This window comes from Megascapheus bottae, chromosome 7 (assembly GCF_031878675.1).
Source record: "Megascapheus bottae isolate mThoBot1 chromosome 7, mThoBot2.hap1, whole genome shotgun sequence".
Taxonomy (NCBI): domain Eukaryota; kingdom Metazoa; phylum Chordata; class Mammalia; order Rodentia; family Geomyidae; genus Megascapheus; species Megascapheus bottae.
This window is the reverse complement of record NC_143515.1, coordinates 31,285,043-31,429,221: the sequence shown is the minus strand read 5'-3', so window position 1 is coordinate 31,429,221 and position 144,179 is coordinate 31,285,043. Positions and strand designations below refer to the sequence as shown.

At 44.0% G+C, this 144,179-nt stretch overlaps 1 protein-coding gene across 2 annotated transcripts; it reads left to right on the top strand.

The window, feature by feature from the left end:
- Positions 1-81,872: 81,872 nt before the first annotated feature.
- On the top strand, positions 81,873-142,279 carry Hk2 (hexokinase 2). Of its 2 annotated transcripts, XM_090336605.1 has the most exons (18): positions 81,873-82,367; positions 103,924-104,086; positions 119,088-119,236; positions 122,498-122,617; positions 123,185-123,280; positions 124,005-124,104; positions 124,409-124,592; positions 128,833-128,988; positions 130,036-130,269; positions 131,444-131,748; positions 132,796-132,944; positions 133,161-133,280; positions 133,876-133,971; positions 134,387-134,486; positions 134,601-134,784; positions 136,124-136,279; positions 138,070-138,303; positions 139,910-142,279. In XM_090336605.1, exons 1-18 carry the CDS (start codon positions 82,305-82,307, stop codon positions 140,052-140,054), a joined length of 2,754 nt encoding a protein of 917 aa, XP_090192731.1. In that variant the 5' UTR covers positions 81,873-82,304; the 3' UTR covers positions 140,055-142,279. The 2 variants fall into 2 exon arrangements, with proteins under 2 accessions (XP_090192731.1, XP_090192732.1); XM_090336606.1 differs by lacking the exons at positions 81,873-82,367; positions 103,924-104,086; positions 119,088-119,236; ... (1 more) ...; positions 123,185-123,280; positions 124,005-124,104 and adding an exon at positions 124,130-124,336.
- The last annotated feature ends 1,900 nt before the right edge of the window (positions 142,280-144,179 follow it).

Genomic DNA, 144,179 nt, shown 5'->3' with positions numbered 1-144,179 from the left:
GAGTCACCTATTCCTAGCTTCAATCTACTTTTGCTGTGATGTGTTTATTGATCTTATACATGTCCTATTAATAGAGTTATTCAGTATGAAAGCATGTATTATGTATTATTTATGGTGGCACTTGGTTTAAGGTAAGAGCTTCAAGCTTGCTAGGCAGGTATGCTATCATTTGAGTCATACCACCAGCTCAAGTCGTGTATGTGTGTGTGTGTGTGTGTGTGTGTGTGTGTGTGTGTGTGTGTGCTGATCCTGGGGTTTGAATTCAAGGCCTGTCCTTCAGCTTTTTTATTTTATTTTATTTTTTTTTCTCGAGGCTGGTGCTTTAACTATTTGAGCGAAAGTTCCACTTCTGGCTTTTTTCCCCCGTGGAGTAGAGAATTGGAGATAAGAGTCTCATGGACTTTCTTGCTCAGGATGACTTCAAAGTGCAATCCTTAGCTTTCAGTCTCCTGAGTAGCTAGACTTTTAGGAGATGAGCCATGGGCACCCAGCACTCTTTTTCTCCCTTTAAAGAAAGAAAATTGGTAGAACTAGAGAAGACAGGTTGCACACCATCTGGAACTTCAAAGAGCTTGCGTTGTGTCTGGGAAGAAGAGGACAAAAGTCAGTGATTTCACAACAGTGGAGGAGGGTTATGAACAGGGAGGTGGGGTCTGCGAGGTGATGGGGACTGAGGCTCCGTGTACCTGTGGCACTTGAGATGCTGGCCGCTTGGGGAGAAGAGCAGCGTGCACACCCTGGTTTCCTTGCTGATGATATTAGGCAGGTTATTTTTTTTCATATATTTTTATTGCAATTAATAGAAGGGTTACATTATATTCACCAGGTGGTAGGTGCATTACTTCACAAATATTGATACCTTTTCTCATGTCTTGGCCCCCATTTCCCTCCCCCCACTCCCACCCCTCATCTTGTTTTCCCCCCTTTCCTATCCGATTTCAAATAACCAAATAAGCATATATCCAATCATAGTATTTCACTTTTTTATAGGCAGGTTATTAAACCACTCTGAACCTTGTTTTCTTCACCTATGAATTGAGAATGAGGATACCCACTTCCCGCGGTCATGGCAGGATCACTAGATTGTACTAGAGATAGGTGTTAAACAAACCAATGAAAAAGTAAATTATCCACAAGTCTGAAAATCAGAATATTCTACAAAATAAGATGCTAAAAATAGAAAGGACTAGTTAAAGTTTAAAAGATCGTGTCTAAAGGTGTGTGTGTGTGTGTGTGTGTGTGTGTGTGTGTCCTTCATTTTCAGTGGTACTGAAGTTTGAACTCAGGGCCTCACCTTTGCTGGGAACATTTATCACTAGAAGCATTTCCAAGCCCAAGAAAAGCTCTAGTTTTTCTTCCCCGCCCTCTCTCTCTCTCTCTCTCTCTCTCTCTCTCTCTCTCTCTCTCTCTCTCTCTCTCTCTCTCTCTCTCTCTCTCTCTCTCTTTCTTTTTTCTTTGCCTCACATTATTACCTGGACCAACATGGACCTCAGTCTTCTTATTTGTGCCTTGTGTATGACTGGGATGACAGGTGCAAGTATACCACCACACCCAGCTATTGGTGGAGTTGGGGTTTCATTCACTTTTAGCCTAGGCCAGTCTTACACAAAAAGCCTCCTGTTCTTCATCTCAGAATAGTTCGGATTGTGGTATAACCCACTGTGCTCATCCAAGAGAGAGATTATAAATGAGAAACATTAGGCGCTGGGAACCAACTCATCCTGAACCTCCAAACCACTAGGACAAAAGCCTGAGCACACACCCAGATCTCTTGAGTTTAGAGGAAATAGGTACTGCAAGTGCTCAGCTATACTAGCTCATTTAAAATCACAAAACTTCCACCTGGACGATCATTCTGTATATCATCATCATCATCATCATCATCATCATCATCATCATGCAGCAGAAGAGGAAACTGAGGCAGAGAGGAAATAGAGGGAATGAATAGTCTGACTACATGGTAATAGCTTGGAGTCAAGAATTTAACTCAGGGTCCTCTTTTAACCATTATACTAGTGGAATTCTTCTAAAAGATTCATTCATTTTCAAAATCATGGTATTGGCCAAAGCTATGGACATGGTAATGGAAATATAAGCATAACTATAACTATATAGACATCAAAACCTATGACTCTAGAGACATAATGTTTTATTTCATAAATTAATATGTTTCTATGACATACAATCCCTTAGCCTAGTTTTGATTAAGTTCTAAATACTAAGTCCCAGTGATTGTAAATAGAGATTCCCTCCTTGAACACTTGTTTGTTAAACTTGTCATTTAAAATATGATGTAAAAAATCAATGTTAATAAATTCTTTAAAAAATGAAAAAAAATCATGGTATTGGAATGTCCAAAGAGATCTGCCTTGATGCACAGGAAGGGTGGTGGGAATGACCCATGACCCAGACAGGTAATGACCCCTGGTGCTGTCTCAAGGTTCACTGAGCAACGCAGGCAGGGCAGAGTGATGGAAATCACAGTGATTTCATGGTGATGCCACTGGCACAAGTCATCCTGACTTATTGATTACATGCTTTTCCTGTGAACATATGCTTTACAACATTGGGTTGCAATTTGTGCGAATACTTATCCTCCGTAATGAAAGAGGACATCCAAGGAACTCAGCAGAAGCTAGATCAAGTCTTTTGTCAATGGTGGTGCCTTTGAAATTAATATAGCTAACCATCAGTAATCCCACTAGTTCTAGTAATCTGGAATATTTGCTACACTGTTCCTGAAATCCTCCTTTAGTCATGGAGCAGACAAGTTCAGGTTTCAGGTTTTCCTCTCACCTGCAGGTGGCAAAGCCAATGCCCAAGGATGCGGCTTGAAGGTGCTCAGGGATGTGAGAGAATGGGAGGAACTTAGGTGTTGAGGAGGAAGACTTGATTAGATACTAGAAATAGGATCAGGCGACCTTCTACTTTGTATAGAATATGTCATTCGTTTAACCCCCTCCAGTATAGCACAGTTGAAAATTTCCAGAGCAGGTCTCATGGGTATAGGGCACTTGCAGCACAGGGCAAAAACCCTAGGGCAGGGCTAGCATAGCATCCCTCACCCAGTCTGTGCCAAGCTATGCCATGGCCCTTATGAGCATGGTCTTAGCAATATCCCACATGGCTACGAGTCCCTTCACAGCTCCAGGGCCCATCCAGCCTGTTTTGTAAGAGCTTACATAACTGCATCCGCTGCCACCGAGATCTGGGCAGTCAGCTGCCTGCGCATGTGCCATCCCTCCAGGGGATGGTCGGGCCTGCTGCTCTGCACGTCCCAGGTGGGCTGCCTGCTGGCTCCCCAGGCTGACTTGCCACAGACTGCAGACCCCTGTGAGGAGCAGAGGAATCTGTGTTGGGTATGCAAGCTTGAGACAAGAGGATTTCTCTTTAGACCAGGCAGGGTGTTGAATATTTTTGTTCTCCTCCTTGCCTGTGCCAGGATCTGTCCTCCACTTAAAAGCAGGCAAATCACAGTCAACCCCAAAGACTCCAGATTTTCATACCTTTAGCAGAAAAGTGACATTTCTAAACAGGGAACGGGTACAGCTGTAGGATATATAATGACGTAATTTCAGAGCATGGACAGGTTCTTGGGGGAGGTCTTTTTGTAGAGGTTTCTTTCAAAGATTCCTTAAATTGCTGGGCGCTGGTGGCTCACATGTGTAATCCTAGCTACTTGGGAGGCTGAGATCTGATGATCCTGGTTTGAAGCCAGCTCTGGGCATATATAACCTAGGGACTTTTATCTCCAATTAGCCAGTAAAAAGCTGGGAGTGGAGGTGTGGCTCAAGTGGCAGCTTTGAGAGAAAAAATTACAAAGCCAATCAAGAGCATGAATCCCTGAGTTCAGCTCACCAGTACTGACACACGCACAAAAAGGATTCCCTAAACTGCATTTCATAACTCACAATCTTCCTCTTTATTGAAGATCATTGTGGCTAAGAGGAAAATTGGATTCCTAGATGAATCTTTTCTCTGAACCACAACTTGGAGATTTGAAGTAAATAATAAAACTCGTAAGTTTGAGTAATCAAAGATGATTCTTCAGGAATTGCAGTTGTTTTTATTCAGTTACAGGTTTAGGAGACACCCATTACTCATTCAGTTGTCTGACAGGCAAATATTACTCCCTGGTGTTTATAATTGTGATAATTACCACATTTGAATAGTGTAGCTGGCATGCATTCCCATCTACTGGTACTCAGACACAAAGAATCACTAAGTAGGTAGGTGGCAGACTCCTCTTAGTTTATCCTCTTTCCTCTTCCTGCGCTCCATGAAAGCAGGCATAATTATCCTCTGTGAAATAATCTACCCTCTACTTTCCTTACCTACATTTGACTGTCTTTCATCCAGATGAAATTCATGTGTCACTTTCTACCCTTGTCCCTCTCCACCTCACCTTCCACCTTCTACTGACTCCTCCCCTGCGTGCCCATCCAGGAAACCAGCTAGATTACACGTTATGATTTGATTACAGTTGATTAAATACATTGGTATATATCGTCCCAACTTGTTCTCAGTTTTCTTTCTGAAGGTATAATCTTCTGAACTCAGCTGAAGGCTTTGAGAGGGCCAGGTTCATAGCTACTAGTCCCAGGCTTAATAAGATATATTACTACAAGCTTGAAACTATTTGTTAATAGATGATTATCAAGATGAAACTTTATTGACGAGAGACAGGATGTGATTCTTTCTCTCTCTTTTTTTTCAGAGTAAGCATTTCATGATGGAAAAATTTAAAGCACATATAACATAGAGAAAATAGTTTAATGAACTTGATTCATCCATCACTCATCTTTCCCAATTATTAGCACATAAGCAGTCTGTCTCACCTACATTCACACCTGCTCCTTTGCCTCTGTAAATATGTCCATTGTATCTCCAAAACCAATCTTCTTTGCACAAACATGATACCATATCTCATTGGAAAAATCGACAAGAATTCTTTAGTGTTACTAGATAAAAAATTCTGGTTCACAGATTACAGATTGCCTTAGAGTTTTGTTTTACATTGTACTTAACTTGAAGTTCAAATAAAGTTTATAGATTGTAATTGCTTTACTTTATTTCATGGACAGATTCCTTTAAAAACAGGTTCCCCTCTCATCTCTTTTATTGTTGCTTGGCTTTCTTTCTTTCTTTCTTTCTTTCTTTCTTTCTTTCTTTCTTTCTTTCTTTCTTTTTCTTCCTTTCTCTCTCTTACCTCCCTCCCTCCCTCCCTCCCTCCTTCCCTCCCTCCTTCCTTCCTTCTGTTCTCTTTTTTCTCCCTCCCTTTCTTTTCTTTTTCACTATCCTTCTTTCCTTGCTTCTTTCCCCCTCCGCCTCTCTTTCTTTTCTTTTCCTGAAGAAATCTGGAGTCTGGGGTTTGCTGGCTATATCTCATGATGGTGTTATCTAGCATATTCTTCTGTCTCCTGTACATCCAACAAATTAGTATTGTCTCTGGTTAAATGGTAGGATCAAAAAAATAACCTTCTATACTTTCTAAGTTTTCTACTCATAATTTCTTTGATAATTTTGTATTCAGAAATTCAAAGAGTTTCTAAAACGTTTTTTAAGATTAACTTTAGTAAACATAAATGTAAAATATTGGGTGCTGGTGCTTCATGCCTATAATTTTAGCTACTCAGGAGGCTAAGATCTGAGAATCATAGTTCAAAGCCAGTCAAGCAGGAAGAGTCCCTCTGAGACTATGTATAATTAACCGCTCAAAAACTGGAAGTGGTGCTGTTGCTCAAAGTGATTGTTAGCCTTGACCAAAAGAACTCAGGGACATCTCCCAGGTCCTGAGTTCAATCCCCATGACTGACAAAAAATAAAAATGAAAAAGTAAAATATTAGCTAGGAACCAATGATTCATACCTGTAACACAAACTACTCTGGAAGTCTAAGATCTGAAGACCTCAGTTCAAATCTATCCCAGGCAGGAAAGTCTATAAGGCTCTTACATCAAATTCACCACCCAAAAGCCAAAAGTTGAGCTGTGGCCTTGAAGATAATAATAATAATAATAACAACAATAACAATAATATAGCTCTGGGAAAGCTAAAAGAAGGGGTGGCATCATCCAAAGTGAAAATACTTATATACTTGTTATCTGACTCATGAAAGAGATAGATGATAGCTAGATAGATAAATAGAGAGATATGTTAAAGTTCAGGGATAGCCCAGGCCCTGAGTTCAAGTCCTAAAAGTGGCACACACACACACACACACACACACACACACACACACAAACAGGGTTGTGTCAGAAATTAAAAAATGAAAGGACAATTAATAGAATTCTAATAGAGTCTGAAGTTTAGTGACTATGTTAATGTTAATCTCCTAATTTTGATAAAGGTACTCTGATTACATAAGACATTAACATAGGAGCAAAAGATATCTGGGAATTCTTTTCATCTTTTTTTCAATTTACAAAAAAATCTGATAACAAAGCTAGAAAAATAAAGAATTCCAGTAGAGTGGTAGGAACTTGAAACCTTTATTCTAATTCTAGAACCTTTATTCTAATTCTAGAACCTTTATTCTAATTAAGACACAGAAGAGACAGGGAGGAATGAGTGACAAGTGTTTTTGTGAGCAGGTCTCCTTGTGTGGCACAAGCTGGCCTGACCTTGCTTACCATCCTCTTGCTTTAGCTTCTCCAGTGCTGGCATTGCAATTGTGAATCACCATTCCTACCTAGAAAGTTTTTGCTTTGGACGCTAGGGGAGACCCAAATTTGCATGCACAATGACAGAGAAGTGTGAAGATACATAAAGTACACAGAAGTCGTTTATATATGTTTTAAGTGTTCTATAATACAAGAGTTCACTTGTTTGTTTAAATCACTAACATTGTTGCTGTTGTAATGAGGAATGGGATCCAGGGAAGAGATTGCTTGGACAAGGAAATGAAAATGTCACATCTTCCTCTGAGGTAGAAGGGAGCCAGGAAAGGATTACTGCTGATAGAGGGAAAGTCAACTCTCAGCAAAAAGGCAGCGACATGCCAGGCTGAATGTGAAAGGCAGTGGTGGAAATAGAGCCTTGGGTTCCGGACTGCAGTTGGTGAACAGAAATACCTATAGTAGTATCACTGTGATGATACTTTTTCCCTTCTCCCAACTTCCAGCTCTGAATTCTTCCTTGAGTTTAGTAACCCTGGAATGAGCAGGTTGTGAAGTAAGGGCTGGCCCTAGGGAACACTGGCAGGTGAAAGGGCCAAAGAGGCCAAGGCTGTTCGCAAGGACAGCACTGTGCTCAGCAAGAAACGAGGAAGGTCAAGAATGAACTCTGGGGCAGATGCACTATGTCTGGCCCCAGGAGTTCTTGGAAATTCCTTAGTTGGCCAAGGAGGATAGTTATTTTAGCACAGACCAAGCTATTAAATGAATGATACAGTCACAGTTTACCTTTTTTTTTTTTTTGAGGGTTATTCCCTCTTTTGCAGTCCCACCCTGTCTGGATGAGCCAGTAAGATAGCTCCTAAGTAATGAGTCTTCCTTCTCCTCTGGGGCTTTATTCATAGTCTGAGATTTCTTCAGGTGGGGAGAAGGGGCATTGCTTTTCACACGGAAGTATCTATTCTGTTTAGCAAGTGTCAGTCACTACAGAGTTGGTTCTTTGATTTTGCAGGTGAATTCTGGGAGCAAACTAGCTTATGACGCTATTCTTTATGGGGGAACACATGCCTCACTCTGCAACCAGTGCTCCCAGTCCTCTCGAGGGAGTAACTTGGAGGAATCACTGCTCATGAGGAAGGGAAGAGGTAACTTTATCCAAAGTCGTCCCAGGAAGATGTCTCCAAGAAGACATTCATTTCCTATGGTTGTCATAATTAAATGCCCCAAACTCCCTGACCTCAATGACAGAAATATATTGTCTCACGGTTCTGGAGGTTAGGTGTCAGCTGGTTAGGGATGGTTAGATTAGGGCTGGCTCTTTCTGCTGGCTGGGATGGGAAGTTCTGCTGTAGGCCTTTCTCTTTAGAAAAGCTTATATAGGGCTGAGAATGTGGCCTAGTGGTAGAATGCTTGCCTGTCATGCACAAAGCCCTGGGTTTGATTCCTCTGTACCACATACACAGAAAAAGCTGGACGTGGTGCTGTGGCTCAAGTGGTAGAGCACTAGCCTTGAGAGAAAGCCCAAGGAGAAAGCCTAGGCCCTGAAAGCTTATATATAGCTGGGCACTGGTGATTCACAACTGTAATGCTAGCTACTCAGAAGGCTAAGATCCAAGAATCACAGTTCAAAGCCATATCTGGGCAGGAAAGTCAGGGAGACTCTTATCTTCAATTAGCCACCAAAAAATATTGCAAAATAAAGTTTATTTTAAAAACTATAGCAAACAAAGTTAAAATAGATTATAAGATCTGCCCTTTTTCTTCTCCCAACTTCCAGCTCTGTATTCTTCCTTGAGTTTAAGCAGTTAGTTATTACTTGGTAGGAGGACGTGAGTTATCTGTGCATCTGCGCTTATCCTTAGGCAGGGGTCAGGGTAAGGAGCAGGACAGCAGAAAGGCCCTAAATACATCTTGGAGCATCTAGCTCACAAATTCTCGGTGGATGACAATCAGAAACAAAGAAGCAGAAATCAGGACAGAGGCATTTATGCAGAAAAAACATGAATGTGCAATGCTCTTAAGTTTTCCAAAATGTACAGTACCAAAAATACCCTCACAGGACTTCACCTCTTGCTTAATCTCTGTCTCTAGTGATCTGTAAAGTTAACAGAACAGCTTCAAGATAGAAATAATTCAAGAGCCTTGACTAAGTGGCTTCCTCCCCCACTCCCAGCCCAATCTTTAGAGTTTCCTCAAGACCTTTTGGTAGGGGTTCCTGCTGGGAGGAGTTTCTATTGTTGATGTTAAAATATTTCCTTTTACTAATGCTTTTCACATATACTTTCACAGTCTTTAGCTTATAAATTCTGATAAAGTAGTTTAAAATTTGTTTAATTATTTAGTATATGGCTATCAAAGAAAGAAAAAGAAAAAGAAGAGGTAAGTGGAGAATAGACGAGAGTTGGTTCACTTGCCTAGAACGCACAAGGTCAAGTTTGATCTCTAGCATGAAATAAATGCATAAAAACATAAACATATAAATGAACGGCTTCATTAGTGTCAGTGCATGGAGAATATTGCCATCTATCTCAGTCTTTGGAAGGCATTTTTTAAATTTGAGGAAATGCTTTATTCATTCTCTTCCATACATACATTTACCTCCACTGCCAATTCCTCTGGCCTCTAGTGCACAAGCTCTTAAAAAGAAGAATGAGAGAAGAAAATATTAAGCATTGATCCTTTTATTTTCTATCTTTGCAACATACCTCCTCTGAGAGAAAGCAGTCTCTTCTTTAAGTTTGAGGAGAAAGTAAAGGAAAAGAGATGCTGAGAGAAAAGATTAGACATCTCTGCCTGTTTACCGGGCATATTTTGTATATCCTTTGGGGGTCTGCTTGTCGTTTTCTGGGGTTGTTAGTAATGAAGTACAAATAAACAAGCAAACCTCTGGAGTTTAATTTTACTTTGTTTTCCTCATACCATAAAAAAAAAATACTTAGAACCTGCAATCCTAACTACTCAGGAGGCTAAGATGTGAGGGTAGTGGTTCAAAGTCAGCCCAGGCACTAAAGACCATGAAACTCTTATTTCCAATTACCACCAGAAAATGGGAAGTGGCACTGTGGCTCAAGGGGTAGGATGGTAGCCTTGAGCTGAAGAGCTGAGGGACAATGCCCAGGCCCAGAATTCAAGCCTCCGACTGCAAAAAAAAGAAAAAAGAAAAGAAAAGAAAAGAAAAAACTTTTGTCAAAAAGCTGAAAAAAAGATAAAATACTTTAAAATTTAAAAAAATTACCTGAAACCTTGAACCCTCAGTGCAAGAAACTAACACATGCAGAGAAATAGGAAAATGGGAACTAGCATTTGAGTAGGTAGCTACGTGGCTCCAGAAGTTGCTAAGAACCTTGTTTCCTGATCTTCTTGCTACCTTGTGGTCTCATACTTTGTCTACCATCCTCAGTTTCTGTGTTGGAAAGCCCTGTGATGATTGTAAGGGACAGAAACCTAAGATACATTTGTTTATACAAAAATAGAAACCGGATATTATCTCTTCAGATTGTGTAAGTTTGTGTAGCAGCTCCACTTGAGCTTTGGCATGATACGTTATCTCTGGAAATTTCTATTTTCTTTTCTGGAAAATGGCCCTCATCATCTATGTGGTTGTTATAGGGATTGAAAGAAATTAGGCATATGTCTGCCACGTGGTGGCTATTCTGTAAATAGTGCTTGAATCAGCAGTCATTGAGAGGTAGCAGATCTCCTGAGGAGAGTTGTGTTGTTAGTGGAGGAAGATGGATGGTAGGGAATGGGGGGGTGGTTGAGGTGGGATGTTTCTTCCCCACATCTGCACACTCCCACGGGTCAGGAGTTGTTGTATGAATTGCTGATGGAGAGGCTCTGAACCTCTGACACCACCATGCACCCTTCCATCTAGGGAGCCCCTAGCAAGACAGAATGACTGTTCAACTAATGGAGAGGCCTGCATAGCCAGATTCAGGGCAACTTTATATTAATCAGCAACCAAGAGAGGTTTTTACCACAAATTACTGGGGGAGCTTAGAGCTTTGAAGTTTGGCATGGTGGCTTCAAGCCTGCTGAGACATAGAAAGTCATGGAAGACATCTCTGGGAGTTTATGGTTGTTGGCTCTGCGAAGGATATGCTTGCATAGTGCATCATGTCTTTTGTTCATTTTAAAAAACATCTTGGTCAAGCAAAATTCATTTCATCATCTAGTTAAAATATATAATGAAGAAACCATCCTATGTCAGGTAAGTTCTCATCAGAAATAATGACCTCATTTGCTGCTTAATAGGTCTTTGGCTACATACAAAGTTTCCTGTCTCCTTCCTTTCCTCCCTCTGCCTCCCTTCCTTTTGATCAGAGCTAAGGTATTTATTGGGATAATTCTTGTGACCAGTGCCTGGTTGGGGGAGGATAAGAACTGGACCATGATGTCCTTTCCATCTTCTCATTTGGCCCCCTAGAGAGTAATCAGGCAGGTTTGACTTTCAGAGTTGTCCAGAGTTGGGATCAGACAATATATGAATTAGAATGAGCATTTCTTGTTTTGGTGATTACATACCCGATAGAAGCCATTTAAGGAAGGAAGGATTTATTTTTGGCTCATGGTTTCTGAGTGCAGAGTCCGTGGATGATTGGCCCCATGAACTTAGGCAGAAACTCATGGTGGGAGCCTATGGCAGAGGAGTTCTTCATTGCTGGTAGGAAGGAGATGGGTAGGGTGGGAAAGGAGCCAAGAACAAGATAACCCCTAGGGCACAGCCCCAGTGATCCACCTACTCCAGCCAGCTCTTACCTACCAAAATCCCCAGAACCTCTCAAAATAGGGGACTATGTCCCAACACATAAGCCATTTGGAGAGAAATACCATGTGCAAACTGTATCAGACGGGCAGGCCTGAAATTCCCCTACCTATGTCCCAAAAGCTGGACACTGGTTATGGTTTTCAATGGTTTTTGTTGAAACACATCTGGGCTACAGTATATTTTTGTCTGAAGAGCGAAAGCAAGTCCTGGGCTTTGAACTCAGGGCCTGAGCACTGTCTTTGGGCTTTCTCAGGGCTAGAGCTCTATCACTGGAGCCACAGCACCACTTCTGGCTTTTTTATATGTATATGGTACCAAGGAATCAAACACAGATCTTTGTGCATGCTAGGCAAGCACTCTACCACTAGGCCAAATTCCTGGCCCCCTTAATCAGAATTTTTGATGAACTGACATGCTAACATCATCAGATCTGGCTTGAAATGCTTCAAGTTAAAAATACACATAGGGTTAATAGGAACATGCTGCTCCCCAGCAAGTCCTGGGCACAGGAGATGTCAGTATAAGGCATTTGCTCTTCCTGAGCATCAGGTTTGTAGACCAGGAGAAACAGCCATTGTGTGAATGATGTAAGCAGGGCTCTGGGCTTGTGATCCAGACAGGTTTGCCCCAGTGTGGTTAATGGAATCACGTAGCATATATTCTCACACCTTACATAAACCATGTGTGTTTTTTTCCTACCATAATAAAGCTGTTCATTAGAACTAAATAACAATTAAATAATTCCTAATTTTCCCTATATACAAGGCAGCCTGCAATTTAAAGGAAGAATTAAAGAGATAGACACATCTCTGTCCCCCTTCCCACATCTACCCTCATACCACCCCCCCCCCCCGCCCCCAGCTCTGTTTCAATAGTGGGAACCTTTGTTTAATCTGGCTCCAGGTCTTTTGTGTTGGAGAAAACTACTCTGCCTACCTCTTCTGTGGCTCCTCTGTCCCAGTTGTAACTTCAGGAACTCCGATAAGTGCTATCAAAGTTGTAATTTAAAGCTTTTGGGAGGCCCGAGTCTTCTCAGTGTCCCACAGTAATCAGTCCTCATTATCAAAACCACTCATCCCTTTGTTGCTCTATATAACAGAGAAGGCAGCTTCCTGCACCTGGTGACAAGACGTGGGGTTGATGGGGCGGGAGGGAAGGATAGAAAGAGAGGGACAGAGAAAGCCAGCTGGCGACTCATGCCTATAAATCCTAGCGATTTAGGAGGCTGAGATCTGAGGATTGTGGTTTGAAGCCAGGCTGGGCAGGAAAGTCTGTGAGATTCTTATTTCTAATTAACCACCCAAAAGCAGGAAGTGGGGCTGCGGCTGAAATAATAAAACACTAGAAGATAGCTCAGGGGCAGTGCCCAGATCCTGAGTTTAAAGCCCCATGACCAGGAGAGAGAGAGAGAGAGAGAGAGAGAGAGAGAGGGGGAGAGGGAGAGGGAGAGGGAGAGAGAGAGGGAGAGGGAGAGGGAGAGGGAGAGGGAGAGGGAGAGGGAGAGGGAGAGAGAGAGAGAGAGAGAGAGAGAGAGAGAGAGAGAGAGAGAGAGAGAGAGAGAGAGAGAGAGAGAGAGAGAGAGAGAATAAAGGAGAGGGAAAGGAGAAGAAAAGGATAACGGCCATAGCAGATACACCCAGCTGTCCCCCTCCCCAGCTGGCGTTTCTGTGGTCCTCTTCTAGCAGGAGTCCTTGATTGCTAGTCTATTTTGCTTCATCACTGGGTAGGAAGAAAATATTGAAACCCTCCCAGCAGTGAAAATGGGGTGGGAGGAGAAGAGGAATGGGTATAAAATTGGGAGGAAGGACATGTTTAAAGTATACTGTGTACATGTATGGAACAACCACAGTGAAACACTCTCATAAAGTAGTTTTTAAGAAAATAGTTTAATAATCAAATTCAGTAACAAATACAATAAAAAAAAACCCCATCCTTCTCTCAGAAGATGCCAGGCCACTTGAATCAGAGTCATTAGTTCCTTGAAATTATTTTTTACTTTTAGCCAAGCAGGACACACTTAGCTTTAAAAGTGAATAATAACATAATGCTCATAGGACAATAACCTACTCCTATCTCATCTGTTGTCATTTATCCATTTTAAATAATGTAATATATATGAATCATACACATGCATATATTAATAGTATAAAGAGGCTTCGTTGTAGCATGTCTATACATGCACCTGAGGTGTTTTCGTATATTTACCTCCTCAATTACTGCTTCTTATCCCATTACCTTTTTATTTTTATTTTTTTGCCAGTCCTGGGGCTTGAATTCAGGGCCTGGGCTCTGTTCCTGAGCCTCTTTGTGCTCAAGGCTAGTGCTTTACCACTTGAGCCATAGTGCTACTTCCAACTTTTTCTAGTTAGTGGTACTGAGGAATTGAACCCATAGCTTCATGCATGGTAGGCAAGCACTCTACCACTAAGCCACATTCCTGGTCTCCATTACCATTTTTTAAAACAATTTTAATTGGTTTCATTATTCTAGTTTCATAGATACATATATGCATTTCAATCACATTCATCCTCTATCACCTTGTGCCCTTGCCCTTGCCCTCATCTTCCTAGGGGTCCTCAAAACAGTCCTCTTTTTACACAAATGCAGTAGTGATCATGCTTTACAGACTTGTTTTTAATGTTAGTATTATTTCAGAACCTTTTTTTTTGGGGGGGGTGAGGGGTCATGGGGCTTGAACTTGGCCTGGGCGCTGTCCCTGAGCTCTTCAGCTCAAGGCTACCACCCTACCCTTGAGCCAAGCCCCACTTCCCGTTTTCTAGAGGTTAATTGGAGAAAAAGTCTCAGGTCCTTTTGTGCCTGGGCTGGCTTTGAATCTTGATCCTCAGATCTCAGCCACCCGAGTAGCTAGGATTACAGTCGTGAGCCACTGCACCCAGCTCAGAGCATTTTCTTTTGAGATGAAAATCGTGTAAGAAACATAATATATGCATGTCTGAAATGCCATAGTCAACTCTTTTGGTATAATTCACATACACGTGCATGCACACACACACACACACACACATGCACACACACACACACACACACACACACACACAATGTTCAATGTTAGGAGCTGGGCACAAGTGGCTCATGCCTGTAATCCTAGCTACTCAGGAGGCTGAGATCTGAGGATCAAGATTTGAAGCCAGTCCAGGCAGAAAAGTCCCTGAAAGACTCTTATCTCCAATTAACCACTCAAAAACTAGAAGTGGTTCTGTAGGTCAAGCAGTAGAGTGGTAGACTTGAACAGAAAGGAAGGAAGGAAAGAAAAGAGGGAGGGGGAGAGGGAGGGAGGAAGGAAGGAAGGAGCCGGATGTAGTGGCTCATGCCTGTAATTCTAACTTCTCAGGAGGCTGTGATCTGAGAATCACAGTTCAAAGCCAGCCTGGACACTAAAGACTTCGAGACTCCAATTAACAACTAGAAAATGGGAAGTGGGGCTGTGGCTCAAGGGGTAGGGTAGTAGCCTTGAGCTGAAGAGCTCAGGGACAGTGCCCAGGCCCAGAGTTCAAGTCCCCTGACCCACAAAAATAAAGAAAAAAAAAAGGAAGGAAGGAAGGAGGAAAGAAAGAAAAGAATGGTAGGAGAGTAATACAGGCTCAAAGTAATACAGGAGAAGTGGTTCCCGAGAGATAGGGAAGGACTAACAAGGAGACTGAATGATGGTATGTTTATGAAAATACAATGATGGAACCTGTTGAAATCACTTAGAAGGAGCAGTGGGATGACAGAGAGTGATAGAGGGGATGAGGTTGATCAGAACCCCTTGCATGCATGTGTGGAAATATCTCCTTGCATAACTAATGTATACTAAAAATAATGGCACCAGATAAAACAACAATAATAGAACTTTGCTGTCTTCCGGATTTTTGCTATTATATTTAATTTTAAATTTTTTTTGGTAATGGAGTATGATGGATATCTGTAGGATTTAGTTCAACTAACTGCAGAGCCTGGAAAGGCGATTGTTGCTATTGATGCCTGTATTATAACGCTATTGTAAATTGTGGCAATATGAAATTTCTGGAAACTTATGACTGTGCTATCAAGTTTGGAAAAAACATTTCCCAGTTTGCAGGGTTGTACTGACAGCATACAGAAACTAATAGCTGTCATCATCTAGAAATATTAATCTTAATTTTTTCTTCACATGTATAAGGGTAACACATGCTATTGAATATGTATGTAAGGTTTTACCTAAGTAGGTTTGACTGCTTTAGACAAAAAAAATCCTCCAACAAAACTGTTAGAAAGCTGGGTGCAGTGGCTCACACCTATAATTCTAGCTACTCAGGAGGCTGAGATATGAGGAAGGATCAAGGTTTGAAGCCACCCCAGGCACAAAAGGACCCAAGACCTAAGGACCTAACCTGCAGTTAACCTCTAGAAAACGGAAGTGGGGCTTAGCTCAAGGGTAGGGTAGTAGCCTTGAGCTGAAGAGCTTAAGGACAGAGCCCAGGTCGAGTTCAAGCCCCATGACCCACCGGAAAAAAAAAAAAAAACTGTTAGAAAATAACAGGATGGAGAGGAAGGGGGGCAGAGGGAGGTCTCTGGGCCAAATAGAGATGGGCCCAGCTGTTCTAGGGCAATTGGAAATGATGAGACTTTTGCACAGCGATGCCAAAGGTCAGTATCTGTAGGAACTGTTGATCTGTCTTCTGAAATGATTCAATTCTCCAGACCAAGATCCTTCTTGGGAGTAGGAACCTAGTTTTTAGTATTTTTGAAACTAAGCAGGAAAGGGGGAGGGAGTCTTTGCCCAGTCAGTTTGCAGACTTTATTCAATCCCCTATTTTCAAGCCATCTTCTTATCCCATCTCCTCTTCTGCTTGCTGCCTTCAGTCCAGTGCCTGTCTCACCATCTTTCATATTTTCAGGGCCTGTTCTCCAGGAATGAAGGCTTTAAACACATTCAAATAAGACAACTACACAAATACAAGATTTTTCTTAGAGCCATTTGTTTAAAGTCTTGGATGACATTATCAGTTGGTTATTAAGGATAGGCATTTGGGGCAGAGGCACGGCATTTTAGTCTTTTGTGGAGGATGTCAATAAGAGCCTGACTTCCTCTGGAAGATGTCTAGGGGACAGTCTGAAGGAAGCATTCCCAGGATGTGTTGGTGGACACGTCTTATCCTTTAAGAAGGCAGCAGTACTCTGGTCCTGGAAACAATAACTTCTATTTTCTGAGCATGTACTCTGTGCCAGGTATTGTGTAAAGCACTTTTCATAAATTTTATTAGTTATTCCATAACTATTTTTGGAGATAGTCTTGGTATCCTAAGCTGGCCTTAAACTCATACCCTTCCTACTCTGGCATCTTAAGGGCTGAAATTACAGGTATACACAATCATATTGAATGAAGTATTGTTTTTAGCTCACTTTTACAAATGAGGCAACTGAGACAGATGCTATAAATTAGATCACATGGCCAAAATCACCAAACTAGGATCCATCTGTCTGAAAAAGAACGATCCATGCAAACAGACTCTAGAGATTTTTTTCCCCAGTGTTGGGGCTTGAACTCAGGGCCTGAGCATTGTCCTTGGGCTTTCTCAAGGCTAGAGCTCTACCACTTGAACCACAGTGCCACTTCCAGCTTTTTCTATGTATGTGGTACTAAGGAATTGAACCCTGGTCTTCGTGCATGCTAGGTAAGCACTCTACCACTAGGCCAAACTCCTGGCCCCATCTAGAGATTTTTTTTAATCTAAATCTGAATATGATATGATTCTTTTAAGAACTCCGCCTATGAAAATATTAAATAGGACTTAGGAAAGACAGGTAAAACTCTTTTGGAGTTATTCTTTTTTTTTTTTTGTCAGTCCTGTGTCTTGAACTCAGGGCCTGGGCACTGTCCTTGGGCTTTCTCAAAGTTAGCACTCTACCCCCTGAGCCATAGCACCAGTTCTGTTTTTTTCTGTGTATGTTGTACTAAGGAATGGAACTGGGTTTTTGAGCATGCCAGGCAAGCACTCTACTACTAGGCCATGCTCCCAGCCTCTGGAGTTATTCTTTTTTTTTGCCAGTCCTGGGCTTGAGCTCAGGGCCTGAGCACTGTCCTCAGACTTTCTCAAAGCTAGAGTTCTACCACTTGATCCTCAGCACCACTTCTGGCTTTTTATTTTTGCTATGTATGTGGTGCCAAGGAATACAAACTAGGTCTTCACGCATGCTGCGCAAGCACTCTGCCACTAGGCCATACTCCTGGCCTCTGGAGTTATTCTTGATGGGGCTGTGTGAGGCCACAGTAAAGTAAGGAACTATCTCACTTCTTTCCTGAAATATAGTGGGCAATATTCTTAGTAGATCATTCTCTATTACTTCATGCTTGCTGTTAGGGAACTTAAGTTCGGGTCCCACTCTGCTACTATCTCATTGTGTGATCTTGAGTGGCTCAGTGTGTGATCTTGATGGGCCCTCAGTGTCCCCATCTATTACATAAAATTCAACCTGGTAACTCTATTTGTTGCCAGTGCTGGGGCTTGAACTCTGGGCCAGGGCACTGTCCCTTAGCTTTCTCCTCTCAAGGCTGACACTCTACTGCTTGAGCCACAGCTCCATTTGTGGCTTTTGGGTAGTTAACTAGAAGAGTCTCACGGACTTTCTCGCCTGGGCTAGATTTCAACTGTGACCCTGAGATCTCAGCCCCCAGAGTAGCTAGGATTCCAGACATGAGTCACTGACACCTGGCTCAACCTGCTAATTCATAAGTTCTTCTTGGACTTGAAATGCTGGGATACCTAGTGTCACTACTCTGGGGGAATTTACATCTGTGCAATTAATAAGACCTTCTGCTGTATTCTCAGAGAAGTGTTCTTGTGTGGGGTTCTTCTTCCAATGCCTTGAACTCACTCATCATCTTAAGGTAGGCTCTCTTCTGTGCTAGGCTGTGGCAGCAGAGGGGTTAAACAACATTCCTCGCAGGCTGCTTCCTAGTAGAGAGGTTATATGGGCTGAATCACGTTTCAGCTCTGCTGGCTGCAGTGACTCATTGATGCACTGTGGTTATGTAAGCACGCAGGGACAGGCAACATGACATACGTGCTGGCAACAGTAGGCTTCTCCTATCCCATGCACTTTTTTTTTTTTTTTAAGTACCAAGTCCTTCTTTTAGGTACAAGCTTGTTCGAGTTCATCTTTGGAATGGCAATGGAAGCATTACTGGAGAACAGGAGGAACAGGAATTATTCATCAATTACAAACACCCAGCCCTATAAGAGAAATGAGAATTAGAATGTAGAGCACTGGGCTTGGAGCCTGCATCACCAAGTCCTGGCTTGCCACTGTCCCCACCTGCCTGCCTCCGTTCCCCCCCAATCTGTGTACCCTTCTACCCACTCTCACCGGGAGCCCAGGGCAGGAAAAGTGAGGCCCTGGGGTGGGGCTGTCCCCAAGAACATGCAGGAAGTGTATCTGGGGGGCAGTGAGAAATGGAGGGGCAGCACTCTGAGGCTGGGGGGAGTAACCAGAGTGAGATTTCTGTGGAGGAAAGAAGCCTGTTTCTCAGGTTTTCTGATCAGATTGCATAGTTCTGTCCCTCAGTTTTCATTCCAAGGGACCCCCTGAACTTAGATGTTTAACTTTTTCTCCATCTTCAAGGCTAAAATCCCACTCACCTCCAGGCGTATCGGCTCCTTCATGCATTCTCTGTGGCCCTTTGTCTCCTCCGAAGCTAATCTTCACATCTGTGTTCATGTCCTCTCCCCGGAATCTACAAATCAGGTCTCCTTAAAATCCTCAATGCCAATCTCTTCCCTCAGCAAATGTATGTCGTAGCTCCTGTTCGTCTTCCTTTGCCGTGTGTGTGTGTGTGTGTGACCCATCAGGGCACAGGGTTGTCCTTGTGGTCCCCAGTGACCTTGTCTGCACTCATTACCAGAGGCTTTATTTAGTCCTCATCCAATTTAACCTCTTGACAACATGTGACATGCCAATCAGCTGCTCCGTCTTCTAACTCCTCTTGGCGGCTTTGACCCATCTGTTTACTGTCTACTTCTCTATCTGTCTCTCTCAGTCTCGCCATTTTCCCTCTCCTGCCCTGCATTCCCCTGTATGTATACATATGCCTGTGTGTGGAGGTGGGAAGTCTCTATCTGTTTCTAAGAAGGATTTAAACAGAAATACGCATTCTGTTAGAACAATAAAATAAAAATGTTTAGTGTGTGTGTGTGTGTGTGTGTGTGTGTGTGTGTGTGTGTGGTGAGGCTTGAACTCAGGGGCCTGAGTGTTGTCCCTGAGCTTTTTTTTTTTTTTTTGGTCTGTTGTGGATTTGAACTTTGGGCCTGGGTGTTTTCTTTGAGCTCTTTAGCTCAAGGCTACTGCCTACTGTGGCTTGAGCCACAATGACACTTCCAGTTTTGTGGTGGCTAATTGGAGATGAGAGTCTCACAGACTTGTCGAGGTTTTGAACGGTGATCCTCAGATCTAAGCTTCCTGAGTAGCTAGGACGACAGGTGTGAGCCACCGGCGCCCGGCTACACGTTAATGCACTACCACTTTGAGCTACAGCTTCACTTCTGATTTTCTGGCAGTAAATTGGAGATAAGAGTCAGTCTCAGTGACTTTTCCCTGCTGGGCTGCGTTCAAGCAGCGATCCTCAGATCTTAGCCTCTTAAGTAGCTAGGATTACAGGCCTGAGTGACGAGTGCCTAGTTTTGAAGTGGAAACTGTAGCTATAATATAGGAAGAATGTAAAACACTGCAACATCATCAGTCCACCTACCAAATCCAGTCATGTGACTCCTCTGAAGTCTTTGATGATACATCATTGCCCAACCCCTTGAACTCTCACAATGTAATCCCACCTTAGGTTGCCAGCTCATTTCCTGTTGCTGGGCCTTTGGATAAGCTGGTTTCTCTGCTCACAATCCACTCCTGTCTCCTTTCTATTTCCTTCTGTTGCCCACTTGAGAGCTCTTAATTTAAAAACTTATTTCTAATATTTCTTCTATGAAGCCTACTATCCCAGCTCTTCCTGTATAAACTTACCACTCTTTCTTTGGTGGCATATGATTAAACTTCTATAAGTTACAGTTTTCTGTATGTGGATAATAGTAATGATAATGTGGCATTACAAAGGCTGGAGAGCTGTGTATTGGTGACTTACCCCTATAATCCTAGCTACTGTGGAGGCTGAGATCTGAAGATCATAGTATGAGGCCAACCTGGAATGGAAGTCTTATCTCCAATTAACAAGCAAAAGAGCTGGAAGTGGAAGTGTAGCTCAAGTAGTAGAGTGCCAGCTTTGAGCAAAACAGCTAAGGGATAGCACCTAGCTTTTGAGTTCAAATTCTAGTAGCAGCTTGCACACACAAGCACACGTGTGCAGTCACATCCACACATACATACAAGATTCATATGTAAAGTACTTGACACAGTGCCTGGCAGATTGCAAGCACGTATTTTTTTCTTCATATATTTTTATTGTAATTAAGAGAAGGGTTATATTATATTCACCAGATAGAAGGTGCATTACTTCACAAACATTGATACCCTTTCTCCTGTCTTGGTTCCCATTTCCCTCTCCCCACCCCTGCTGCAAGTACTTATTACACATGGACCATTGTTTCACATTCTTATGATTTCAGAGAATAGAAGACTATATAGATATATACATCCATATATACATGTATATACATCTATCAGTTAGTTAGGATCCCAATGGTGACGTTTAGAATAGCCCCTGAGCCCTCTGACTGAGACCATACACTAGTCTGTGCACATCGTTGTTCTCTATCAGTTTTCTTTCCAGAATGCTGATCTCCTTAATATTGGCAGCCCAGCTTGAGTAACTTTCTCAGTGCTCATGTGAGCACACATGTGAGTTTTGACTATCCTCAGCTCTAATCCTGTTGCCTCAGTCGTGCTGAGGTCATTGTCTCTAAGTTACTGTTATAATATTGTCTGGCCTCAGTCCGCACCACGATTGCCAAATAGATTCAGAAGTCAAAGAAAAGATATCCAATAGTCAGTAACCAGCCAAGTATGGGGGCTAACCAGGCCCAGCCAAGGCACTTGTTGGCCTTTGGTTCCAGAAAAGCATTGGTAACCTGAAGTCTGCTTTGTAGGGGTGATGATCTGTGGCAGCTGTCGAGGGTGGGGTGCCAGGGCCACCTCCTCAGTAGTCTTTTCCTGCCAAGAGCTAGGCAGCGCATGCCCACATCTACCTGTCTATGAGTGTTCTTGGACATGAGTCACTATCCTTTAGGTTTCAAGGGACCTCCTTTAGTATTCAGATGGCAATTGTCAAGTGTCCTTGGACCAGACTCAGCAGCTCAGTACCACAGTCATTCAGCAACATCTCTTTATGGGGACGTGGGAAATAGCATGATAAAATATACTAAGGCACACGTAGTATATTATTTGGAGCAAGAAAGGAGAAGGCTTAAGAATGATGAATATCTCAAGCACAATGCATCATAATACACAAGTGATACTCGTTTAGTGTTTAAAATTATTTTACTTTTTATTATCAAGGCACTGGCAATGTATAGAGGAGTTATAATTACATTTGCCAGATAGTAGGCTACATTGATACCCCTTCTTATGTTTTTGTCCCCATTTCCCTCTCTGCCACCCCCTTTGTTTAGTTTTTAATATTTTTTCAGGCTGGTCTCAGACTCTCCTTCCACCCCCACTCCAGCTTTTTTTTTTTTTTCAGTCCTGGGCCGTGAACTCAGGGCTTGTGCACTGTCCTTGAGCTTTCTCAAGACTAACACTCTACCCTTGAGCCACAGCACCACTTCCAGATTTTTTTGTGTATGTGGGTACCAAGGAATTGAACCCAGGGCTTTGTGAATGCTAGGCAAGTACTGTGCCACTAGGCCACATTCCTGGCTGGTTTCAAATTGTTGATCCTCTTGCCTCAGTCTCCCAAGTGCTCCACTTGCAGGTCGTGCTACCGAGCCCGGTGGGGTGTGATATTGATCCAGTGGTCTAGGTTTTTTTCTTTCATCTTTTAGAAAAGTAAAGAGATACATGATGGTTCTGGGATAACCATATAAGGATCATAAGCTACCAAGGCTTTGGTACAGCCCTTAAGAATAGCCTGAGAGGGCCGGGAATGCTTGCTTAGCATGCATGAAGCCGTGGGTTCGATTCCTCAGTACCACATACACAGAAAAAGTTGGAAGTGGTGCTGTGGCTCTAGTGGTAGAGTGCAAATTTGAGCAAAAGAAGCTCAGGGACAGTGCCCAGGCCTGGAGTCCAAGCCCAGAACTGGCAACAAAAAAAGAAAAAAGCAAGGGGTGGAGGCTCAGGCCTATAATCCTAGCTAGTCAGGAGGCCAAGATCTGAAAATGATGGTTCAAAGCCAGCCTGGGCAAGTGACACTATCATTTTCAATTAAGCACCAGAAAAACCAAGAGTAGAGCTGTGGCTCATGTGGTAGTATGACAAGCCTTGAGAGAAAAAGCTAAGGGACAGCACTTAGGCCCTAAATGCAAGTGCCACACGCGCACATGCGCACGCGCGCGCGCGCACACACACACACACACACACACACACACACACACACACACACACACACACACACACAGATGGGCTGCTTTGGGCCTGGATCAAGGTTGGCCACCTTCTGCCAGCTAATCCTCCATAGGAGGAGGCTCTGAGTGCCCGGTCCAGTTTATAACCACCAGCTTTCTGCACCTCAGTCATCTTCACATTTGGACATCTTCTTTGAATACTCAGCGATTTCCTGTCACATAAGGCTAAGTCACACTCAATAAGGCCATTAGATTACCTAAATGCGATGCTACTGTCTAAGCCTCTGTGTTGCCACAGACACAGTGCCACCGACTGGAGATTTTATAACACATTGATGGCTCTGGTTCAAGATGAGGCTACAGGAACAGATCCAATATGCTGGGTGTTCTTGTCTATGCTGAGCATCTTCCTAAGTATCTAAATGGTCACAGTTAGCTCCTATCTGTAATGGTGGCTGCTCATATCCACATTTCATGCATGGAGACACTGTGACCCAGAAAAGGAAGACAACTTGCTCTGGGACAGAGCATCAGGAAATGGTAGGACTAAGATGAAAATCCTGGAAGTGAGGCCCTCCACTCCCATAACCCTCCTCTACTACCTGTCTGCACAGGACTTCTGGGTAAATGTCTTCTCATTTGTGAGGGTCCTGCCTGAGAGGGCGCCAAAAAGTGTGTGAATGGTGGAGCCATGAAGACTAGATACACACAGAGAGGGGGGCCATATGGGAGGATATGGGTATCATACGACCCTGACAGGGAGCGAGTGAGAGGATACACATCTAAGTACAAGGTAAATTGCAAGGTGTTTCATAAATGCTCATTGTTACTGGTAATTACTATAACCTGCAGGTTGAGAGTCTAGTTGAAGACTGTGGATGAGCTATCCCAGCTTATCAGCCTCTCTCCAGCTATGACTCTGGGGCTGAAAGGAGGGGGTGGGGGTTATTAACACAGATTCTTGAAATTCCATCACAGTGTGAACAAGCTGAGGGTGGCAGCTGAGGAGTTGGGGCTGGTTTTTCACCACACAAATACTAGTTTCTTGCAATACCATTTCCTCTGCAGGCCTTAAACCACCCACATCACTGCTCCTCCCTGGGTGGTCTGGGCTTTCCCACTGCTAGGGAGAACAGGTGGATTCACATACCCGCTTTCTGATTAGTTCCCTGGGCATTCACACACAGGGGTGTCATTTATGGACGGTCCACACATGCTGAGCTAATGCATGCTGAAATCTAGTGCATGTTTTCTTCACAAGTAGTGTGTCATGATATGGGTTGGTTGCAGGAAAAAGTGGGGCTCTTTTTTTTTTTTTTTTAAATCCTACAAAAGTGCCATGTATGTGTTCCTACTACGTATAGTATGCTCTGGTGAGTGGAACACCATTTTTCAGTTCATGTAAAGGCATTAAGTGGCCTAGATGAGGCCCTGCTGTGCATCCTGTTAAGGCCAGTCGCAGACTCCCTGCTGCCCTAAATTAAACTCAACGCCTTTGCCCAGCAACTCATTCTTCTTAGCGAGGCCTGTGGAATCTCTTCCCTTGCAGGCATCCATGACTTTGTACCATCCATTTCTCATCCCCTTAACTCATCTAACAAAGAGAGAAGCCACTGCCTAAAATCCAACCCTAAGCCTCAATTCTGTCCCCTGGGTCTCTGTTCTTGAATTCCTTTACAACAGCTCCTGTCTTTGCCTATGCGTGCCAGTTCTTATCCACAGATTGGAGAATTCTCCTAAATCCTACAACAAAGTGGCAGGTGCTTGCGGTCAGCAATGCACCTGGCCAGATGTCCACTCTGCGGAAGCTACTCTGCTGCCTCTGCTGCACTGTGGACCCGGCCGTGGCTTTGTTCCAACTATTGACTGCCACTAGTCCCCACCATGGACAACCACAGAATGCTGGTGACTGACACCCAGGCCTATTGCCTGGCTGAGTGTCAAGAGGCAGGTTGCGCCAGTGGGTCACTTTCCTTAGTTCCTCTCCCACTCTGAGGGTGAAGCTGAATGGTTTCTGACCCTTCTGTGCTGTGACTGGACTGTCTTATGAGTAAACAATTATCATGCTCAGACAAAGCCAGAGTGAGGAAAGCAATGAAGCGTGCTTTCTGTACATGTGCTGCCGCAGCACAATATACTATGGGACTCCAGGACACAGGAGGTGCTCTAGAGAAATGACTACATGGTTGGGCCATCTGTACTGAGGCCAATTTCAATTTCAATGATGGTTCTGAGTTTCTGCAGAGAGACTGGGATTGGTTGGAAGAAGTTTCAAATGTTTTCCTCCTTCTCCTGAGGCATAGACTCAGAGTCACAGCACAAGGGGGTTTCAATGTTGACTTCAGTTCAGATGTGACACGCGCGAGATGTGAGCAGAAATAGATTTGAATTGTCTGGTTTTCGTGCCATGTCCAGGGCTGTGCCTTTCTTCTGCTCAGCTTGGTTCCTGGTCTTTTCTTGGCAGATTGTTTGGGTGGATGGAAGTGGTTACACCCCAAACTTGTCAACACCTGGCTTGGCTCTCAGGTCCCCATATCAAAACTGAGCTAGGCTGGAGGATCCATAGCCTTCTCCGCTCACATGCAGGCTGGATAGTGACCCCAGTGATATTCCAGAGGGACCCCATTCCTCCTTGATAGAGGCTGAGGATGCTTCCAGGAGATGCACTAGGACCTTTTGAGCCCCAAGGCAGCCAAGGCAGACCAAAATGAGACTAACTCTTCCTGTTCCTGACGCTGCTCCAAAAGGTGACTGTCAACCCAGAGGAGAGCCAGAAGTCCTGCTGACGGGAGCCCCTCCTCTTCAAGACTTTGCAGAAGCCATGCTGGGGTTTCTCAGGCAGCTGTGCTTCCTCTGATGATCTCAGAGGTCCAGGCTTGTGCAAGCCGCCTGGGCTCCCACCCACACCCACGCCCCATCCAGCCCGGTGCAGCCCTGACTCAAGTGCGAGCGATTGGGCAACCAACTTTGGGAGACTGATGTTGGGAAGAGGAGCTGGGAGGTAGGGCTCAAATCTCCCTGGAAACAGCATCCACAGTGCTCATGTTGGCCTCAGACAGGTGGTGCCCGTGTGGGAGAGGAGGCACTTGCATACTTTCCTTCTCCTCTGTCTCGGACTTGACTTTCCCTTCAGAACCCACAGCTCAGATGCTGCTGTCTCCCGTATTCGGATCTACTCTCAGGGGTGAAGCTGGTGTTGAAGAGCATTCCTCCAATTCCCCTCTTCTTAGCTACCTTCAGCACGAGTCCTACTCCTTTACACATCTCCACTCTCACCCAAGGCCGCTTCTCCTGCTCCCACCTTTCTCTAGCAACCTCGACTCTTCTGCAAGCCTCACTTCTCCTGTGCTTCTGCTCTTTGTGCCTCTTTTCCCATCATACCACATACACACACACACACACACACACACACACACACACACACACACACACACACACGCACGCACGCACACACACACTGGTTTTTGGAGTCCTAACAGACTCCTCTCAGGTAGCTGTTGATTGGAAAGGCACTGAGAAACCAGGTCAACTCTTTGTGGAGAACAAAATCGTCTGTTGCTCTCTGTCCCAGTAGCATGTATGTCCCCTGACTGCCCCTCACCCTAGGAAGTGTGATGAGGGTTCACAGTGGTGAGATTCAGATATTAGCTGACTGGGTCAATGGGAAAAATGGGAATCTTCCTAGTCATTAGCAAACCATGCTTTGGGTGGGGGGCAGGGGGGATTACTCAGATGATCTGAGTGCCTGCTTGCTTGGCTCTCATCTCCCCAAATTTCTACAACCTGATTTTTGGCACTGCATGGTTTTAAATGGAGTCCAATGGAAGAACTGGCTAATGTGTTCTGGGTCTGACATTTTCAGTGCTTTTCCTTTTGCCTTTTTCCTCAGATATTCTCCATGGTTTTATAATTGTTTTTGCTTGTGTTTGTGTTGGTAATGGGGCTTGAACTGAGAGCCTCATACTTGGGTCTCATTTGGCTTTGGTGCTTAAGGCTGGTATTCTACCACTTGCACCACACCTTCACTTCTTTTTGGCTACTCGGAGATAAGTTTCTCTCTTACTTTTGTTTTTGGCCAGAATGTGCTTTGAACCTGCATCCGCAGATCTCAGTTCTCCACATGAAATTTAAAACAGATTATAGGTGAGAGACCAGGAGGCAGGTCTAACATAAAGATCATATCATAACTTGAAAGTGAGTAAGGAGAGGCTTGCATGGATATTTTAGGATAAAACATCTGGATAAATCCTTTGTGTGTTTGTGTGCAGCAGACATGTACTACGACTTAATGTCAGGTCCTGGGCTCACTCTCTCTCTCCCCCCACCCCCTCTGCTTAATAATGGCACTATTACTCAAGCCATAGCTCAACTTCTTGTTATTTGGTAATTAATTAGAGATAAGAGTCTCAGGGATTTTCCTTTCTGGCCTCGCTTTGATCTGTAACCCTCAGCTCTTAGCCTTCTGAGTAGCTGGGGTTACAGGTATGAGCACTGGGGCTGGCTAGATAAATTCTTGTAGGTGCATTTGGTTGCTCTGAAATGCTCTGTAAATGTAACATAACTGCAGATTAAAAAAAAAACTGGAATGCTTCTCTCTACTGGTTGAGATACGCTAATGATCCGAATACATGTGCCAACCACATTGCCACAGGAAAGCTAAAAGCTTACAAAATTAGTAATTTTTTTTTACAACTGTTATGCTCCTATGTTGTTGGGCGGGGGACTGAGATTTTGCCAAAGGATGACTTCAACTACAAGATTCCTGAAGGTGCCGTGAATGTAGGACTACAGCTGTGATGCCCGAGGGCGAGATGAGGCCCAGAAGCTGCCTGCAATGGTGCCCTTGAACTCCTGCCAGGATTCATGCCCAGTCTGTGCAGTCGACTGTCAGTCTGGGTTTTTGTCAACATTTGTGATGCGATGCTCAGAAAGTCAAGGAATACCACAAGAGATTAGGGGCAGTTAACACGCTGGCTGCATTTCCTTTTTCCGTGGTATATTCTTAGTACTTGGTTCGTAATAGCAAATGTATATTTTCCCCAAACAACTCAGTTCTCTAACTCTCCTAGGTATTAATGGAATTGACTCAGTTCAGACACGACCTGGAATTAGTGCAGACTCCATAAGTGAAGGGCTCAGTCCTATGAGCATGTCTTCTACTTCAGAATTCCATTCCACAGTGGTTTATCTAGCAGGGTATCGTGATACATGCTTCTAATGCCTGTACTCTGGAGATTCAAGCATTAGGACTGCAAGTTTGAGGCCACCCTGGCCTAGAGAGTAAAACTCCATGCAAAACAAAAGAAACAAAACCAACCAACCACCAGGCACAGTGGCTCACGCCTGTAATCCTAGCTATTCAGGTGGCTGAGATCTGAGGATTGTGGTTCAAAGCCAGCCTGGGCACTAAAGACCGTGCAACTTTTACCTCCAATTAACAACTAGAAAACCGGAAGTGGGGCTGTGGCTTCAGGGATAGGGTAGTAGCCTTGAGCTGAAGAGCTCAGGGACAGCTCCCAGGTCCAGAGTTTAAGCCCCAAACCAACCAACCCACAGAGCCAAAGAAGGACCTAGCACCCAGGACATGGCAAGAGATGTAGACCATTATTTCCATTCAACCTGCACATGGTCTAAGATAGCTGTTGAACATCCAGCTACAACCCTCATCGGTTCTAATTTGTAAACTTTTAAAAACAATGGCTAAGGGGACATATGGCTTTAAATGTATCTGACCAACAGCCTGTAACACAGCATCCTCAACTTTTCCATAGTCTAGGAAGCCATGAAAGGGAGTGGTTGGGGAAGCTCATAACTAACCATCCTGAATACTAAAGTCAATGTAGAGCATAAAGCTAGACTTTCAGAGGCATCTTTAAAAGACCAATGAAGGTTAAGGCAAATCTTAGCCAGGCTCATGCCTTTATCATAGCTACTCAGGAGGCTGAGACCTGGGGATCTTAGTTTGAAGCCAGTCTGGGCAAACAAATCAAGAAACTCTTGTAGCCTTCGAGTCCCAGCACCTTGAGAAAATGATGACAACAACAACAACACCCTGGAAGAGAACAAGGCCCTGAGTTCAAGGCTCAGTTCTAACATCTCCTACCCCCTGACACACATACACAAAAGACAAACTCATTTGTCTCATAAAACAGAACATAGCTGAATCACATAGGAATTTTCAGACCCTCCCATTGTATGCCTTTGATTCAAAAAAAGCCATGGTATCTTGTGAGGTCATGGAGATGGAGTCTCCTCTTCCTTCTTTGTCATCTCTGTGAAGATGGTAGCAATATACCAGAAGTTAACTAGACCAAAATTAGTGGTCTAGTGGTGGTGGTGATGGTGGTGGTAGTGATGGTGGTATGTGTGTGTTTTGATATGCCAGAGTGAGGGACTGGTGTGCTGATATCTAGGGTTATAGGATTCCTACAAGAAAAGAGTGTTGGGGTGGGTACTGCGAGAAAGAGCTCTGTTGGAATCACTCAGTACTATAGTTTTCAAAAATCACACTGGTTCCAAGAGCAGGTGCAAACTTTACCTAGATGGGCACTGGGCAGAAGTTGGTACCGGGCTGAATATTCTATAGTCCAACCTGTTTGTTCTTCAACTGTGGAGCTAGGAATGGAGCTTGACCATGACATAAATGTAAATAGAAGCCAGGTGAAGTTCATGCATGTGATTTGTTGTCAAATTCAGAGTAAGCTAGCATTTGCTCTGGGACATGGACTCAGATACAAGTAAGAGGCACTACATTCTTGGAATTCTGGAGCCAGAATGTTTGTGTTCAAATCCTGACTCCATCACTTATGGCTCTATGATCTTGACATTGTGAATGTCTCAACATTCACACTTGTAAAATGAGGTTAATGATGCTAGTTACAATGTAGAGTTATGAGGATTACCTGAGTCAACACATGAGAGATGCTTGGGACAATACATAGCAAGCACTCAATAAATGTCAGCTATATAACCATAGTGAAGATTACAGTGAAAGAGAAAAGCAGTTTAACAAGGAAACTACAAATAAATTACAGAAACAAGGGAAAGGAAATAGACTATATATATATATATATATATCTCCATATATATGTTTATACATATATATATGTATAAAAGCTGAGATCTGAGGATCACAGTTCAAATCCAGCCTGAGGAAGGAATGTCTCTGAGACTTTTATCTCCAATAAACTACTCAGAAAAATCCAAAAGTAGATCTGTGGCTCAAGTGGTAGAGTGCTAGCTTTGAGCAAAAGAAACTCAGAAACAGTGCCTGGGTCCTGAGTTCAAGCTCCAGGACATACCACACGCACACACACACACGCACACACACACACACATGCGCGCATATTTTCAGTCTATTAGAAAGAGTTCTATATGTTGATTAAAAATGGCTTGCTCCTGAAGTAAAAAATAGACTTCTTTTAATTGCAATTATAGATACCAAACACAGGCACAATGAATTCTGATCCTAGGAAAAACAGTTCCATAATACACTTGGTTATAGGTTAGAGATGACAAGCATATGGCCTACATGTGGCCACCTTTCCAATCCAGTTCAAGAGAGACATTGTTAACCTATCACACCTTGTCCCTGAAGACAGTGGTTAGAGCCTCTTCTATGATTGAATCCATTTGACAACTAGAAAGATAAGATTTTCCATGGAAAGATAGGTTTGAAAGACCTTGTAAATGTGGAACTATGTTGCTTGACAACCAAATTGAGAGTATGGATATAAAAGATGAGGAATGATTGGCATGGTTTAATTTTTTTTCCTTTTCTAAACAAACCAAATGATACTAGTTTAATTACCTAGCTTATACTGATTAAAGAGACCATTGGAAAGATATTAGCATTTAGCAAAGGACAGATACCAAAATCTAGCCTAAAGAACCTTTTTGATGACAACTGAAAGTACAGAACAGAGGTAACTTACTGGAAATGGCTAGAAGCCCAGCCTTCTCCGAGAACTGCTGGTCCACGAGAAGTGTCTTGATAGGACACTGAGAAGGCAAGAGAAGCATAGGTGAGACCAAAACAATGGGAGAGAGCTGAGAAACACCTATTTGGTTCCTGAATGTTTTTATATAGGGCAGGAGGAGAAATGATAGGGAATAGCATTCATTGTTTTTCATTAAAGTGTGGATGAAACCAATATTTGACTTGTAAGTTAGGACTTCCAATAATGCACACAAAATCAACAAGCCAGGAGAGCTAATGAGTATTTACAAAGATTACAAGAACTCACAAGCTCTGGGCTGGGAGCGTAGCTTTGTGGTAGAGTGCTTGCCTAGCATGCATGAAGCCCTGGGTTTGATTCCTTGGTACCACATACTCAGAAAAAGCTTGAAGTGGTGCTATGGCTCAAGGGGCACCAGCCTTGAGTAAAATGTGTCTAAGGACAGTGCTCAGTGCCCTGAGTTCAAGCCCCAGGACTGGCAAAAAAAAAAAAAAAAAGAACTCGGAAGCTCACAGGGGAGAAACTATCATGAAATCCTTCTCGTGGTTCAGTCTCCTTTCTGATCATACAACCAAAACTCAGCTCTATATTGTGCAACTGGCACAAAAAACATTGCTTCTAAGAACTTGAAAGCTCTGCAAATGGCTAACAGAGGGACCTCTGGCCCAGAGAGACTTTAGCCTGACACAAATGACCTGAAGTAACTGCCAAACCCTTGTCAAGATGGCTAACACCATCAGGTACTGAAGCATCATCATGGAGAGTTAATAATACACTCTAGACATGCCCAGACTCCCTATCCTCATCCTTACTCCTGACTTTTAACACAGAGATGGAATTGTGAGATGACCTGACAAGAGAGGCTAGTCTAAGGTTTGCAGTTGTGGTTAGCTCTTGGTTAGTCACTGCCCAGCAGCGAATGAGACAGATCACCAACCAAGATCATAAACCAAGAGAATGCGTTTGTCTCCTCTGAGGCCAGCTCTGGGTTTACAAGGATGGAGAACTTCTGTAGGGTGAAATCCAAGAGGATTTCCGGTGTGATTGCATGCTGGAATCTCTGTAGGCAATGAATCATTTTTCAGATTGAAACACATTAGGAAATATGCTTTATGGGGCTCATCTTAGGTCATTTCCCCCATTTTCTTCAACACCTCCTCACTGTGCCCTTAAGTGTCCTTATTCTTCCAAAAGTTATCCCCCCTCCCTAAATCCCTCTTTACATCAACTTTTTCCATACCCAAATTGCTTGCAGTACATTGTCTATGTTACCATTGCCATCTCTTCTTAACATTCAGATTTCTGGATATCATACATAGCAAGTTTTTTTGTTTGTTTTTAATTGGTGATAGCAGGTTTGAAGGGAGGGAAAAATGGGTGCTGGTACTGGGTGCTTGAAGTTACAGGGCCCTGAGTGCTGTCCCTTAGCTTTTTCACGAAGGATAACACTATCACTTGAGCCACATCTCTACTTTGGGCTTTTGGGACAAAACCGTTTAAAGACATGCCTGCCTATAATTCCTCAAAACAATATAAACAATACCTCAGTGGGCTCTTACTTGCCTCATGATAGGAAACTCAAGATGTTAATTTTCTCAAGGTCAACAACTTTAAGGAATATAGCTGGGCGCTGGTGGCTCACGCTTGTAATCCTAGCTACTTAGGAGGCTGAGATCTGAGGATCGTGGTTCAGCCTGGGCACTGAAGTCTGTGAGACTCTTACCTCCAATTAACCAGCAGAAGACCAGGGAAAAAAGGAACAGAATTGAGATTCAGAATCTCACAGTGTTTGTACTTCTATTCTTTTCTTCTCTTTCTTTTCTTCTTCAAAGTGTACCCCTTAGAAGAATTCCATTGTATTTGTCAGAATGTTTTAAAAATTGAAGACTTCAGAAGAACCACTATGTATTCAGTCTTGTTATGATGACACACCTTGCACTAATCTTTCCCAGTTAGCCTTCTAAAGTCAGCCTGTCCGCTAGGAAATTCAGCATCCCTGGTCTCTTCCAACTGAATGCCAGCTCAGTCCTCATCCCCTGTACAGCTAAGAATGTGTACCATGTGGAAATGTCCCCTGAGAATACGGATGTTATTATTTCCACTTGAAAACAATGAACCTCAGATTATAAGTACCATAAAGTCAGGAGGCATGGATTTCTTCCTCATCGCCGTAGCCCTAGAATCTGGCTCATAGATATCAAGAAGTTCCCTAGCGCGTGTGAGATGGCTGACAGACTGGCGGCATTTCATCAGCAGATGGGATGTTACTTAGTCTGACCTCATTTGCATGATCTCAACATGTTGTGATATTGTTCATTGTATAGCAGATACATGAATCGACGTTTGATTGTTTCTTGTAGCAATTAAGTCAGACTGTTTTCACTCAAGCCTGACGTAGTCTATCTCATGAGCTCCTGTTGCTGGCCCATCTTACATCTTAAATTGTAATAATGCTTTATTTTTAAATGTTTGCATTCCATGATGGGCCAGGGCACCTGCCTCTCAACAGGTACCGATGAACAGAACCCATACTGCTTCTCATTCTATATGCTTTTGTATTTAGCTTTTGTGCTAGGATTTGTACTTATGGACTGTGCACTGATCTTAGATTTTTTCATTCAACCACTTGAGCTACATCCCCAGTTTTGGATTTTTGGTGATTAACTGGAGATAAAAGTCTCACTAACTTTCCTGCCCAGGTTGGCTTTGAACCATGATCCTTAGATCTCAGCCTCCTCAGTATCTAGGATTACAGAAGAGAACCAGGCTCCTGGCTTTATTGCTTCTGATGATCCTTTTCATAATACTCTTGATCCTCTTCATTCTTCTCATTTTTAATGATGGTACCTCCCCTACTTGCTTCCTCAGATGGGGTCCCTAGTTATGCTGGCTTTTTCCTTCAACAGAATGTTTTGTTTTTAAATCTAAAGATACGCTTTGAACAGAAAACATGAGTTTGGATCTCATATGCTCATATGTCTGCAGCAGTTCCTTTGTAGTTCTGAACAATGACTATGTTGGTGTTTAACAACTCTAGCTGGAGTTTGCTGTGACCATTTCTGTGTATCCTCTAAGAACCTGCTCTTCCAATGCTTTATATTTTTTCTCCCTGTTTTCAGTGTCTGATAGACTTGAGAACAGGACATTTATAAGGATGCAGGACTTAGTAACCAGAGGCTCATGCCTGAAATCCTCACTACTCAGGAGGCTGGGAGCTGAGAGTCACACTGGGCAGGAAAGTCTGTGAGACTCCAGTTAACTTCCAAAAAATTCAGAAGTGAAACTGTGAGTGAAATGATAGAATGCTCGCCTCAAAGCTCAGGGATAGAGCCAAGCCCCTGAGTTCAAGCTCCAGATATGGAATGGAGAGGAATAGGTCAGGTCCTAGAGTTACCCAATGAGGAGCTGACTCAGCTAGAGAGGCTGTAGAAGGAAAACTAAGACTTCAGCCATAATACAGCAAAGCCCAGGCAAACTATGGGCCATATGGAAGTCAGATTGAAGATAAAACAGTGAGAAAGGAGCTGGGATGAGGGGCTTGGAAGGCTGGAGCAAAGCCACCCAGAGGCTTCCAGGGTAATAAATGTTGTCTATACAACCAGTGTAGCCCAAGAAGTCTTTCAGAAGAAACTAGGACAGGACTAAGGCTCTGAAGAAAAAGGGTAGGATCTGTAGGGTGAAAGAGGACCATGGCAGGCCACTTCCTGTGAGATGAAATTACACACCACTCAGTGATCCATACCTGAACAAGGCATTTCTGAAGTTACTGTGGATTAACTGGCTCAAGAACAGGACAATAGCCGGGAGTTTGGCCTGGTGGTAGAGTGTTTGCCTGGCATGCATGGAGACCCAGGTTCAATTCCTCAGTACCACATACTTAGAAAAAGCTGGACGTGGTGCTTTGGCTCAAATGGTAGTGCTCTACCCTTGAGAAAGCCCAAGGATAGTTGCCTAGGCCCTGAGTTCAAGCCCCAGGACTAGTTAAAAAAAATAGGCCAATATGCTGGCTCCTAAGAGCAGTTGAAGTTATATCCTGCCCAGAAATCCCTTGGTGCTAAATTTAGATTTTACACGGTACATAATTGTTTCTACTTGTCTTAAAGCAAATTGACCAAATCCAGTTTAGCAAGTGAGATGATCCCAAGCACAAGGTTCTTTTAAAAGGAGTTGGAAACACATAGGCATTTGGTATTTACAAAGTTGAAAAGAGAATATGTGTGTACAAGTAGAATTCTGTGACCAAATGTGTAATGAGCCGGACGCGGTGGCTCATGCCTGTAATCCTAGGGTAGCCTTGAGCTGAAGAGCTCAGGGACAGCACGCAGGCCCAGAGTTCAAGCCCCACAACTGACAAAAAAAAGTGTTAAATGAGAGGAAGATTTAATAGTCTGAGTCCAGCAAAGCTCTTGTCCATGGGAAGCCTTAGATCAAGAGACACAAGCTCAACTGATTAGTAGGAAACCATAATAATGAAACAAGACAATGGTTGCTGATGCCACAGAAAGCCAGGAGACAATGACTAAGGACAACACATGCTCCATTTAAAGAGGGTAGATGCTCTTTCACAGCTTCTTTTGAATTCATGCAAGAATGACAAATGGAGCCAGGCACTGGTGACTCACTTCTATACTCCTAGCTATTCAGAAGGCTGAGATATGAGGATCATGGTTCAAAGCCAACTGGGAAGGCAAGTCATGAGATTTTCTACTAATCAGCAAAAAGCTGGAAGTGGTGCTATGGCTCAACTGACAGAGTTCAGTTTTGAGAGAGAAAAGCTAAAGGACAGTGTTCAGGCCTTTTGCTGCAAAAAATCCAAATGAAGAAACTACTTATTTTAACAAATAGCCTCTCATAATTTTCTTATGAGAGTGCACTGTGATGGATTTTTTAGTTTTTAGGATGTTAAAAGGGAATTTTTTTTTTAAATAAGGAAAATGGGGCCGGGAGTTTGGCCTAGTGGTAGAGTGCTTGCCTAGCATGCACAAAGGGGTTCAATTCCTCGGTACTACATACATAGAAAAAATCCAGAAGTAGTGCTGAGGCTCAAGTGGTAGCGCTCTAACCTTGAGAAAGTCCAAGGACAGTGGTCAGGCCCTGAGCTCAAGCCCAGGACTACCAAAAAAAAAAAAAAAAAAGAGGGAAAATTACTTAGGCCAGTTACATCAAGTAGAATTTGAGCAAAGAGCAAAATCAAAGTAAAGCATCATTTGTAAATTGGATAGAGTCTGAGAAATGCAGCCAACACCATGACCAGGTATTATTCATTGGAAAATGGAGGCAAGAAATGAAAATAATTGACTACAGTCTAGCCAACCAATCACTTGGTTACAGCTTAACTAGTTACTTCGTTGTAGCTTAATTGCTCACAATTTGTTTGCAACCTGCCAAAGCCCAGTTGCTATGTGACTCAACTCTATTGCTTGAAGGTGCTGGCATAGCCTCCTAGAAAATGTTCCGTTCCTCATCGTTGGCCATGTTTTCATTGAGTGAGTTTGAATAAAACCTAGCGTATCAGTGATGTTCTAAGTCACTTTCATCCTGGGTCTCTTGATACTTCACCAACAGGCTACCCAGTTCTCATGAGTGTGCTTTTGAGTTAATGCCAGTTGATCGGAAGAAAGGCTGTTCACAGTTAGCAGATGGTTGCAGGAGACATCTAAGACTTTGCAAGAATGTAGCTCACAGGGTTACTGCCATAATATATAATAGAAAATATCAACTATCAAAACAAAAAAAATTGATTGTTTAATAAACCAAATGAGTTGGGCACCAGTGGCATATGGCTGTAATCCTAACCACTCTGTAAGCTGAGATTCAGGGATCACAGTTCAAAGCTAACTTATTTCCAACTAACCAGCAAAAAAAAATCCACAAGCAAAGCTGTGGCTCAAGGCACTGAGTGCCAGCCTTAAACAAAAAAGCAGAAGAGAGCAATCTGGTGCTAAGTTCACGCTTCAGTATTGTCATTTAAAGAAAAAGGAACATGGGCTGGGAGTATGGCCTAGTGATAGAGTGCCTGCCTAGCATGCACGAAGACCCGGGTTCGATTCCTTAGTACCACATACACAGAAAAAGCCAGAAGTAGTGCTGTGACTCAAGTGGCACGGTGGTAGCCTTGAGCGAAAAGTGTCCAGGGACAGTGCTGAAGCTTCAGCTGATTTCAAGCCCCAGGAGTGGCGAAAAAAGAAAAGAAAAAGAATAAAGAAAGAAAAGAAAAAGGAACCAAGTGATGAAATTATGTATTTTTAGTAAATAGCCTATCATAATTTTCTTTTGAATGACTCACTATAATACTCAATGCATTTACCAACAGGTTAACGAAACACATTAACAACGACAGCAACTCTTCACTATTTAGCTTGTTTTTTTAGCATCCTATAACCAAAATAAATTAAAACAGTGACCACTTTGATGTACTTACTTTCAGAATATAGATATACATAGTATTTGGTAGAATATATAAGAAAGGATGACCTATTAAAAATCTAAAATATACAGTAATCACCTTGGATCATAGATTTAGAATGTCTCAAAATTTGGTGTACTTGCTGGGTGCGGTGGCTCACGCCTGTAATCCTAGCTACTTAGGAGGTTGAGATCTGAGGATCAAGGCTCAAGTCAGCTTGGGTACAGAAGGACCTGAGACTCTTATCTCTAATTAACCTCTAGAAAATGGGAAGTAGGGCTTGGCTCAAGAGTAGGGCAGTAGCCTTGAGCTGAAGAGCTCAGGGACAGCGCTCAGGCCAAGTTCAAGCCCCATGACCCATTAAAAAAAAAAGTCTGTGTACTTTAATCCTTTGCCCACAGTCTATAGTTGGGAGATGATGGACTGCTTAAGAGGCAGGGCCTAGAGGGAGCATGTTTGGTCACTGAGAATGTTCCCTCAAAGTGGATAATGGAGGGGTATCAATATTCAAGAAGTAATGTACTACTAACATACCTCTAACCCCTCTATGTGTTACCCCAAGAATAAAATACAATAATAACAAGGGATAATGGGAGAACTCTGGTACTCCCCTTCCTTATTCTCTCTTCTGCCCTCCCCTACTCTCTGCTTTCCAGTCACCATAGCACAAGTAGCTCCTTATTATGAAGTACTGTTTTGCCACAGGCTCAAAAACAACAAGCAAACCATCTATGGCTAAAACCTCAAAGTACGAGCCAAATAAACCATTCTTATTATTAACTAGATTGTCTCAAGTGTTTGTTAGGTGGTGCAAAGCTGATGACATCCCTTGATAGGAACCAGTGGAAAGAGCCTGTGTTTAGGAACTTGTTTGTGCCTCCCAGAGTGATCATTGTGGTCTACTGTTACGGTGCCTTGACTCTGAAAATGTAGTCTCTGGACCAGCAACTTCATTTGGGAACTTGATAGAAGTTCAGAAGCATTGGCTGCATCCCAGAGCCATGGACTCAGAAAGTCTAGGGAAGAACCCAGCCATCATCTTGCTAGTCAGGCCTCCAGGGGTTTGTAAGATGTTGGGCATCACTGTTAGGGGTCAAAAAAAAAAAAAAAAGATACTGCACCTAGAAAGAGCAAACCCTGGCAAACCTCACTGCACTGGGATGCTACATTAAAGACAAGGTTATTTTAACTGCCTCTGGGCCACTTTTTAGAATGTTGGATTATCTACTTCCCTTTGAAATTCTAAAATGAAAATTTCCCACTCTTGAAACAGTTCCTATGGAACAGAGCTACTCTGCCAAATCACAGAATATGCACTCCTCCGATCGTTGGTTCAAACATTCACCATCCAACGCTCCCAAGTGTTTACTCTCTAGCAGTTCCAACACTTCAAAAAGAGATGGTTTGTTCTTATTTTGTTCTTATTCTTTATTTAGAAAATAAGTGTTTCAGGGGCCGGAAGTTTGGTCTAGTGGTAGAGTGCTTGCCTAGCATGCATGAAGACCCGGGTTCGATTCCTCAGTACCACATACATAGAAAAAAGCCGGAAATGGTGCTGAGGCTCAAGTGATAGAGCTTCTAGCCTTGAGAAAGTCCAAGGATAGTGCTCAGGCCCTGAGCTCAAGCCCAGAACTGGAAAAAAGAAAAGAAAAGAAAAGAAAAGAAAAGTAGTGTTTCAAATGATATTCAAAACTTTATACTTTACAGAATGTTTGAGTGGAGTAGGAAAGAATTTCTCTAGAACTTTCTAAGTGTCTGGTGCCCTTTTGCCCTTCTACATGAATACCAGGATAAGAAAGGAGCCTACAGGATTTGGCTACTCTCACTGAATTCTAGTCTCAGGATGCAAAATGTTTGTAACACAGTTATTGCAATGTTTGAGCTAGAGAAGAATAGCCCATGGTCTTCTTTGGGACATTATAAATCAACATAGAAGTCCTGGAAGAACAGAGGGATACGAAAGTCATCTGGATGCCTGAAGGGAAAGAACACAAGTTGCTAAAAATACTACTTGCAGAGTTTGGCTTCTATCCCGGACCAGATTCTAGTATAGATTATTTTTAAAAATTTCTAAAAATTAGAGAGACTCTCAGAAAGTAGCAATCACTGGCATTCAGCCTGAACATTTAAGAACAAAGTCTATTAGCCTGACATTTTTTTTGTCATTGATACTGTTTCAAAATTCATATGTTGAGGAAAAAAGGCACAGATCTGAAACATGATAGAGTCTCAATAAATAGTTGCTGACTGACAGAATGTGAAACTTTAGACAAGAACTTTCATAACCTGGTTGATAAAGCAATAACTGGGTTAGAAATGCCATTGACACTGATTGGGAGGCAAAATCCCTATGCTGGCCAACCACACCAGCAAGCTTTCCATGACATCTATGCAAGGTGGAGAATGGATTCTTCAAACTGCACAGGAAATGGTGCTGGCAGAAGAGCAGGCCAAGGGATAAAGTCCATATCAATGTGCTCTACTTAGCAATTCTTAAACTTTCTCCTTTCATCCTTATCAGAAGCAATACATACTCATTGTAGCCATTTGATAAATGAAAGAAAGGATTTTTTTTTTGCCAGTCTTAGGGCTTGAACTCAGGGCCTGAGCGCTGTTCTTGTGCTTTCTCAAAGCTAGTGCTCTACTACTTGAGCCACAGTGCCACTTGTGGCTTTTTTTTTTAATGTATGTGGTACCGAATAATCGAACCCTGGTCTTTGTGCATGTTAGGCGAGCACTCTACCACTAGGACAAACTCCTGGCCCTAAGGAAAGATTTTAAAAGAGAAAATCATGGTTTTTTCATCACCTGAATGTCTCTATTGCTAACATTTTAGTATACTCATTTACAGTCTTTGTTTAATGCTCCTATGTTTATCTAGATGAGTTAATTTCACATTCTTTTTCACTTCTTAGATAATTTCTTTTTTTTTTTTTGATCGGTCGTGGGACTTGAACTCTGGGCCTGGGCACTGTCACTGAGCTCTTCTGCTCAAGGCACCCCTGGAGCCACAGCCCCACTTCCAGTTTTCTAGTGGTTAAATGGAGAGAAGAGTCTCCCTGACTTTAGCACCCAGGCTGGCTTTGAACTGAGATCCTCAGCTCTGAGGATCTCCTGAGTAGCTAGGCTTACAGGCATGAGCCATTGCGCCGGGCTCTTAGATAATTGTCCTTCAAAGCATAATTGCTGTTGATTATATAATTGTGTTTCTCCTGGCTTGGGTATGTTCATTTGTAGTGAACGTGCTGCAAATTCTAGCAAATGTTCATAAGAAATTTACTAAGGTCCAGATACTGTTCTAAGTACTTCAAATTTATTAGCTTTCATAATTTTCACAGTAACCCTATGAGGAATTATTATTTCTTCTTATATATTTAGATACTGAATACAGTGTGTATGTAACTTTCCTCAACTCATCCAGAAATGTCTTTTCTGATGTTGTCTTTGCAAGTAAAGATTTCTTATTTTCATGTATTCAGTGCAACTATGATGACTGAAAAGCTGTTTAGAAAATAATGGGGTTCATTTTTATGTCATATTGTATACTATTATAAATACCAAATAAATACTCTACCACTTGAACCACAACTCCAGTTCCAGCTTCTTGCTGGTTAATTGGAACTAAGAGACTCTTAAGCTGGCTTTGAACTGCAGTCCTCACATCTCAGCCTCCTGAGTAGCTAGGATGCCAGGTGTGAGCCACAATGCCTGAAAGACTTGTCAAGCTTTGTAATGTCCATTGTGTGTATCTTTTGGATACTTTTGTTAAAAATAGTAAGCCCTGCCTAGCGTGCACAAAGACCCAGGTTTGATTCCTTGGTACCACATATACAGAAAAAGCTAGAGATGATGTTGTGGCTCAAATGGTAGAGCACTAGCCTTGAGAAAGCCCACAGACAGCGCTCAGGCCCTGAATTCAAGCCCCGGGACTGGCAAAAAATGAATAAATAAATAAATAAAGAAGCCCTATCTATTTCTCTATCTGCTTATATTTTGGCACTATGAGAACGGCAAGTATGAAAGATAAGAAGGGATGCATAGCAGATGCCATTGTATATACGTACGAAAATGATGAGCCAAGTGTTTCACCATCTATAAAGAAGCCTTGGAAGCAAGAAAAATATTTTTTCTGTATTAATTGCCTGTTTTCTTTTTTGCAGCTTTAATTATTATTATAAAGGAGATATTCAGAGGGGTTACAGTTACTTAAGTCATGTAACAAGTACTTTCCTTGCTTTCTCCTAGTTTTTCCCTCCCATCCCCACCTACAAGCTGTATAGTTCATTTTCAACATTATATCTAGGGTACCACTGCTACATTTCTTCACCCTTGGTCCCTCCGTTTCTGTGTCCCCCTTAATCTCCCAAAGGCAGATAAATGAATGAGCAATACACAAAGAAAACAAAACAAAACAGCAACCTAGACTAAAACCTCTTGTTTCCATTCGCTGGAGTTGCTTTTTTGTTTTCTTTTGTGAATATTTAACCTTTCAAGAGAATTCAGTTTTCTTTCATTAAAGGTTCATTAGGAACCAGGCACTGACTGGTGCCTCACACCTTTAATCCTATCGACTCTGGAGGCTGCAATCTGAGTACTACAGTTGAAGCCACTTGGGGCAGGAACGTTGGTGAGGCTGTTGTTTCCAATTAACCACCACAAAGGCCAAAGAAGAGCAAGGGAACGGGTGACCTTTGTTCAAAATGAAGTAAGCTAGTCATATCTCTAACCGTAGCTACTCAGGTGGCTGATTTCTATGGATTCAGTTCCTAGCCAGCCTGAAGAGAAGCTATCTCTAGTTAACTACCAAAAAGCTGGAAGAGGAAGTATAGCTCAAGTGGTAGAGTGACAACCTTGAATGGAAAAGGCTAAAGGAGGGTTCCCTGGCCCTGAATTCAAGCATCCCACTCAAAGTAAGAAAGTAAAAAGCAGCATTGGCCTGCAGCCAGGCCATCAGCCTGGTGGAGTTTTCTCCAGCAGCAAGTTTTCAATAACTGGAACACTGAGCAGAAGAAAGTGACCAGAGGAAAAGACTTGTGTCAGAAGATGGGCAAGGGTCTGGGTAGAGTGCTTGCCTGGCATGCATAAAGCCCTGGGTTCCATTCCCCAATACTACACATAAACAGAAAAAGCTGGAAGTGGTGCTGTGGCTCAAATGGTAGAGTGCTAGCTAGCACTGAGCAAAAGAAACTCAGGGACAGTGCCTACGCCAGAAGTTCAGGCCCCAGGACTAGCAAAAGAAGGAGGAAGAGAAGGAGGAAGAGGAGCAGGAGGAAGAGGAAGAAAAGCAGGAGGAGGAGGAAGAAAGCAGGAGGAAGAGGAAGAGGAGCAAGGAGGAGGAGGAAAAAGAAGAAAAAAGAAGGTAGACAGGAACTCTAGCTATCTGGAGTAGGGTAAGCAATTATATCTGTCTCCCCAGGCAAAAATCCCAGTCTGGGGCCTCCTTCTCAGGATCTCTAGTACCTGGGGTTGTGGTGACAGGTTACTCTAAAAAAAAAAATAGTTTTCAAATGACTCAATATAAAAACAGATGAAAGCCAAAACATACCAGACCCCCTGACTTACCACTTCATTTAGGCTGGCTGTCACCTGTCCCCAAGGCATAATTGGGTTTATTTACCTACTCATTGTCCAGCCTCGCTTGCTATCTAAGGACTGGCCTCTAGGGAAAAGGGTGGAGGATGAATGTTTCTAATCTGCTGCAGGCTAGGGAGGCTAGTAGTCTACTGAATTCCTTTCTAAATCACTTTCATCTGGGCTACTGGAAGTTCCATTCTTAGAGATCTCAGAGAGGGGGTAGGAGGGCGTGTCTGAGGCTTCTAGAGGGAGTGAAGATGAAGGACCTGAGAGAGAACGTTGTAACTGATACCTTAGCTCTTAAGGCTTGCGGCTTAGGGGGTAGTAGGTGTGGGAGGAATGAAGAGGGGGGATTGTCAGAAGCTCTCTAAAGATCAATGCATGCGCTGTAACTAATGTGGGGGATTGCCTTTCCTCCCCTCCTGACCCCACTTTTACTCACATCAGAAGAGCTTACAGGAACCTCATTCATCCAGCCATTTCAGGCAACACAGTATTTCAGCCCTCTCAGTGAGCCACACCTTGCCTGAGGGGAGGAAGGGATGTAGAGACTCCTCCCTTGGGGCCTCCAACCCCCCTCTCCCCCCATTGGTTCAAGATCCCATGACCGCCTTTGCTTATTATTGTTGGAATCCCAGGATTAACTTCTTATTACTGAACCCTAAGCAAGCCAGAGACAGCAGTGCCCTCCAGGGGCCTGGCAGAGCGCACATGTCAGGCAGCACGTAGCTACCAGGGCAGGGATGTAAGTGTTTCCATGGAAACTATCCAGGCAGCTTTGCCACTCACAACCTCTAGGATTCTTTGTGCCATCTACTTCAAGGAGACACATGCATAGCTGTCTCTCCCTTTCTCATTCCTGGAAAGACTGTAGACAAGTTATTTCTACACTTCTGCTTCAGATGGCTCATGTAGGAAGTGACAGAGATAGAATAAAAGAACGATTCCCAAGTGCTACATGAGGATTAAATTACATGACAGAGCAGGGGAATTTCTACTGATTATGTCCCTGAGGCCCAGAGAATCCGTATAAAGTCTGAAGGTAAATTCGTCTCCTTTTGAGAACCTGTTGACATACTTAAGATAATTAGAGATACTTTGAAAGCAATCTTACTAGCATTAGGCTTGGCTGAATTAGGGATAAATGTCAAGAACACACAGATAAACGAACTGAAACTACTAAGATTGTATTATCTGATCACTCTCGGCCTTTCTGGCTGAGTCGCCACTTATCTCATAGGTAGTATCTTTTATCACCAGAAAAAAGACCATCTTTGGTACCTTCCTTAGCAGACATGACCTCAAAGTGTCCTTTAGCACTGTAGATGTGTGGCTATTCCCTCAGCCTCTCCCCAAGACTGTCAACTACCAACTGCCATCCAGTGTTGCAAGAGGCAGGATTAGGAACAGATAGATAATGTTTCCTTGAAACGTTAGTAAATCCATTTGCTCTGGGCTTTTCCTGGCTTTTAGTTTTCCATTGTTCTTTCTAAATGTTGATTCAATGTATAGATGCATATGCACGTGTATGTAGACACATGTACACATACCAAACACATAAATACAAATGTATACATGCACACATACACGTATTTGTGTGTGTGTATCTCCACAATGGGGAACAGGGCCATAGCTATTTATAATATGGTGCCACTAGCTCTATGTAGGTGTATCATGGGAATACTTGCGAAGGAGTCATTGGAGGGATCATTAACTCAGACTGGTCTCAAAAATCTGCTTGCCTTTCTCCTGTTTCTTAGTATGAGTATTCCTCCAAATTCATTTCTGTGTAGGCATAGAATGGCATTTGCTGGTAGCATAATAGAGCAGAACAAATATGGCCAGGATGAACAGCCTGCCTGGCTCGATTAAAAGTGATCCTGGCAGGGAGAATTCCATAGTTGGTGATGAGAGGTTCTGATTGGAGATGAATCAAGCATCCTATGGGGCCTAGTCAGCAGGTGCAAACTAGATAGGTGCATTAGTCGGTTTTATATTGCTGTAAGGAAATATTCAGGGCTGTATAACTATGAGGAGAAGAGGTTCACTTTTAGTTCATAGCTCTGGAGGTCCAAGGCTATCTGTTTTATCCAGTGATGTTCTCATTGGCAGAGTTCTAATGTGCACCAAGTATCGCATGAAGGGGGGAAGTGGAGAGAGAGTCTACATCCTCGGGTCTCTAGTTATCAGTGTTTAATCATGGGAGCATCCCTCCTCCGCCCCGCCCCCCAGCGCTGCCCCAACCCATGGCTTTATCTAATCCTAATCACCCAAATTCTCTTCTTCTAACTACCACCATTGGATTGTTTCTACACTCACGTGCAAGATTAAATGGAAACACATGCCCCTTTGGAGGCTACACCCAAACCATATCTAAACTATGGCAGTAGGTCATGTGGGTTCAGAGGGCCCTGAGTTCAAGCCCTAGGACTGGCAAAAATAAATAAATAAAATAAAATAAAAACCAAAACAAAAAACTAAGCATGATCTCTGGGTATCATATCTCTGGATGCTGTGGGAATGCTCCAGGCCTTCCCTAAGTCCTACTCATAGATGAAGAATTCTGTCTTAAACCAAGCAGGCAGATGGAGAATCACTTGAAGTCAAATTCTGAGAACTGTAAAAGGCCCTAGCAGAGTGGGCATCTGGGGTGAGGGTAGGGTATTCACTTAATCTACAGTATAAATCCAGGCAAATGGCTTGTCTTATTTATTTGGAAACAAGGAATTAGTCATTGTCAAGTTCCTCTTGAGGGGATGAAGTTAGAAGGAATGGAATGCTATAACATAGTCAAAGTTTAGAGCTCCAGAAAATAAAGGTGCCCGTCATTCTTGAGAGCCACGGAAAGAGAATGCCACTTTTTAAACAACTTACTGGGCACTTATAATTGTTTCTCAGTATCCATGGGAAATTGTTCCAGGAATCCTGTGGACCCCCAAATCCACAGATGCCCCAATTCATTATATAAAATGACATAGTACTTGCATATAATCTGTGTATATCCTCCCAAACACTGTCATTCATCTCTAGATTATTTATGATACCTAATATGAAAGAAATGCCATGCAAGTAATTATCATATTATATTATTTAGGAAATCATAACAAAACGAAAGATCTTCATGTGTTCAGGACAGACATGACCACTATGTACCAAAATAGATGTTCTATCGTTAGTTGAATTTGCAGATGTGGGACCTGTGGATACAGAAGGTCAACGGCACAGTATCGAGGCAGGGGTGGGGAAGCCTTTTATTTCCATCACAGTGTTCACATTGTTCTCATTTTCAGATGGTCAGCTGATGGTCTGGGAGGAGGTAATACTTCCAGATTTGGAGAGGAAGGAGTCAGGAGTCACAAGTTGGTTATCTCAGGTATTTATTCTAGTAATGATAAATTGACTGATACAATTGGGTATGTTTCTACAAAGCATTTAAGATGTTCTTTTCCATATATGGCAAAACACGGGTTAAGCTGGGCGCTAATGGCTCATGTGTATAATCCTAGCTACGCAGGAGACTAAGATCTGAGGATCAAGGTTTATAGCCAGTCCAGGCAGGAAGGTCTGAGTGACTGTTACCTCCAATCTGGAAGTGAATATGTGGCTGAAATGATAAAACGGCAGCCTTGAGCAGAAAAGGCCAGGTGAGAGCATGAGGCCCTGAGTTCAAGCAGCAATACTGGAATAAAAAAAAACTAGCAAATATGCAAACAAAGAAATATCCAAACAGAATTGGGAGTGAAATAGTTTCTTAATCCCAAGAGTTTAGTAATTTCTTCTGGTGTCTATATGTCAAGTGGGTGCTGACCTTTCAGTAAGCTCACTAGAAACATCTGGTTCTTGACATGTTTTCAGATAACAGCCTCAAGTTTTTCAGCTAGTTGAAGAACAATGAGAAATTTCTAGCACATAATTTCAGAGAGTTCAGAAAGAAATTTTTTAGGTCTGAAGTCTCTTGTTTAAGACAATGAAAATTCTAAATTGTTATTTGTGGCTGTAAGTTTGTATATGGTAATAACTCCAAATTGTTTCCTAATTTGGGAGAAGTTTGGATTTTATTTTGTTTGAGATAAAATGCTTTAGCTGTCATTTTGTCATATAAACAAATCAATCAACTGAAGTAGCCATCACTTATATTATTCCATTAAAATAAGATGCTCTGATCCAACTTGGCTCTGTTAGAATGTCTGACTTACACAATCCCCTTATCTGCAGGGTCTGGACCATACAGGTGATGTTAAGTGAGGAGTGGAGGCAGACAACAAGCTGTAAAAGGCCTGAGGCAGGTGGGGAGTTTTGCCTAGTGGTAGAGTGCTTGCCTGTCATGCACAAAGACCTGGATTCCATTCCTCAGTACCACATACATAGGAAAAAAAAAAGCCAGAAGTGGTGCTGTGGCTTAAGTTGAAGAGCAGTAGCCTTGAAAAAAAAAAAAGCTCAGGCCCTGAGTTCAAGCCCCTGGACTGAAAAAAAAAAAATCCTCATGCAGTAGAGGAAGAGAGGACACCTGTAGAGATATAGTACAGGCAGTCTCTGTTCTGTGACTAGCCCTCTTCTCACTTCTTTCCCAATTGCCAGCCCTGATGACCCATGGTAACCCCACACTCCACCAGCGACATTTTGCTCCATGTCCTCAGTTCTATAGACTCACTTTGCATTGACTTCTATGCCAGCCCCCTTTGCCAGGTCACTCCAGCTGTGAAATGTGCCTGCCTTTCAGACTTTCCTCATTTGCAGCTCAAGGGCCAGCCAGTGACTCCTCTCTGATCCTTCAGCTTCCCTCTGTGTACTTCCAGGTTCTTCCATCATTGTGTAAGGTCTAATTCCTCTCTAATGAAGCCCTGATGCCACAATCCCCACAGGGCTCTGCTTCACCGACTGAACCTTGGCTGATCTCCATAATGTAACATGTTTTATAGTAAGTGGGGTTCATGGGGAGGAACACTGTGCTATCCTAATACCTGAGGTCTATTATTGGCCATATCTCATTCTCTCACTAAACGAAAATGTCCTTATTTCTAGATTTCGACCTTCAAAGAAGCCCACCTCCCCCCCTCCCTCCTTCCCTTCCATTTTCCCTTCCTTCTCTCTCTCTCTTCCTCCCTCTCTCCCTCTCTCTTTTGTGCTGGTATTAGGGTTTGGACTCAGGGCTTGGGTACTGTCTTTTAGCACTTTTTTTTTTTTTGGTCTGTCATGGGGCTTGAACTCTGGGCCTGGGTGCTGTCCCTGAGCTCTTCAACTCAAGGCTAGTGCTCTACCACTTAAATCAGGAGGCCACTTCCTCTCTTAGCTTTTTCACATTTTCATTCAAAGCTCATACTCTACTACTGACTCACAGCTCCACTTCCAGCTTTTTTGTGCTTAATTGAGGATAAGAGTCTCTAGGACTTGCCGGGAGTGGTGGCTTATACCTGTAATCCTAGCTACTCTGGAGGCTGAGGATCAAGGCTCAAAGCCAGCCCAGGCACAAAAGGACCTGAGGTTCTTAGCTCCAGTTAACCTCTAGCAAACGAGAAGTGGGACTAGGCTCAAGGGTAGGGCGGTAGCCTTGAGATGAAGAGCTCAAGGACCGTGCCCAAATGACCAAAAAAAAAAAAAAGAGTTTCATGGACTTTACTACCCAGGCTATCCTCAGATCCTAACTACGTAGTTAGGTTTACAGGTGTGAGCTACCAGCAGCTGGCAGCATTTCTAATTATGCAAAATTTCAGTGCTGTAAAACATCTCAAGTCTGGGGTCAATGGGAAGATACAGGCTGTGTTAGAGACAGGTAGATGGTGATTACTTTGAACTCTTTCCTCCCCACCGCTGCATAGGATGCTTGGATGATGGTTCTCAGAATCCTCTAAGAAACTGAAGTCAAGAATTTAGACAGCTACTTGTGGTCAAACACCACTTTGCTTATCCGGTTTCTCTAAATCTTTTCTTAGTGAGCTGAGATTTGAGTTGACATTATCTTGTTCTGGAATATTTTGAAAGCTATTAGCATTCAGCTATCAATGATTCATTCTTCCAGCTGAACTTGGTCATCTCATTTAGGTTTTTTTTTAGATGCAAATGAGCCTCAGAGATGATAATCACAGCAAACCACTATATTGACCTAAATATGTTCCAGGGATTGTTCTGCACACATCTCAGATGTTAACTCCTTTTGAAGGAGTTACGTTTTCCATACAATCTTCTCTCTCTTTTCAAGATTGTAGAAACTGAGGGAACAGAGTGGCTAGGTAGCTTCCTGCTGGTCAATCCCAAAGCTACCAACCCAGAAGTCTAGTTTATGTCTTTGATCAAAATGTTACTAAGACAAAAGGATCATTTGGCTCAGTTACAGAACTTCTAGTCCTTGATTGGTTGACCTTGTTGCTATTAGGTCAGCAATGAGGCTGTATATCATAGTGAGAGAGAATGATGGAGTAAAATGGTTTACTTCAAGGCCAGGGAGTAAGACAGAAAAAGGTTCTACAATCCCCTTTTAGGGCATACAGTATCTCCAGACTAAAACTAAACTCCAGACTAAAAATCCCACTAGGGATTTTCTCCCCAAAGTTCCACCCCTGCCCCTCTCTGGGGACAGAGCTTTTAACATATTGGTCTTTGGGGAACATTTAAGATCCAAACTACAGCAGTAATGAGTAGAAATTTTATTTTGTTTTGTTTAAAGTAAGGTATCTTAATAATTCCCAGGCTTATCTTGAACTTGTGGGCTCAAGCAACACCATCACCTCAACTTTCTAAGTATTCCTAAGTACCCCGGATGACAGGCACGTGCTATCATTTTTGGCTCAAGTGGGATTTTAAAAGGAACTAATAAAGGGAAATGCAGTGTATAGGGCAATGAAATAATTCCAAAGGGGAATTTATGTTCAAGAAATCCACTTAAGGGGCCGGGAGTTTGGCCTAGTGGTTAAAAGTGCTTGCCTAGCATGCATGAAGACCCGGGTTCGATTCCTCAGTACCACATACATAGAAAAAAAAGTCAGAAGTGGTGCTGAGGCTCAAGTGGTAGAGCTCTAGCCTTGAGAAAGTCCAAGGACAGTGCTCAGGCCCTGAGCTCAAGCCCAGGACTGGCAAAAAAAAAAAAAAGAAATCCACTTAAGAGCCTGTTCCATTCTCCCGCCATTATGGATTTGACTCAGAGCATCCTCATATCCAAATATTTTATGACAAGAGTTGTCACGAAGAGAGATTTTTCTCTTCTAATCCTAAGAGCTAAGTGAAATACTCTTGGTGGTACTCAAGAACAATCCTTTGATCCTTTGATAAACTATCTGGGAGCCATTCAATGAAACTTGTGCACTGAAGGGTTAAAATAACCACGTGTTCCAGACATTCTTTGCCTGAGGATAAGAGATGATTTCCAAATGTTATCTCTGTAGGAATGGATGACCTGCAGAGCCTTCAAGCTAGGGGTTGACAAAGGTTTCCTTTTAAGGGCAACATACTTCTTTAGTTAGACTTTGTGATTGTTGGGTCTCCGGTACAACTTTTCAACACTATACTATAAAAGCAGTCACTGGGAATCCATAAACCAATGAATATGCCTGGATTACAATAAAACTTTATTAAGGGATGTTAATATTTAAATTTTTCATAACACCCATGTGTTTTTCCCACTTAATGGTATAATAACCATTTTAGTTATGGATAACAGATGTACCAAGAGAACAGGGTGACATTGGTCCATGTGCCATTGTTTTGCTAACCCCTGAGGCAAGCGATCCTGCTTTATAACTAAGCAAGCAAGAGAGGAGTGTGCTTTTTGTCTATTGGGTGACTATAACAAATGCTATAAATTGGCTACCTTATAATAATAGAAACATAGAAACATATTGCTTGTACTTTTGTAGGCTAGACAGTCAAGGCATATTTGCTATCTGGTGAGGCTTGTTCTCTGCTCATACATATTTTTGTCTTGCTACATTCTCATACGGTGAAAGGGGCAAACAAACTCCCTGACGCTCTCCCCCCAACCCCACTAGAGACCTGGTCTTACTCTATAGCCTATGTAGGCCTTGAACTTAATGTAGCAAAGGCTGCCCTTGAACTTGAGACCTTCTTACCTCTGTCCCTTAAGTGCAGAATATACCACCATGCCTCACCCTTGGGTCTCTTTTATAGGGTCACTAAACTCTTTTATGAGGTCAGAATTGGTGAGCCACTTATACAAGGGAGCTTAGCCAGGCCCTGGGCCCTGCGCTTGCCCAGCTTGGGGTGAGCGATGTAAGCGAGTCACTGGAGCTTGAGCGTGGCCTGCTCGGGGAGCTTGCGTTTGTTGCTCACTACTTTGGGCTTCACCAGGGTCTTGACGGCCTTGGCCCTCGCACTCTGGGTCTTGGCGTTGCTGGCCTGCATCTTCTTAAAGCCCTTCTTATTGTGCTTCTTAGCAAAATGCATGTTCCTCAGCAACTTGGGGTCCACCCTTTTCAGAGACTCATATCTTTGTGATCTGGGTTTCTTGATGCCATTTCTGTGCCATTTCCAGGACTGGTTGTGCATAGTGTGGTTCTCGGACTTGGCCATGTCTGAACTGCCAACCCTCAGGAGCCGATGCCTTGTAAAATATTTTTAAAGATAAATTGTGGTGTGGGGGAGATAGTTCTGTAAATTAAGGTCAGCTATTGGAAGGTCTTCCTCTCTGAAAATTGAAACTACTAACTAGGACATACGATATCATTCGTACAAGCTCCAACCGATTAGTGATAAATGCTTCAACATCCTCTCTCTCTCTCTCCCTCCCTCCCCCCCCTCTCTGTCAGTTGTGGGGCTTAACTCTGGGTCTGAAGACTGTCCCTGATCTCTTCAGCTCAAAGTTACTGCCCTACCCCTTGAGTCACAATGCCACTTCCAGTTTTCTGGTGATTAATCGGAGATCAAAGTCTCACTGTCTTTGGTGGTCTTTAGTGCCCAGGCTGGTTTTGAACCACAATTCTCAGATCTCAGCCTCCTGAGTAGCTAAGATTACAGGCGTGAACCACTGCACCCGGCTGCTTTAACATTTTCATTCAAAAGCATGACTGTAGCTTATTTTTGTCTGGAAGAGCTTTCAAGAGTTATGTCCAGTTGCCTAATATTAATATGACTAGTCAATGACAAAGAACTAAAGATCTCATAACACAAAGCATTGACCTCCTGTTGACCCTTCCGAAATACAGTCATCATGAAATATATTTCCAGGCAATTCAGAGATTCTTAGACTTGGCACCACTCACAGTTTAAGCTGGATAATTCCGTATTTTCAGGGGTCTATTTGGTGCCTTTTAGGATGGTAGTTGTCCTTAACCTCAACAAACAGATGCCAGTAGCATCATTTTTTGTGACAATTCAAAAAGAACTCCAAATTTTTCCAAATGCCCTTTGGAGGACAAAATCGCTCCAGGTTGAGAACTAATGAGTAACTGAATGCTAGAAGTTATTGAATAAAATTGTTGAATATGTGCCAACTAAATGTTGCAAGATCAAAGACATAAATGATGATGTTCTAGAGTGGTTTGTGTTGGGCCATCCTTTCTAAGAATTAGAAATTAAGCGAGTCCTTTAAGAACCTCTCCTAGAGAAAAAAAAAAAAGAACACTTACCAAGCTATGTCTGTAGTAATATTCTTTTAAGTTTCAATAGCAAGAAGGCATGCAACTATGTACTTCTGAATGTTTTTTTTCCCCAGTCAGCTTAAAGAAAATAATGGCCAAAATCTACATAATTAAATTGCCTGAAACTATTCTCTGATCTTGTCAGTTGTTCCAACTAACCTTGACCTTGGAGGGAGGTCTGGATTACAGGTTGTGATCACATGAATACCTCTCAGAACCCTTGGCTACTACTTTTCTTTGCCTTCATCCTAAAAGGCCAACATATGATCCTTAAGAGCTGGAGAGCAGATCTACTCCTGAGCACTTGCTCCTCAGTAGGATGCATGTGGCTTTACAGCTGAAACCGAATACGCAATATGTGTTTGTTCATGTGTTAAGGGTCTCCAGTGAGACAGAACAAGTAGGATGGACAGAAGGATTGATAAATGAAAAAGAGTATAAGAGGGCCAGGAGTGTGGCCTAGTGGTGGAGTGCATACAGAAGCCCTAGGTTTGATTCCTTGGTATCGCATACAACAGCCTGAAGTGGTGCTGTGGCTCAAATGGTAAAGTGTTAGCCTTGAGAAACCTCAAGGACAGTGCTCAGGCCCTGGGTTCAAGCCCCAGGACTGGCAAAAAAAAAAAGTACTAAGAGACTTCACTCATGCAGTTATGAAAGTAGAGTTCCCATGATAGATCCTCTGCAAAGTAGAGACTCAGAGAAGCTGGCAACGTGGCTTGGTCCAAATCTAAAGGCTTTATAATTAGAGAGGGTAATACTATAATTCCCTAGTATAATGCTGAAGATCTAAGAATTTGGGAAGGGTGGAGGAGTGGGCATTATTGTTAGAGTCCAAAAGTCAGAGAACTTAGAGTTCTGATGTTCAAAGACAGAAGCTTTAGATATCCCGGCATCAGAAGAACCTGAGCCAACCTTGGGCAAGACTGTATCTTTCTTACTCAGCCCACTGGTTCAAATGCGCGAACATCTGCAAATACTAGAGTACCCCAAGAATGATTTAGTTAGTATTCCTATGTTCAGTTAAGTTGACACAAAAAATAAATGATCACAATTATATTTGCCATTGTCATTCTTCTTCTTTTCCTCCTCCTCCCCCTCCTCCTTCTTCCTTCTCTTCTTCCTCCTCTTCCTCCTCGTCCGCTGCTGCTTCTTCTTCTCCTTTTCCTCTTCCTCCTCTTCCTCCTCCTCCTCCTCCTCCTCCTCCTCCTTCTTTCTTTTTTGCCAGGATTTTGTGCATGCTAGGCAAGCACTCTACCACTAGGCCAAACTCCCAGCAATTGTTATTTTTATAAGTGTTCTTAAATAATAGTCTGCTGGTGTGGTGGCTCATGCCTGTAATCCTAGCTGTAATCCTAGGCTGAAATCTGAGGATGGAGGTTCAAAGCCAGCCCAGGCACTACAAAGCCATGAGACTCTTATCTTCAAGAGATTAATTGGAAGTGAGCCTGTGGCTCAAGGGTAGGGTGGTAGCCTTGAACTGAAGAGCTCAGGGATAGCACCTAGGTTCCAGAGTTCAAGCCCCATGACCCCTCCCCCCCCCAAAATAAAGTGGCTGTCTAAAGTTATGCAAACTGGTAGTGTAGAATATTTCCCTGCCTCTTACTTATTAGAGCGGAAGTTAGAACAAAATATAATATAGGCTGGGAGCATAGTCCAGTGGTAGAGTGCTTGCCTAGCATGCATGAAGCCCTGGGTTCAATTCCTCATTACCACATACAGTCAGAGTGATGTTGTGGCTCAAGTGACAGAGTGCTAGCCTAGAGCAAAGCCCAACAATAATGCCTAGGTCCTGAGTTCAAGCTCTAGGACTGGCAAAAAAAAAAAGTGTAATCTAGGCTCTTTAATATGACCTCGAGTCTCTAGATGATTTAGCTCATGCCTGAAATCATACCTAAATAGAGGCAAGGATCAGCCATGAGCCACCTTTGAATCCAGGTCCCAGCTTCCACAACAGCTCCCTTTGTTAGTCATGCTTCCTTCTAACTTAAGACAACAACAACACAACAAAAATCCTCCACAAACAAACAAAACACATCCATCTAAGACATTTAAGGAAGGGCAGGAGAAATGGATACTGCAGTGAGGTATGAAAAATGATGTGAATAACAGTAGTTTCCACACAGTGGGATTTAAGACCCTGCAGGCTAGATCATCCAGCTTCTGTATCTAGACACTTGCTACTCAACTTGTGGCTTTAGGATTGACACATTCAAAGGCTTCTAGGCCTCAGGTTTCAGAAGCCCTGGGCTTGAGTCTCTATAATTTTCTGCCAGTCTTCACTTCCACTAATCTAACTTGTGAATATTTCTTTTGTGGCCATCTCTCAGAGTGAAGATCAGAATTGCGGTGGGCACAAATAATCAAGAGAATGGCTTTGACGTCAGAAGTTTGAACACCTTGTTTTTGCCTCAGAATATTTGGCAGGAGATAGTGGGAACAGAGCAGAAATAACTATATCTCTACCGGGCAGAGAGTTATTAGAGGTTTAAATAGCAAGAATGCTATTATCAAGAGACCATGTTAGGCGGCCTCATAATGTGGCCACAAGCTGTGAGCCCCTGGTGGGAAATCTTGCCATTTGGGACAAGCCTTGCAGGAAGCAAAAAGTCCTGAGTTTAGTTCTGAATCCAGGTTATTAGAGTTTGAATAAGTCAGAACACTATCTCAGCAAACATTACCCTGGGTAAGACAACATATACAAAATAGTCTTATAAAATGTTACTCGAGGGAGGGGAGGGAAATGGGTACCAAGACATGTGAAAGGGTATCAATGTATGTGAATTAATGCACCTTCTATCTGGCAAATATCATGTAACCCTTTTACTAATTATAATAAAAAATAAAAAATAAAAAAAATGTTACTTGAGTACGAGGTATTATTGTAGGTCTTCATTCGGAGGGCAATTGTGCTAGGAGAGAATGTCTTGTACAACTTTCCCAGGGCATGACTCCTCTTAAGCATTTAAGAAGAAGTATTGAGAGATTTGTTTGTAAGCTCTGCTTCAAAGTGACTTGTTGGCAATTTATCAGGTAACTTCTTTCACCCAGTGGTACATTGCTGGGTAGCAGAATTGAGTCTCGTGTGTGTGTGTGTGTGTGTGTGTGTGTGTGTGTGTGTGTGTGTGCTGGCACTGAGGCTAAACTCTTGCTTAGCTTTTTCACTCAAGACGTTTGCTTTACCATTTGAACTATACTTCCAATTCTGGCTTTTTACTGGCTAATTAGAGTCTTAGATTTTTTTTTACCTGGGCTGGCTTCAAACCACAGTTCTCAGATCTCAGCTTCCCAGGATTACAGGTATGAGCTACCAGTACATGTCTAAGCTGATTCTTATTTTAATTTCACATGATTCTGGGTTTTGTTTATTTATATGTATTACCAACCACAGTCATCACTCATATTAGGCAAGCAACTTAACATAAGGCTACATCCCAAGCCTTGGCTCTCTCTCTTTATATATGAAGCCACAGAAAGGGAACATGTGCCTATAACATGGGATATATGGGGAAGTAGTTACTAAATGGAGCAAGGGCTGGAGGATGATTCTGAAGCAGATAGTGTTTGAGATCGTCTTAGAAAAAGTCCTTAAAGCAGCTCTGCTTTAAGAGCTGATCCATGCCCAAGCCTGGTTTTAAGGCTTGTGAGATCCAGATTAACAGCATTGGTTTGTTTAGGGATTTGTTACAAATGCAAATACTAGGTTCCACCTCAGATATTTTACATCAAAACTCAAGACAGGACCCCGCTCTGTGTTTTATTAGACCCACGGAGTGATTCTGGTGCCTACTGAAGACAGAGTGCCACTAGTTTAAAGTATTCCCCAAGGCTGGGTGTGGTGGTTCTCACCTGCAACCCCAGCTCACCCCTGAGGGAACAATGTCCCCCTTTCTCAGTGAGTTAGCCATCTCAATCATCTTCTAGCCCATCCTCTGGTGTGGCATTCCCCGGGCTGGCTCTTAGAGCCCTAGACAAATACTTTTTCAGCCAAGTAGCAGTCAGGTGAGGACTTGCCTTTGTAAGGTAATTATTTACAGACAAAGACTCTCAGGGAGGGACAGGCTTGACAGCATTTAGCCAGACTCTGTTGCTCCTCTCTTGGGGTTAAAAAGGTCTGGAAATGACTCCAAACATGTGCTGGGAAGGCACCAGTTAGTGTAGAGGTGTTACACTGTGTTCTCTTCTGTTTCTCCAGGCTCTGCTGATCTTTCCTGAGTGTTCCCATTATTCAAGGACAGAGCCTCCCATCACATCTCTCCCACAGAAAGAACAAAGACACCTTGGGTACACTGCATGGTTGTGAACTAGTTAGAACCTGGGTGCCAACCACAGCACCCTCCTCCCTCATCTCTCCCCCCTCCCCCGCCCCCCCCACCCCCGCTCCGTTTGATTTTCAGATCTCTCACTGAGATGCCATCTTTGCTTCACCTAAAGTTTCTCTGCTTCAAAGTCTATCTGGAATTACAACCAGGCTGTACTACTTCTTCTTCCTCCTTTTCTTTTTTTTTTAATTTATTTTTTTTATTGTAATTAGTAAAAGGGTTACATGATATTTGCCAGATAGAAGGTGCATTAATTCACATACATTGATACCCTTTCACATGTCTTGGTACCCATTTCCCTCCCCCCCCTTCTTCCTCCTTTTCTTTTTCTTTTTTTTTTTTTTTTTGCCAGTCCTGGGTTTGAGCTCAGGGCCTGAGCACTGTCCTTGGACTTTCTCAAGGCTAGAGCTCTACCACTTGAGCCTCAGCACCATTTCTGGCTTTTTTTCTATGTATGTGGTACCGAGGAATCGAACCCGGGTCTTCATGCATGCTAGGCAAGCACTTTAACCACTAGGCCAAACTCCCAGCCCCTCTTCCTCCTTTTCTTTCTTTCTTTTTTCTCTTTTTCTTTCAGCCTGGGCCCTGTCCTGAAGCTATTCAGCTCAAGGCTACCTCCACTCTATCCTTGAGCCAAGCCCCAGTCCCCTTTTTTCTGGAGGTTAATTGGAGATAAGAGTCTCAAGTCCTTTTATGCCTGGGCTGTCTTTGAACCTCAGTCCTCAGATCTCAGCCTTGTGAGTAGCTAGAATTATAAGCGTGAGCCACTGCACGCTGGCTCTTCTCTCTTTTTTTTTTTTTTTTTTAAATGTTGGTGCTGGGGTTTGAGCAGCTGGGGCATTGTCCCTTAGCTTTTTTGATCAAAGCTGGTGTTGTACCACTTGGTTGTACCACTTGTGGAGATCAGAGTCCCACAGATTTTTCTACCTGGGGTAGCTTCAAACTGCAAGCCTCAGATGTCAGCTTCCTGAGTAGCTAGGGTTGCAGGCATGAGCCACCTTGTACATCTTTCCTTTCCTTTCCTTTCCTTTCCTTTCCTTTCCTTTCCTTTCCTTTCCTTTCCTTTCCTTTCCTTTCCTCTCCTCTCCTCTCCTCTCCTCTCCTCTCCTCTCCTCTCCTCTCCTCTCCTCTCCTTTCCTTTCCTTTCCTTTCCTTTCCTTTCCTTTCCTTTCCTTTCCTTTCCTTTCCTTTCCTTCTTGTTCTTTCTTTCTTTCTTTCTTTCTTTCTTTCTTTCTTTCTTTCTTTCTTTCTTTCTCTCTCTCTCTCTTTCTTTCTCTCTCTTTCTCTCTCTCTTTCCTTCTCTCTTTCTTCTTTCTTTCTTTTTTGCTTTCTTTCTTTCTTTCCTTCTTTCTTTCTTGTTGTTGTTCATGGGGCTTGAACTCGGCCTGGGCACTGTCCCTGAGCTCTTCAGCTTAAGGCTATTGCCCTACCCCTGGAGCCACAGTGCTACTTCCAGTTTTCTAGTGGTCTATTGGAGATTAGAGTCTCACAAACTTTAGTGCCCAGGTTGGCATTGAGCCGTGATCCTCAGATTTCAGCCTCCTGAGTAACTAGGATTACAGGTGTAAACCACCACGCCCGGCCATCTTTTCTTTCTTATAGCCTGAAATACTCACCATACAGCTACGAGCCCAGTCAATGATAGTCCTGGTAGTTATTGCTGTTGTTTTATATTTTTAAAAAAAGGGCAAAGAGAGAAGAGGTGTCCTAGGGAAACAATATTAGGGATGGATGCCTCTTAGGTCTTAGTGGAGAGTAAAGTGAAATGTGGCCAGAGGTGGGGGATTCTAGGAAATCAATCTTCCCTTTAAACTGGCCCATTTCTCTAAGCTGTATGTGATAGGCAACCTCCAAAGATTTTTCCATGTCTGTGTAGGGCTGTGTTTTGGAATTTGGACTGGTGGAAGGCCTCAGCGGAGTCACATGCCAAACATGCCATCATTGGGACCCTTGTAGCTCTGGGTAGACATGACGGCCACCTTCTCCTGCAGGGCTTATGCCCACCCAGCCTTAGCTAGAGCTGGAGGTCAAGGGCAGAATGACCCTGTTGTCACCTAGGCATCGAGTGGTGGCTGTCATGGGGTGAGAGAGGGGAGTATCCTGGCTCTTGGAGCAGATGATTGATGACACCTGAGGATACTTGATGGGAGAGGTGACCACATAAGCCATCTAACCATATCATCTTGTCTCACCAATGACATTTCTTGTTTTCCAGATAGGGCCAGATTCATGTACAAGTGATCTGGGTAGTCATGCAGAGATATACCCAGAAGAAATTGGTGTTTGAGAGGCCTGTGCCTGACTTAATGTTCTACAACAGTAGATTCTTAGTAATTTTGACTAATAATTTTGACTTTGAACTTGAGGATAGTCTGCAAAGTCCAGTGGGATATTGGAGCATGCACATGAACTGAGGGGAAATGAACAATACACATTTTCACCATCCCTAGCGGCCCATCTCCTGATAGAGTTCACAATGCTCCATGGGTCCAGAACTTGGTGTACTCATGATGTGCAGGAACTGAATGAGTTATAAGCAAGTGCGTTTGAATATAAGATAAGCATGTTTCATGGACAACTGAATAAGTGAGGGCTTTGATAGAAATTTCCTCAAATGTAGAAAGAAGGCATTTTGAGAATCAAGAACAACCAAGAAACATTATTAGATTTTTTTTCTTACTCTACCAGCCAGCTAGCCACTTACATTGAAGAAAATTACATGGAAGGAAATAGACGGCCTGTGCAAGCCATCCTTCCCTTTCCTTTCAGCCTTCCTTTACTCAGCAGTGAGACCAAAGCAGGCAATGTTGGGACAAGGTGCACATATCCAAAAGTAAGAAAGAGATCACTTAAAAGTGTGTGAGAGTGTGTGAGTGTGTGTGTGTGTGTGTGTGTGAGATGTGTGCCTGTACACACCTGTGTGTGCTCACACCAGTGTTAGGGCTTTAACTCAATGCCTGGGTGCTCTCCTTAGTGTTTTCACTCAAGGCTGGTCTTTTACCGCAGAAGCCACACTTCCATTTCCAGCTTTCTGGTGGTTAGTTGGAGAAAAGTCTCAGGGATTTTCCTGCCTTGGCTGGTTTCAAACCACAGTTCTTAGATCTCAGCATCCTAAGTAGCTAAGATTACAAGCATGAGCTACCAGGGCCTGGCTTGAATTGGTTACAAAGCATTTTTACTGTCCTGTATGACAATGGAATAGACAAGCAGGTATGAGCTATGATTTATAAATGGTAACTTTCATAATTTCAAAATTCAGTTAAATGCAGTCCTGGGGCTTGAACTCAGGGCCTGAGCACTATCCTTGGGTTTTTCTCAAGGCTAGCTAGTGCTCAACTGCTTGAGCCACAGCACCAATTCTGGCTTTTTCTGTGTATGTGGTACCAAGGAATTGAACCCAGGTCTTTTAGTACATGCTTGTCTAGTACTCTACCACTAGGCCAAACTCCAGGCCCGGATATTTAATAATATAAAGATGAAAAGTATCATTTAAAATCCTAATTTAAAATTTTAAGTGTTCAGTACATAGGATGACACCAGATAGGAAATGAGCAATACCATAAGTCAAGAGAAAGAAAATGAAAGAAATTTTATGTATTAACTTGAAAGACACTCTTTGAACAAGGAGTCATACATTTTCTTTTTGTACTAGACCTTCAAATTATCTCCTGGCTCTGTCCCAGTCATGGCCCAGAGGCTTGTCTTCCAACTCTAAGACATAGAATAAATTTCATTGAATCAACTCATTGTTCAAACTGTATGGGATAACACAGAACTTGGAATAGATGAAAAAACCGACAACTGAATTGTATCTTAAGGAGTAAACTGGAATCGGATAGCTGATGAAAGGAAAAGAGAATAGTACACTGCAGGTTGAAGAATGGAGTGATGGGACAGTATAAAGCATGAGAAAAGGATTAGAGAAACCAGGGTACATCAGGTACTTGTTTTGCTAACGTAGAAAGGCAGAGAAATCAGCAAGAGAGAGTCTTGAGCTTTGTGAAGCTATCTGTATTTAGCAGGAATCTGCTTTGGTTAGGTGCTGAGCATATGTGAATGTGCAACAATGCCCATGGGATGAAGTGAGGTGTTTCTGCTTTCAGAATGTCAATAGCTTGGGGCACACGCACGCACACACACACACACACACACACACACACACACACACACACACACACACGCTGCATGTGTGGTTGGATTAGGCTTGTCCATCGCTGTTTCACATGGTTTGGTTTGTGTCGTGGCAGAAGATAGAGGGCTGGACAACAGAGGAAGGTTCCAAGGAAGCTTAGAGAAACTTCCTTCCACTACACTAGGAAAACTGTAGAAGGGAGAATTTGTGTTGGAAAGGCGACTAGGACAAGCTGGAAGAGGGAGAGTGCGAAGTCCCAATTTAGGCCACTGGGACTTGATCCTATGGGCAGTGATGCTTATCAAAGCAGGAATGTAATCAACATTTAGGTATGTAGAATGGGGATACAGATGTAGAAACAGTGCCTGCGGGTTTCCAGAGAGCTGGGGGATGTGTGGCAGAGGGGGATGTGGGAGATCTATGGCTAGTGGTCTGCCACTTGAGCCACAGCACCACTTCTGACTTTTTCTGAGTATGTAGTACTGGAGAATCGAACCTAGGTCTTAGTGCATGCTAGGTAAGCACTCTACCACCTATGCTCCCGGCCCCTCCAAAGGTTTTATAGTAAATAATAAGCCTACTTAAATGTGATGTGATCCTGATATTAGACATTATCCGTCAAGCCAGATTTGTAAACAACTTTGCTTCTGCTTTGGAGAAGACTATCTCTGTCTCCCACAGCTGTCTGCTATATTGATATCCTTGAAAAGAGCATTGTGACCCCAAGATACATACCAATGCAAGGAGTCCAGTAGAGAATTGTCTCCCAACATTTACAAGACTTTGTTTTTTTCCTCTTTTTTTTTTTTTTTTTTTGCTTGTGAGGTTTGAACTCATGGCCTGAGCACTGTCCTTGGGCTTTATCAAGGCTAGAGCTCTCCTGCTTGAGCCACAGCACTACTTCTGGCTTTTTCTTTTCTTTTCTTCTCTTTTCTTTTTTTCCAGTTCTGGTGCTTGAACTCAGGGTTTAGACACTGTCCTTGGGCTTTCTCAATGTTAGAGTCCTACCCCCTTAGCCACAGCACCACTTCCAGCTTTTTCTATGTATGTATGTGGTGCTAAGGAATTGAACCTTTCATGAACTCTACTACTAGGTCATGTTCCCAGCCTCTGACAAGACTTTCATGACTTGAAAGAATATGTTTCCATCTGTGGGACACAAATCCATTCATGACTTTTCCAGTTGCTCTCAAAGGGGCCAAATTATCTATTACTCAGGCATTCTTTGAAGCATCTAAAGACCTGACTCTTTGAAGTTCTATCCTAAAAAAGCATTCTATTTACCTGTATACAACTAGTTCAACAATCCCCTGACCAGGTTTTCATGCTATTTAGACATCTTGTCTCAAACCACTACATTCCGTAGTAGATAGCTTGTACAACCAGAGCAATTTCTATGTACTTGGACCTAAAATTCTGAGCACATGAGATGTTTTAGGAAATGTATGAGGAATGTTCAGAAACCTTCTGAAGAATTTCTCATGCGCAAGAGAAATAAAAATGCCCTTAGAACTCTGTAGAAAGGATTTGTAAAATAAAACACCTAGCCCTCCTCCATGAAGGAGACAGGTGAAGATAGTCAATTTCTGCAACAAATTACATCTTAACGGTTCCTCTAGGAGACAAGTCTGGTTCCTTTATAATGCCACTGCATGGAAGATTCATACTCTGACATATTCAGATGCTTGTGAATTGTCACACTAGCTCTACAGACAGGACCCAGAACTGTAGTTTCTTCAAACCAAAACTGCAAGGGATGCCCCCTTAGCCTCCTCCTTCAAGGCTAGAGGTCTCAGTGAACCCTGATTCCTGTTGTAATAGACCAGCTGTCTGTTGAATGAAAACAACTTTGTTTCCATTACAGTGACTGGCTAAGCCAAGGATCATTACCCACACCAAAGGCAACTAGGTAGAAATTGCTTATCATGAAGCTTACTCCATTGTGAGGTAGCTTGGAGAAAAACTTAGTTTACTACAGGGAACCTATATGAAATAGACAAACACAATCAAATCTTTGAGAGAGGTAAATGTCAACACCATGTCATCCTTTAGGAAACAAAACTTGTTTTTTTATTTGGTGCCGGTCCTAGGGCTTGAACTCAGGGTCTGGGGGCTATCTCTGAGCTTTTGTGCTTCAAGCTATTGCTCTACTAAGTGAGTGACAGCTCCACTTCCAGCTTTTTGGTGGTTAATTAGAGATAAGAATCTCTCAGATTTGTCTGCTTGGGATGGCTTCGAACTGTGATCTTTGAGTAGCTAGGATTATGGGTGTGAGTCACCGGAACCTAGCAGGAAACAAAACTAAGTCCAGAACACAGTGGAACTCAGAGGAAATGAGTATCCTAATCCTGGCTTCTAATTTACCCTTTGAAGTTATCTAGCATAACATTATTCATTATTGTATCCTAAAATGAAGCCTTTTTTTTTGGACTGGGATTTGAACTCAGTACTTTGTATCTCTAAATATGCCTCCAGCACTTTTCTTTTGCTTTTCCACTTTTTGTGGTCTTTTTTTTTTTTTTTTGGTGGATCATGGAGCTTGAACTGGGCCTGGGTGTTGTCCTTGAGCTCTTCAGTTCAAGGCTACAACCCTGCTCTTTAGCTCAGAGCTACCACCACCCTACCCTTGAGCCTAACCCTACTTCACGTTTTCTAGAAGTTAATTGGAGATAAGAGTCTCAGATCCTTTTGTGCCCAGGTTGGCTTTGAACCTTGATCCTCAGATCTCAGCCTCCTGAGTAGCTAGGATTACAGGCGAGAGCTACCGTACCAGCTGCATTGGTTATTTTTTTACATAGGGTTTCTCTTCTTACCCTGGCCTGGACCATGATCCTCCTATTTTTCACTTCCCGCTGAAGTTGGAATAAACGTGTGATACCATATTCACCTTTTGTGGAGATGGAATCTCATGGATTTCCTATGCATTGGCTTGGAAAATGATCCACCTGATTTCACAGATAGCTAGGATTATAAGTGTGAGTTGTAGCTGTCTATCTATTAAAAAAACTTTAATTAATGTGGGAGTAGACCTAGAATTAGAGGTAAGGAGAGAGATCGAGAAATCCATATGCCAAAAAGTTGAGAATAGGCATTATGCTCTAACTCAGGACTCCACAAATAACCAGCTGGTCAAACATCTGCTGGTGAGGAGAGATGTGTCCTGAAAGAGACAGAGGTGCTCCCAGCTGTTTCAGAAAAGCAATATGCCCACGATCACTGTATAAAAGACTGAAAACATTCAAACCTGTGGGAAACAATAGTGCTTTTGTCCAGGCTCCCTCAATAGAGGAGCTTGTCATTTTCTCTTGTTTTTGGGCTCTAACTGCAATCCTAGGTTAACAACTCTCAAATTTTATCTCCATTCAGATTTCTGACATTGGCAAAAACTAATGTAACTTGTTATCGACTTGTCCTCTCTGCTTAGATTGTCACAGGCATTTCAACTTAAGTATTTAAAAATGGAACTCTGAACCTAGACTTCTATTCCTCCCCATATTTTCCTGTCTCAACCAATAATACTACCTATCTGTTTGCTTACGCCAGAGTTCTAAAATTATTCATTATTTCTTACCTCTAATCTGCCACCAGAAGATGGCAATTCTATCTTCAAAACATTTCTTGACTCTCTCCCTTTTCTCTCTCTGTCTGGCTTTCATTTTTTGCCAAGTCTCTGTCATCTTTTGCCTGATTGGAATTAATGACCTCCTAACTGGTTGGCTATCTCCTCTTCTCTTGACATCTACATTCCAGATGGCCACCGTTAATTAGAAAATTGCCACACACACATAGCTGGGCGTGGTGGCTCACACCTGTAATCATAGCTACTCAGGAAGCTGAGATTTGAGGATCAAAGTTCAAAGCCAGCCCGGGCACAAATGGAACTGAGACTCTTTTCTCCAGTTAACCCCTAGAAAACAGGAAGTGGGGCTTGGCTCAAGGGTAGCACAGTAGCCTTGAACTGAAGCGCTCAGGGACAGTGCCCAGGCCAAGTTCAAGACCCATGACCCACAAAAAAGAAAAAAGAAAAAAAAAGAAAATTGCCCCCCCCCCACACACACACTGGAAATTCATCTGCTCAGGATCTCTGAAGCCTTCATATTGAACATAGCATGCCAATTTCTCCTTCAATTTCTCCATGAATCTGAGCCTCATTTCATATCCGTCTTCTTTGCTGCTCCATACTTCTTGCAGTTCTTTTCCTGCTCTGCTGCCTTTGATCCTCCTGTTCCCTCATCTAGAAGACTTTTTTGTTCCCTGCTCTGCCTGGCTGGCATCAGAGAGCGAGGTAAGGTTCCATAAGCCATGACCTTTGAGGTTTGGAGGCAGCCTTCTTTCTTGAGCATGTACTCTCAAATACGCTCCTGACTTCCCATACTCAGAGAACACATTCCCTCCTTAGAGCATGTGTCATCATTTGTAGTTTGTACTTACCTGTTCTTTTGTTTTACAGAATTCTGTCTCTGCCATAGATGGGAAGCACCATGAGGGGAGGAATATAGTGATATATTAACGTGTCTGCATCTGTGAGCTGGGTGCAGAGCTTGGCCTAATAGGCACTCCACATGACAAGGGGGATAGTGGCATGGCATCAATGCTGAGAGCCCTTTAGAAAGGGCTGGATACACTGGTGTTTCTCTGAGAGTCCCATCTGTCAAAGCCCTTAGAACTGTGTACTGATGGTTCTTTAAGCAGGATAAATATTAACACACTACAACTGCCCTGGATGTGGATTCGATCACAGAGGTACCAGAAGAAGGCCTTAACTGTTGAAAAGATCACCAGACCCACAAAAGAAGGAGAGACAGGTATTCTTTCCTTTCTCCTTCCAAGTCCACTCCTCCTACTTAGCTGGTAATCTTTGTCCCTCCAGCTTCTGTGTTTGGTCTTCACAGTGGTTTCACGCTTTGGGTTCTTGGGTTCTTCATTTCCACACCCAGAATGTTGGCTCCTCCCTCCATTTTTCAACCTCTCTGTTCCCAGGGAGTCTCAGGCATTCTGATCCTTGACTTGGGACACAACTGCTGGCACATCCAGCCCCTGTGCTGAAATCTTTTTCCTTAGGGAATGGAAGCCGGTTCTCCCCCCGCCCCTCCCTGCTTGACCTGCTGCCTGGCACAGGCTTCCACTTACCACCACCTCTGTGACCAGATGCTCATTCAACAAGGGGCATCAATGCTCTCTGTCTCTCTCTGTCTCTCTCTGTCTCTCTGTCTCTCTGTCTCTCTCTCTCTCTCCCCATCCCCCCACCCTCTCAAGTAGGCAGGATTCATTTCTCAAGCCTCTGTGGTTTTAGGAGACAGTATTATTACTTCATCACAGAGTGCTTAGCAAAATGTTCTCCAGAATAACAACAGCCTACTTTCTGTGTATTCTCTTTCTACTTCCTTTATAAACTTCCTCTTTTCTTTAGGTTTATATCTGCAATTCAGAAACCCGGACCAAAACTCAATGAAAACTTAAGCTTATTTAGAATACTGGTAATATTTTATGTATGTGTGTATATATATTTATTAATTATTATTTTAAAAAAGTACAAAGCACAAACTGTAGAATTCACTGGGTATGAAAGATTAAAAACAAAATGGTAAGTCTCCCTCCTAAGCTCATACTTCCCTCTGTGGGTTTTCTGCATAGCCTTCCTGACTTTGTCTGAGTTTCTAGACATGAAGAAAACTTAGTGCTTCTTCCTCTCCCCCACCCTTTTACATTGTTTTGCATCTTGTTTTCTTCTCTGAAAGTATACTATATTTGAACTCAAACATTTGCTAACCTTTTTTTTTTTTTTGCCAGTCCTGGGGCTTGAACTCAAGGACTGGATACTGTCCCGAAGCTTCTTTTGCTTAGGACTAGCACTCTACCACTAAGCCAAATCCCCAGCCTTTTCTAAATTGTATTATCCATCTAATATTCTATTATTTGAATGAATGGTAATTAACATTGAAAAAATGGAATATATAATTTCATACAAATTCACATATATTTGTGCATAGTTTCTTAGAAATAAAAGGATATGCTCACTTTAAGGTAGGTAGAACTGGGCACTGGTGGTTCATGCTTATAATCCTAGCTACTCAGGAGGCTGAGATCTGAAGATCACAGTTCAAAGCCAGCCTGGGCACAAAAGTCCATGAGACTCATCTCCAATTAACTACTAGAAAACTTGAAGTGGCACTGTGGCTCAAGTGGTAGAGGACTAGCCTTGTGCTGAAGAGCTCAGGGACAGCACGGCACCCAGGCCCAGAGTTCAAGCCCTACAATTGAACGAAAAACAGAGAGAGAGAGAGAGAGAGAGAGAGAGAGAGAGAGAGAGAGAGAGAGAGAGAGAGAGAGAGAGAAGGAGGTGGAGATTATCACCTGTTCTTTCTTTTAAAATATTCTGTCAATATAATTTCTGATTTTTTGTCTGTTTATAAACTGAAAAACATATTGCCATTTTATTTTTAGTTCACATTTTATTTGATCTCAGACATATATTTGTATGCTTAAAGAATTTGTTTTTGGGCCGGGAGTTTGGCCTAGTGGTTGAGTGCTTGCCTAGCATGCACGAAGACCTGGGTTCGATTCCTTGGTACCACATACATAGAAAAAAGCTGGAAGTGGTGCTGAGGCTCAAGTGGTAGAGTGCTAAGCCTTGAGAAAGTCCAAGGACAGTGCTCAGGCCCTGAGCCCAAGCCCAGTACTGGCAAAAAAAAAAAAAAAGAAAAAAAAAAAAAGAATTTGTTTCTGGGCTGGGAAGGTAACCTAGTGGTAGAGTGCTCACCTAGTATGCATGAAGCCTTAGGTTCGATTCCTCCGTATCACATATACAGAAAAAGCCGGAAGTAGTGCTGTGGCTCAAGTGGCAGAGTGCTAGTCTTGAGCAAAAAGTGTCCAAGGACAGTGCCGAGGCCCTGAGTTCAAGCCTCAGGACTGGCAAAAAAAAAAAAAAAAGAATTTGCATTATTTTTGTAAACTTTTTGTGCTTTTGATCATTTCCCTTCCCTTCTCTTCTTTCTGTTCTTTCTACCATCTTTTACCTTCCTTCCCTCCTGCCATCCCTCCTTTTTTTCCCCTCTTTATTTTTCATTCAGGTTTGTTCCACAATGTTTTCTTGTCTTTCTTTAGTGATCTATGAAATATTTATTTATTTATTTATTTATTGCCAGTACTAGGGCTTGAACTCAGGGCTTGGGCACTGTCCTTGGGCTTTCTCAAGGGTAAAGCTCTACCACTTGAACTATAGCACCACTTTTGGCTTTTTCTGTTTATGTGGTACTGAGGAATTGGCACTAGGAATTCATGCATGCTAGGCAATCAATCACTCTACCACTAAGCCACATTCCAGGCCTATCACAACAAGTTCTTAGACTCAAGTAGATATCAGGAGACTGAATCTTTAACTGCGGCCCAAATAATTCTTTATTTATTTCTGTGCTAGCTACTCCAAAGAGGTTCTGACATTTTTAAATAACACTAGGCTGGGGGTGTCTAGAAACCACATCCTGCATTCAGTTGAGACTTCATATTCTCTGGGTAGTTTTAGTTGTAAGAAACAGCAATTTACTGAGTCTGGTTCAAATAATAAGGGTTATTGTTTGTATATTTATATATGAAGATATGAATCTCAACCATTTCACCAGGAGAAGCCGTATAAAAAGACCTCACAGGAAGATCTCTTATTTTTTTCCATTTGATCGCACATCACTTGTGTAAATTAAAAATGTAAACATACAAAGCATTTTACAAACTTGAATTCATAGACACTCTAGGCCTATATCAGACATATTAGGGTGCTTGTCTGTGACCGTGCTGGGAAGGAGAAAAGATACAGGTATCAGAACCCAAAAGGTTCCAAGAGAAAATGAAAAGGAAATAATTGTACAAATAGAAGGATCTTCTGCTGACTGATGAGACAGAGCCGTGTACTGAAGACTAGTGACCTGTTTACAGCAATGGTATTTTAAAAATTAAGTCAAAATGGGAGACTGTAGGGGCCGGGAGTTTGGCCTAATGGTTAAAGTGCTTGCCTAGCATGCACGAAGACCCAGGTTCGATTCTTCGGTACCACATACATAGAAAAAAGCCGGAAGTGGTGCTGAGGCTCAAGTGGTAGAGCTCTAGCCTTGAGAAAGTCCAAGGACAGTGCTCAGGCCCTGAGCTCAAGCCCAGGACTGGCAAAAAAACAAAAACAAAAACCGTGAGACTGTAGATGTTGAATGGGAAGTAAGAAGTGGGAAGCTAGATGAGGGAGAGCAATTCTAAAACAATAGAAGAGAGATGACTAGAGCTCAAGCTTATTATTTATTATTATTATTATGCCAATCTTGGGGCTTGAACTCAGGGCACAAGGGCACTGTCCTTGGCTAAATTTTGCTCAAATGTAGCCCTCTGCCACTTGAACTACATACATCACTACTCCCGGCTTTTTCTGAGTATGTGGTACTGAGGAATAGAATCCAGGGCTTCATGCATTGCTAGGCAAGCACTCTACCACTAGGCTAAACTCCTGACTCTCAAGCACATTGTATGCTGACTTTTTGATTGACCAAACAAGACATACTACACATCTAACTTTAAAGGAATATGATTATGCAATCCTACCATGAATTTAGAGGGAGAGGTGGAAAGATTTGATGAATTCAATAATGATTATCATCATAGGTAATGACGACAGCTTACAGGGATGTAAACCCCAGAGTTAATTAAACCAGTGTTTTTGTGTGTGTGTGTGTGTGCTGCTCCTGAGGCTTGAACTCAGGTCCTGGGTACTGTCCCTGAACATTTTTACTCAAAACTAGTGCTGGAACCACAGACTGACTGGTAGCTTTCTTTTTGTCAGTCCTGGGACTTGAACTCAAGGCCTGGACACTGTACTTGAGTTTTCTCAAGGCTTGTACTCTACCACAAGAGCCATAGCACCACTTCCAGCTTTTTCTGGATATGTGGTATCAAGGAATCAAACCCAGGGCTTCATGTATTTTAGGCAAGCACTCTACCACGAGGCCACGCTTCTGGCTGCTATAAGCTTTTTGATGATTAATTGACATAAGAGTCTCATGGAATTTCCTGCCTGAGCTGATTTTGAACTGTGATCCTCAGATCTCAGCTTCCTGAGGACAAGCTTAAGCCACCAGTGCCAGGGGAAATGAAACCAACTTTTAAGTTTTAGAACCTAACTTTGGTAGTCATATGGACTCATACACTAGCCATTGTCCACTGGGGGAGTGCTGACTGAGTCCCGGTTTTACCTGTAGTTCATACTAGCCCTATAGACATGAGGGTGGCCCTAGGATTTTCCCCAAAGCCATGCAGTCAGAAATATACATAGCCATACACTATTCCTCAGATGGCATTTCAACCTTGGTCTTTGCCCTAGAAATCTGCCTCTCTTAATTAATTTTTTTTTAGACTGAATAGATACTGGATAAAGAGCTATCTCACGGGAGGAAAAAAAGAACAAGGGTATATTGTTCTTCTGGATGTTTGAGCTGATACTTTAATCTTCACTCCCTGAACTCCATGTCTCCTTGAGATGCCACTGTTGCCAGCATAAGTGCTCAACCCCAGATTTTCCCTGATGGCTCAAACCCTACCTGTAGTGGGGCCATATTATCCTCTCTAGCTATATTCAAGGAAGCAGTTGGATAAGATTCCCAAATTTATCCATGAGTAAGTATTCCAGGGCAATTTTGAACGACAGCCTTTTCTTTCTACAGAAATACACATATTAAATCAAGAATAGCACCCTCATGGGGTTTCAGGACTCTTGCATATAATATATTATTACAAGACCACCAAATTTCTAAACTACCTTCCTGGTTTCCCCCATGGTACTCATACAGAAGGCATTGTTGGCTACTTACCACATTCCTACTTCCTGAAAGTCTGATCTTATTTGTGCTCCATTCACCGTTCAAAGGGATAGTGACCTTATCTTCAGTGTTAGGGGTAGGACCCTGATTAATATAGCCTTCCCATGAGTGGGTGTCTGAGCTAGGTAATTCTTTGCTGTGGGTCTTATTGTTTATATGTTAGAATGTTTAGCAGCATTTTTTCCAATAGCTCCTTCCACTCCAATTATAACCAACAAAAATATTTCTAGATATTGTCCTATATCTCCTGGCAGGACAAACTGTCATCCAATTGAGAGCCATTGGTATAAACTAATTGTGGCAATCTTATTCTGTGTGTGTGTGTGTGTGTGTGTGTGTGTGTGTGTGTGTGTGTGTATGTGCAGGGTCTTGAACTCGGACCTTGTGCTCTCCCTTAGCTTTTGCTCAAGGTTGGCTCTCTACCACTTGGACCACAGCACTACTTTGGTTTTCTGGGAGTTAACTAGAGATAAGAGTCTTATAGACTTTCCTGCCTAGGCTGGCTTCAAACTGCAATCTCAGATCTTGGCCTCCTGGGTAGCTAGGATTATGGGTGAGGGCCACCAGTTCCTGGCTACTCCTAGCTTTGTGCTGGTTAATTGGAGGTGAGCATCTTTTGGATTTGTCTGCCCAGGTTGACTTTGAACCATGATCCTCAGATGTCAGCTTCCTGAGTAGCTAGTAGTCAGGAGCCACACTCGCCTGGCTAATTAAATTCATTTTTTCTTTCTTTTTTTTTTTTTTTTGGAGGAGAGATATAATCTTTCTAGGTAACTGATTTGAATATGGTAAACAATCATCTGCCTGCTATGATAAAATAAAAAAAAAGCTGATGAAGGGTTTTAGGAACTGTCTCCCCGCTCCTAAGCAAAACACCCAGGATGAGATATTTCCTTTCTTTTTCTCTGCACCTCTTTGTTTGTGGATGAAATCTAGATGTTCTGCTGACACTTGCCATAGTTTGAAGATAAAGTCAACTCAGGGAGAGAGGCGGTGCCTCAAGAGATTCTCAAAGAAGTAGGACCTGAGTCCTGACGCACCAGCCTGGCACCTGGCCTGCTGCTGGGGAGCTTTTTATTTAAAACAACAAATATCCTTATTGTTGGAGGCATGGTGTTCTGTTACTTGCATCTGAAACCATCCTAACTGAAGTCATCAGGAGAGCATAGTACACAGAGTGGCTCTGTCAGTCTGCCCAAGCTGCCACAACAGGGTCCTGGCTCGTGCCTGCTGGAACAGTGCTTTATTAATTAGAAGCAACACATTTCCCATCACTGAATCAACGGGAGGTTAGGAAGTTTACTTGGGCTTTTGGAAAGTTTACAAGAAGAAAACGAAGCTCCTGCTAGCTAGAGGACACTGATGAGGCAACTACAGAGATAAGAACCAGGTGCTTGTGGACCAGGAAGAGATACAAGGATCAGAGATGGGCAAACCTGGCAAACTGATACTCAGGGGCTGAAGGAGACAAGTTAGGCGGTAGAACTGACACAAATTCCACTGAGCTGAAGCCCAAACACCAGAGACAGGCTACATCTCTGTTTTCACCTTTGACAGCACATTTTTGGGACCACCAGAAGCCCCCGCCCCTTTCAAATGGCCTGATATAATTGGACTGGGATGCTGTCTAGGCAGTGATTTTTTTTTTTTTGCAGATTCAATGTTTTTAATCCTAATTCCATGTCCTTTCAACTCTACTGTCTTCCCACCAATAGCTTCTTTTCTCACTTGAATTTCAGTTTGGGGTGAATAGATACACTTGCAACAGGTGAAGACTGCACCAGACAGTCTCTCTTCCCATCTGTCTCCCAGGCACCTAATTCCTCTACCTAAACCACAGTATATAAATAGACACAGTTATATATGTTTCAAGTTCTTTTTTAATGTATAAATAATGGCTTTCTACTGTTCTATGTCTTTCTTTCTGACATACGTGCATCATGAAGATCATTCTATGCTATTCCTAGAGTTTCTTGGTAATTTCACTGTGGAGATGTGCCCCAATCTACTGAGCCACTTTCCCCATGATAGAATTTTAGTTGGTTCCAATCTTTCTATGGCAAATGATCCTTCAGTAAAAATCATTATACAGAATGAGTTTGTATAGCTGTAAGATACATAAGGGCAGTATATATATATCACTGGAGTTTTTTGAGTTGATCTCAGGAAAGCTGTGTTCTCTAGCCAACAGTATTTTCTTCTATGACAACAGTGAAAAACAGCAACAACAACAAAATGCCTAGGGATATAACCTGGGCACAGAACTCAGGAGACCAGAATAAGAAGAGAACATTAAAAGTGCTTCATGAATTTCATTTTCTCTTGGGGTCATCTGTTCACTTTGGAGAGTGCATCTTGGCCCCATGGTGAAGTGTATTAACATAATTTAGTTTTTGCTCAGCTGATGGGCAAAATCTTCCTTATGTATCGCTATGGTATAAATTTGCATTTTAAAGTGTATTGTGACACACATTTATAATCTCAATACCCCAGAAACTGAGGCAGGAGGATTGTAGAGTTCAAGGCCAGCCTTGTCTAATATCCATTCCCTCTCTCAAAACATTTTGTCACTATTGTAGGTGAAATTAATCATTATCTCACACATCAAATAGTTTATTTCTTCTAAATCCTCTTTGCCCTTCCAAAGGGTTGGATATATGTATTTTTTAAAAATATTTTAAAGTTCTTTATAAAGGAGGAGAATGAATTTTGTATCTGGTATTTGTTTTTGTCTAGGTTTTGCATGAGAGCGGTTTCCTATGAGTCTTTTATGGCATGTAGATTTTCAGTGTTGTTCAGAAGTGCCTTCGCCTCTGTTCGCTTTAAAAAAAAAAAAGAGCAATTGAACAAGCTTCCTCTATGGTCTGCAGAAAAACTTTCAGGAGTCTTTTTTTTCTTTCTACATGAATATTATAGTTAACCTGCTTATTTTTAAAAAGTCCATTACTTTTAGGTATTTTGCATTTAAATTTTACAGATTAACCTAAAAGGAAGTAAAAACTCACAAAATACAGTTAGAACCTCGTGCTTATTCTAGTTTTCTGAATTGCGTGTACAGTTCAAGTTCCTAGGAATTTTGTCTTTTTGTTCACTACTAGAATGGAAGAAAAGAAGCCGCTAGAGTGTGTTGTTAATTTGGCATTAGGATTATTCAAAGCTTTCCAAGTAATCTTAGCATAATGGATGTCTAGAGACAGGAAGGGAGGAGAGAGCCCTGGGAACGGTTGGCACAAATGAAAAGGAGTATGATGTCATTAATATTGTTTAGAATTGCCAGCAACTGTAATAATAATGACAAAAAAGACTGAAGTTTTTTATTGTTGCTTATAAATTCCCATTTCCATTCCCTGTGCCAACTGCTCCTACTTGGTGCACTTGTTGGTGTACTCCATTCCGCAGCGCAAGCAAGGCTGAGAATCACTATCTGGAGGATTCTGTCTCTCTTCATCCTTATCACTGTTATTAATTCCTATTTAGGTCATCGCTTGTATTTGTCTCATTTCTTTCAGCACCTCTGTGTCCTTCTTCCATGAGTCTGACAGGAGCCTTTGCCATCTTTCCTTAGAAATCTTGTCCCATTCCCTAACCCCGCCTGTGGTCCATACCACTTCTATCTCAGCTGTTCTTTCTTGTAGCCACTGATGGGATCATATTGACTTTCTTGAAGCAGAGTCCTTTTTTGTTGTTGTTGTTGCCAGTTTTGGGCTTGCACTCAAGGCCCAGGTGCTGTCCCTGAACTTCTCTTTCTCAAAGCTAGCACTCTACCACTTGAACCACAGTGTCATTTCCAGCTTTTTTTGTTGTTTATGTGGTGCAGGCTTCATGCCTGCTAGGTAAGTGCTCTATCACTAAGCCACCTTCCCAGCTTCAGTAACTGAGTCCTTCTACTAGCCCAGCCTCCCTCCTCTTGCTCAGCTTGCCATTCTCCTGTAGGATTATTGTCCGTCTACTTGGGTCAACTCTGTCTGTCCCACATCCCTGAGACCCCACATCCCTGAGACCTCACATCTGGACTTTTTAACATTCAGGATCTGGTATGTAACACCAAAAGTCTTTGTATATCCCATCTCATGGTCTTCATTTTGTAGATGGAGAAATCAGGGCTTGAAAAGGTCCCAAACATGGGACTGGAAGTTTGGCCTAGTGGTAAAGTGCTTGCCTAGCATGCATGAAGCCCTGGGTTCAATTCCTTCTTTACTACATACCCCCCAAAAAGCCAGAAGTTGTGCTGTGGCCCAAGAGGTAGATCACTAGCCTTGAGAAAGCTCAAGAACAGGCCCCAGGCCCTGAGTTCAAGCCCAGGACTGGCAAAAAAAAAAAAGTCCCAAACCACACAGGTTCCTATGCTACCGTCTAGTGCCACAAACTCTTCTTGTAGCACTCTGCTCATCAGAATGAGGGGGTCTGACATGCAGTCCCTCAAATATGGATGGTCTTGGAGAGGGCTCTCTGGAAATTTCACAGTGGCATGCATCTATGAATAGTGTGGGGTAATAGCTCATATATGGAGAGGACAAATTATGTAACTCAAAGTCAACTAATTTATAGTTTCTCTAAGGTCGATTTGCCTCCTGACTATTCCCTCCTAATTTAACTATAATTGAGCACAGATAACTATTTCCTAATCCCTTTGATGTATTTTCTATTTCAGACAGCCAATTGGACAAGGGGCATTTTAAACTTTGCCATTGTACCTTATTTGGTTACTGTGGGGCTATGTGTGGATATTTGTTAAGCTTTTGGTCTTCCCAGCCCCTTTGAACATCTTTTTTATATTTTGAAACTTTATCTTACTATGACTCCTGACTTTCCAGACTATTTTTTCCAGTTTCCCGTGCAGCTAGAAAATGGTCATGTGACACAAGTCCTACTAACCGGCTATCAAATGTCAGTTTGGAAGTGAGTACCATAAAGAAGGAGGAATTCATTCATTCAAGACGGCTATGAGATCTGGGAGTGTGGCCTAGTGGTAGAGTGCTTACCTAGCATGCATGAAGCCTTGGGTTTGATTCCTCAGTAACACATACACAAACAAAGCCAGAAGTGGTATTATAACTCAAGTAGCAGAGAGCTAGCCTTGAGCAAAAGTGTTCAAGGATAGCATCCAGGCCGTGAGTTCAAGCCCCAGGACTGGCAGAAAAAAAAGAATGCTCCAAGTCAGCTATTTAGCTTCCAAGTGTGGCTGTGGTACATCTGACTGTAGTGTCTTATGATGGACATCAGGAATGTGGCAGAGATGCTAGGCCACGGGTCACAGAAACAGTCTGTTCTCTGGGGAGTTTGGATGGTGTAACTCTGGCATCACTCTTGGCTGGTTCCAAGAGTCTCTTCTTGAAGATCCAGTTAGACACTTTAATTTTTGTTGATGTTTTTGTGGGACTAGAACTAAGGGCCTGAATGCCATCCCCAAGCATTTTTGCTCAAGGCTAGTGATCTAACACTTTGAGCCACAGCTTCACTTCTGGATTTCTGGTGGTTAATTGGAGACAAGAGTCTCACAGACTTTCCTGTCCTGGCTGGCTTTGAAGTGTGATCCTCAGATCTCAGCCTCCTGAGTAGCTAGAATTATGGGTGTGAGCTTTAATATTTTTAAAATATAATTTTATTTTTAAGAGTTGTATGGAGGGGTTACCATTTCAAGTTAGGGAAAGAATTCATTTCGTTTATTGGACAGTGTTACCCGGACCTAATTTTTTTGTGTGTATGGATAAATTCCTTTTCTGCTTGGACTAGCTTGAACATGTTTGAATTTGACAGTGTGTGTGTGTGTGTGTGTGTGTGTGTGTGTATCCTAATAGCAATCCCAATCAGAACACTCTGGATGGACACTGTACCTTTGATTCTCCCTCCTCCAAAAGTCTATCATAAATAAAGACACAGAGCTGTGCAGTGGCTCACGCCTGAAATCCTAGCTACTCAGGAGGCTGAGATCTGAGGATCAAGGTTCAAATCCAGTCCAGGCACAAAAGGACCTGAGACTCTTTTAATTAAAGAATTTATTAACATTGATTTTTTACATCATATTTCAAATGATGTGTTTAGCAAACAAGTATTCAAGAAGGGAATCTCTATGCACAATCACTGGCACTTAGATTTCAGAACATAGTTAAAATTAGGCTGAGGGTTTATATGTCATAGATACATATTAATCTATGTAATAAAACATTATGGCTATAGAGTCATAGCTTTTTATGTCTATGTAGTTGTGTTTATATTTCCAATACCATCCATAGCATTGGGTGTGCAAATATTGAGTCCTCGCTTTTGCAGGGTTTGGCTCTAATAGCTACATATTAAGGATACCATGCGCCTTTTGTTCCTTTGGTCTTGACTTGTCTCATTCAACATGATTCGCTCTAGATTTATCCACTTGCCTGCAAATGCCATTATTTTATCTTGTCTGTTAGCTATGTAGAATTCATATATATATATATGTGAATATATATATGATATATATATCATATTTTTGTATCCATTCATCTACAGTAGGGCATCTGGGTTGTTCCATCACTTGGATATTGTGAATAGTGCAGAGATGAACACAGCTGAGCAGGACCTGAGATTCTTATCTCCAATTAACCTCTAGAAAAGGGAAAATGGGACTTGGCTCAAGGGTAGGGGTTAGCCTTGAGTTGAATAGCCCAGGGACAGCATCCAGGCCCAGGGGTAGGGTGATAGCCTTGAACTGAAGAGCTCAGGGACAGCGCCTAGGCAGAGTTCAAGCCCCATGATAAAAAAAAAAAAAAAGACACAGAAGCTAGCTTTGTAAGGAGAGACTCTTCTGTAATATTTATTTTACACATTAGATTTATCTTTGTCTAAGCAGTTAATCATTCAGAAGGCAAGAGCCATATGTTTCTGTGTTTCTCACAGCACCAGAGGATGGTTGTGAACATTGTCAAGGTTTAATAATTATTTGCTGATTGATTTCTCTTGAGTAGTGGAGTGAAAAGTATGTGGTTGCCTGGCCATACTTCAACCTCTGTGCCTGTGCATGTACGTGAGACGCAAGGAAGAAAGGAAAGGAGGGAGAGCTGAGAATCAGCACATAATAAGCTTGCAGTATGAGGGTTGTTTTATTACCGGCTTTAGTGTGTGTGTGCTCACATGTGCACCAGTACTGAGGCTTGAACTCAGAGCCCAGGTGCTGTTTCTAGGCTTTGTTCAAGGCTAGAGCTTTACATCACTTGAGCCATAACTCTACATTTGGCTTTTTGGTGATTAATTAGAGCTAAGAGGCTCACAGACTTTCTTGCCCAGATTGGCTTTGAACCATGATCTTCAGATCACAGACTTCTGCGTAGCTAGGATGATAGGCATGAGCCACCAGCATCTCACTTCCAAGTATGAATTTTACAAGCTGGAGTAGAGAGGAAGGCAGAGACCTCAGAGCCTTTGTAGTGGTTATCAGATATTCAAAATTGAAGATTAAAAACCATCAGATATGTAATCCTCGCTGTGAGTGAGGTGGAGATTAGAAGGACTGTGGTTGGAGGCTAGCCTAGGAAACAGGTGATGGGCCATCTCAACTAACAGATCAGAAGTGGTGGTGTGTACCTATGATCCCAGCTATGCAGAAAGCTGCACCTTAGAACATGGAGATCTAGACCAGCTCTGGAAGCAGTAATAATAGTAATAATAGCCAGGGCCTGGGAGTGTGGTCTAGCAGTAGAATGCTTTCCTAGCATGTACAGAGCCCTGGGTTTGATTCTTCAATACCAGATACACAGAAAAAGCTGGAAGTGGTGCTGTGGCTCAAGCAGTAGAACACTAGCCTTAAGAAAGTTCAAGGATAGAGCCCAGGCCCTGAGTTCAAGCTCCAGGACTGGCAAAACAGCAACAACAACAACAAACCCCGATAATCATGAGAATAATAAAAACCCAAACCCCAAACTTCAAGGCTCTGTTTACAACATAATCTAAAATAAAAAGGGTAGGGGATTGAGGATGTGGTTTGTGTGCTAGAGTTCCTACATGGTAAGTTTAAAGCTGAATAAGAAAAAACTGTTTTGAGCTGGGGATACACAAATACACACACACACTGCATAATATTTACTTGTTTATATATTTTTGTCAGTCCTGGGGCTTGAATTCAGGGCCTGGACACTGTTCCCGAGCTTCTTTTGCTCAAGGCTACCATTCTATCACTTCTGGCTTTCTCTGTTTATGTGGTACTGAGGAATTGAACCCAGGGCTTCATGCAAGCTTGCAAATACTCTACCACTAAGCCACATTTCCAGCCTTTGTTTTATATTTTATTTATTTTGATGGTGTTAGAGTTTGAACTCAGGACCTTATTTGGAATCACTCACAAGCACACATCACCACTGCCCCAGCTTACTGATTAAGATATGATCTACCTAAGCTGGATGGGGTAGCTACTCAGGAGACTGAGATCTGAGGATCAAGGTTCAAAGAGGACCTGAAACTCTCATCTCCAATTAACCTCTAGGAAATGGGAAGTGGAGGTTGGCTCAAGGATAGGGTGGTAACCTGGAGCTGAGGAGCTCAGGGACAGCTCCCAGGTGGAGTTCAAGCCTCTTGGCCAAAACCAAAACAAACAAAACAAATATGTATATGTATATATATATATATATATATATATATATATATATATATATATGGTCCGGGCTGGCTTTGAACCTTGATCCTCAGATCTCAGCCTCCTGAGTAGCTAGAATTACAGGCGTGGGCCACCACACCCAGCTTTCAGTTTATTTTTCAAACAAGTCATTTTTGCTTTCAAGTGAAGAGATTGTGAAGGCTGAAAGGGGAGGCAGGCAAGAATGGAAACAAGATGATGTGACATTGGTCCTGGTAGATGCAGTGGTGGCTTGGGTAGGAAGTGTTTAAGGACACGGAGAGAGGCAGGGTGTGACAGCAGGCATTGGCTGCATTGTGGATGGATTGATAGGGATGTGAGTGTGAGTGGCAGGAAGGAAGCATGGGTGGCCTAAGGAGTGTGGTGATGACAGCTGCTGAGATTATTGGGAAAGGAAAAGATCTGAGAAGAAAGGTTGCGTTCATTGTTGCACATGTGGAGGTGACATATGACAGTCAGAAGCAAGCCTGGAGTGCAGGGAGAGGTCCTTTCTTGTAGGTGTGCTTCTGTGAGTCACTCATGTGCAGATGATATAACAGTCATGAGGAGAGGAGAGATCACCAGGGAGAAGATGTAACCAGATCAAAGAAGAGGGTAGAAGGCGGGTCTGGAATACTCCAGTACTTGTCAGTAGAGAAAATGGGCTCCACTGAGCAAGGTTAGTAGACACTGAGTGAAGCAACTGGCTCAGACTGGGCAAGGAAGGTGTGTCCAGAGGATATGACCAACTGTCCCCAGCGTCCCTGAGGGGTGGAGTAAGATGAGGGCAGAGAGATTTGTAACATGCAGGTCAGTGGTGACTAGGACTGAAGCAGTCTGGGTCCGTCCTGAGTGAAGTGTTAAAGTTGTGGTGAAAGGCTGGATCCTGGATTAAAAAAAAATTGTGTAAGAATAAATGCTATACACATTTCAGATATCATCCACTCTCCCAAACTGTAAGGAAAATGAAGGGGGGACTAAGGCAAGACTCAATCCTTCAGGTACCCGGTTCCCTCCACTATGACCTCTCCAGCTTCAGCAGCACCAGTCTCAAGTCTGCTAAGATGAGTCTTGCCAACTCTCCTATGTTTATTTGGAGGCTCGTCCCAGGCATTAACCTAGGGATTTAACCCTTTTCTGAATTCATGAGCTAGCCCATGTCTTCACCGAGTTTCACTTTCTATCAGTCCTACAGCAACAGATACGGTCCCTTTTCTGCCTTTTCCTTTCCGGGAGAGGTAGGGTAGGATCCCGGGGGGGTGGGTGGGGGGAAAGAGAATAGGGTCCTTATGTCAGTCACGTGTGCTTGTGTGTGTTGTAGGTCACGGGGCTTGAATTCCGCCTGGGTGTTTTCCCTGAGCTCTTCAGCTCAAGGTTACCACCCTACCCTTGAGGCAAGCCCCACTCCCGTTTTCTAAAGGTTAATTGGAGATAAGAGTCTCAGGTCCTTTTGTGCGGGGGGGGGGGGGGGGGGGGGGAGGGTGCTGGCTTTGAACCTTGATCCTCAGATCTCAGCCTCGTGAATAGCTGAGATCTTAATAGGATTACAGGCATGAGCCACTGCGCCTGGCTAGTTATGTGTTCTTTCCACATCTGCTACTTGTTAAGTGGTGGGACACTGAGCAAATCTCTTCACAGCACCGTGCCTCAGTTTCTTCACCTGTGAAACGGGGTTAATAAAGCATACAACCCACCCGTGGTTCGTTGGGCTGGCTTTTGTAATGACTGTAAGGAAAATGGAGAATGGAAAAGGAATAGGCTGGACTCGATCCTCAATAGGCAAGGACTGTTTATTGAGGGAATAGCGAGGGGCCCAGACCTTCCCGCGGGATTGGAGGTTGTGCTAGGGACTGGATTTTGGGGTAGGCTTACATAAGGTTTAACAAGGAAGCAAAAATTAAAAGATGGGTAATGGTCTCTTGGAGGCCCAGCACAAGGTCCTTACCCAGGCCCATAATGGAATGCTCCATGGGTGGGGGGGGGGGAGACGCATTATCCTCTGGGGATCAGGGTCAGAATGACCTGCCTGCAGACACGCACGTGAGCAAGCACCTGGTGCTTTGCTTGACCCCGGGAATAAGACAGGACTCAAGCCTTCAGTGTTCAGCGAAGACCGAGCATTAAGCCCAATAGGTGAAAACGGCGATGCTTCAGAAGTGTGACCAGGTAGTGGAACCCCCTCACGAGATCCCCACACACCACACCGCACGAGGGCGTGGTGCCGGTCCAGTCACTTGTCTTTCCAGTCGCTCCACATCTCCTGGGTCGCCGATCACGCGCCCCCCACCCGTCCAGAGCCTGACGCAGCGGAGGGTCATGCGCATTTGAGTCCTAGGCTTTTGCCACGGAGCACACGTCCCATCCCGGGCTCCCGGCCCCACCCCCTAGTCCCGGCCCCACCCCCTAGTCGCCTCTCCCTAGTCCGGCTCAAGTGTCGAAGTGGCCGCGCCCGCAGGCCGTGCACGCTGATTGGCTGTGCAGCCCGAGGGGGCGGCCCGCCGGCACACACACCCTCCCGGCGCAGCCAATGGGGATGCGCGCGTCACTGGCGGGGCGGCCCCGGAGCCGGCAGCCTCTCAATAAGCCACATTGTTGCGCCAAACTCCAGCTCCAGAGTTCCAGGCCACCGCCGGCAGCCCCGCGTTGCGCAGCAGCATCGTTCGAACGACCCCGAGAAGTCCGAAGCGGTCCCGGTGGAGCGATTCTGAAGTTGCGCCTCAGTGACTCGGCGGCTGGAGTTAGCGCCCCGACGCTGGGTACCCGGACACGTCGTCCGGAGTGACACTTAAGCGCCTTTTTGACTGTTGCGGCTCCACAAGACCTCTTTCTGGAGACCCACGAGAGCCCAGTTGGCGAGCCATCGTCGTTAGCTTTCTTTTGTGTGGCCTCTCGACTCTTCGCTCCCTGCCAGGCAGCGGAGCCCCCGGTACAAAGCCGTTGTACCACGCTGACCTAGTCTCTCTCCACGAGCGCTCGCGCGCGCCTCAGTTTCTCCAACTTGGTTAGGTGTAAAAGTCGGCGGCAAGATGATCGCCTCGCACATGATCGCCTGCTTGTTCACGGAACTCAACCGTAACCAAGTGCAGAAGGTAATGCAGCACCGGCGGGGGAGGCTGGCTAGATGTTGGCAAAAAAAGAAAAAAGTTAGGTGGGCTCCGGGAATGTCCAGGTCCTGCGGGGGGGCCCGTTTCCTCTCCGTTGGAGCTTGGGACACGGAAAAAAGTCTGGGTAGTTGGGAAATTCCTTGAGCTCGAGAAGCCACGTCCGCTAAGGCTCGGGTAGACTCGCGCGCGGCCGGCCTCTCCGCGCCCCTGCGCGTGGTCGCGTTCGCCCCTCAGACCCCATCCCACCTGTTTTTTTTTTTTTTTCTTTTCTTTTCTTTCCTGCTTCTGGAGGGGCAGGTCGCCAGGCACGTAGTCAAGGACCGCCGGGGCCACGTGGGAAGAGCCCCCTTCTGTAGCCGGAGTTCCGGCGAGAGCACGTGGGGAGAAATCGTGTCTAGAGGAGGAGGCTCCTCCGCCGCGCGGGGCCTCTGGGGGCCTGGGGGGGGGGCGTGTGGTTCCCCCACGGCTCCGCACCGCCCCAGTGGAGCGGCTCCGGGAGGAAAAGCCGGCCGGGGGAGCAGCTGCGAAGGGTAGCGAATACGCTCGCAGCGCCCCCTCCCCGGAACTGAGGTGCCCGGAACTGAAGCTCGGCTAGGGGCTCGCCTCCCTCCACCCCATCCCACGCGACCGGCCCCGCCTCGCGTCCGTGGGGCCCGCCCCCCAGTGGGATTTGGGATGTCACTTTCTGCGTTGCCCCTAGGAGTTAGTCAGATAGATTCCCTGCTCTTCCCCCCAGATTTTCTGAGATTTTTTTTTGCGGGGGGGGTATGTGGGGGTCGTTCCGAAAATGGGCTTTTTATAGATCTGTCTGCCCAGTTGATTTTTTTTGGGGGGGGCTTGCCGAGCCAACCTGCTCTGGTGGAGGGGCTATCTCGGGGGCGCGCAGATCCGGTCATTTACATGAGAAAGAGTGTGGGCCCCGCCGGGAGCCTCACTCTCCCTGCGTCGGGGTGTGGAGGTTGGGATGCCCGGGCCCCCGGGGGCCCTCCAGAGTTTCCTAAATTAGATTGTGGGGTTTAGTCTAGGCCCCTGGCTTGGATGTGAGGGAGGGGGGAGGATGGTTTAGGGTTGTGGTAGGAGAATTGTTTTAAACTGTGAGGCACCGAGTGAGCATTGCTCAATTACAGTTTCTGTGACCAGAGCGCTCTCTTAAATTCAAGATGTTATTCCATGGGGCGACCTTGAATTCCGTATCCGGAGATTCTGACGCCAAGAGAAAAGATGACAGGTTATCATCTTGGTGTTTACAGATTCACCATGGCAGATAACTCTCAGACTGTAGGAGGGAGCAAGAGGTGCCTGGTTTACTTTTATTCTGTAAAGGGCTATTACTCTAACACCTTCCCTCTAATTGTTCATTTAAAAAGGCATGTTGGCAACTTCTCTAGGCTTATCTGTCCAAGATATGAGTTAATTCTTGGGGGAAGACTCAACTCTTGGCAAGTCCTAAAATACAAAGTAGAGCCTCATTAATTCCGGGGAGGTCTCAGTTGGGAGAATATGGCTCCGGGACACCTAAATTCCTTTGCCAGCTTAACTCTTCCTAGTGTAGAGAAAAAAGCCAGGACTGAAGCTATGGGATTGTGTATATCAATCTTAGAGCCTGGAATGGGAGTCATAGTTTTGGTCCCAGGGTGGGAAGAAAATTAGGGTATCAGAAATGAGTCCTAATCTGTCCTATATTTTAATTTATGGATCATAAGGGTCATGGACTCTTTGGCTCTTTGGTACTTTGGATGGCTCCTTTCCTTTTTTTTTGGCCAGTCCTGGGGACTGAACTCAGGGCTTGAGCACTGTCCTTGGGCTTTCCTCAAGACTAGTGCTCTACCACCTGAGCCACAGCACTACTCCAGCTTTTCTGTGTAGGTGGTACCAAGGAATGGAACCCAGGTCTTTCTGCATGCTAGGCAAACACTCTACCACTAGCCCAAACTCCCAGCCCACAGTCTACCCATTTACCGAGGCAGAGAGATGATAGCAGCTTTTCCCTCTTACAAAGTTGGGATGATTATTCAGATTGTCCACTCTTTAGGTTTCTCTACATTTGCAGCTAGCTTCCAATTTTGAGAACACTTGAATTGGATGTATTTCCTCCAAGTTACCAATGGGGGCAGAATTGAACCAGGCCTTTAACTCAACAGGTGTCAGAACTGGGATTTAGTCTCCCAGTTTAGGTGAGCAAAGCAGCTTGATTGTAGCTGCAGTTAAGAGAATCAAGACAGAATGCCTTGGGAGCCCTGTATGAGCTGCTGCTGATAAGCAGAATTAGAGGACAGAGCTGGAGAGCTGGAGGTTAACTTTGGTCGTTTGGAAAGGTCTTGATTTGGACTTCTTGAATACCCGTGCGATGACATCAACTTTATAGCTAGACTGAGGACATGCAGGGTATAGCCTCATCAGGAATACTTGTCTTCTGGATAAGCCAATGTTTTATGTTAGGATGAGAGCAGTGGCTATTTGTTCACTTTTGCCAACTGGAACTTTGAAATTTGCGAAACTTTGGAATTTGAGCTACAAGTTAACTCCTTGCCATTGAAACAGTTTCCGAGTATGATTTAGGCATGGCTATGTGAGCACCCTCTACTCACCCAAGGTACTAGCTTTTTTTTTTTTTTTGTAAGAGCATTGTGCTCTTATTTATTGGTTTTTAATTTTAAGAAAATTAACTCAAAACTATGTTCTTGACTACATGCCTGCTTCTGGGATACCTGAGCTCCCGAACCTGTGCTATGTCTGCTCATGGATGCTGGCAGCACTCATACCCTAGATGAGTAGAGATCAAATAATCCCATTTTGGATTGATATATGAATGGCCAAGGACCCTTTCTTCCCAGAGTTCTTGACTTATTTTCATCTTTATTTCCAGTCTGTTACACCTTGGTCATCTGATCATTGGATTGTTTCAGGCCTTTTCTAGTCTCTTTCTGGATCTAGGGTGATCACTTAAGAAGCCTTCTACAACTCTGTATTGAAGCTGCATGCCTCTTAAGCCTTCATGGTAGCTTCATCTTCCTCTCCATCTTTTCATTTCTCAAAGACTTGAGTCACTGGCTTTCCTCTGCCTTGCCTGCTCACAAGGTTCTTCTGCTCTTGCTCTTTTTTTTTTTCTGGTCCTGAACATAAAATCTGGCTTTTTCTTCTGAACCCTGTCCAGCCCAATTGCTGCTTGCTCATTAACTCTTTCTGCCTTCCATCTTATTTCACTTTGGCTCCAGGTGCCTATGTTGCACTTGATGCTTCCACAGCAGCACATTAAAGAGTTTGGGAGTTTTCAAGTCAAGTCCTACCTCAGGGCAGGGAGAATCTTCGCTGTTCCATTTTGTCACCATTTGTTTAGGCTACTACTGAGGTGCTCAGTGAATGAATGAAAGGGTAATGAAGAGCCACATTGTGGAGAAAGAAGCTGAGGGAGAAATGTGTAGGTGGGTGACCCTTTAGAGAGAGGCTTCCTGTCCTGTCTGTGGAGATAGATTCATTTGATTTATTCGTATGTTTATTTGTGTTTTAGAGGTGATACACAGCGCGGTTACCTTTACATACATCAGGTTGATAAGTACATTTTCTCCCTTTTGCATGTTATCGTCTGTTCCTCATTCTCTCCCGTTCCCTCCCTCCCTTCTCTGCCCATGAGTTGTGTGGTTCACTTTTATCAGTGTCCATTGCAGCTGGTAGGTCCTGCTGCTGCACATTTACACTGATTCTGTACCCTACCCCCCCTTACCTCAGAAGTGCACGTGTATACCCTATATGAGGTAATGAATACAGACTCCTCAGAAAGTGAGTAAATAAAAAGGTCCTTTGTTTTCACATCTTTGGGCTTCATTTCAGTATGTATCTTATTTTATGTAAATAGGAAGAGATGCGGGGGTGGGGGGGTGGGGGGAGGGTAATGGGGACCAAGACATGTGAAAGGGTATCAATGTATGTGAATTAATGCACCCTCTATCTGGCAAATATCATGTAACCCTTTTATTAATTACAATAAAAATATTTAAAAAATATGAAGAGATGCTTGGATATTACAACTTGGTGATTTTCTCTGAAGACTAAAATGGATTCATTTTAATGTGAATTAATATGAAAGATAAGATAGTTTTGTCTGTAAGGGATCAGATTTAGAGCAGAGTTAGCTAGCCCTAGTGGTGAAATAAAGTGTACATCCTTCCCTTTTAGCCATTAGCCAGCTTGTTTTAATACACATAGATGGGTGATATTCCCTTCCATCCTGTAATATACAGAGCTCACTTGTTCACTCACTGTATGAACAAGTGGTGACCTTCGACTCTGAACTAGAGGGGGCTGTCTTGGCAAAAGAGTCTCCAGGAGATAAAACAGAGAAGAATGCTTACATTCTACAAAGCAGATATTTTCATTTCTCTGTGTGCTAAGTGGGAAACAAAGAAAGCTACATTTTGTTGTGAGGAGATGTAAGGCTCCAGAAGAGAATCTATGACCACTAAGGCTGACAATGGTGAGTGCCCGTGGCTTGATAGAGGAACTAGAGAAGTAAATAGACCCTTGGTACATTGTGAACACCTGCTGTGCCATTAATCTCTAGAAAGGGAATTTCACTTAGAATAAGCTACTGATTAAAACCTTAAGTTCTTTTAAAAAATATTTAAAATTTTCTTTATTTTATTTTTATTATCAAGGTAATGTATAGAGGGGTTACACTTACATTCACTACATAGTAGGTGTATTCTCATACATATACATACACTGATACCCCTTCTCATGTTTTTGTCCCCATTTCCCTCCCACTGCCTCTCAATCATCTTGTTTCCCCCTTCCATATTTCAAATAAACATATAAATGTATATACAATATGCCAGGTAGCAGGTTTTTTTTCTTTTATGGTGCTAGTACTGGAGTTTGAACATAGGGTCTCATTTTTCTTGGCTGTTTTTAATTAAGGCTGGTAGGCTACCACTTGAACCGCACCTCTACTTCTGGCTTTTTCTGGTTTATTGGAGATAAAATTGTTTCAGATTTTCTACCCTGGCTGGGTTTGAACTGAGATCTCAGCCTTCACGGTAACTAGGATTATAGCCATCCACCCTATTTTTGATTGGATTGATTTTGGATGGATTAATAATCATTGACAGTTATAGCATGTCAATTTTCAATTGGTAACATGTTTATATCCTAATACTGCCCCCTTTACTCAGAAGAATACTGGTAGCAGTAGGAATACTTTGTAGCTTTTGCTAACCATCCATTTGTTTTCTATTGTCAAATCCTAGAGGAAAGCTAAGACACTTTTCTTCTTTTGCCAGTCCTGGGGCTGGAATTCAGGGCCTGAACACTGTCCTTGGGCTTTTTCAAGGCTCTAGTACTCTACCATTAGAGCCACAGCACCACTTCCAGCTTTTTCCTATGTATGTGGTATGGAGGAATTGAATGTGTCTTTGTGCATGCTAGGCAAGCACTCTACCACTAAGCTAAACTCCCAGCCCTTTTTCTTAACTCTAGAAATGAGTTAAAATTCCCTCCAGGCTACTCAGCCAAAGTCAGCTTCCCCCCCACCCCCGGAAATTACTTTTCAAAGTTGAACTTTTTAGTGTGTGTGTAGTGGTAGGAGGGGACAGTGGAGGACTGTTTATAGCAAATCAAGAGAAAGACAAAACAAAGTTAAAATGTGGTGCCTGGAGTCAAATCTGATGTAACATTCCCCCTCTCCCCTCCAAAAAAGAAAGACAAACAGAAAGAAAGAAGCCAATCCCCAAACTCCTCGGTATCCATTCTTCGGATATTTCCTACTTAAAAAACTATTGATAGGAAGTTTCTCATTATCCTTGTGCAGTTTTGAAGTCAGCAGGTTCTATTTGTTTGCTAGGCTTATGTCTTGGGTCTCTTTGCCATTTCAAAGCAGGACGGGTAGGGTGGGGCAAATCAAATCCCAGAGTTCATTGGTTGCATTTGGGCTAACCCTGCCTTGCATTGGAGTGACTCTTGCTGCTTCTTTCTTTGTTCCTTCTTTCTTCCCTCCCTGCCTCCCTTCCTTCTTTCTCCAGTCCTGAGGTTTGAACTCAGGGCCTGAACAATGTCCTTGAAGACTAGTGCTTTACCACTTGAGCCACAGCACCACTTCTGGCTTTTTCTGTGTATGTGAACCCTGGGCTTTGTGCATGCTAGGCAAGCATTTTACCACTAGGCCACACTCTCAGTCACTTATATAATCAGCCTTGGTGTGATTGACTCGGGGGCTTTTTATTCCTATCATGAAATAAGAAATACAAGAGTTTCCACATTATCCAAACTTAGAGACAAACCTGTGTTTTATTTCCTTTAGAACCCTATTTTCATTTAAGAGTGGTTTTTCTTTTTTCTTTTTTTTTTGAGTCCCTCAATGGACTTTTGCAATGTCTGGAGACATTTTTTGGTTGCAACAAGTAGCCAAAACAAGTAAGTTTTACTGGCATCTCAAGTGGAGGCCAAGCATGGGTGATATATTTATCACCTATGCATCCTGTGATGCATAGGGAGCCTTCTGCCCTCTAGAATTAACCACTGTAATGTCGACAGGGTGGAGGTTGAGAAACTGCTTCCCAAGGACTATTCTCTTAACCCCTTCAGTTTTCAAGTACATCATTTAATGGCCATTCAGCTGCTTGGTAGGCCCAGTTGTGGCCAGAGTTCTCAAGCTTTTAACAGTGTCTCATATGATGAGATAGTCATGACAAGAAAAACAGGCTTTCCTAAGAGAAGAATTTAAAGTGAGGTCTCTGGTTCAATGCAGTCAGCAGATCCCATGATTCCTTACTGAAGGGTGGGCTTCCCGGCAGGAATCTGGTGCTGTCTGTCAACTAGAAAGCTGGGCAGTGCCAGTGCTTCAGAAAGCCAGTAGGAAAGAAGTCTGTTTTTGTCTTTGGGAGAATCTATCCCACCTGTGTTGGAGTTTTCCTTGGCTGTTGGGCATCTGCTAGGCTTCCAGCCAGGGCAGGAATGTGAGCTGGCAGAATTGGATCTCAGGAACTGGGCAGCAGAGGGAGAGGACTGATGACACCCATCAAGGGACAGGGACTGTTCAGCGTTGGGGAAAGACGATAGGTGAATTGGAGCGAGCTTCCTTGTGTTGAATCTTGGTTTGCCATAGAACATTGTGAGGATGGAGCTGTTAGAAACCTTTTCTAGAGCTCAGCTTCTTCCTGTCATAAGATGGGGATATGATTGAATAATACTTTATTGGAAGAGTTGTATGGACTAAGGAATGAGTTGCCTGGCACTGGTGTCGTATGCCTAAAATCCTAGCTATTCAGTAGGTTGAGATCTAAGGATTACATTTAGACATTTCATGCAACTACTGTCCCCAATTAACCACCAAAAAGCTGGAATTAGAGCTGTGGCTCAAGTGGCAGAGTGACAATCTTGAGCAGATAAACCAAAAGACAGTGCCTAGGCCCTGAGTACAGCCCCATAAAAAGAGAAGAGTTAATGTGTCAGACTCTTAGACCTGCATTTGACCTGTTGTCAAATGCCTTATGTATTAAATATGTAGGAAAAAATCACTCTTGGATAACCTGAAGACATCCTGCGGCCACCAAGACCAAGTAGGTATATATTCATGCTTTGTCCATTGTTGAAGTTCCTGATGCTGAAGAGGAAGGAACATCTTCATTGAATTTTTTTTCCCCATCATGGGGCTTGAACTCTGGGCCTAGGTGCTGTCCCTGAGCTCTTCAGCTCAAGGATACTGCCCTACCCCTGGGCCTGGACATTGTCCCTAAGCTCTAAAGCTCTAGGCTACTGTCCCACTCCTTGAGCCACAGCCCCACTTCTGGTTTCCTAGGGGTTAATTGGAGATAAGAGTCTCTTGGTCGTTAGTAGTGCCGGGGCTGGCTTTGAACTGTGATTTTCAGATCTCAGCCTCCTGAGTAGCTAGGATTACAGGTGTGAGCTACCACGCCTCACTCTTCATTGGAATTTTGACCTCCAAAACCTCTTTCTTGGGTGTAGGCCACCCACCCCCAATCCCTTCCTCTTGCTTTCCTTCTGCCTTTTTGGGGGAGGTGGCACCCTTATTCAGAGTATCTGGGGGTCCATACTTATTGGTGCACTCCAGAGTTGAAGTGCACTCCAGAGTTGAACTACTATCTGACATGGCTGCATAGAATGATCATGTTATTTCCAGTTCTTTTCCCTTGGAGAGTCCTCTAGTAATGTTGCCAAAGAGCACAGGACTGAGGCTCTGGGAAGGGGGTGAGAATACCCACTTGCTGAGGCTGCTCACCTGGGAGGTTTTCTGTTGCTATGTTTGTCAATCAGATACCTTCTCATTCATATTTGCTTCCAGCTCTGGCATCCACTGGGGAAACTAGTTGAGGTGTCACCAGAGTCCCTGAGACCAGGCCAAGGGAGGCTTGGCCACCCTTGAACCTTCCTGAAATTCCTGAGGGAATGGGCCTGGAAGGCACAGCCACTCCCACATTCTTTTTGGCCAGCATGTTCAGACCCTGAGCTGTGTGTTCCTGCTTAACTCACACTAGGGAACCCTAGGGTCTTAACCAGGTCTAAGACCTAACATTTGGTTATGTTGGATATATACTCTCTTGTCCTTGGAGGCTTTGAATAGTTATTGTTTTACCCTGCCTGGAGTTCTGACCCTGTCCACCAAGAAAGAATCTCATTCTCCACCTTTTACAGGTGACCGTAGACTTTTTTAGTGCTTTTGTCTAGGGAATTTCGGAGCATTTCCTTGACATTCCTTTCCTGGGGGGGACTTGGTCTAGTCCTATCTGAATTCTGTGGGTCTAGTGAGGAGAGAATCGACAGGCTGACTGGAGGGAGTTATATGGCCCCGCCCCAGCTTCCAGCTTCCCTGTCTCCCTGCCTCCTAGACTCCCTGCCTCCCTGCCTCCCAGCCTCCCCCTTCAGTCTTCCTACTTTCCCTCACTATCCTTGCCCTAGGTGAACAGCCTCCTTTTCTCTGGAGATGGTATGTAGCCTTAAAAGGTCTTATTCCCAACCCTTTCCTCTTGGCATATGTATATCATCTGATAAAGAAGAAATGAAGCCACACAAACCACCTGGCAGCTTTAATTAGGGTTAAGTGAGGACATTGAAAGCTGCCATTTTCCCAGTTGAAGCTTCCTGCTTCCTCCAAAATGTTCCTGTATCTGTACCCTCCCCACAAAGTCTTCCAGCCACATTCAGGCAGTTCATTCCCCTACAGCCATGAGAGCATTGACTAAGAACTAGTGCTGGTAGTAACCTAAGCTACCCTCAAGCTGTCCACCTGGATAGGCATTTTACTACTTATCATGCAGATGAAGGCCCTAGGCACAGGAAAGGACAAGGACAGTTCTTTGGCCGTGGGTAAGGCAGAACTGAAACCCAGGGAGTCCACATACTTAACCCCACCCAGCACACAGCAACTGAGGGCACCTAGAGATGGGCAAATGTTTGAGTTTCATGGGCTTAAGAGTCAAAGGGATCTTTGTTGCAAACTTAAATCTCCACTTTACAGTTAATATGAAACTAGCTAATGGGTTCTAGGAGGCTAGCCCAGGCCTGTGTGTGTGTGTGTGTGTGTGTGTGTGTGTGTGTGTGTGTGTATTGATCGGTACTGGGGCTTGAACTTTCAAGGCTTCTCATGCTCCCTGGGCTTCTTTCTGCTTAAGGGTGGTGATCTATGACTTGAGCCACAGCTCTGTTTTCTGCATTTTTGTAGGTGAATGGGATATAGGTCTTTCCTGCTCAAGCCACCTTTGAAGCACAATCCTCAGATCTTAGCCTCCGGAGTAGTTAAGATTGCAGGCGTGATCCATGTGTATATGGCAAATGGAGCCATTTTTTTGAAAATAAAAGGAGGTAGTATTTATTGTCATTCCAGTACCAAAGGAGCAAACCAAGATAGTTTTTTGTTCTTTTTGTGGAAGTAGGGGGGCTTGAACTCTTGCTTGGCTTTTTTTTTCTCTCAAGGCTTGAGACAGTCTTGGGAGGTCTGAGACAGTCTTGGGAAAGGGATGTGGCATACTTGCCTATGGTAGGTGTGATCAGAGAGTGGTGGGCCATCAGAGAGAGAAGTGATGGATCAGAGAGAGAGGTCCAGAGGGATTTGGTTCATTAGGTAGACTGTTGTCACAGGTACAAAGAGAAATTGTCACTTTGGGGCAAGAGACCTTGAGGCAGACCCTGGTCCTTAGCAGAGGTCCATCCAGGGGTAAGCAGAGTGTCCCCATCTCACACAGTGAGGGTTCAGGCCTGAAGAGCAGGCCAGGCAGAGGGCACCTGTAAGTCGTCACCTTTTCTCCTTTTCCAAGTCTCTCTTACAGCTCTTCTCTAGGGCATTTCTATAATAATCCCTTATAGTTATCTAAAAAAACCTTTCTGAAAAGTATTTTCGTGCAGGTACTGTCTTGAACTCAAGGCCTGGACACCGACCCTTAATTTTTTTTACTCAAGGCTGGCATTCTATCACAGCTCCTCTTCTAGCTTTTTGGTGGTTAGTTGGAGATAGGAGTCTCAAGGATTTTCCTGCTCAGTCTGGCAGGCAGGGCAAAGCTTCCTGAGTAACCAGGATTACAGGTATGAGCCAATGATGTCTGGCAACAGAATTTTTTGTTGTTGTTGTTTTTGGTAGTCATCATGGGGCTTGAACTCAGTGCCTGCACACTGTCCCTGAGCCACTTTGTGCACTTGACCCACAGTGCCACTTCCATGTTTTTTTTTTTTTTTTTTTGCCAGTCCTGGTCTTGAGCTCAGGGCCTGAGCACTGTCCTTGGACTTTCTCAAGGCTAGAGCTCTACCACTTGAGCCTCAGCACCACTTCCGGCTTTTTTCTATGTATGTGGTACCGAGGAATCGAACCCGGGTCTTCATGCATGCTAGGCAAGCACTTTAACCACTCGGCCAAACTCCCGGCCCACTTCCATGTTTTTTTGAATGGCTAACTGAGATTAGGGTCTCATGGAGACTGTTGTGCCTGGGCTGGCTTTGAATCGCGATCCTCAGATCTCAACCTCCTGAATAGCTAGGAGTAGCCAGTGCAAGCCACTGGCACTTGGCAACAGACTTTTTGAGCATTTATTATATCTCTCAAGTATTGAGAGCTGTTGGCATTTAGTTGGTACTGCTAGTCCTCTGGGATCAGCGAGGATAGGAGAAATAAGGTGTTAAAGGTCATGTGTCGACATGTCAGCTAAGGCCATTCAAGCTGAAGGGCAAATGGAAGTTTGTCAGGTCAGAGGGGAGTATATTTTAGACATGGAAGTTAAGATATGTGCATATTCCTAACCTCAAGACAGACACTCCTCTGAATCATAACATGTGATTTAAGGAATTGGAAGCCCATATTTCATTGCAATGAAAGAACCTACCTGTTGTCTGCCCTCCTTTCAGTTTGTAACTACTTGTTGGCATATTTGCCTGTTGGCATGGACTTGCTGAAAGAGGCCGTGTCTCTCCTGGTATCCTCGATTCCCAGCCAGGCCACACTTGATTCGGTGCTCAGTTACTATTCGTGGGTAAATAGGCCACGTTCATGTTCATCTGGGACATATTATTTCTTTGTCCTGGTGCCCTTCTGCAGAACAAAATGTCTGAAGACAGGAGGGCCCTGGGCCTGGTGTCCCAAATGCCCATCTTCTAGACCCCTGTCCGGCGCTGCTGCCAGGCTCTGTCTGTCGGGCTGTAATTTGATGCAGTTGAGAGTGAGAACTGGCAGAACAGGAAACCCTGTGACTCATGATGGTGCAACTGGATCCTGGAGGAGTGGCCCACGGGCTCCCTGATCAGCTCCACTCTTACCCCCACTGCCGACGAGGCTTTAAATGTGCCCTGTGCCAGCTGGCTTCTTTCCAAGGTGGCCCGGCCGAGGCCTGTCCCATCTGAAGAAAGCCTAGAAGCAGATCTGTTACTCTTGGTCAACCCAGCTTCAGAGGCCAGGAGGTGGTTCTCCATTTTCATGTTCTGCTGCTTATGTGTCTTCCTTCCCACTATCAAATTTATTTTCTTTATATCGGAAACATCTGGCTTTGACTTGGCAGCTTTACAGGCTAAACTTGCTGCTCTTTGCACAGGCTTGGCCCTCCCGGGAAGAGTCTGTGAGGGCATTATTACTAATGAGGTCATTGGTAGCAGTTGCCTGCCATTCCTGGGTTAGGCACACCTGTGCCCAAGTTGGGGCACTTGGGGCTGGCCACCGGATGTTGTAGGTGCTGCTGGAAACTAAGGCTTGTGGTTTGGGGGAAGCCACAAACCTCAGTTGATTGGTTAAAGATTTGCGGGAAAACACTGGCAAAGGAATAATGGAAAAGGAAAAAAAAGCAAATTCTTTGGAGACTGAAGTTGCAAGTATATGTCCACATAGTTACTGGAAGGAACTGGCTGGATTTAAATAGAGCTCCCTTCTGGATTGCCTGAGACTATCTCACTATGTTGCCCAAGTTAGTCTTGAACTCAATATCTTCTTGCTTCAGGAGTACTGGGATGATAGGCAGGCATACTCTACCACCATCACACCCAGTCTCTCTATGCTTTAAAAATCAAAATTTAAGCCAGTTGCTGCTGGCTCACATCTGTAATCCTAGCTACTCAAGAGGCTAAGATCTTGAGGATTGCAGTTCAAAGCTAGCCCAGGCAGAAAAGTCTCCCAGAAACTCTTATCTCCAATTAAATCACCCAAAAAACCAAACAACTAGAAGTGGCACTGTTACTCAGTTGAGCCACAGAGAACACAAAGAAGCGCAGGCCCTGAGTTCAAGCCCCATAACTGACCAAAAAAAATATTGAACAATGATATGCATAGAAAACATTTGGAGTAACCATCCCACAGACAATCTACTGAGATGATTACCAGTGCCAGCCCCATTTTCTGGCTCTTACTCTTAACCACTACAAGTGTCATCTGTCAGTGGCATTGATCTGCATTTTTTTTTAATTGTTACTATGAACGAACCCATGCTGTTTGTGTGCTTCTTGCATCTAGCATTATGAGAATCATTTATCATTGAAAGTCTGGTAGGTAGTAATTCTCATGCTGTTCCATTTTGCTTTGGTGGTTGACAGAATAAATCACTAGGCCCTCTGCTTCCAGAAGAAACAGCCTTTGCTAAATTTCTTTGGAGGAAGCCAAGTTGGAGCACACACACACACACACACACACACATTCACACTCGTGCGCGCTATAACTCCATTGAATCTTCAGGACAGAATCTGAATGGTATGAAAATGGACATTCAGTTAGTTGGTCTGCTTAGAGTCTAGAAATAAAATATAGGAGTTAGCTAGGGCCTCCTTTAGGATTACCTGGAGAGAAGGTTCTAGATAGTAACAAATATCCAGGGATGAGGAAAAGTCACCTCTGCCTCCTTTGCTTTCATGCTTTAAGCTTGTGGAGTCTTTTTCTTTTTTTTTTTTTTTTATCCAGTTGATCATTTTGAGTTCATCCTTCTGTCAGGCAGGTATGACCTGTAGAAATGACTGGTAAGCATTTACTCATGCATGTATTATTTTCTGCCTGCTTACTGAAAGGATTTGGCCATTTGGGTCAGCTTTCAGTAAGAGGATTTCTAGAGAAAGAGTCAGCAAATGGGGCAGGGATGGTTATTAAAAAACTTTAGACCAGCCAGGCGCCAGTGGCTCACGCCTGTAATCCCCTAGTTACTCAGGAGGCTGAGATCTGAGGGTTGTGGTTCAAAGTCAGCCTGGGGACAAAAGTCTGAGACTCTTCTCTCCAATTAACCACCAGAAAACCAGAAGTGGCGCTGTGGCTAATAGAGTACTAGCCTTGAACAGAAGAGCTCAGGGACAATGTCCAGGCTCAGAGTTCAAGCCTCTTGACTGACCAAATTCTCTCTTTCACACACACACACACACACACACACAAACACACACACACACACACACACACACACACAGACTAGCTTGCTGGTTGGAGTTGAAATCAGAGTTCTGAGCTTCTTCATAAGGTAAAAAGGATAAATCCTTGAACATCAACAGTAGTTTTATTGACCTACAGTGTATCTGGGCAGTCAAGCTCTTGACACTAATGCTAATAGGGAACTGACTTGTCAAGGAAGGGTTGGTTATTGAACAACACAGCAACTAGGATGATTGGGTTTTAGGGTCTTTGTTTCCCCATGATATTTTTTTTCCCCTTTGAATGTGCTTTTCAGGTCAGCCTCTAACTTACACAATCCTTGAGTGCTGAGATTATAAATGTGAGCCATCATACCTGGCTCAGTGATTCCTTGGTTAGAAATGTTAGAATCACAACTTGGCTGCTAGTTGTAGTTCAACAGTTTCTTCTTAGATGGAAAAAAAATATCTGTACAGTATGTTCATGCAAGAAGCATCTGAATAGTTTAGCCTGTTTTTTGATCTGATGTGGCTGTGAAATTTTGGATAGAGATTTCAAAGAGGAAAAAAAAAGGTAGACTTTGATCTTAACTAAAGTGGAACACAGTTTCAGTTTTTTTTTTTTTTAAACAAAAATCTTGTGAGGAAAATCTTGTTGTAAGCCAGGGCATGGTGGCTCCCGCCTATAATCTAGCTACCCAGGAGGCTGAGGTCTGAGGATAATGGTTCAAAGCCAGCCCAGGCACTCAAGAACGTGAGACTCTTATCTCTAATTAACCACTAGAAAATCCAAAGTGGCCCTGTGGCTCAAGGGCCCTGTGGCCCTGAGTTGATCAGCTCAGGGGCTATGCCCAGGCCCAGAGGTAGGACAGTAGCCTTGAGCTGAAGAGCCCAGAGTTCAAGCCCCACAACCTACAAAAAAAAAAAATCTCATTGTGGTCAAGTATATCTAACACAAAACACTTTTACTTTTTGTTCTTTTGGCCCGAGACAGGTATCTCATGCTTTTGCACATTGGTTAGTGCTCTACCAACTGAGCAATGCCTCCGACCCCATTTTTCCCATTTTAAGTATACAGTTCAATGAAAGTAGGTGCGTTTACATTGTTGCACAACGAGTTCCTTTAACATTGCATTTCTGTCCACTGTAGTGTTTGTATGTGATTGGTATTTAATACATTCTAAAAAAACTGGGGGACACTGGAGATGTAGCCAGGTCAGGGATTCAGGGATTGAATGGTAAGGAATCTTACAGGTTTGGGAATTTAAGGTTTCTTCATTTTTAAATTTGTGTGTTATGCAAACGAGCCTTTATTATACTTGATACAAATTGTTGGGAGTTGGAATGAAGGCACTCTTCTAGCAATGTGCAGTTGTGTTGCCAATTTCTTCCTGAGACCAGATAGAATACCTTCAGGATCCGGCATTGCCATCACCTATTTAATTGGAATAGCTTATGAGCCTGCAGGGTTCTTTTCTTTTTTTTTTTTATTGTAATTAGTAAAAGGGTTACATGATATTTGCCAGATAGAAGGTGCATTAATTCACATACATTGATACCCTTTCACATGTCTTGGTCCCCATTACCCTCCCCCCCCACACCCCCCACCCGTCTTGGTTTTCCCCCCTTCCCTATCAAATTTCAAATATCCAAATACAAATAAGTTCAATATATCAGATAACAAAGTGAGATACTGTGACAATATGAGATAACCAAGGGACAGCAAAGGAGATGAGAGACAACATAGTACATTAAGGACAACAATCATTCATTATATGGCTTTTGTTTCACTATCCTGGAGGTCCTTTCAATTAGCTTCACATTATATGTCCTTATGTATCAAGAGTTTGCTCTATTGCAAATCTCTGCTAGTAGAGCCCAAGGTTTCTACTGATTATGACCAATGAGGGAAACCATTGAGCCTAAGTTCCTTTGAGTCTGGCTTACTTCACTTCATATGATTTTTTCTAAGTCTTTCCATTTCCTAACAAATGGGGCAATGTCATTCTTTCTGACAGCAGCATAGAATTCCATTGTGTACAAATACCACAACTTGTTGATCCACTCATCAACTGAGGGACATCTAGGTTGGTTCCATATCTTTGCTATGGTGAATAGTGCTGCAATGAACATTGTTGTGCTAGTGGGTTTAGTATGTCCTTGTTTCTGGGTGGTTGGGTAAATGCCAAGTAGTGGAATTGCTGGGTCATAGGGGAGTTCTATGTTTAGCCTTTTGAGGCACTGCCACACTGCTTTCCATAGTGGTTGAACGAGTTTGCACTCCCACCAACAGTGTAGTAGTGATCCCTCCTGGCCACATCCCCTCCAGCATCTGTTGTCATTCGTTTTCCTGATCTTGGCCATTCTAGCTGGAGTGAGGTGGAATCTTAGAGTTGTTTTGATTTGCATTTCTTTTATGACCAGAGATGTTGAGCATTTCTTCATGTGTCTATAGGCCATTTTTGTTTCTTCTTCAGAGAAGACTGTCTTTAAGTCTTTGGCCCATTTTTTAATGGGATGGTTGTTACGCCTGCAGGGTTCTTGTGGGTCTGGGTGATCCAAATTTTAGTACCAATTGTTGGTACCGCCCCCCCCATCCCTCTCCCAAGGCTGCTCCCTGATGTGCTTAAGTTTCTCTGAGAATCTTTCTGGCTCTTAATCCCTATCTAGGCTGCTCCTATTTGGGTCTCCACATCTGACAAGAGCAGGGTACTGACTGAGCCCTGTGTACTGCATATTTTGATGTGGAGCCTCTCCGAGAAAGAGTTATCTTCTTCAATCCTTAAGATAGTTTCTGAAATTCACTTTTGTTCTCCATTTAGGATTAGTCTAGAGGGAAATTTGGGTACTTAAAGGAATGGATGTAGGTTCTGTTTAGGGTTCATGTCTTTGGAGCTTCCCTTGATCCACCCCCAAATTTTGAAGAGGAAAAGAGACATATCAGATGGTATTATGGAAAAAATAAGTGATTGCCCAATGAGGGCTTTCTAATCTCAGCATTGCTGAGTAGTTGCCTGCAGAATCTGCTATCTTTCTTTCTAACACACCCTTGTCTGGGGCAGGCCCAGCCAGGCTTTGCTCTGGCTTGCCTGTGGCTCCTTCATCTGGAAGCCCCTCTTCTTTCCACCTCTTGCCCAAACAGGGACTTAAAGAGAAGCAGTCCTGGGGATAGGCCAGATACTCACCACTGAAAGAGAAGGAACTATTTTGGGGAACAGTGTTTGCCTTGTTAATCCTGGGTGTGGTCAAGTAAGGTTGAGAAATGTCCTTGGTGTGGCAGAGAGAAATCTGGAAGATGAGAAAATGTGGAGAAGAGGAAGGAGGTGTTGTAGAGTTTTATGCTTACCACCCTAATTATGGTCATGACTGTGTTGGGTACTTTGTGTGTGCGTGCGTGTGTGCGTGCGTGCGTGCGTGTGTGTGTGTGTGTGTACATACATACATACATACTTTGGTATGGGGGTTTGAACTCAGTGTCTATATTCCTAAGCTTTTTCCACTCAAGGCTGTCATTCTATCACGAGTTTTTGTGTAGTTAATTGAAAATAAGAGTCCTTCAGATTTGCTTACCAAGGCCTGCTTTGAACCCCAGCACTCAGATCTCAGCCTCCTAAATATCAGATTATAGGTGCAAGCCAGAGTGTCTGTTTTTTCTAGTAAGGAAGCTGAGCTCAGACAAAGTTGCACACCTGCTCAAGTACCTCTCACGTAGGATATGCACACTGGTTTTTCTAGTGCCAAAGCCTTCATATCACTATCACTAGCTACAAACTCAGGATTGACAGAATGATTCTGCATTGGTTTCCAACAAATATGGGGCTTGTCTTTCTGTCAGCACCTGGATCAACACAGAATTATTTCACAGAGACATTATTGGTCTAAAGTCATAACTCCTGGCTCTGAGACCCCAAATAGAAAAGTGGTAGAAATGACCTTAAGTAGCGTTGATTAGAACATGCTAATCACAATAAATATTGACACAATTCAAACCTGCCCAGAACCAGGGAGAGTGTTTCAGGCCCAAGCTGTTACAGGTTTCAATTTCATCCAACCACATCAAAACTTAGGGATTTTTTAAAAAGTCTCATGGAGGCAGGCACGAGTGGCTCACAAATGTAATCCTAGCTACTCAGGAGGCTGAGATCTGAGGGTCATGGTTCAAAGCCAGGGCCCCCCCCCCCCAAAGTCTGAGAGTCTTATCTCCAATAACCACCAGGTTATTGTGGCTCAAAATGGTAGAGTGCTAGACTTGAGAGCTGAAGAAGAGCTCAGAGTTAGTATGCAGGCCCAGAGCTCAAGCTCCATGACCTACAATAAGTAAATAAGTCTCATGATCTTTTCTACTCAGGTTGGCTTCAAACCATGATCCCCAGATACCAGAGTAGTTAGCATTACAGGCACGAGACATCAGTGTTCAACTGAATGTTCTTAATTCTTTCTATTTCTATTTTAATTTTTCTTTTTTTAGGCTGGAGAAGGAGTTATTGGAGTTTAAATTCATGGCCTCAAGTTTGCTAAGCTGGCATTCTATCACTTGAGGCAGGCTTCCAGCCCTTTTGCTTTCTTTTTTCAGAGAGGGGCTCAAATGATTTGCTCAGGTCACCTTGGACTGTAATCTTTTTCTTTCTTTTTTTCGGGGGAGGGGTGGTGGGCAGCAGTCAGTCGTGGGGCTTGAACTCTGGGCCTGGGCATTGTCCCTGAGCTCTTCAGCTCAAGGCTACTGCCCTACTCCTTTAGACACAGGGCCACTTCTGGTTTTCTAGTGGTTAATCGGAGGGAGATGAGTCACAGACTTCAGTGACTGGGCTGGCTTTGAACCTTGATCCTCAGAGCTCAGCTAGGATTACAGGTGTGAGCCACTGGGCCTGGTGTTAGACTGTAATTTTATCTGCTTCCTGTCTAGCTGGGAATGCAAGTATGTGTTGCTGTACTTGGGCCATTTTTCTTTCATTCTGAAACAGGGTCATGCTATATAGCTCAGGCTGGTATCCAACTCATAATCCTCTTTCAGCCAGGATGTTGGTATGCACTACCTTGCCTGGCTTCTCAGTGCTTTTTTTTTTTTTTTTTTTTTTGCCAGTCTTGGGCTTGAGCTCAGGGCCTGAGCACTCTCCTTGGACTTTCTCAAGGCTAGAGCTCTACCACTTGAGCCTCAGCACCACTTCTGGCTTTTTTCTATGTATGTGGTACCAAGGAATCGAACCTGGGTCTTTGTGCATGCTAGGCAAGCACTCTACCACTAGACCAAACTCCCCGCCCCCTCCCCCTTTTTTAAAAAAATAATTTCTCATGTGAGTCTGATGTTTTGCCAAGTCTGAGAACTCTTATCATAGGTGTCAGAATGGAGATCTGGCAGGAGTTATCATAAAGCAGGTTTATCACTGATTGAGAATGAGAAACGGTTTTGTAACTTTGACTAACAATGGAGCTTAGAAAAGTAGTGATCCTCTCATGTTAGAAGCATTCAAGCCTAGGCCAGAGGACTTTGAGGGATGAACCCCCCTAGATTTTGAACTGATTACCTTGAGGACTTTCCTTCTTTAGAAGAGTGGCTATGTTTTGGCTGTTGTCCTACTGCTCGGTGAGAACATGGTACCACCTCTGGGACTTGCTCCCATTTCTTTGTACCTGAATATTAGTGGAAGTTGACAAGATTCTGGAAACTGCATTTATTCTTTTCCCTGCCAATTCAAGAAAACTATCTTCACATAAGGTTGCATTTTGTCCCTGGTTTCTACTTTCTTTGCTACTGTTCATTCAGTGCAGCAGTGCCTGCCCAAGGCAGTTTGGCCTCCAGTAGGATGTTTAGTAGGCTGTGGCATTAGGTGATTAATGAAACCTTTCTAGTGACCTTAATAAACTGGGAATAATTTCATCCTACCCAGGAGCCCGCTACTCCTGAGTTTGAAAATTCAAAGAGCTTCTAGGTGAAGGGGGACTGTTTAATTTAAGATGCAGGGCCTGTGGTTTTTACACATCCTTCCTCTTGGTCTTTCTGCATGAAACACCCAATGCTAGAATCATCCAGAAACCATAGGTCAGACAGGAAGTTCCCACCACACCAGAAAGGCCAGACAGGAAGTTCCCACCTTACCAGAAAGGCCAGCAAGAATAGTGGTCCTGTGGCCCACACAGACCCTGAATTTTACCACCCAAGGAACGTGTAAAACAAGAAGGCAGAAATTCACAACGAAACAGATCACTGGTGGTTCATCCCTATAATTCTGTCTACTCAGGGCACTGAGATTTGAGAATAGCAATTTTAAGGCAGCCAAGGCAAGAAAGTCTGTGACACTCTTCTCTCCAACTTACCACCAAAAATCTGGAAATGGAGCTGTGACTCAAAGTAGCAGAACACTAACCTTGGGCAAAAAAGTTTAGGGACAGCTTTTGCACCCAGAATCAGGACCACCACCACTCCTAGCCCCCCAGAAAAGAAAAAAGCAGTGGAATTCAAGTAAGATAGAGCCTTAGGTCATCACTTGGAAGATAAGGAATGTTTGACGAGGAGATATGAGGCTCATAGTTCAAGCCCAGGTTGGCCAAATGCACACCTGTAATGCTAGCTAGGTAGGAGGTAGAGGTAGGAAGATCAGTGTCCTCTCCAAAAAAGACTGTTTTCCTAATGGGAGAAAATAGAATAAGACTATCCACTGTCAAAGCTGAAGAGAGTTTCCAGGAGGGACAGTCTGAGCTGGTGCTTCTCCATCTGGAGTTTTAGTAGGAAAAGTTCATCCATTCAGATTAGGAACAAGATCAGTGAAATAACTAAGGAGAGTTACCTCTTCTAAGCACTGTAGAGGTTCTATTAGCATTTATGCAAAGGTCCTACACAGTGTCAGGCATGGTGATTGCTTCCGGGGATGCAAGAATAAACAGACATCATTCTACAACCCTTGGTGTTTCTAATTTATTATTATATATAACCTCCCATCATATGATAGTTCAATTTATGGTTTCTTGATTTTGTGATAACGGAAAAGTGATATGCATTCAGTCATAATTGGACTTCAAATTATTTGATCTTTGCTCAGACAGTGATCTGTGGGATGAAATCTTGCGATGTGGCAGTGAGGCACAGCTCCCAGGCAACCCCATAGTCACAGGGGTTAAACCATGATGTCTAGTAGGTTAGGGTTTAAATGAATTTTCCACTTGTATTTTTAACTTACTATGGGCTTCTTATGATGTCATCCCATTTATAAGTCCAGAAGCGTCTGTCAGTATTTATTTCCAAACTGCAGATGCTGTAAGATTTGGAGGTGATGAGTAGCTGGCTTGTGTGGGGCCCGTCTAAGGTTTGCAATGTAGATATAGAACCAGAAAATGGTATAAGTCTAGGAAAAACTGGTGGCTACTGGGCCTAACAGGAGGAGTGCTAGGACTGACGTGGCTGGGCATGGGAAACGTAGTGTAGAAGAAGAGATTGTCAGGGATGAGCCATAGCCCAGGGATGTTGTCATGTGTTTTCAACCTAGTCTCTTTGAGGACACCTTAGCACCTTTTCCCCTGGTTCACCATTCTCTAGGAATAAAATTAAAGCCATTAAAAAAAATACTATGATTTTTTTTTAAAAAACAAAGATAACGGTTTGCCAAGTCAGTTCTTGTGAGTTGGGTTTAATAATTTCTGTCCTCGACAGGTTTTTATTCTTTTGAAGGGCTGGGTGCCATTCCATGACAGAGACTATACTCTAATTTACTAACCCATTGGTCCATTCTTGTTTTCTTCTTTTTTTCAGGTTGACCAGTATCTCTACCACATGCGTCTATCTGATGAGACTCTTCTGGAAATTTCCAAGCGGTTCCTCAAGGAGATGGAGAAGGGGCTTGGAGCCACCACCCACCCTACTGCTTCAGTGAAAATGCTGCCCACCTTTGTGAGGTCTACTCCAGATGGGACAGGTACTGAATCTGGGGGGTGGAGCGAGATGCCCTAAGGGCTTCTCGATGGACACTTGGTTGGTTGTTTCCATTCAAGCACCCAAAGGATTCCATGTCAGTGAAGTTTTCTTTGACGTCAAGCTAACGAAGCCAACGCGGGCTGATGTAGGCACACAGGGAATTGAAGGCTGGGGACTGAGGATGGGCAGAAAGACTAGGAAAAGCTGGCAGCCTTGGCAGTCAACATGGAGACAGCCTGAATGGTCAAAGTCAAAGCTCGTCTTTGTCAGCCATCCTAGGACACTGCTGACAGCAACTTGTTTTCTACCCTGGTGTTGACAAAGCCTTCTTGGCTCAGTTGTGAAGTTTTGTAATTTCATAGAAATTGGCCACACTGGTGATCATAGACCAACGAAGCAGGCTTTGCTCAGAACTACGGGCAAGGGTGCTCACTCTGGCCTACCCCGATCTGAGCATCTCTATGGGTATATTCCGCAGGCATGCTGGGAAAACAGGATAGTTCAAATTGTCCATGATTGATTGTTCCTCCATGAGAAAGGCCTGGAAGTCTAAATAAAGATACTATGGTCATGCCCATAGTTTGAGTACTTGGGAAAGTGAGGCAAAAGGTTGGAGTTTGAGGGCAGACTGAGTCCTACTTAGTGAGATTAAAAAAAACATAAAACATCACACAAAGTGAAATATGGAGACCATGTGAAGAGCCACAGCGTTGTACAGTTAGGTATTGAAGGCTCTGAAGTTTGTTTAATCCTGTTTGGATACAGAATCCTTGTTCTCTGGTGTGCCACTCAAAGAGCGATTTCATCTTATGGATAGAGATTGATAGAAGGAGCTCAAGGGCAGCTTTCAGGGCAAAGGAAGAGCCAGGAAGCACGGGAGTCCAAGAAGCTGAGAAAGGAGAGAAGCTAGTAAGCCGCAGGTGGTGAGATGTCTGCAGAGGAACTGGGGCTGCAGAAAGGAAGTTGTACTCACCTATTTCCATCATACTGTGCTCTTGAGGCTCACTGGTGTCTCTAATAAGAACCTGGTTTGTCTAACAAGTCTTTATACAGTTCCTAAAGTAAGTATGTTTGCTGAAGTCTTGGAGCCTGGCCTGGTTCCATCTCTGAGGCTGACCTTGTTCAAGATCATTCTCATGTGTGCCTCAGCCATATAATGAGCCTCTTGAGGTGTGTGTGTGGGGGGGCGCTGAAAATTCTCCCCCCTAGAACCTCTAGATTGGCACATTTACTGTACCTACCTACTTTGCCCTGATTTGAAACCGTACTGGTTTCTATGTTTTGTTTGTTATTCTGATAAATTTATTAGCTCTTGAAGTTTAGTTATTGTCCAGGTATGCGTTCTGGTGAAAGAACTGGGACTGGGAGTGTAGTCTAGTGGTGGAGCGCTTGCCTAGCATTCCTGAAGGCCTGGGTTCGATTCTTCAGTACCACATACTCAAAAATAAGGAAGTGGCTCTGTGGCTCAAGTGGCAGAGCAAAAATTATCCAAGGACAGTGCCCAGGTCCTGAATTCAAGCCCTAGGACTGACCAAAAAAAAAAAAAACCAACACAAAACAAAAACTATGCTGAACATCTGCATTCATTTATTATTACTTTTCAAAAAATATTATAAAGTAGGCTGGAAATGTGACTTAGTGGTAGAATTTTTGCCAAGCATGCATGAAACAATGGGTTTGATTCCTCAGTACCACATAACCAGAAAAAGCAGGAAGTGGACTTGTGCCTTAAGTGAGAAAGTGCTAGCCTTGAGAAAAAGAAGTTCAGGGACACTGCTCAGGCTCTGTTCAAGCCTCAGGACTGGCAAAAAAAATGAAGAAAGTAAAGGTTTTTAATATTTTAATCCTTTTGTTTATGCACATCCTGGGGCTTTGAACTCAGGGTTAGGGTGCTATCCCCGAGCCTTTTTGCTCAAGGCTGGTGTTCTATCACTTGAACCATGACTACTCCCGTTCTACTTCTGACTTTTTGCTAGAGTCTCATGGGCCTCCCTTTCTGGGCTAGTTTTGAACGTTGATCCTCAGATCTTGGCCTCCTGAGTAGCTAAGATTATCGGTGTAAGCCACCAGTGCCCCAGGAATTGGAGGCTTGGATGGCCAAATAATTTTCCCAAGATCAGATATCTAATGGTCTTGGGATGAGGCAGGAGTCATGCTATAGATACCAAGCTAAAGGCATCAAGACCACACTCAACCTGAGTGGGTACACATGTGTGCATGTGCATATGTATGGACCTATGCATAGCACTGCTACATAGAGTAAACGCCAGCTGTTACTACTGTTGAGGTTGGTCTTAACATGGTTAACATCAGGATTATGTTCTGTTACTTGGAAGTGGTATGAGCTATGGCATGAGGCAAAAAAGGGTTAGGGATTCCTCAATAGATAGAGAAGGACAATTCACGTTCATTGTTGGCTTTCCTAAGAAGCTCTGTAGAGAAGACCAAGAGTGCATTCATGACCATACAGACAGACCCTGGATGTAGTCACACACAGCTAGGCTCTTGCTGGTGCACCTGTTTCCTCAACAAGGCCACAGGGTGTGGGGACGTGGGGAGAAGTCTGGGCTGCTAGCAATGACCGCTGCTCGACAGAAGTCTCCAGACCGTCGCTCCAGTGATGTCTGCTCAATTTGGATTTTATCAGAGCCCTGTTTCTCCAGCATTCATACCTCTGATCTGGAAAGATCAGCTCTCAGCCTTCTGAGTAACTAGGATGACAGGTGGAAATCATTGATACCTAGCTTAGTAGTTGTTTTCAGTGCAAGTGTTTTCCTTTTCCTCACTGGGATTTATCTACCTTGGGATCTTGAATAGTTCATTCCTTTTGATTATTGACTCCAGGATATTATTGAAATCATATGAATATTGACTGATACCGGACAGTTGTTGTGAACATTCTTACATAAGCCTTTTGTGAGCATGCATTTTCAGTTTCTTGGATAAACACCTGGGCCATAGTTTGTTGTAAATACTTAAAAACTGCCAGACCTCTCTCTGTTAAGCCATTTTATGTGGCCATCGACAATATGTGAGGGTTCTGCATATTCTTCTATTCTCACCAATATTTATTGTCTATATACCCTCTTAACTTTCGCAAGAATTGGAGAAAAGAAGCATTTATTTTATTTTTATCTGTCAGGCATGACACTTTCTTTTTAATTTTTGCACTACTGGACTCTAAACTCAGGGCCTCATGCTGCTTTCTATCTTGCTTGTTTGATTGATGCTAAATCACTTGAGCCTCCAGCTTGGATTTTGCTTTTTTGCTAGTTTTGTTTTTGGAGATAGAGGCTCATGGCTTTTTATCCCCCCTACCTGGGCTGGTCTCAAACTCTCAATCTCAGCCTTCTGAGTAACTAGGATTACACATAGGAGCTACTGGCAACTGATTATAGGAAAATAACTTGATTTAGAGACAGCAGGCACCTGTTGAGATTTCAACTTAGCCAGCTGCATGCCAACTCTGGTTTGTTAAGATCACCAGTAGCACTACATGTATGCTTCTGGGTCTCCTACATGACCAACACAATTCACCAATTCTTTTTTTGGGAACTTCCATGTAGCTGTTAAGTTTGATAACAAAAACCTATCTGAGGTTCCTTTCCTCTGTAAGGCAAGCCATGGTGTGCCAAGCTACCTGTGCCTTGCCTTTGAATATGGAAAATTAGCCCTCTGAGAGATAAAGGTTGTAGATAATTAGAGAGCGATATCCTGCCACATAATTCAAGTATACGAGATGATAAATAGAGACTGGACCAGTGATTGGTTTTATATGAGCTGGTAAAACCGTGAGCAAATCCCTTATCTTGGTTGCTGTGCATTGTATTAACAGCCAGGCAACAGAGACTTAAAGCAAACAGCTAGCATACAAATAAGTTAGTGAGTGTATTTATATGGTGCCAGAAATACAAATGATTGTGCTGATAGTTTACATATGGTAGATGGCCTTTACGTATGCTAGGCATTGTGCCAAACACCTTGTCTTTCACTGTATTAAAAAAATAGTCCCTTTACCCCCAACTACTCTGGGCCTCACATTTGTTGAGTAGACATTTTGTCATGGGAGCCATGCTCTCTTCTGTGTTGTATTCAATTTTTTTTTGGGGGGGGGGTCTGGGCCTGGGCATTATACCTGAGCCTCAGCCCAATGCTGTCATCCTACCCCTTGAACCACGGTCCCACTTCCTGTTTTCTAATGGTCAATTGGAGATAAGAGTCTCATGTTCTTTAGTGCCCAGGTTGGCTTTGAACCTTGATCCTCAGATCTCAGCCTCCTGAGTAGCTAGGATTACAGGTGTGAGCCACCACCCCTGGCTGTATTCAGTTTTGACAAACTGTGCTTCTGGATGTAAAGAGTGGAGAGAGTATGTGTGTATGTGTCTGTTTGTTCTGGATATATGCCTTTGACCCTAACTCAAAAGACAGATGGGGTTGGAATAGATGGCAGGGAAGGGAAATAATAGACACATAAATTGATATATGTTGAATTGAAACCCATTTGTACAATATTTAAAGATAATTTTGAATATGATTAAGAAAATGTTGCCACATGCAGGTGTGCAGGTAGAGCTGCAAGCTCTGGATTTTGTCCAAATATAATTTCCCTAGGATACTTTCACTACTGAACATCTTATGTCACTGGAAATCCTTCCATTCTGGGCAAACGAAGAGGTGACCTCCCCCACCAGAACCCTGGGCTTCCATTGCTGATTTGCTGAACTGTCACAGCAGCTAACCTCCCTGGCACTAACCCATCCCCAGAGTGCTGGTAGACTCCTTTTTAGAATGCATCTGGCCTGCTTGAGAACCAGAGTCTTTGGTAATGGCATTGGACATGTGCTATATCCATGTCATGGAAACCTGGTGTTGTAGTGTTTCTGGATGCCATTTTTGGTTGGCAACTACCAACTGGTCCATCCCATAGCATTATAAGAAACCTCTGAAAAAAAAAAAAAAAGAAACCTCTGTCCTCCCCTGTGTCTTTCCTTTTCTTTTGACAGTTTCCTAAGCCCAGTTAGCTCATGTTGTCTGCTGAACAACCTTTCCAACTTATTCTAGTTATTCTTTCTGTCAAGTCAGTGGTTGCTTAGCATCAGGTCACTGTAAAGGATTTGGTAGCTCATCCATGCTCAATGTTAAAACAACTAGTGACAGATGTAAAGCATTGTGTTAAGAAGTCTTTAAATGGTTTCGGTTTCTGACTTGTAAAATAGTATTTTTTTAAACGTTTCTTGACTTCAGTTTTTCTGGAGGGAGCAGACTTCAGTCCCAAACTTAACCATATGAAATTATACAGTACCTGATTTAAAAGACATAATTAGAGATATAACTGGACAAGGGGTACAGGAGTTGAGCTGAAGTAAACCAGTGTCTTCTCTTGCTGTATTCAGATCTTGCCACCTGCCTGGATGACCTGCATCTGGGAACACTTTACAAGCCATGTGTGCAAAGTGGGCTTGTGGAGTCTGAGGCTGGGCTCCTGGCCCAGCACTCAGTTTTGCATGAAGGGGCACTACTGCTTGAAAGTATGAAACCAAACCAAAACAAGTCTGCAGATCATTCTTAGACACTGGCTGGCACACTGCCCTGAGTGCCCAATGAGGGAACAGGTGGTATTCTATTTTAATTGGTGGCAAGTATCTGTCTATTGGAAATAGACTTGGTTGAAAATTCAGCAGGTACCAGGCTTGCCCACTAACACATGGTTTAAAAATGATCTATGGATTTATTATGTAATTGTACAAAGGGTTTCAATCCCAGAAGCCAGGTTATAAGTACAGTGCATCTTGATCATATTTTTCATCCATCTCTTCCATTTTTCTCCATCTCTTTTCTACCCTCAAGTTATATAGTTCAGGTTTTACATAGTGTACACTGACTATAATAACTGCATCTGCTCACTCTTCTCCTTTCCGGTGCCCTTCCCTTATTCCGTCACACCTTCTCCACCCCTCCAACATGCAACAGTATTAAGCTTGTTCAAGTAAATAACTGAAGTCACATCAACTAATGTGACATGGACTTTCTTTTCATGAACAGGTGTTTAGTCAGATACCATTTTGGTCTTTGTCATTTGCCAGTGACAGGTGAGTTCCCAGGAGAAACTGGAACTCCTTTATCTTGCTGACCTTATGTATCTGATAAGAGTGGAACTGAAAGTAGGCTGATTGATTGGTCATCTAGGCTGGGAAATGAATCAGCCAACAGACTGCAGGTCTTCACTGTTGGGGCAGTGTGACACAGAGTGGCACCTGGTCCCCCCATCTCCATTTCTGAGACTCTTTTTTTTTTTTTTTGCCAGTCCTGGGCTTGAGCTCAGGGCCTGAGCACTGTCCTTGGATTTTTCTCAAGGCTAGAGCTCTACCACTTGAGCCTCAGCACCACTTCTGGCTTTTTTTTCTTTCTAAGTATGTGGTACCAAGGAATCGAACCTGGGTCTTCGTGCATGCTAGTCAAGCACTCTACCACTAGGCCAAACTCCTGGCCCCCATCTCCATTTCTTTTTAGCAGGGGCCAGTACCATTTAGTTAAGGTCCCTCCCTCCCTCCCTCCGTCCTTTCCTTCCTTTCCACTTTTTTCCTTTCTCTAGGCAGCTGATGCCCTTTCTCTGGTTGGAATGGGAGAACACCCTGCCTCTGTCAGCTTTATTAGGTTCCAGGTTGCACTCTAGAGCATGGTAGTTAGCTTTGTCAGTGTCTGTGCACCTGTCACCTCATTCTCTCATCCCGCTATTCAGTGTGAAAGGTTAAATCTAAGAGGACTTAGTCACGTAATAAGCCCATAAGGGGCATATTGGGTAAACTGATAAATGTGAAGGTGTCTTTGATTTCTTTTTCACTACTTTATAGCTTCCAGGAACTAGAAGCTTTGGGGTCAGATGGACTGTAACACTGGCTCTTACTTGCCCCTGCATGACCTTAACCAAATGAGTCAACTTTTGAGACACAGCATCACTTCCTCCATTAACCAGGCCCATTTAGGGGCCTCTGCTTCCTCAAGGTCCAATGCTTTTGACATTGTTAAAGAAAAGCTCATTTGAAAGTTCACAACTTTCCTATGAACAGTCTCACTGGCCGAGAACCAGATAAGATCAGCATCTTGGTTGGAATTGGTTGATTGGAGCCTGGATATTTCTCATTAATTTGAATTGTAATGTTTACCTGAGCTCCTTAGGATCAGTAAATTAACATTTATAAATACGTGAGGTGCTCATTGCTTAACAAACCATGTTTGTCTTCTGTTAAAGGCATCTATAGGGTGGGCTTCCCATCTACTAAGTCTCTCATTTAATAAATGAGCCATTGATGGGAAAATTTAGGGTGAGATAGCTCATATCAACTGTAATTACTGGAGATTTATGGGGCCTATCCATCCATCTCTAAGCTCCAGCCCTCAACCACAACTCCCATGCATGCTATGAGTATGAGTACGTCAGTGTCTAGTGCCTCAGATTCTGGAAAGGGCACAGTCCTTAACTATTAGCTGTGGATATGTGTGTTTGTGACAAGAGTGCTGGGGAGAAGAGATGTAAAAGGATGTCTGTTCCTGAAGAATCTAAGGAAAACGCAATATTCCTTCCTTGGAACAGAATTTCCAGCAATATAAGTTATTTGTCAACAAAGTCACATTCGTGATGGAGCTGTGCTGGGCTGAATCCAGCAGGGCTGGTCTTGCGTGGTCACCAGCTAGGACACCCCTGGTCACCTCCTTCCCCCATGGTAACTGATTCAGCAGACTGCATGTGTCCTGGACCTGGGAGTGCTGATAAGGCAGTTCATTCGTGATGTTCCTTTTCATCCCTCATGACAGCTACTACATTGTATTTCCTATCATCTGGCGGAGATCCCATGACCAGAGAAGGCTCAGAATCAAAGTCTCTGGGAAAGTTGCTCAGGGCCATGGACCAGACAAAAATTCTCCCAAATGAGGTTGATGTTGCTTTAGTGAGCCAACAACTAGCATGAATCATGAGGCTGCCTCCAGGACCTATGATGGAAAATGAGTACGAATCCCAATAGCTTTTCTTAGAGAGGTCACCATAGCATTCCCTCCTAACTCCGCCTCGGGAGGCTGTCTGGGAAGGTGTGGAGTATTGTTGTTTGCTGAAAACCTGTGGAGAAACTTCTTAGCACTTAGAGAGTGTGCCTTACATTCTTGGCATAATTCAGTGCTCGAAGCATATTTCTTCTTCACGACCATCTTATTAAATATGGTGTTCCCGTTTGGTTTTACTTTATTATTACTTTTAAAATGTTTTGTGGTTGTACTGGCTCTTGAACTTAGGGCCTGAACACTGTCCCTTAACTTTTTTTTTTTACTCAAGGCCAGTGTTACTTGAACCACGGCTCCACTTCTTTTTTTCCCCTGGTCTTTGGTGATTAGAGTCTCTTGGGCAGCTGTTGAACCTTCATCTTTAGATCTCAGCCTCTTGAGAGTAGCTAGGATTACAGATGTGAACCATTGGCACCATTTAGAAATGGAATGATTGAGGCCCAAAGGCTTGACCATGACAGCACTTACTGCTATGCGTTGAGTCCTGGGGGAAAGCCCATGGGATATGTTTGCTCTTGGTTTCCCTTTTGTGCTCTAAGGGCTGCATTGGTGCTATCAATGAACCAGCCTGTCTTGTTGGTTTCATTTAGTGTGACTGTCCATTCTGTTCCATTTCAATTTCTATTAGGAGAGAGATTCAGTATTGAAGAATAAGTCAATAAACGGTTTCCTAGGAAGTTCCCGTGCTCTTTGAGGAGGAATGGGGTAGATCAGTGGGAGACTTGTGGGGCCTTTGCCTATCAGGAGGATGCAGTGCAGTGTGGGTGAGCCACCTCCCCTCCCTGCTGGCCCTTGCCTACTAGCCACTCAGCATTTTCATTCTGTGATCTACAATGGAGCATGTCCCTGTAGTTAGCTGTGTTATTTGTCCAGAATCTAGATGTTTCCTGTCTGCACTGCTTATTTTCTGGGGGGAAGGAACTCCATCTTTTTAGTTGCACAGGAAGGTTTGACCCCAAACTTTTCCAGAGTCCTTCTATCTGCTTTGTTATTCCTTCAAAACCCTTATGGCTTGAATGAAGTCTCTTGGATTTGTCTGCCTGGGCTGGCATTGGACTGTGATCCTCAGATGTGTTTCCCGAGTAGCTAAGATTACAGGTGTGATTCTGGGACACTGTGCCCAGCTATGCACCGATTCTTGGCTTTACATGCTCTGAGTCTTAGCATTCTCTCAAATACTGCTAAGCCTGAGTTCCTTCAGGGGCACCTGCTTAGCAGTGTACTAGACCCATTGACTTTATAACAATGTGACCTTATCCTGTATAAGACATTGCCATTGAAGTATATAGATATTAAAGAGCAATTTTTGGATATGAAGAATAGAGTTGAATTATGGTATAGGCCTGTGGGGCCCTGGAGCTCCACGGCGACTTGCTTAACATGTAGTAAGGAGTAGATCTTGTGAAGGGAGGAAGGGGGGCCCCACTGTTGGATATGAAACTGTCACATTGTTGATGTGAAGTATAAGGTTAACATAAAAGTGCTAAGCATTAGGAAGTAAGGCCCACTATGATCCTCATCTAAGAATTTATCTTCCTTTTTACTCATTGTATGAATGCTTAGCACTGTTTAATCATGCCCAAATGTAATTATTTGTGTTTTACTATCCACTGGATTAATTTATAGATTTATGGATATATTCTAGTTATTACAAATGAGGGAGCCATACAGCTTATGTTCTTTTGGGTCTGGCTTCATTTAATATAATTTTTTCTAAATTTTTCGAGTCTTTCCATTTCCCTATGAATGAGGCTTGTGGAAATGAACTCTAAGAAAATGGAAACAGGTATTTCTTTTCTCTTTTCCTTTGGTTTTGTTGTGCCAAGATTGTTCCAAGTTCTGGGAATGACCCCTCCCCCCTTGTTTAGGGCCCATGAACTTGAACCCCAGGTGGTACTCAGCGGTTAGACACCTGAGTTCTGATTCGACCAGTGGTTAATTGTGATTCTCCTTTAAAAGCAGAGTAAAGTTCTTGCTCAGGGCCTGTCAGCGTTGCCGGCTGCTGGTACGCGGAGGCCCAAGTCTAGACTCGTAAATAAACGACCCTTTTTAGCTTTGGCTGTGGCCTCTGGTGATCCTTTTGGGGTTCTAGAAATTCGGGTACAATTGGTGCATTGGCCGGGAACCCCCAAGCCCACTCAGACGCCTAATCAACGGGTCGTGGAAAAACCGCCGTAAATAGGCTGGCTTCGTTTGTCTCTTTGTCTCTGTATTGTGTTTTATCTGATAATTTGTTAATCTGGGTTGCCTATAGGTTCTGTATTTGGGGTCAACGAAGAATCCTGGCAGATGTGCTATAGGATTGTTGACGGGACCAGTGGGAGACGTCCCTTGTGCCCTTATTGGGAACTATTGTTAGAATGGTTGTGCTGCGACCATCCCTCTGTCTGATAGTTCCATCCAGGCTGTATTGAGGAGCTGTTGTTAGGATGGTCGTGTTGCGACCATCCCTCTGTTTGATACTCCCATTCAGGCTGTATTGGGGAACTGCTGTTAGGACGATTGTGTTGTGATCGCCCCTCTGGTTAACAATTCCCTTCTGGTTATTGGTTTAAGCGCGCACATGTTGTTTTTGTTGTTTGTGTTTTTGTATTTTCTGTTTGTTTTATTGATTTGGATATCTTCCCCTGAGGTGGGTACTACTCCGCTTGCTCTTCTAATAATGAATTTTAAGGATGTTAGAAGCAGAGGTTCTGATTTGAGTAAAAACAAACTAATTACTCTTTGTAATTCGGAATGGCCGACCCTGTTCGAGTTCGACAGTACCCTATGTCTTTAGAGGCTCGGGTAGGAATAACTCCTCACATTCGCCGCCTCTTAGACCAGGGAGTGCTGCGACCTTGCCGGTCAGCCTGGAACACTCCATTGCTGCCATTACGCAAGCCTCACACAGGAGAATATCGGTCAGTGCAGGACTTACGAGAGGTTAACAAGCGGGTTATGGACATACACCCAACTGTGCCTAATCCTTATACCCTCCTGAGTACTCTTGACCGTGAAAAAATGTGGTATATGGTCTTGGATTTAAAAGATGCTTTCTTCAGTTTGCCTTTGGCCCCCAAAAGCCAAGAACTTTTTGCATTTGAATGGACTGACCCAGAAAAGGGCATTAATGGGCAACTGACCTGGACCCGACTGCCACAAGGATTTAAAAACTCACCCACACTATTTGATGAGGCCCTCCACGAGGATCTAAGTGAGTACAGACAAAAACACATCAATTTGGCCCTTTTACAGTATGTCGATGATCTTTTAATAGCGGCACAGACTCATAAAGGGTGCATCCAGGGGACGAAGGACCTCCTACAAACCTTAGGAAAGCTGGTCTATCGAGCCTCGGCGAAGAAAGCACAGATCTACAAGACTGAGGTAACCTATTTAGGCTACCCGCAAAGAGACAGTGCTCCGCATACCCAGACCACAATCACAACGACAGGTGCGAGAATTTTTGGGGACAGCTGGATTTTGCCGACTGTGGATTCCCGGATTTGCGGAACTGGCCAAGCCTTTGTACTTGGCTACTAAGGATCAGCAACCTTTTTGTTGGACAGAGGAAGCTGAACAGGCTTTCCAACAAATAAAGACAGCTTTATTGTCTGCCACAGCCTTGGGACTCCCGGATGTTCTCAAACCCTTCCAGTTATTTGTGGATGAGAGTAAAGGAGTAGCTAAAGGAGTCCTGACTCAACATCTGGGTCCCTGGAGAAGACCCATTGCTTATCTATCTAAAAGGCTGGATTCTGTGGCTGCTGGATGGCCTCCCTGCCTCTGAATGATTGCAGCCACAGCATTGATGGTAAAGGATGCAAATAAGTTGACCCTGGGACAGGAGTTACAGGTCACAACACCTCACGCTATCGAGGGCATTCTTAAACAGCCCCCAGACCGATGGCTTAGTAATGCGCAACTCATTCATTATCAAGGACTATTGCTAAACCCCCTCAAGATTCTTTTCCAGCCTCCAACTGCCCTTAACCCAGCCTCGCTACTGCCCGATCCAGATCTGGAAGCCCCACTTCCAGTGTGCTGAGGTTTGGGCCCAAGTGCATGGAGTAAGAGAGGATTTGCAAGATAGGCCTCTGCCAGATGCAGAGATTGTCTGGTTCACCGATGGAAGCAGCTTGATACACCAAGGACGGGGGTATGCAGGGGCTGCAGTAGTCTCAGAGACTGAAGTAATCTGGGCTGAGTCCCTGCCTCCAGGAACGTCAGCACAAAGAGTGGAACTGGTGGCTTTAACCCAAGCTTCAAGACTGGGTAAGGATAAAAGACTGACAGTTTATACAGTTGGTATGCTTTTGCCACCGCCCACATACACGGGGGCAATATACAGAGAGAGGGGCCTCCTTACAGCAGAAGGAAAGACTATCAAAAATAAGGAGGAAATATTGGCACTCCTGGCTGCTCTTTGGGAACCAAAGAAACTGGCAATAGTCCATTGCCCAGGACACCAGAAACCTGTAGATCTAGTGTCCAGGGGCAATCATCTGGCTGACCAGACTGCCCGGGAGGTGGCCTTATCTTCAATTCCAGCTCTAGCCCTCCAGCTCCCAGACCCAGGACCCAGAGTCTTACCACCAATCCCAGGGTATACGGAGGAAGATTTGCAATGGACTGAGAAACTACCTATGGTACAGCTCCTTGATGGATGGCGCAGAGATTCCAGGAGTCACATAGTACTCCCAGAAAAATTAGGGATGAAGGTGTTTAAAAAAATTCACCATAGTACTTATCTGGGAGCCAGAAAGATGCAAGACTTAATAAGACAAACTGGACTACGAATTAAGGAAGCAGCTATCAAAATTGATCAGATTATTTCAGGTTGCAGAGTATGTCAGTTAAATAATGTAGGGAGAAATCAGCAAAATTTAGGAGCAAGACAGCAAGGGGATAAGCCAGGATCCTATTGGGAGGTAGACTTTATTAAAGTAACACCAGGGAAGTATGGATATATAAGTATTTGTTAGTTTTTGTAGATACCTTCTCAGGCTGGGTCGAGGCTTTCCGGACTAAAAGGGAAACTGCACAGATAGTGGCTAAGAAGATACTAGAGGACATCTTACCCAGGTATGGCTTTCCAGTAATGATAGGTTCGGACAATGGACCTGCATTTGTCTCGAAGGTAAGTCAGGGACTGGCTTCCATACTTGGGGCAGATTGGAAATTACATTGTGCTTATAGACCCCAAAGTTCAGGACAGGTAGAGAGAATGAATAGAACATTAAAAGAGAACCTGACCAAATTGACCATGGAGACTGGTGCAAACTGGGTAGCTCTTCTCCCCTATGCTCTGTTCGGGGTTTGAAACTCCCCTTTTAAATTAGGACTTACCCCCTATAAAATAATGTTTGGTAGACCTCCCCCTATAATACCCAATCTTAAAGAAAATCTTGTTAGAAAAGAAGAGGATGGTGATTTTGAATTTTTGTTTTCACTCCAAGCCCTGCAAAGGGCTCACCAAGAAGTCTGGCCCAAGCTGAGGGACCTGTACAAGACAGAACCACCTCTGGTGCCTCATCGCTATAGACCAGGTGACTGGTCTATAGCCACCGGCAAGAAAATCTGGAGCCACGATGGAAAGGACCCTTTCAGGTCATCCTGACAACACCCACCGCCCTCAAAGTAGACGGAGTAACTTCTTGGATCCATCACACCCAGGCCAAGCCAGGGGATCCGTTTCCAGACCTTATAGAACCCTTGTCCAAAACAACTTGGAAGATTGATTGGACTAAAAGTAGCCCTTTAAAAATTAAGTTACGCCGCCAAAATCAATAATAGTTATGGGCAGTATTTTGACAGGGACTTTGTGTGGGTAAATACTCATAGTTGTGTATTTCCATCTACTGGTGTTAAAACGGGAAAGGGAGCAAGGTGAAGGAATTTTTCCCCTTGGTTGATAACTCTTTCTGTGTTAGCTGGACCCTTAGGCCCTTGTGTGATTATGCAGAGATAGCCAAGATTGGCTCTAAAAGTATCATGGGAAAGGGGAGAATGTTGTGCCAAGATTGTTCCAAGTTCTGGGAATGACCCCGCCCCCCTTGTTTAGGGCCCATGAGCTTGAACCCCAGGTAGTAACAGCTTGGTACTCAGCTGTTAGACACCTGAGTTCTGATTCGACCAGTGGTTAATTGTGATTCTCCATTAAAAGCAGTGTAAAGTTCTTACTCAGGGCCTTTCAGCGTTGCCGGCTGCTGGTACGCGGAGGCCCGAGTCTAGACTTGTAAATAAACGACCTTTTTTAGCTTTGGCTGTGGCCTCTGGTGGTCTTTTTGGGGTTCTAGAAATTCGGGTACAACAGTTTGTTCCCCTTTGTCACGGTTTTTGAGTTCTGTACCCTTTGTCTTGTATTTGTTTATCTGCTTTGGGGAGGGGAAGAGGAATCACAGATGGTGGGACAAAGCGTAAACCAATGCAACAGCAATATTCACTAGACACTGTTAAATGAACTTGACAACCTGGGGTGGGGGGAGGGAGGACAAAGGGAAAAGGAGGGAGAAAATCAGGGAGGGGGTGACACCTAAAAAATATATGTAGTCATTTCTTGGCTTATTAACTGTAACTCCTGTATATCTCCTTTATAATACATTGGGCATCAGACAGCACTATTTATTGAGGGACTCGGTTTTCAGTATTTTTTTAATGTTTTGTTCAGTTCAGTTTTATGCTGTATCAGGGCATGAACTCAGTGCCTGAGTTCAACGCTAATGCTTTGCTACTTGAGCCACAACACAACTTCTAGCTTTTTCATGGTTTCTTGCAGATAGTGTTTCTGATTTGTCTGCTCAGTCTGGTTTCAAACTGTTCCTCAGATCATAGCCTCCTGAGTAGCTAGGATTACAGGCATGAGACACCAGCACTGGCTAGGATTTTAAGTTATAAGTGATCTCTTTCAGGAAGTTTGGTCTTGTTTTTTCTCTTTTAAACTGTGGCTCCACCTTTGTTTATAGAGCATGGGGAATTTCTGGCTCTGGACCTTGGAGGGACAAACTTCCGTGTGCTCCGGGTAAGAGTGACAGACAATGGACTCCAGAAGGTGGAGATGGAGAACCAGATCTATGCCATCCCCGAGGACATCATGCGAGGCTCTGGTACCCAGGTATGGCTCTACAAACACCTCTCTTGGGATTGTCCTATTTCATCTTCTCTTGCCAGAGTGACAATCAGAACACCTATGAATACCAGCCTCGCAGTAGTTCTCCCCAGCAGCAGGAGATCTGGCTATTCCTGCCATGTTTTATACCCAGAAGGGTGTCACTAATAAAACGAATGGGTGATAAACACATAGGATGACACTGACACATCTTGGAAGAGGTGGAGTCCATATTACTAGTTCCTGTTCCTAATCAAGCCATTGCTGGGAAAAGTGACTGATTATGAGCGGAGCAAGTGAGTGAGATATTTTTAGGTTCTATGTATTTGTCTTTGGTGGCAGACCAAAGGGTAAAGTTTCTTGCCTTATTTAGAGGCTGGAATTGGAGGAGGAGCTCTGCTGAAGGCATCACCCATCTGTCTCTAACACAGTGTTGGGAAGGAATCCCACAGGAAAGGCTCCTCCATCACTTTCTCATGCTTGTACTACCATGCTGAAATACTGAAGAGGTTGAGCCCTGTCTTCAGCAATATATTGGATTCAGTTCTGTCCTCTGTCTCCCCCTCTGTAAAGAGAGGGGGCTAGTACCTTTTAGATTGTGGGGTGGCTTGGAGAGGAGGCATGGGATTTCAACTCTAGGCCTGGGCGTTATCCCTGGGCTCTTCAGCTCAAGGCTACTGCCCTTACCCCTTGAGGCACAGCGCCACTTCCAAACCTTGGTCTCTTAATGTAGCATCCTTGGTGGCTTAGGAAGCGTCTCCCTCCTAAATCCAGGCCTTGTAATACTGACTGCTTCTAGCTGAAACTACACCAGGGAATGGTTCTTACTTTAGTGTGGCTGTTGTTGTGGCCATCTTTTGTTGTAACAAAGATCACTAGTTCCCATTAAGTACAACATCACCTCATATTCACACATAACTTTTTTGAGGCAAGGTGTCTGTGTAGACCAGACTAGCCTCTAATTTAGTCCTTTTGTCTTAGCCCTCCTGTGTGCTAGGATTACAGCAATGAGCCATCATGCCCCGCTAAGGTTTTAAAACTATATCTTACAGGAAGAAAGAGCTGATCTTCTAACCAATGAGGAAAATGAAGCTTTGTACATTGATGCCCTTTGAGCCTTTTTATGGCGGGGAGGTTTTAGTGCTTTCCCCCCAGCATCTTATCCTTAATCCTCCACTAACAGACAAGGAAGCAGATGGTCTTTCTTTTCTTCCCTTTTAAAGGGTATAGGTTCTTTGAGCCCAAAACTAGCCCAAATAACCTTTTTCTTTTACCCTGTATAAGATTATTGAGCACTTGAGGCAGTGAGCATTTACGAGGCTAGACTGAGCAGCTGTAATATTTACTGTATATGTATATATGTCTGTATCCGCACACGCACACACATGCACACAAAGTTCCAGTTCTGGGGCATGCGTCTCCAATGATTAGTTCATCTCTTTAATCCCTTAGAGACTTTCCTGCTTGGGGTAGCTTTGAACCACAATCCTCAGATCTCAACCTCCCAAGTAGCCAGAATTACAGGCATGAGCCACCAGTACCTGATGAAGTAGAGATCATTTTGACTAGCACATAAAAAAGAAGGCACTGGGAATATATGCAATATAATCCCCTTTGTCTCTCTCTCATCAACCTTTGAATAGACCAGAACTTACTAAAAAAAAAAAATATCTCTAGAAACTTATAAAATAAAATGCTTGGTATCTGCTCAAGAGAGTTACCCCAAGTTCCTTTGGTCCTGCCTATCTTTGAGAATGTTCTGGCTTGGGAGTCCAAGGCCCAGGATCAGGGGTGGGGGGGTGGGGTGTTTAACTTCACATGGGATCAAGACAGAAGGATAGAATCCACATAGGGAATTCAGTTAGAGCTGGTCACCTCCCAGACTAGATGAGCCTTATCTTTCTAGGTTTCTCCTCTTGACCTTCCCTAAGGTTTCACAGAAACCAATAGGCCTGTCAGCCTCCCTCCCTCTATATCTCAGATCTTTTGTACATGCAAATAGCATTCTGTCCTTTAAACTTCACTACACGAAGATCACCTTGAAGTCTTGTTGCTGATGTTGTCCCCAGACTTTCTGTTACAGTGTTTAGAAGATGATGAGAGAAGGTTAAAAATTTCCTCTCCTCTCCTCTCCTTTCTGTTAGGCCTGAACTCCTGGGCACTGTCCCTTAGCTTTTTTTTTTTCTTCATTAAAAAATTGTTATTAGCCAGATGCTGGTGGCTCACACCTGTAAATCCCAGTTACTCAGGAGGCTGGGATCTGAGGATCACAGTTGTAAGCCAGCCCCGGCACAAAAGTCTATGAGACTCTTACCTCCTAACCACTGGAAAATTGGAAATGGTAGAGCACTGGCCTTGAGCTGAAGAGATTAGGGACAGAGTTCAAGCCCTATGACCTACCAAAATAAAAACTTCTTATTTTAAAAGGTGATATATATTGGTGATGCCCCTTCATAAGTCAGGTATGTACACATTGGACAATGTCAGCCCATCCTTGGTTGTCTTCCAGTTTTCCTTAGCTTTTTTGCTTAAGGTCAGTGTCCTACCACCATCTCCAGCTTTTTAGTGGTTTATTGGAGATTCATGGACTTTTCTGCCTGGTCTGCCTTTGATCTATGATCTTCAGATCTCAGCCTCCTGAGTAGGTAAGATCATATAGGTATGAGGTATCAGTATTGGCTTGAAATTTCCATTTTTTAAAAGAATTTATCAACTTTGAAATAAGATGTGATTCATATTACATCACGTCATTAGTTTTTTTTTTTCAAATGGAGGAAAAATACAAAAGTTCTTTAATTTTGTGCAGTCGATTTATAGATTGCCAGTGGCCTATCCTTCCCTCAGTCACAAGAAACAGGGATGTTATAAATAATTCTTGGCAGAGACATGAGCTTTCTGGCAAGGTAATCAGTTGGGTGAGGGATAGGGCCACCCAAGTATGTTCTACTCTTGAGCATGTGCTGAATTTCTGATAATGATGGCCATAATTTCTCCCTGTGAACAGTTATTTTGACATGGAGATTTGAATGGAGGACATAATTAATGTGCCCTAGCGTGAAGCCCTTGCATGCATTGAATTACTGATTTACTGGTATCTTGAGGACAAGTCCATGCGGCAGTCTCATGAGCAAATGAAGACTTCTGGGGTGTAAGGAGTTGGCACAGATTAAACTAGCTTCCCCCAAACCCCCAAGCCAGTAGCCTAGGTTCTTTATCTCCATGCTTCCTACCTCTCTGCTCATATTTTCCCGTGTCATCTGTCCTTAGCTGTTTGATCACATTGCTGAATGCCTGGCGAACTTCATGGATCAGCTACAAATCAAAGACAAGAAGCTCCCCTTGGGCTTTACCTTCTCATTCCCCTGCCATCAGACTAAACTAGATGAGGTAAGATACTTTTTGGCCTCTCCCCTGGGGTTGGGAGGACTGGGAACCACTTGCAAGCCTCCTGCTGCTGACCTGCTAACTTGGGTGGGTGTTGGCCTTGACCTGTGGTGCAGATGAAGTTTCAGGCGAGAGTCCTGGGTGACCGTGCGTAGTTGTGAGAGCATGGGGAAGAAGTACCAGAGAGAGATGCTCTTGTCACCTCATCTGACAGACACTGCACAGTGTTCCTATTTCCCCAAAGGCTACAGAATGAGGCATCAGGAACTCTTTTGATCTAAAGTATTCTGAGACTCTTGAAAGAATGATTCTTGGGGAGTTAATGATGTGAGGAGAGATGTGTCTGATTTTGATAGTTCTATATCCTCTTTTGCCCTCTAGGGCAACAAATCAGGAAGGAACCATTGAATTAATCTGGCTTTTCGTGGCCCAAGTTTCTTCTTTCCTGGCCAGTCAGGAAACCATCTACAAATTCATCCATGACTGAGGGCTGTGCTGATAACTGTTGGAGGAGTGTGGTCTGAATTTGAGTTATGGGAAGTCAGTATTCTTTTTTTGATCCTTTTCTAGAGCTACCTCGTCTCGTGGACCAAGGGATTCAAGTCCAGTGGAGTGGAAGGCAGAGATGTGGTGGCTCTGCTCCGAAAGGCTATCCAGCGGAGAGGGGTGAGTGTCTATGTGGGGGGAGTAAAAGCTCAGAGTTAATAGGCTTTTTTGTGTCTACTTTGAAATCTTCCCTATCTGTCCTCTAACTCAGCACAAGAATGTTCTATGGAGCTTAAGGAAAGAAAAGAATTTGTCTTTTTCCTTCCTGCTTTCTATTTATCCCATAATTTTGTGTGTGATCAGGTTTGGAGGTTAATATGATAAAAAAAAAGACCTTAACCTTGATGGGGGAAACATCCTGCAGACTTGAATATCACTGTCAAGCAAAGGCTATATGACTTGGATAAGAGAATGGAATGGATCAGAGAGAGGAAAAGTTAGCAGAAGAGAAGCTGAGGAAGGATGAGGAAGGAGAGATGGAAAGAAGGTGGAGGAGGAGATGGAAGAAGAGGGAAGGAAAGGAGGAGGAAAAAGAGGAGAAAAAAGAGGAGAGGTGAAGCTGGAAGAGCCAAGATGGGCTGTTCTTAATGCAGTGATGGCTATAAACAAGTCTACAGGCTGGCATCAGGAAGATGGACCTCTATGATATAGATGAGCAGCGTAAATGTGAGGTGCTGTTTGACTGGGTCTTGGCCAAGACTTCTAGCTCTAATCTTCCTTGATGTTGAGTTGAGGAGGCAGGCTTGAGTTTCATTTGAACCGGGCCTCTTATTGCCTTTCTCTGTCCTTCTTTACACTTGTTCTGAGATGGTAAAGGTCAAGAGCCCTCCCTTTGATCTCATAGGACTTTGATATTGACATTGTGGCTGTGGTGAATGACACGGTAGGGACCATGATGACCTGTGGCTATGATGACCAGAATTGTGAGATCGGTCTCATTGTGGGTGAGTAAACACCTGCTGGGAGGGCCAGTGCTGTCCCATGCATAGGAATGGGAGCTGGAGAGGGAAGAAGGATCTATAGCCGGGCATTTTCTTGGGTTTGAAGATAATGGTGTAGCCATTTGGGAGGAGGACCTTGTGCAGTTGGTGATGGTTGAGGATTTAAGCCATGCATAGGTTGCCTCATAGTCTGCACTGAGGGATCCCAGCCTCAGCAGCCCCAGGACAGTAGCATGTAAGGGATGGGGGTGGGGGGGGCCTCATCCATTAGTGCAGGGGGTACTGAGTAACTCTTTGCTTTGATTAGGCACTGGCAGCAATGCTTGCTACATGGAGGAGATGCGCCATATTGACATGGTGGAGGGTGACGAGGGGCGGATGTGCATCAACATGGAGTGGGGGGCCTTTGGGGATGATGGCGTCCTCAATGACATCCGCACTGAGTTTGACCGGGAGATCGACATGGGCTCCCTGAACCCTGGGAAGCAACTGTAAGTGGGTCCTTTCTGTGGGTGGGTGGGGCAGAACATGGGGGCTGAGGTTGGGCTGCTGGGGTCTGGGGTTGCTTTCATCTTTTGTTGAGTCTCCCATTGTTCCTGAAAGGTTGCCAAGGCACACACTGATTATGAGAGGGCCTGATAGAACAAGCAGTCACTTTCGATCAAGGCCAGCACTCTACTAGCAATGGAGCCACAACTCCGTTTCCTGTTTTCTGGTGGTTAGAGATAAGAGTCTCATGGAACTTTCTTGCCTGGGCTGGCTTTGAGCCATGATCCTCAGATCTCAGCCTCCTGAGTAGCTAGAGTAATATCAGCACCAGCTTCTCTTTTCACCTTCCATGGGTAAACTTTCCATAGAAACTGAGTCTCACCAGGCATGGTGGCTCACGCCTATAATACTAGGAGGCTGGAGAGCTCAGATAGTACCTAGGCCCATGACCAGGGGGAAAAAATAAAGAAACTGAGTTCCGTAAGACAGTCACATTGTGTGGTCAAGATGAGGGCCTCTGCAAGCCCCTTTGGTATCTTCCCATCATTGCCCCAGGTTTGAAGTTATGAGGTGGCTTCTCACTGTTCCCCTACAGAATTCCTGGGACCTCCTGCAGGCAGACAGAGCTGGATGGAAATCTGGCTCAAGGGTATTTTTCGCCTCTGCCCCTGTTCCTGTGGCCTAGCCATGCCCTAGGGTGGAGTAGAGTAAGGAACCTAGCATTTTTGAACCCTGAATGTTATATATTTTACTACGGCCAGATTTGATTTCTTGTTACTTTTGACTCTTACCTCACAAGATTTCCATTTCCCATTTGCCCAATGCCTGTTGAAGATGTTGAGACTAAATTGTTGCAAATATTGACGGCAGTTGCCAAAACAGTTTTGAGCAATGCAGTACCTCTGTGGTCCCCTTGGCATTGCAACTGTTTTAGGAAACCTTTTAGCTTAGATCTCTTGGGAGAAGCAAGCCAGCTCTGTGAACTGCAACACTGGTGGGCAGCCCTTTTCTTTTTCTATTTTTTTTCCCCTTGTTGGTGGTGGTTATGGGACTTGAACTCTCCGTATGTTTACTGCCCCTGGGCTCTTCAGCTCAAGGCTACCATTCTACCCCTTAGCCACAGTGCCACTTCCAATTTTCTGGTGGTTAAGGGAAGATAAGAATCTCATGGACATTGTGCCTGGGTTGGCTTTGAACCACTATCCTCAGATATCAGCCTCTTCAGTAGCTAAGATTACAGGCGTGAGACACTGACTCCCAGCTTAGCCTTTTTCTTAATCAGGGAGTTTCTGCTTGCCCCACGTCTGCTTTCTTTAGTTACAAGCTGCTCTCTCACATTGAAATGTGAGTCTAATGTACTTGAACTTTCTCAGGAACATACTGCTTGTATCTGCCTTGGGGATGATGAGAGATTTATGAGCTGAGACGTCGCCTCTCTGTGTCTGCCCCATTAATAAGGCACCACCTATGTCATTTCTGAGGAGCCATGTGCCCTCAGCCGTGTCCAAAGACAAAATGACCAGCCAAGCCTTGGCAACACACTCTTGCTTATCCTCAGACAAGACAGGGCGGGGAGACTTCTTGCAAATTGTGAACTATAGTCACCCTGAAGTCATGATTGATGTTGTCATGCTGCCTATCAGGGAATGCTCTCTCTTCAGCTCCAGTGGAGCCAGCTTTGTGGGAGCAGATGTAGAAGCAGCAGATATGTAAACTCTTTATTGTTTACTTTTTGGTGTTTATACTTGAACTTGGCTTTGTATTCTTCCTTAGTTTTTTTCTACTCAAAGCTGGTACTCTACTCCTCAAGCCACACACCCACTTTCACCTTTCCACCCCCCTTTTCTGGCCAATTGGAGATAAGAGTCTCACAGACTTCTCTGTTTGGGGCTGGCTTCAAACTGTAATCTTGAGATTGTAGCTTCCTGACTCGCTTGGATTATGGGCATGAGCTACCAGCGCCCAGTAGAATTCCCTACTGTTTAAGTCAGGCCACTACTGATCTTTGGTCTTTAAGTCTGGGTCTCATTACATAGGCCAGACTAGCCGGGAGCTTGCTATCCTTCTGCCTCACAAGTGCGGGGCTTCCATATGCATATCACCATACCTGGCTTTGCTTTGGTATTTTCAAAGCATCCTGTACTTAGAGAAATGCACCCAGCTCTCTTTTTGCTTTAATCCTTCCTATCTTATCTGTTCCCCCTCTCCCTCCTTCCCTTTCTCTCCCTCTCTCTCCCCTTTCTCTCCCCTCTCTCCCTCCCTCTCCTCCCCCCTCTCAGCAGTACTAGGGTTTGAACTTGAGCCCATATATTCTTAGCAAGACTCTCTACTGCACCATGCTTCTAGTCCTTTAGTATGCTGCTGGTTGTTGTTATTTGTCTCACTGCCTGGACACACGTTGGGAATGAGATTACCTACTTTATGCTTTCTGTTGTAGTTGGGATGACAGGTATAGGTATATGCCGAAATCTCAACTTTTTCTTGTCTAGGCTGATCCTCCCAATCTCAGTCCCTTGTGTAGCACACAATGACAAATATCTGTCTCTGTGCAGAGAAAGGAGTCTGTGGTGTATGCTCTGGCAATCTCAGTCTCCCAAGTAGCTAGGTTTTCTTTTTTCTTTTTGGGTTTGGGTGGGGGTCATGGGGCTAGGCCCTATCTCTGAGCTCTTCAGCTCAAGGCTACCACTGCCCTACCCAAGAGTCAAGCCCCACTTCCCATTTTCTAGAGTTTATTTGGAGATAAGAGTCTCAGGTCCTTTTGTGTCCAGGTGGCTTTGAGCCTTGATCCTCAGATCTCATCCTCCTGAGTAGCTAGGATTACAGGCATGAGCCACCACACCCAGCTGGAGCTAGGGTTTCAAGTGTGAGTTACTAGGACCTGGCAAGTTGCTCCCTGAGAACCAACCTGCGTTGTACCTCTGGCAGGCAATTCCAGACCACTGCCCTGTTCCTACTGTTGCCTCCTTGTCTCCGTAGCACATTCCAGTTAGTACCACAGTCTCTGTTGCTTCCTGTTTCTCAGATGCATATCTTTGGAGACACCAAGTAGTCTCTTTTGCTGAGAAGAAAATTGCCAGGGCTTGGTTTCTCCGTGGTTCTGGCTAGAAGAACTAAAATTCTAATGCAAACAGTGTCACCTAGTGTTGATAAATTAAATTATCCAATGCTTTTCTTAGTTTGAAGGCCAACTTTCTCCCTCCCTTCCTCCCTCCCTTCCTCCCTCCCTTCCTCCCTCCCTTCCTCCCTCCCTTCCTCCCTCCCTTCCTCCCTCCCTTCCTCCCTCCCTTCCTCCCTCCCTTCCTCCCTCCCTTCCTCCCTCCCTTCCTCCCTCCCTTCCTTCCTTCCTTCCTTCCTTCCATGGTCATGGGGCTTGAACTCTGGGCCTGGGCTCTGTCCCAGCTCAAGGCTGTCATTAGCTCAAGGCTATCACCCTACCCCTGGGCCTGGGTGCTGTTCATTAACTCTTTAAACTCAAGGCTATCGACCTGCCCTACCCCTTGTGCCACAATGCCACTTCACTTTTTCTAGTGATCAGTTGGAGATAAGAGTCACAGATTTTTCTGCCTGGGCTTGCTTTGAACCTTGATCCTCAGATCTCAGCCTCCTGAGAAGCCTGGATTACTGGTGTGAGCTACTGTGCCCTGCTTTGTAGGCCAACATTTTGAAATACACCTCTCACCCCCAGATTCTCCATCTGTCCTGGCCTTTCCTCCTCCTAATACTGCTCCATCACTCTATGTCCCTGATTGTTTTTACTCATTTTCTTAGGGAGGGCACAGTGTCACTGGGGCAAGGCATTGTGAGTGGATGAGTGGCTAGGTCGGTATCCCATATTTAATCAGACTGGCTTTTTTTTCCTTGTGGAAACAAATATTGGGACTCTAAGAATTAAAACCAATTTTTTTTTAACTGTAGAAGAACTCAATTACTCCCCTACATGAAACATACTTTTATCTCCAGCATGGCCTATTCCAGAATATTTCCATAGGTACTGGATGTTTCATCTAAGACCTATTCTTTTTCATAAAGTGTGCTACCCTGAAGGACAGCCCCCACAGCCACCTGAGCTGTCACAGCTCTGGACATCCAGTCCCTGGGTAGTGACACGTATGTCAGTTATTGTATGCATCCTGACTTCTGCAGTGTGGTGGTGCCCCGCCTATGTACATCTCGCTTTCCCCTAGAAGTTGTGTGTCCGTACACAGCAAGGATGTCATTGCTCTGGTTCACATCTCCCCACAGGTTTGAGAAAATGATTAGTGGGATGTACATGGGCGAGCTGGTGAGGCTCATCCTGGTGAAGATGGCCAAGGAGGAGCTGCTCTTCCAGGGAAAGCTCAGCCTACAACTCCTCACCACAGGCTCCGTTGAGACCAAAGATGTTTCAGATATAGAAGAGTAAGTTTATGGCCCCATCCAATCACCACATCTCTAGAATGGGGGCAGGCAGGTATGTGTGTGTGTGTGTGTGTGTGTGTGTGTGTGTGTGTGTGTGCACACTCACATGCGTGTGCGGATGGGGGGGTTGCCTGTTATGAAGGACCACAAAAGGATCTCAGATGTCCAAGTGCTAGGTCTGTGACTTTAATGGCCAGTCTCTGCTCTTGTCAATTTTAGTAAGTGGTGGTGGGACCCATTGGCCTCCATGAGCAGAGACTTGTCCATTTCCTTCGGCTTGGTGCTTTAAAACATTTAGTAACTCATGTTTGTCACCACCTTTTCCTTTTTGTGAAGCTCTGCCAAACCATCTCACATTGGCAGCTCTCACAAAAGACCAAAATTATGCTGATCCCTGCTTCATAACCAAGAATCAGGCCCCTGGCCTAGCATTCTGTTTTTGAGATTTCCACTTGGAGATTGAGGAAGTAACTTCAGTGTCAAACAAAGAAAACCATTAGAGCTGTGCCTGTGCCTACTTGGAAGAGTGTTATTGTGATAGTTCCCCAGAAGGGCACCCAGGTCACAGCTTGGGGCCTTTCCCACCTACTACCTTCAGGCACAGATGGACACTGCCTACGCTAGAGAGAAGTAAAGGGTAGGAGTGGCTCCCATATCCAGACTCATGTCAAAACTCACTGATGGTGGAGACTTCCATCTATGTAACCCAAGCAAATAGCTCAAGCGCATACCCACTAAGTGTGGGAAGCACCACAAACAGGGATTATCCTCATATACTTTACACAAAGAATTTCTAGTTATCTTCATGGGGGGGAAGAAAAGGGCACCTAGAAGGACAGCGTGGAATAGCACTGTGTGTGCACATTTGTGTCTGCGTGATGTTCCAGGAGAGAACTGTTTACCCTCTCCTTGACCTCTCTCCACATCCCACCTACACACCCTGGGAGGAGGAGTTTGCTGTAGCTGAGGGGCTTCTTTGCCAGCCCACATCTCGTCCCACTGGCCATAGCAAAAGACATGTGTACAGGGAATCTTTCCATTTTCCAGTGAAAAGGATGGTCTCCAGAATGCCTACCTGGTCCTGGTGCGGCTGGGCATGAATCCGCTGCAGGAGGACTGCGTGGCCACTCACCGGATCTGCCAGATCGTTTCCACACGCTCGGCCAGCCTGTGTGCAGCTACCCTGGCAGCTGTGCTGTCGCGCATCAAGGAAAATAAGGGCGAGGACCGTCTGCGCTCCACCATCGGAGTGGATGGCTCCGTCTACAAGAAACACCCCCAGTGAGTCAAGTGTTCTAGGCCCGGAGTGATGCAGCCCCCAGGGTACTTGGGACCTGGTGACTCCAGGAGCCAGCTCCATTTCATAGTCCTCAGAATTGAGGATCTTTGCAAAATTTTGTAAGATTGGATAAAGGGCATTTCTAGTTTTTGTTTCTGGCTGACTTTCATATTTAATGAATTCTGGCCTGTCTATGTTTTAATTCTTTGGTTCAGTATCTACCCAAATAGTCAAATACCCATTGGCACTTAGCAGTCCTTCTCTGGGCTCACTGTTTCCCCATCATTTTCTCCTGGTGAGTCCCTGGTCAGTGTGTCTTCCTTCACTGAGCTGGTTACTGCAAAAGTACATATATATTACAGTGTGTGTGTGTCAGTCAGTCAATACTGGGGCTTGAATTCAGCACTTGGGGCAGTTTCCCTCAATTTTGTTTTTATTACTCAGGGCTGGTGGTCTACTTGAGCTACAACTCCACTTCTGGCTTTTTGGTATTTACTTGGAGAGAAGACCTAATAAACTTTCTTGCCTGGGTAGATTCAAACCCAGATCCTCAGACCTCAGTCTCCTGAGTAGCTAAGATTATAGGCATGAACCACCAACCAATTGCGGGTCTTTAACAACATCCAAAGAAGTTGCTGCCCGATAGATCATATGTGTGGAGTTGCCAAGCCCCTGGCAGCAAAGCTGCTGCCACCCTGCAAGTTTCTTGATGAACTAATCTGTTCTGTTCATCCATTTCGGGGATCGATCCATGGCAGGAGTTGATGAAAGAGGCCAAAACATCAGACCAAAAGCATTTTGAACATTTCTCCTGGGATCTTCCCAGGGCAGAGCCAAACAAAATGGGAGACAGAATGAGAAAAGCAGGTGGACAGTCACCATCAGAGTCTCCCAGGCTCCCCAGTGGAGGCTTGCGGCATCTGATGGGTAGATGAGCCATGGCCTGCTGGCCTCATCAGTCAGGACCATATGGTTTCATGTGACTGCATGTGTAAGACGGTGGCTTGTTACAAGGATTCTCTGATTTCAGTGGAGGATAAACCCAGTGAGGGTGGTCATAGATAGTGGCCTATGATGTGAGAAAGAGTGGAAAGAGGAGATAGGATACAGTGTGATCATTTATGCCACTGACCTTAACTGTGGATGCCTGTCTCTTACCCATCTTCATGGCTGTAGTTTTGCCAAGCATCTTCATAAGACTGTGCGACGGCTGGTGCCTGACTGTGATGTTCGCTTCCTCCGTTCTGAGGACGGCAGTGGCAAAGGAGCGGCTATGGTGACAGCAGTGGCCTACCGGCTGGCTGACCAACACCGAGCCCGCCAGAAAATCCTGGAGCCTCTGAAGCTGAGCCGTGAGCAGCTCCTCGAGGTGAAGAGGAGGATGAAGGTGGAAATGGAGCGAGGTCTGAGCAAGGAGACTCATGCCATTGCCCCCGTGAAGATGCTGCCCACCTATGTGTGTGCTACCCCTGATGGCTCAGGTACAAACCCGGGGTGCCGCCGGCATCACCTGGAGGCTTTTGTCGTGATGTCGTTGTTTAGGGAGGGCTTCCTTCCTTATTCTTAGAGGTTTAAACCAGGACATTTCTGCAGCTGCGTTATTATTCTAAGAGAATTCTCTTGGTCAATAAAATTAACAAGTGTTTCCTCTGAAAAAGTCAAACAGTAATAATACTTAACCTACTCTATGTCAGTCGATCTATCACTTCTGTGTCCATTTACTATTTGTTAACTACTAAAGATCAGCAGTTAATTTTAAATAATTGGTGTATGTAGCACAAAATGGAGCCACAGTAAAGTTAAAACTCTCCCAAGTTTTTATAGCTAGACAGTGGCAGAGTGGGATTTAAATTAATCAGTTCAGGTTCCAGGTGGATAATGGGGTGAATTCGGCCCAGGTGCTGCCCCTGAGCTCTTCAGCTCAAGGCTGCCCCACTGTCCCTGGGCAGTTGTTCATTTTTTTTTTTTTTTTTGCCAGTCTTGGGCTTGGGCTCAGGGCCTGAGCACTGTCCTTGGACTTTCTCAAGGCTTAGCACTCTACCACTTGAGCCTCAGCACCACTTCCAGCTTTTTTTCTATGTATGTGGTACCGAGGAATCGAACCCAGGTCTTTGTGCATGCTAGGCAAGCACTTTAACCACTAGGCCAAACTCCTGGCCCCATTTTTTTTTTTTAAGTTTCCTTTCAAACTCCTTTAAAGAACTTCACATTTCTGCTTTTTGTCTATTTTAGAATCTAACCCGAGGTGACATTTGATTTGGCGCTAATGGTGCATTTAGTTTAACGTTATATCCACATCTCCTGTGTTCATTCCGACTGTTGAGGACAAATGTAGGATCTCACTGAAAAACACTTAAGGATCCAGAAGGGGCTCTTCCTGGGCCTGGGGTCCTTCCTTTCTGTGCTGTTAGGTGGAGCTCCATCCACCCCATCACCCCCTGAGGCTGGGGCCTCTGCTGAAGAACACCTGTTGGGAAGGTGTATAAACTGGTGGTCACTTTCACCATCATCTTTTTTCTTCCCTTCAGAGAAAGGGGATTTCTTGGCCTTGGACCTTGGAGGAACAAACTTCCGGGTCCTGCTGGTTCGTGTGCGGAACGGGAAGCGAAGAGGAGTGGAGATGCACAACAAGATCTATGCCATTCCGCAGGAGGTCATGCATGGCACAGGAGAGGAGGTAAAGGCTTGAGGCTCCAGTCCTCCCTGACAGCACCTTCTCTGAGAACCCAGGGGCCCTGGAAAACCAGTGTGGTTGAGGGCCCCAGTGTGGTCTCTGGCTTATGACAGCCTGTCTTCTACTTGGGTGGAAACTTTGAGCTCATGCCCTGTTCCTGCTGGAGGCAGCCTTCCTCTGCCACGGCCCCTTCCTCAGTGTCCCTTCTTCTCCCTGCAGCTCTTTGATCACATCGTGCAGTGCATCGCTGACTTCCTGGAGTACATGGGCATGAAGGGTGTGTCCCTGCCTCTGGGTTTCACCTTCTCCTTCCCCTGCCAGCAGAACAGCCTGGATAAGGTAACAACAGTTCCTTCCTGGAAGACTCTTCAGAGGGCTTTCCCGACCATCAGCTAGACCAAGTTTGGAGCAGGACCAAAAATTGAGCTGAAGTTGGGTGCCAGTAGCTCTTCCTTTATAACCCTAGCAACTCAAGGAGGCTGAGATCTGAGGATCACACGGTTCAAAGTCAAGAAAGACCATGAGGTTCTTTAATTTACTACCAAAAAAACAGAGGTGGACCTTCATTCAAGTGGTTCAGGTGGCAGTACACTAGCTTTGAGCAAGAAAGCTTAGGGACGGTGCTTAGGTTCTGACACGGAGTTCACGCCCCAGAAAAAAGTTGAGATGAGAGGAAGGAAACAAGGTTGTGAATGGCCTTTGGCAGGGAGGAAGGGAGCACCTCTGGTACACAGAGTAGCAGGTAGTCAGTAAATCCATGTCAGTATCTGAGAAGCAAATTTAGAGTTATTTGTAAATGAGATGAGTGGGTGGGTATTCATTCCCAGGATTCTGTCTGAGCTGAGTGGTTGAGAACTAGAAGAGGGAGCTTTCAGGAAAGAGTGGTTGGGCAACTATTTCTAATGTCACCTCCACGTGCACGTGTGCATTTCAGAGCATCCTGCTCAAGTGGACAAAGGGCTTCAAAGCATCTGGCTGTGAGGGTGAGGATGTTGTCACCTTGCTGAAGGAAGCAATTCACCGGCGAGAGGTGAGAGACGCCCTGTTCATCAATTGCTTATTACGCCTGCAATCATCCATGTGTTCAGGGATTGGGGGCAACATTCTGTGTGATTGCTTTGTTGGGGCAAGGGCGGGGAGGATTAACTTCACATCACTCATCGAACCCTGCTCTGGACCTGAAGACTTGAATGATGCCCAACAAAGTCTTGTTCTATGCAGGGTGGGTGCTATGTGGGGGTAGGAAGAAAAATGAAGTTGGATGCTAGCAAGATGCCCCGTAAGGCTACTATCTCAGGAAGGTGTCTCTCAGGGGAAGGATATTTGAGTAGATGCTCGAGTGAATTAGAACAAGCCATGCCATGGGAGATAGTATATATCTTGGTTAGACGTGTGTGAGTGTGCCAAGGCTCCTTTGTGGATTAGGTGTCTTGTTTCTGCCTCAGGAGTTTGACTTAGATGTGGTTGCTGTGGTGAATGATACGGTGGGGACGATGATGACCTGTGGCTATGAGGACCCTCACTGTGAAGTTGGCCTCATCGTTGGTAAGGATACTCTTGGTCTTCCCCTGTGCGGGTAAATATCCTTGGGTGGATGTGTGTGTGGCGGGGGGGAGGGGGGTGGATGCTGAGCGGGGCCGGGCTTCCTGTGATTGGCAGGCACGGGTAGCAATGCCTGCTACATGGAGGAGATGCGCAACGTGGAGCTGGTAGATGGAGAGGAGGGGCGGATGTGTGTCAATATGGAGTGGGGAGCCTTTGGGGACAATGGATGCCTGGATGACTTCCTCACAGAGTTTGATGTGGCTGTGGATGAGCTCTCTCTCAACCCGGGCAAACAGAGGTAAGGGACTCAACTGTGTGGGTGGGTGTCATATCCCAGAAGTGGACTGCAGCCTGTGATCTGAGTCACCACCTCAGCATTTCCCAGGATGCTTGCTGTCGTGAGGGGTGCAGAGGGCTTCTTTGACAACTTTTCTTGTCGAATTCATCTTGAAAGCTTGAGTAAACATTAAGCAGCTCTTATCCAGAAGCTTGGGAGTGTCAGAGCCTCGATCTGAAGCTACAAGGAAACAGATGTAGAGGGTGGAACCATCTGCTTAACCCTGGATGATTAAGTAGTGCTGGGAGGCACAAGTCTTCCTTCCCTTTTTTCCAGACTCCGCCTTGTGTATGGCGCCCTCTACTGGTAGAACAGAGAACATGGCCCCTGGCTTCACCAAGCCCAGGGAGGTTCTGAATTAAGAGGGTTTATATCCAACTCATTTTCCACCAGGAAGATACTGTCTATAGTGTCATAACTGCATTATCCAGCAGAATACACTTTACAAAAACACATGTCTGAGCTGGGTGCCTGTGACTCATGCTTGTCATCCTAGCTACTCGGGGGGCTTGAGAGCTGAAGATTGCAATTTGAAGCTAGCCAGGGCAGGAAAGACCACGAGACTTTTATTTCCAACGAACTACTCAAAAAAAGCCAGTGGCGCTGTGGCCCAAGTGGTAGAGTACTAGCCTTGAGCACCAGGGACAGTGCCCAGGCTCCGAGTTCAAACCCCAGGACTAAACTCCTCCCCTCACACCCCCCCCCCCCCCAGGAAAAAAAAAATTATGTGACGTATAGTACCCACACTAAAATGCCTCCAGTGGCAAGGCAGGTAATAAAATGAAGAAAGCAGGCTACACTAAGACAATCAAAGGTTGTGATGGGATCTTATTTAAAACTGGTAAGACTTTTTTTTTTTTTTTGACACTTCATAGGGTCCAAAGATGCTTAGGTGTGTCGGTCATGTTCAGTTCTAGGGACCAGGACAGTGGGCTGCTGTTAACAGTAGTTGATTAATAATGACTAGGCCTTGGAGAAACCATTGTAACTAGTGGAGCTGATGATGAACTTCCTCTACTTGAGTACACATACCCCCTCCCCCATGCCCCTAGAAGCATGGTGGGGTTTGTTTCCTTGAGGGATTAAGGAAGTGTGTCCACATGGGGCCTAAACCTAAAAAGCCCCATGGACCTCCAGCACCATGTGATCTATTTTGCTTCAAGTGGTAGGTCAGCATGAGAGGACTCTTGAGATTTTGCCCAAGGGAACCAATTCCTTTCCATCAGTAGACATTTTCTGTTCTTAGCATGTCCAGTACCTTTCCTGCTAAACTTCCTGACCCCCTTCCCCGCCCCCGCAGGTTTGAGAAAATGATCAGCGGCATGTACTTGGGTGAGATTGTCCGTAACATCCTCATCGACTTCACAAAACGTGGCCTGCTCTTCCGTGGCCGCATCTCGGAACGGCTCAAGACACGGGGAATCTTTGAAACCAAGTTCCTGTCTCAGATTGAAAGGTGAGAGTACAACAACTGGGTAAGGCAGGACCGTGCATTTTCTCCTTGCCTTCCTCATAGACAGAAAAGCTGTGAAGGATTTCCACAGCTAGAGACCCTAGTGGCTTTCATAAACAAAGCTCATTTTGTTGTTGTTTATGGTAGTATTGTGGATTGAACTCTGGGCTTCTACCTCTTGAGATATGTCTTCTTGGGTCTTACTCTGGGCTGACCTAGGCTGTGATCCTCCTATTTGTGCTGGGGATGATAGGAATGTGTCACTACACCTGGCCATTGTAGTTGGTATAATAGAAGCTTACTACACAACCATTGATTGAGTCTTGCAAATTTGCCCAGCTTGGCCTCAGACCATAATCCCCTCTCTCAATCTGCCAAGTAGTAAGTAAGGATTACAGGCTTCAGTCATTATGCTCAGCTAAAACATAGTTCAGTTAGTTCTCATGTTTTCATAGGACATTTGTATGAAAGAATGAACATGGGCCCAGGGGGAATTTGGCCTAGTGGTAGGGTGCTTGCCTAGCATGCATGGATTCGATTCCTCAGTACCACATACATAGCAAAAGCTGGAAGTGGTATTGTGGCTCAAGTGATAGAGCTCTAGCCTTGAGAAAAGTCCAGGGACAATGCTCAGGCCCTGAGTTCATGCACCATGACTGGCAAAAAGAATGAACATGGCATGAGTTCATGAAAATTGTTCTTGTTGTGTTTTGACCATATATCAAAGCTAGAGAGATACTTGCTCCTAGGATGAAAAGCACAGGGGGAGATACGAACTAAAGCCTCTGCACTCAGCTTGGAGGGCTTTCCAAACTGCCGCTTCCAGTAATTGGGCAATAAGGATCCCATCCAGATGGGATTGTCAGACAATGCCAAAGTGTGCTATGAGGCAGCTCGTTAGAGCCAAGCCCCCCTCCAGTCCAAAGCAGAACATTGTACTTCAAATTAGAACGGTGAATTTCAGAGCCCTTTAAAGATTAATACTGTCATTACTCTTAGGCCATATACCAGAAAGCAGACTGACACAAATGCACCCCTAGGGTGTCTGCCTCAGTGAGAAAATGTTCTGGCTTGCCCGTGTGCGGATATGTAAGACGATGACCCCAGTGTTCTGAAATAGTCCCTTTTATGTCACAGTTTTTATTTTCTTCCTGCAATTTTTATTTACATCTGTTTCATAAATAATGCACAAACAGATGCCGATAGCAAGCCGGAGTCCAGTGCTGGTTAATTAATGCCTGTCCTGTGGACCCACTAACAGCAACAACAGAAAGGATGTGGATGCAGCTTTGCAGTGGGAAATGCCCGTGGGTCACCACTGCCCCTGCCTTTCATACTTTTAGACGGGTTGAATCCGTAATGAGTTCCTTTCTGTTTTCAGTAATCGCTTTTGTATTAGCAAGGCTCTCCCTGAGTAGATGAAGCAGAGCAGGGAGCCATTGCTTCACATTTCTGTTTCCCTGAGGAAGACTCAGTGTGCTCCAATGGAACGAACAGTGCTCTGGGTTTGGGACCAGCTCTCTCCCTCCCCCCCCCCCCCCCATGATTATCAATTTATTTAAGAAAACATTTGCCAGTCATGGGGACTGAACTCAGGGCCCAAGCACTGTCCTTGGGCTTTTCTCAAGGCTAGAATTCTACCACTTGAGCCACAGCACCACTTCGGGCTTTTTTCTATGTATGTGGTGCCAAGGAATCGAACACGGATCTTTGTGCATGCTAGGCAAGCACTCTACCACTAGGCCACTGAATCTTCTTATTTGCATGACTGACCTCCTTCTCTCCCACCTCAGCGACTGCCTGGCCCTGCTGCAGGTCCGTGCCATCCTCCGCCACCTGGGGCTTGAGAGCACTTGCGATGACAGCATCATCGTCAAGGAGGTGTGCACTGTGGTAGCTCGGCGGGCGGCCCAGCTCTGTGGCGCAGGCATGGCTGCCGTGGTGGACAAGATACGAGAAAACCGGGGCCTGGACACCCTCAAAGTCACAGTGGGTGTGGATGGGACCCTCTACAAGCTCCATCCTCAGTGAGTACCTGCCCCAACCGCCCTGTCTCTTTTGTCCTCTATTCCTCTGCCACACTGTTCCTTCCCTATCTATGTCATTACGCTTTTCATTATTTTTGACCAAGCCATGATCGCTTTCGTGATTGTTCTTCACAAGGCACTTATGTTATGAATAAATGAATGAATGAATTTTGGTGTGTTTTAAGGCTTGAACTCAAGGACTGTGTCCTGTCCTTGAGATTTTTTTTGCTCAGGGCTGGCACTGTGCCACTTGAGCCATAGCTCCCCTTTTTGGTGGTTAGAGATAAGTCTCATGGAGGCAGGGAGCGCAGCCTAGTGGTAGAGTGCTCAACTAGCACACAGAAAGCCCCAGATCTGAGTAGGTAGGATTAGAGGCATGAGCCACCAACAGCAGCTTATTTATTTTCACTTGTTTTATTTTGAGTCAAAAATCTCACTTTGTTGCCTAGGCTCTTCAGGACTCAAGCAATCCTCCTTCCCCAGCATACCATGTAGCTGGGATTATAGGTGTTTACCAGTTTACTGGATTGTGATTTGGGAGGCGCTCGTAATGGAGTATATGGTTGTAGTTCATTTGGGGGATGGAATTTCAGGCTTTTGAATAAGTGAATTACCATCGCTTTTACTGTGATGTGTCCTTCTGTCCCCCTGCCTCACCCCCCCCCCCCTCCCAGGTTGTGGGGCTTGAACTCAGGGCATGGGCACTGTCCCTGTGCTCTTTTGTTCATGCCTAGTGCTTTATCTCTTAGAGCCATAGCTCTGCACCCAGTTTTGTTTTGAGTGGTTAATAGGATATAATGGAATTTTAATGGAATTTTCAGCTTCTTTCCTGGTTAGCTTCGAACTGTGATCCACAGATCACAGCTTCCTGAGTAGCTAGGATTACATGCGTGAGCCACTGGCACCTGACTGGTTTTCAGATTTTGACTATTAAAAGTTAGACTGCTGTGAGTGATATAGTAAATGCGTATCAGAACTTATGCTTGAACCCACACACGATTTTTTTTTGATCTTTTGGGGCAAATACTGACTGCTTTCATAAGTAAGGTTTTGTTAAAATGCCGCCATTCCACTGGGTTCATGCTTCTGCAGCAGAGCAGTCGTGGCAGACCACCTGATCCATGAGACTGGCCCACTTCCTCCATGCAGAGGCACCCAAATGCCTTCTCTCCATCTTTCCTATCCCTTTCTCCTTGTTCCTATTTTGCTTCTCTCATCTTCCATTCCCCTTTTCCCCTATGACAGGGTCTTAACTATGTAGTGCAGGCTAGCATTGAGCTTGTGATTCTCCTGGCTCCCTCTCCTAATACTGGGCTTGCAGGAGTACTCTCAAACCCTCTGTTGAATCTTTCACTCATTACTTTCAGAGCAATCAGCAGCGTTGCTCACTGTCATGCAGAACTTGGGTGTATTATTCTAAGCCTCAGTTTCCTGACATAGGATATCTTTGAAGGTTTACTACATTCCGCTTTTTCATCCTTTCAATTATTCTTGGGTTTTCAGCCTTGTTTCTTAGGGTCTCACCTCTGAGGACACGAACCAGTCATGACTAAGTTAATTTTTCTTCCCTCCCTGTGTCTTTCCTCACCCCACAACCCCTTTCCAGCTTTGCCAAAGTCATGCAGGAGACAGTAAAGGACCTGGCTCCCAAGTGTGACGTGTCTTTCTTGGAGTCTGAAGATGGCAGCGGGAAGGGAGCTGCTCTCATCACTGCTGTGGCCTGTCGCATCCGGGAGGCGGGACAGCGATAGAAACCGGAAGGGACTTCTCTTCTTCCCCTCTCCCTTGTTTTAAATTAAAAGGTGTCACCCTCTTGTGTTGGAGGTGGTCCCTCAGCTTTTCCTTGACAGACAAGACTCCGATGCATTAGGTGTTGTCTGTATTATCACCATTGTTCAGTACCCAAATCTTGGCCTTCCTGAGACACAGAAGAAATGATTTGTTCACACTGGTCACAACCATTCCCATTGGTTCTCTTAAACTTTCAATGTGGTTGGGAAGATTTGAGCCATCCCCCGGTGGAATTCCATATCCCTCCCCATACAACCCATCCTGCAGAGTGGAGACAGTGTGGAAGACCTTGCCTGCTCCACCTTGGAGCTGAATGGGACATTATTGATGCTGCTTCTCTCTTCAGAGTTCTGGGAGGTCTCCACTAAGGACTTGAGCCTGATCTTCCTGCAGGAAGATGGGGGAGTGGAGGGGGTTGGCTGCACCTCTTCACAACTTACCTGTAAAGTATTGCTCTGAGGGTTCCAGAGTCTGCTTCTGGAATCCTGCCACCACACAGCTGGATAGTGAAACCAAAGCCAAGAGTTGCCACATCCCACAAGAGAGTTTGTCATCGCATTGTGTCATGACTTCGTGTATCACCCGCGAGCCCTGGACCTTTGGAAGAGGAGGAGCTTTTAAGTTTCATTTTAATTTTCTTTCCCTGCAAAAGTGGAGAAACACTGTATTTTCCTTTTAATTTATGTTTGAAATTTATTTAGTTCATGAAGTAGGTGTGCTCCTTTCATTGTGTAAAGAATGATTCATTTGTGTGTAATGTATTTATATGTTTGGTCGTTATGTATATAGAAAAACATGGTCTCCTCACTGTTGGCCTCATTAGTAAATCAGTAGGCAAAGATACTGACCAGAGACTAGGAATACCTCATTTGCCCACAGGAAGGGAAAGAGAAACTTCTTCTAGGTGAGTGATTAGCAAATGGTCAGCTTTCTGTTTCCTCCTTCCACTACAGTGTGGGGAATGTGAGGAAGACAGGAATGAAGATAAGGCTGACCATGGAGAGAAGAAATCACAGCAAACTGGCTGCTCTTTCCAGAGACTTTACTGGGTATATGACAATGAGGTGTTACCCAATGGGAGCCAAAGGAATCATTTCAAATGCTCAATACTTAGAAGCTTTTATTCATTATTTGTAAGGTCGTCAGTATTTTTAAAGCTAACAAGATAAAGAAAGCCCACCCAAAATTTATTTAAAAAAATGTATCTGTTAATCACTAACACCAAAATGAAGCAATGAAATGGCCAAACCAAATGAATCCTCAGGGATGACATTTTGGGGGGAGGTATTTGTGCCCTCCTAGCAAATTTTACCTAGGATTTGTTTTGTAAATGTTTTTACAACTGTTGTGTCTATGCTTCCCTGGACTGAGCTGGTATTGGTCTATTGACCTGTTTTTATTTTTTTTATACACATTATTTATTTCACACTGTTGGCAGGGAGGGGAAAGACATAAAAGAGCTCATACTCTACTTTCCAAGATGACAGATTATTCTAAATTCACTTCTGCCCCCAGCTATAAACCATAGACATGAAGCCTGGATGCAGCCTGATTGAGAAGGATTGACCTTGTAACTCCATCTTTGGCTGAGTTGAAATAGTGTAATTGCCTGGTTTTTTGGACAAAGTGAAAACGAGCAGGGTTCTGGGAGGCTCACACATCCTCCTTTTATTCCAGGCTTACTTTGCCTGTCAGATACAGTTCCCTTGTCCCCATCTGTAGTTATGGACCTAAAATAGGTGCCTCCGGCTATGATGAAGGCCAAAAGCCATGTGCACCTATATAGCTCATTAAAGGATACACACAAAATACAGATACATTTTACTTTATTAAGTTTTAAATTTCACCTTTAAAAATTAGGCGCTGTCTATAAATTTTACACATATGTTTAGAGGTAGAGCTATGGGATTGGTGGCTGTCAAAGAAGTATTGTGCTGTTGGTTTCTAATCAGGAACACGGGGACCATGTACGTTGACTGTGTTCCTAGCACTGTGCTGATAGCCCCTAGCTGATGCTGCCCTGCTCAGTGTACATCCAGTGGAACTCAGTCTGGTTAGGTTGTGCCTGACAATGCATCTCAAATCCTTCAGCCTTCAGTCTAGTGAAGATGTCTCTGAACAATCGAGAACTAATTTGAATTAATGTGACGTTATCTATGATGAATAAATTTTAACATTTTCTGAAGTGTTCAGTGTGTGGTCTCAGTTCTTAAGAGTGTAGAATGAGGCATGGTTGCCTTTGGCTTGTCTGAATGAATAAATGAACGAATGAATCAGAGGTGCCTTCATTCTGAGTGCATGAATAATAGTCCTCATGGTATGCAGGTAGAATTGCTTATAGGAGCCACCTGAACCAATATCTATGAATGTCCAAGTCTCTTATATACAATACAGCCCACGAGCATACTCCAGTATTTTAATTATTTCATGTTGCCTAAAACTATGTAGTTATTCTACATAATTTTTGGCAGGAGAACAAAAATACATATGCGTGTGTGATACAGCGAATACTTTGGAGGGGATTCCTATGATTACGAATCTTTATTAAGAAGTTGTACAAGGGAGTCGTCATTTGAAGGGCAATTTCTGAATAACTCTATTTTGATCATTGTCACCCTTTTCCACATTCTTCTCCATTCCTTCCTCTACCCACTCTGTCCTCCCTCTTAATTTTGTAGGAGATGCATTGGATTCTCGACTGTACTCTCCCTCTTCTCTCAGATGCAGTCTTTTCTCCCAAATGCCTGGGAAGTTGATTGATCGAATCTCTGGATGTGGTGGCCACCTGCAACTCTTGTGGATAAAACTTTCCCGTTCTGGCGGCTTGAACTTGGGGGCCTGAGCACTGTCATTGGGCTTTCTCAAAACTAGCGCTCTATCACTTGAGCCAAAGAACCACTTCCAGCTTTTTCTGTGTATGTGTTGCTGAGGAATCAAACCTGGGCCTTCATGTATGCTAGGCAAGCACTCTACCACTAGGCCAAATTCCCAGCCCTAAAGCTTGGTTTGATTCTAGATCTTTCCCTTTTCAGAAATCCAGTCCAAATGGAACTGGAAGGTGACTTCTTGGAAGGTGACTTCTTGGGCTATCCTCGAGCCCTAGAGTCACTACTAGAAATCATGGCTAGCCTAGCATCTCCTGCTCAAGTACAGGACTAGAGTTTAACCTCCTCCAGGATCTCCAGCTGGCCAACTTTCAGGACATGAAACCCTGCTGTGACCATCCATAAATCATTTTCCGCTGTCCTCTCCCCACCAGGCCCTTGAATTTCCCAGAGGTTCTTGATGATTCTTATTGCCAGTGTTACTGGCTAATTGATGGGCAAGGATAAGAGATTAAGACTCGTAGGTAAAATTAGGTCTTGCATTTATGATTGCATTTAAGTTGGGTGAGAATTTTTGTTTAGGGCCTGTGCACTGTCCTTGGATTTTCTCTACCTCTTGAGCCTCAGCACCACTTCCTGCTGTTTTCTATGTATGTGGTACCAAGAAATGGAACCCAGGTCTTCATGCATGCTAGGCAAGCACTCTACCACTAGGACTAGCTCCCGGCCCTGGTGAGTTTTTTACAGGAGCATTGAAATGAAAATGGATTCAGAACATTTACATGGGGAAATATATTTAGCTTTAGGGTATTTACTCCTATACAGCTTATGAGAACTAGAAAGAGAAGCCACCCATATAATGGCTCTATGCATCTTATTTCAGGTTCCAGCCAGGAAAATGATTCCTTCTAGTTGCAGCAAACATTTTATTACCGTGGGTTAATTATATAAGTGATAGAGAACGGAAGAGGAAACAGTCCAGAGTAGCATCCCCAAAATTACATAGTCAAGCACAATGGCTGCTCTGGCCCAGCACTGGTTTACATCTAGAGTCCTAGCTACTCAGGAAGCTGAGATCTGCGGACTGCAGTTCAAAGCTCGCCTGCCTGTGCAGGAAAGTCTGAGACTCTTAACTTTCAGTTAATCACCAAAAAAGCTCAAAGTAGAGCTATGGTTCAAGATGATAGAGTACTAGCCCAGGGACAGTACCCTCGCCCAGGGTTCAAGTCCAAGCATCATTGGCATCCTCCTAGGGCCCAG

What these genes read in the sequence shown, in the direction of transcription:
- Hk2 (XM_090336605.1), top strand. Translation starts at nt 82,305, where the DNA reads ATGATCGCCTCGCACATGATCGCCTGCTTGTTCACGGAACTCAACCGT. An exon ending in ACCGTAACCAAGTGCAGAAG is followed by an intron (nt 82,368 to 103,923) that starts GTAATGCAGCAC and finishes TCTTTTTTTCAG; the next exon opens with GTTGACCAGTATCTCTACCA. An exon ending in TGAAGTTGGCCTCATCGTTG is followed by an intron (nt 134,487 to 134,600) that starts GTAAGGATACTC and finishes TGTGATTGGCAG; the next exon opens with GCACGGGTAGCAATGCCTGC.